Consider the following 144,179-nt stretch of genomic DNA (forward strand, 5'->3'; position numbering starts at 1 on the left):
TTTTCTCATTAATAAGTAAAGATGTAATAAGTAACCTTAATGTAAATTAGAAACTGTGGCTTCATTGTAAAATGTACTTGTTTTCATCTGTTAAATAAGCACAAGGATCTATATAATACTATAAGGGTTAATTGTTAATTTTATATGTTACAATAATGAAATAATTAGAAGTAGGGACACAGAATAAATGTGAGATGAATGGACAATAATCGGTGCTGTATAGTTAAGACATATAAAATCAGACAAAAGAGTAAAGATACAGAAAACCAAACCAATCTAAAGATTGTATTTGACCTTTGTAATAAGCTATTACAGAATTCACCAAAACGAGTTTTTATTACTTCATGAAAAATACCACTATTCTTGATTTTTTTTCTAGCTCTTAAACAATTATTAGACTATTGGATAATTGGGGCCTGTAAAAGTGTCCTGCAAATGTTAATAACTGCATTAAACATATTTCAATAGGTACATACACATTTCATATTTGAACATATAACACAATGTATTATAAACAAGAAAAAATATTGGTTGAATTTTACTATGATTAGTGACATCCATTCCTGGTAAAAACATTCTAAGCACTGGAGAAATTCAAAGTAAATGCTTTAATGAAAGTTATGAATGGGATTTAACATGGGAACTACGCATACGCAATATTATATTTTTCATATCAATGAAAAATTCCATAAAAATATCTATATTAAATTTCATATGTAAATATTTAACAAATATGTTTGTATTCTTCTATTTTTATACAATGAATATTAATACATATTGCATTTGTTTATTTTCATGACATTTATTTAAATTCAATTGTACAAAACCTAATTTGTGGTCAAAAGTATCAAGCAATAAATTTTAAATATTGTACAGGGAATAATCGATCATGCAAAATTGTAAACCCCATGTAAAGACAGCAAGATAAACTCACTGGAAATTTTTTAATTAAATAAGCTTAAAAAGACATTGGACTAAATGCTAATATATGGAATATAAGATTTCCAAATGTTAATTTAGTTAACTTTTGTGTAGTAGCATACACACACATACCACTTTTATGTACTATCTCTAGAAGTAAAATAGTAAACTATATAAGATATATATGAGTAGAACAAGGAGGACATCTTGAGGTCATTTTAGAAATGTACATGATTTTATTGAGTCTGCACACAGTTTATGATTTTAAAAACAGATCCTTCAAGCTAAGTTAACACTTCTAACATAAAATGTATTTTTTCTTCATAAAAACAAAAAGGAAAGGCAAAAGCTTTTAGATTCACTTGAAAGAATTCTTTCTCTTTCTCCGTCTCTCACACAAACACACACCCATACACACATACACATACACACGTAAAGATTACAAAGAAGTTGTTTTTTACTGAATAAGAGATAAAATTTTAAAATAAGCATACATCTGTACAAACTGTTCTGGCAAAACTATCTTAAATATTTTTCTACAGTAGTAAAATAGAACCCTTCTACAAATATTGGTTCGCTGCATTTAATTAATCCACTGTATACCTATTTTCACTTCCTACTTCTAGAAAAATAGAAATAACAGCTAACAGGAGGTTTGGAGTTTCCCCATTTATGTCTTTTCCTATGAACCTTGATTTAAAGCTGGACTTGCAGGACCGTTGACAGAATGTTCTGGCCCTTCAGTGCCACTCATGGGTTCAGAACCTTCAGCCTGTTCCTTTGCTTCAGGGAGCTTTTCTGGCGCACCAAGTGGATTAACACAATTAGCATCCTGCTTTACTTTGTCCACTTCATTATCAAATTCAATTTTATCTTCTTGATGGTTGTTTTTCTTTACTTGTCCATTCTGAGCAGGGTAGGTGCTGGCAATGATGTCATATAGGAATTGATATTGCTCCTAGTAAAGGAATTAAGTGGGAAATTACATGAAGAAAGTTGATGTCATTATTTTTATACCAGATGAAGATTAGCAAAAACTAATGATTTATTTGTGGAAGTATTGGATGACAGAAAAGCACTTTGATATGTTCTCATAAAAACATCTAAATAATTTAGTTTCTTTATGGTGCTAAAGGGTTGACTGCAGGGTACTTTTTGAACTTTACCTTGGAGCAACCCCAAACCGGTGTTCACTCCGCTCATGGGCCATTTCCATGCCTTTGCTCATGATGCCACGTTTTGTACTTATACTCCTGTCTAATGTCTACACATTATTTAAGAATCAGGACAGGAATCACTGTTTTGAGAAGCTTTTCTTGATTCCTAAAGTTTAAATTCAATGCCCTCATTCACGTTCTTCTTATAATTTTTCTGTCATTTTACTCACTACATTGATTAGTAAATACCTGGCTTTCCCTCATACTCACCAATTAGCTCTTTATAGCAGGAGCACATAGCAAGCATTTGATACATTTTTTAGTATCAAGATATGAAATCTCAATATCATACATGATTAAATGCTTTATATATTTTAGTGAGTAATTAAGTTTACATTGTGAATAAGGATTAATTCCCAGATGACCATCTACAGTTACTACCACATAGAGGGTATACACGATACATCGATTACAAGAATATAAAACTTATTTTCCTTCCTGTATGCACATTTCTTTGCAATGTGAATTTGCAGGCCCTCTCAAGAAGTGGAGTCTATTTCTCTACCCCTTGAATCTGGGCAGGCTTTATGACTTATTTGGCTAATAACATACAGAAGAAGACATGTGTGTCACTTTTAAGCCTGGGCCTCAAGTGGTCTCACACAAGTCTTCTTTCCCTTGTGGAACTTGCTACTTTAATGTGAATAAGCCTGGGCAAGTCTTCTGGATGAGGAGGGACATGTGGAGCACTCACTGTTGTTGACATAGCTAAATGGCAGCCACATGCCAGCCTACTGGCAGTGTAGGTCACTTTAGACCAGCCAAACTGTAGGGCACACATCAGCTGAAGGCAGACACATGAGTCAGCCTGGTCTCTATTGGCTGAGCCTGAGGGTACCAGCAGAACATTCCAGCATATCATTAGACTACTGAACCATAATAAATATTATTTATTTATGCTCCCAAATTTGGGGGTAGTTTGTTACACAACACAAATCGATACAGGAGTGAAGGAAAGAAAATTAAGAAATTCATGAGCATTTAGGGAAAGACTCTTCATGAACTGTCACAACAAAGTGCTAATAAACTTTAGGCTCTTATTTTGACTGATAATAATTTAATGTGAATTATCATGTAAGAGTAGAAAAGATAAAAGAATAGGAAAGAAAATCGAGGAGAGAAAAGGAAAGGGGGAAAAAGAACAAAAGAGAGGAAAGGAGAGGAGAAAAGAAAAAAGGAAACTGTCAAAAAGAAAAAAAAAAATTCCAAGCATGTTAAAAGCAATGGTGAAGGATACTTACGAATGTGGAAACCATGCCTGGCCTAGCTTTGCGTAGAGCTTTTACCACTTGAAAAATATCCACTACCTCTTCTGTTTCCGCACTTTCTAAGAGATTTAACAAAGCACAAAATATTCCCGTTTGCTGAGATCCATCCCTATAAAACAAAGAAAAGATAGAAAACAATCCTACTTCTTACCAAAAAGGGTGATATTAGAATAAAAACAGGAAGAGAGAGAATATTTTTTTACTTCATGTTTATCATAATTATCTTATTCCAACCTCTTTCAAGAACCAAATTATTTATGCTAAATGCATTTTTAGGCAAACTTTTTCAATTTAAGAGTGTGATAATCCTGGAATTGGAAACTCGTCTTAGACTTTACAAATATATTTTCTTTTATTTAGTATTTTATGGATTTTAATGCATTTTTATTTACATCTAAAGTTGTTGAAACCAATATCAGAATGCCCATATGATAGATAAGGAAACCAAGATTTGGAGAAGAGAAAGGTATAGCTTGAAGCTGATGTAATCAGAAATATTAGACCTAATATTTTGTAAATTACTAGAACACATGCTCTTCTTCACTCTTCTGCCTCTCTACCACGTTTCACAAATGTTTTCACTTCTGCATCAGTAGAAAAGTAATACCTAGTAGAATTATTCACTAAAAAGAGGGCAATCAAATAGTTTATCAAACAATGAGAAGTATAAAGCATTATCATAAAGATTCAATTTAAACAATATGTTATCAGCAGGGCTCTTTAGTTATTGTACATAAATCATATTCTAAGAAACATGTATAGTTTTACAGTGTAAACTTCCCTTCCTCAGATTTCTTTCCACATAAATGCTGAAAATTCATATATTTCTTAAGGCTTGATTCTAGTATATGCAATTCCAATAATAACAATTAGACTTTTTCAAAAATTCTAAAAGTTTTTCACTAGATAAACATTTCTCATTTTACTTTACTATTTTTCATTTCTCATTTACTTCAATATTCTTTTTCATGTAAACTTTTATATTATATATCTTTCTTTCAATTATATTGCTTATTTAAGGTGAATATGTAAGCACCTATCACAGATGAAGAAACTAATAAAATCTAGTAGTATCATTGATATTATCACAATCTTTGCCTTTGGTTGGCTCAGTTTAGAAAATTAAATAATGAGTTTCAAATCAAAATTGCTAAGTTTTGTGATTTCAGTTAATATTTAACTTAAAATATGTTTAATAAACTTTGTGTTCATTAAACATATTAGGTGTCTTTGTGACACCTAATAGAGTAGATCAATGTATATGGGTATATGTGTAATGTGATACCCATCTCCCTATCTGTTCACACATCCTTCCATTCATTAATTCATTCACACAAATGACATTCCTGGCTCAATGTTAGCTACTAACGAATCAAAGATGACATGACACCAAGTATTAAAAAACACAACTTAAAATTATTGCACTATAATATAATCACTTCTATTATATTTCTACAATAGTTGTGTTGTGGAAACAACCAAGAGAGTGACTGACTCCATAAGAAGTTTTTACTGTGGTTATGTGTTTCATATATGGGGATAAATAGATAAGACAACATGTGAACCGAGAAGTCAAGCATTATGATTTTGAGAGCACATTCTACCAAATCCCACGCACCTGCAGTGAATGAGGAGAGGTGTACTCTTGTGATGCTTGTTCCCTTCAGAGGAATTCTTCTGGGGAAGTTTTTGTTTGAGGACCTGAATCAGAGAGATTAATTCCTTGGGTTCTTCAGGAAGCTGCTCCACACTCCAGTTAGTATATTGGTACTGGTACACAGTTCGAGAGTCTTTCCTCTAAAATCAGAATTGAAGAGAGCATTAACTGGAGTGAAGGTCAGCTTATTTTCTAATTTGATAGTCATATTTTCTTCACAATTACTTCCATTTAAATAATTTTAAAATGTTATTCTGAAACATTATTTATATGATGGCCTTGCCTGCATAGAGTAATTTATATTCATTTTGCTACCAGATCCATTATATCAAAGAAACATACTCCCCAAATTGTTTCCATACCTTGGAATGTCTCAGTTCAAAAACACGAAGGGTATAAGTTGAAGATTTGTCTGTGCCTTTCAGGTCAACTTCGATATCTCCGTATGTTTGCTTTCCTTCTCCCCAGTACTGAGCACAGATTTCCTAGATAAAATAAGACAATTCAACAATTTGTTTCCTATTTGAAGTATGCAAAAGATCAGTCTCCCTCTTTCTCCTTTTCTTTCTCTTTCTTTCTCTGTCTGTGCCTCTTTTCTATTAAATGAAAATTCTTGTGTTCTAAAATTGAAATCTCCTTATAAAAATCCAGAATCTATTTAAGTGCTGGGGACCCATTTAATAAATATGTGGTGTTTCCTTGTGTAAGAAAAGGGAAGCTGAGCACAATCGAGGTGACTGGGACACCCCCGGAACAGCTGTCTTCCTTAGTGTAGGTCTTTGAGGTTTGCTCCTCTTTTCCACATGCTTATCATCACCTCTTCAATATTTATGGCTGGCATGAGTCAATGTTATTCATGACCCTTTCAATAACTCAGGTCCCACTGTCCCTTCAGTGGTTCTGGAGGAAGAAGGCTGCATCTTTTGGAGATTTGTCTCTGTCACCTTGTTGACCAACACCATGAGCAGCTTTATATATTTTGTCTGTATATCTAAGGAAAGGGCCAGATTGAAGAGTAGATGAATCACAAAAGTGTTTCTTCTCACTACAAACTGTTGTCTACCAACTACAACCCCACAATTTCTGACAAAGACAGGGAGTCCTGCCAGTACTTCCATCCTGTTTCCCAGCTTTCACAATTTATATGAAGGAAAAGATTGTGGGAATTCCATGCTAGAAATCTGGACTTATATTCCTTTAAGACAAAAAACATAAAAAGCAACTTTCCATGTACAGGGGAAGGCGACCAGGTGAGGATGAGAAAGAGTGAGATTTAGGGGAGAGAGGGGGCATAAAAAAGCATAAATCTTTTGCATACTTATAAGGTTATTCACTGCATAAGCTTGAACATATGTCAGATAATGTGGTTGGTGCTAAAGCTGAGTGAGATCTACCACCAGGGAAATTTTAATAATAACTGAAGACATTAAGAAAAGGATAAAATATCTGTCACAAGCATTAAGTAAAAAAATCAAATTATAGCTTAGGTTCATCTTCAACTATAGACTTTTATGGCAATAAATATTATATGGGAATAAAGAAAGGAGGATATAGATACATTTTTCAGGAGTTTGGTCTTGTTAAAAGAATAGGGTCAAAATTGGAAGAGAGCACACATTTAGTTACATGGAATATCAATAAGTTTAGTCTCAGTGATGACAATGCAAATGGTGTGTTTAGGCTTGGGCACGAAACCTGCTTGTCCAGAGTGGAGAGGATGGAAAACATAAAAATGGGAGGAAGATGAAAGACACGTGAAGGGGTGATTGTCCAGGGTGCTGGATATCACAAAAAGAGCTTGGTTTTTATCTTGAGAAAATGAGGAAAACAGAGTGAAAATGTAGCTGTTATTTGCTGTGACGCTAGCATTGCTGCATCCTGGCTAATCTGTGAGTAGCATGCAAGGCTGGAGGGGGAAAACAGGAGAGACTGTCAGAATCCAGGCACAGCTGATGGAGGCCAACACCAGGGTGAAAGGGGTAAGACTGAGCAGACAGAATTGTTTGACGGAGGGATAAAAAAAGACGTGGGTGTGGCGATCAAGCAAGCAATCCAAGACTAGAGAATGACGTTTTATGACAGAAAGGCTTAAAAAAAAAATCCTCAAAAGTACAAACCTGGTCTCTATGTTTCAGTTCTGTCAGCATAACAACGACTTTGACTTTTCTTTGGAAGATCATCTGCCAAAAGTCACCAATGGTTTCCTTCAGTGGTCCCTGAGCAGCAATCATCACTTCAGGTTTCCAGTAGCTCTTTTTAGACAAAAAAGGGTGGGACTTTGTTACTACAGAAGAGAGCTCAGTAGAAGCTTAAAATAACCATTTGGAAATATAGTCACTTAGTTTGATATCAATGCTGTTACATACAAATAGTAAGATTTTTATGTTCTTACAAGAAACAATGTAATAGCTATATGTAAAGTAATTATACAGATAATAGTAATTCTTAGCTAATCATGTGAAATCAAGATTACAACATATCTTGTGAAACAAGTTTTCCTTTCCACAAAAGACACTCCTTTTTGTTTCTCTATAAAGATTAGTGTGATTGTAAAAAGGATTACTTAAGCATTTCAAATTACCTTCATCGTGTCTATACTAATTTTAATTAGTGTCTTTACATTCTTATTATATTTCCCAGTTAAACTAATATTCTATGAATGTGTGCTTTAGGAAACTTTGGAAAATAAGTAAATCCAACTTAGTGTGTATATAATAAACATTTAATAAATGACTAAAGTTTCATTGTTTGAATTCTCAGTTAATTAAAAAAAGTGGGGGGATATGACACAGACTCACCTAATAATTCAGTTAATCTGAGTGAAAAGTTTCTGACCATACAAATATACAAATTTGGCATTGCCTACAATTTGGGCATCTGAGTATGTATAAACATTTTCAAATACTTGTATTTGCTCAAATTTTACTATTTTTTAAATTGATGTGATTATAGCTATATTTGTCATAAAATATAACCAATAGCATTATCTTATTTTGTCTCAGGTTATCAGGTTATAGTATTTTTAAATCTTTCATTAAGTTAAAATGTAGCATTGAAATTGAAACTCTCATGTCAATCTATATGTAGTTATGACCAAGCTCATTATTCCTTTATAAAATCGCTTAATGAATGGCCCTAATAACATAGATATTATTTTAAAATGTTTGGATCTTGGGTTTTGGCAATTTAAGTACCTACCATTATAAAAGATGCATTGATGTATTTGCTTGGTTCCTCTGAATCACTGTCATCATCAGAGGATTCATCTGAATCATGCTCACTCTCTTTACTCATTTCCAGCTCATGTTTAAGTGGCACTCTGTTATAGTCATCTATGTGAAATAAATCAGTAGTAAGTCCTCCTTGAAAAAATTAAATTTCTTCTTCATTGTCATGTGGAAATTTGAAAGTATTTAAAAAGGGACAGATTGTATTATGAAAACTTATTGGCCTACATGAAATAAGATCCTATATAAAATTCAGTACTCGTTGATAAACAAATTATAAAACAAAAGTCTAAGAAAAAAGATTCCAGGAAAAAACATGGAACATAATTCCATGTCAAACAACAAAGAGATATCATATCATTATATATGATTATTTAATCTTTGATACATATACTTTAATTTCCCATGGACTATTATAATTCTGCTTGATATAAGTTTACAAAATACATAGCTTAGATTTTTCCCCTCAATTACACCCCAGTAATATTAAATTAACAATCTTATATGGGTAGCTTTGATTAATTATTTAGCCCAGAAAATTATTTGATCCATAATTTCTCACTGTTTCTTAATTTCTATAATTTATAATAACTTGGTCAAATGATTTGATTAACCATATCACCATCAATTCCATATTTTAAACTACATTCATAAGGAATCCTGTGAAAATTAACTAGGTCAACAATGCACTGATCTGATTTATTTGGTCGTCTAATTTATCAACTTGTGTTATATTTTATCCATGCTAATTTTAGTTTATGCAGCTGAATAAAATTACCATATGTGATCATTTTAATATACTTAAATAGTAGAATTCAAGTCTTGAAACTGTGCATATTTTGATTTGTTAAATTTGAAAATTTAGAGTTTATAGAGTATTTTCCCCCTACTTTCAACCTCCCAGTTATAAAGGATAAAAAGGAAACATAAAGAGAACAAATGGATGTAATTTTTACTATTTGTCAATTACCCTGGAGTAAATAACTGAAATAAACTAAAAATGAAAGAAAATGGGTAAAAGAGACTTGCTCTTTTTTCTCCCAGCTTTAAATATTTCACTTTTATGACAACCCATTTCTGAAATAATTGGTAAAAAGAAAACACTGAATACAGCCTACCCTCCAAAGCCCATTGTAAATGTTCGGGATTATAAGTCCTTGCAATAACTAGTATTTTAACACCTATTAACTTCTTCCTTATTAACAACCAAAAGTTGAAAACTTGCTTCAAGATCATTTGTATGACTGTGTGTCCCACATTAAACAAATCCAAAAGTGCTTAACTTTATCTGATACAAAAAATAAAAAATAAAATAAACTACATACATGGGATGACATTAGAATTCCTGTTTTTATTTTTATTTTCTTCTTGATTTCCAATGTGCTGTGTCCTCCAGCTCCTATATGAAGGAAGTCTCTGAAAAAAAAAAAAAAAGAAAAGAAAAAGAAAAACTCCTTTAAAATGTAAATATTGGCTTATTGCATCATCAGATGCTCCCTAAGGAAAAGCATTTCATTAATTTTTGTGAAATTTGCATATGCTCCATATAGGCCACAATTTTTCGGTTTGCCTCTGATTTTTTTTCTTTAAATTGCTCAGGCATTTAGTCCTTTTGACAGGGTGAGTATGCGCTAAAGATATGTAATATGTAACAGACTATGTCTCCTTCTTCAGAGCTGCTTGATAGAAAAATAATATAGTTTGTTCTTATATAAATTGAAAGCACTAGACCAATGTTGATCTACATTGCAAAAGCAATGGTAAGTTATTTTAAGTTATCAGAAATGAACTTTGGAGACACCACATTCATAGGAGACTTGGCACATGTTTTGAAAGTTGATTCTTAATTTGTTTACACCTTCCAGATTGTTTTCCTCTCACCCACAGTTCCTAATTAGTCAGAAAAGATCCATCATTTCTACACACAAATCCTTTTAGTTTTCTTTCTTCCTACTTAATCCAGTCTACCTTCATTTCTCACATGTAAAACATCAACAATTTCTTAACTGGCCTCTTTGTCTTCAATCTCGCTTGCTCTAATCCTTCTAAAACACAAAACAGAAGATGCTCTTCTGAAGATGAACAGCTTTCCATCACTATAAGAAAACAACAAACCTCCTCAAAATAACGTAAAAAGTCTTTAGTGATACACCCCTGACTATTTCTCCAGCCTTACACCCTACTAGGTCTCTCAATACTTCTACCAAATCAGCTTCCTCAATTCTTGGAAGGGCCAAGCTGTTCTTTAACTCTTGGCAGATAAACATTTTTTTTGTCTTGCTTGAACTACCCTTTCCCCTTTTAGTTGCTCTAATAACTTTTCTTACCCTCTAGGTATCAGTTTAAATACCAATTTCTTCTGGAAGACCTCCCTGCCTACAGTCTTTCCTCTCCACTAGTCCTTAAATAAATATTTGTCAAGTGAATAATATTTAATGATAATATATAATGTTACAAATAACTGAAACTAAGAAGGCTCCTCATGTACAATTCGGTAACATTTTACATACACACACATGCATGTAGATACGTGTGTGCATATAGATATATATTTTTTCAGCATAGTACCCTCATTCAAGCTAATTATGGCACCCTGTCTCAAACCTCATTCTTAGCTATGTAAGTGAGTGAAAGAAAATATTATCACTGAATTTTAGGCCACTTGAACACCACCGTGAGCTGCATGAAGGACCAGATGTTTTGGAAACTATTACAACACCTTGTGCTCTTGTGAGTCTAGTCACCAAGGCAGCCTATGCCCTGTAGCAATACTCAGAATTATAGGTGGAATTAACGGCTCACCTTCATCTAAGGCACAAAGGATCTGTCACTCTTAAATCTCTACCTGTTTCACTTGCCATCACAAGTCTAAGCTTGCCAGTGCATCCACATTCCCCAGATTTTTATTCCTGAACGGTTATTTGTATCCTCAGATACAACCCAGTCTCTTACATCTAACCCATCAGTGCCTTCCTCCCTGCCCTCTGATGCCCATCGTCTGTCATCTGTGAACTCCCATTTATCTTAATCATCTTCTCCCAACAGTCACTTCACCTTTTTTTTTTTCTTTCCACCAATTGAAACCTGGATGTCAGCTAAGGACACCACCAATAACTCAGCAGCCCTTTCAAGAAAAAGTTGACTTTCTTCCTCACACTCCATTTACCTCACAGCTTCAAGAAAAGATATGTGTTCTCCTTGATCCCTGATTCTACTTGCAAACCATTTCTACTCATTCGCTTTCAAATAAACCAACCACTTTGATATTCCTGCCATCATACTATACTAGCTTCTATCCACCGGCTTCACTGGGAAGTGTCAGGTATTGATTTCTGAATCACTCCACCTCATTTAGTTTTAGGCTTGGCTAAGTATATGCTCTTCTTTCCAAGGTCTGTCATCATTTCTGGTTAATTCAACATGGACAAGAATGATCTATCCAACACTCTAGTCTCTTCATTTCTTAGCTTCTTCACCTCCCATGAATTTCCCTCCACTTCCCAGTCATCCACTTTCATCATTTCACCTTTGTAGGTTTCATTCCAAATATTACATCACCTCTAAAATCATAAGTTCAACTATCTGTGTTATTGAAAATTACCCCTATTATTCCTAGTCATTTATTCTGGTATGTTCAACCTAGCAATCTGTAATTCTATCAAAATCTCCAACTTATTATCCTTACTATTTTCTCTCACCTCCCTCATGTGGCCAATTTGCTTTTTATTTTCCACCTCAGTCATCATTCACTTGTAAATACCCTCAACTCGTTTGCCTCACTACTTTCAAATAGTCACTTTTCAAAATCTAGATACGTTTAACTCAACTATCTGCATACACAGCCTCTACCCCCGAAGAGCTCAATGCTGCTACAGAAAACAATACAACCGACTAATTCCTCTTTAAACTCATAATCATAAATTTCAGGTGATCAAACGATAACTTCTGGCAATCTTACTGCCTCTGCCTAGGGAGATTGCTTTTATACTTTGAGATAACTAGTTTATACCCTTCAAGCATTAAGCTCTTCTTTGCCCTACTCGCCCTGTATCTCTCAACTCTCAACTGATGATCTAGCCTTATCTTTTCTTGAAAAATGAAAGCTCATCAGGCAAGAGCTGCCTCAACTTCCCAATACCAAATTTACCAACCGACTTGCATCTCTACCCTCATCTTCTGTCTTACTGTCTGCTCAAATGGAGTAATTTCACAGCTTCCATCTGTGATCTGGATCACATCCTCTCATCCTTCTTCCCATGTCCACTTGCAGACCATTTTGACTCTTGTGCCTAGAATTGTACTTGGCACAAAGCAGAAACTCAAGCACATTTATTTAGTGAAAAAAATGTCTGTCTTTTGTATAGTAAATAATGTTTAACTTAAATGTATAACTGTCTCTAACAGCTTATGTGTTTATGTGGATTAGTAGGGCAGATACATTGAATATGGTTAATTTATCAACTAGAAAAGCAAGAAAACAACAATAAAACACTACTCTGTTTGAGACTACCCTGTGTCTGCTAGTTCTTCCATTATAAGTACAGGTCTTCTGGGGGATTGAGTCGCTTGGTCATTATTGCATGCTCCACCTCCACCCCCACCTTAACCCCACTTTGATCCTAAACATTAAATGGTTCTGCATGTGATTAAAAGCACACTCCTGGTCTTTAGAAACTCTGAATTTACCAGTTTGGTAGATTACGGAATGACTCAGTAACCTGGAAATCATAGGTGGAACAAAAAAAAACACAAAACATTTTTTTGACAACTGAGCAATTTGAGGACAGCTATGCAAACTCTCTGAAATTATAGTGAACTACATGCTAGGTTAGCTGTCAGAATAATTACCTAATAAATAGGTTAAGACACATGTACTTATCATTTACTGTCTGTCTGCCAGCTCCAGCCAGTTCAACTTCCTAAGCAGTCATAAACTCTTCTAATGATTTCCTTTACAAACCAAAACCAGATACGATTTTTAAAGGTGATATGCTGTATTGCCTTTGGCAGACCAGTTTTGTGGCTATATACTATTATTTTGACACTATTTTATACCAGCTGAATGAGGAATGGCTAAAAGTGTTAACAATAGAATCAGATTTCTGGGTCTAAAGAAATCTCTGTAATAGTTGTGTGGATTCAGGCATTTCTCTTAACTCACTGTGTCCTAGTTTTCTCATCTGTGCTCCATTGGTTATGGTGAGGACTAAATGGAAGCACTATGTCAAGTGCATAGCAAACACCTAGAAAGTAGAGAACACTGAATAAAAGTTACCTGTAATTATTATTATTGTTGTCACTATCATTACCTGGAATTCAGCCTCTAGTGGAGATGGCTCACTGGGTGGATCCCTTTTCTTCATGTTATGTAGATATGGATGTAATTCAGACAAATTCACTTCTGTTTCTCCAAACTGATTGTATTCCACCAAAGCCTGATGGATCAAGATGTACTGGGCCTACAATTTCAAGAAAAAATACAGATAGTTAACTGATAATCTAGAGTCCTCCAAGTCATATTTAAATAAAATATACATTCCTCATAAATTTGCTCATATTGGAACAATTCATGGCAAAGTAAATTGATATCTATAATATTTAAATATTCTGGAAGTTCACTCTCAGATTTTCTGGAATATGAGCAAATTTTATTTTCAGATTATTTTTTCAGAAAAAAATTACTTTGCAAATAGATTATCCATGTACTCTGTATTGCACAACTTTTATTCCTAAAAACTAAAGAACATTGTATGTTACTTCCTTTAGTGATTATTGGGTCAGTAAGCCAAATTACTGAATGTAAAACTATAATAAATTTCACAGTATATTCAAGAGGTAAAAAAGCAAGTTGTTACTCCTTAGAAAACCTTTTTTTTTAAATAGTTTTTAGAACTTTTAAAATAAGAAAATTATTTTTAATAAGAAAATTATTTTCTTTAATCCAATAGGCCAAACCACTCTTTACTGCTTATTTTGTTTGAATCCAGTATTTTCAAGGAAATGGTATACTTCTGATAATCCTCTTTAACCTTTAGTTCCCTGAGTTTGGCACTGTCTTTCCACTGTACTTTATTTTCCACTGTAAATAATTTCTTTTTACCTGGTTAACAATTTGTTTTTATATTTCTACTCTGCTATCTATGTATCTATAATCATAAGCATTGTACATTTTCTTGGTTTTTTAAAAAAAAAATCACATAAATTATATCTTGAATGTTTCGTATGGCAACTTTACTCACTCATTGTTTTCATATGAGCATCTCTCCAAATAGACAGACACAAACCTAGATTATTGCTTTCTACCACAACATAGCATTTGTTGTACAGAGAGTTCACATGTCCACATTTTGTTTTTCTATTCTCCTATTGATACATATTTACGGTGTTTCCATTCTTTCATTGATACATATTTCACTTTTTTTTTTTTTTGCTATTTTGACAATGCTGAATGCAATGCACATTCTTGTGAATGATTCTAGTTGATGCTTCTCTTGGGTATATGCACATATGTGATTTTGCTGGGTCAAATACAGACATTTTCAGTAATTACCATCACTTATAATCACCAAATGCATAGCATGGGCCAGGGACTTGTTTAAGTGTGTTACTTGTATTACTTTTGTGGTTATAAGTCTGTGAGGTATTATTATTGTCTCCATTTTACAGATGACTTAACTGAGGCGCAGTCAGACTAAAAATACTTAATAAACAATACTACTCATCCTTGTATTAATAATTAAAAGCAAGATTTGAAGCCTGAAAGTGTAGTTTCTAAAACCAGGCTGTTGACTACTATACTATTCTGTCTCTTCAGTTTGATTTTATGAGATGATGCCAAATCTGTTTTCAGCATTTTTACTTTTTTTGCCAATCTGATATATGTTAACAGTAGTTCATTATTTTAAAAATTATATATTTTGTGGTCATCTTTCTTCCACAGTACTTTTAGGCACTAATGAAAAATGCTTCTAAGTATTTCTGGTGATTACCACATGTTTTAGTTTTCAGGAAATCTTCTACTGTTTGAAGTTGTGAAGAATTTGGATTTAAAAAAAATATCATTATTATCACTTGGAAAAGATCTAAGTCCAAAAAACCAAAGTGAGAATAATCACTAAAGGTTAGAATGTACCTCTACTTGAACCATCAGGCATCTCTGTCGCCTTAGCTTGACAACATAACCATAAACATCCACTTTGTTCTCGGCTTCCAGGCCTTCTAGCATGGCATCAATTCCGATATAGGTTCCTGTGCGCCCAACACCAGCACTGGCAAACCAAGCAAAAAAAAGCAGAGGCATGATCATGGAAAAGCTGTCAGGTGTGAAGCCGATATAAGAATCTAAGCTTCTCCCATAGGTTGTTTCCCAAAATAGCAATTGCCAAAGGGAAAGATGTCTCCAACAGCCCTAGGCAGATGGATTCTGTTGGAGTTTTTTTTGTTTGTTTTGTTTTTTTTTTGTTTTTTTTTTTTCCTACCTGCAGTGCACCACAATGGGACCACTGAAGAAATTGCTGAAGGCATTCACTCTCCTTCTCAATTTGAGGAGCAAGTGAGGATCCTCAGGCACCCCGTGGTCTGGCCAGCTGGTAAACTGAATGTGAGTCACCTCTCTTCCAGTTGCTTTTTCTTTTTTCTAGTCAAGAGATAATATTTTCTTTGAGATGATTTTTTAAAGCAAACATAAATAAGTGGAAGGGAGTACCAGTACAAAGTCTCCTCATGCAAACATAAACTACTCAAAAGAGTTCATAGTTTCCTCAGGTGTCTTGTACATTTTCTCAACCATGATTGTGTTTTCCTTTCTAATCAATAACTACTAGTTAAGATATTGTGCAGGACTTGCATGTACTACCCTGTAAGCAATAACTTACAGTAAGGTAAGTAAGGTAATACTTTCTTTAAAAGTATAACCAAAATTTCTAGGAACTTGCATGCTGTCAAGCAAAAAAAAAACCCAAAATAAACATACACCATAAAAGGGGGGTGCATGGGTGGAAGCTTTTTGGATGTGTGTTTAAAATGATATGGTAAAGGTCATTCTCACAGCTGTTTAAAATACTTCTGCTTGATAGGCCAGCAAACAGGACTAATTCTTACGTGAGCAAAGTCTGATTAATTATTTGATGAACATTGTATTCCTTAGGCCTTCACATGGTAGCATTGTCCACACAGAATGTAGAGAGATGACTGAGGAAAGTCAGCCCCAGATTACAGCTCAGGTTTGTTCTAATTTCAAGGTAACCACCATAAGATGCATAAGTCATAATTCTCTGTCCAGGTATAAAGAATCATCTACATTTAGATAACAAAAGAAACACGCAAACTGAGTTATTAACACCAGTAAACCCAGACTACAGAATGTAGCCAGATAGGCATCAATCTAGAAATATATCCTCAAATCTATGGATCAGGTGCCTTTGTGGCTTAGTCAAACAAGTGTTTAGCCAGAAACTATTGATAGGATTGTTTCACAGCACTCTATAGACATAACAATTAGTAATACCATGGAAACCTAAGAAGACCTTCGGAGGTTAGTCTGTTTCTCCTGTAGAAAATATAGCTAGGCTATACAAAAATAAAATTTAGATTACTAAAAGCCCTACAATAAATGAAATTAAGAGAAAATCTTAACCCCCTATATAAAGACTTGTATTTTTTTTTAAACAGCTCTATCAAGAGACATTTTACAATCTTGATAGGTTGCATGTATCTAGGAATTTATCCATTTCTTCTAAGTTTTCCAATTCATTACCATATAACTGCTCATAGCAGCATCTCAGAATCTTTTAAATTTCTGCAGTATCAGTGGCAATGTCTCTTTTTTCATCTCTGACTGTATGTATTTGAGTCTCCACTCTTTTTTCCTTAGTCTGACTAAAGGTTTGTCAATTTTATCTTTTTTTTTTTTTAAATAGAGTCTCACTGCAAAGCCCAGGCTTCGTGTAATGATGCAATCTCGGCTCACTGCAACCTCGGCTTCCCAGGTTCAAGTGATTCTACTGCCTCAGTCTCCCAAGTAACTGGGATTACAGGTGCATGCCACCACACCTGGCTAATATTTTTTTGTATTTTTAGTAGAGACGGGGTTTCACCATATTGGCCAGGCTGGTCTCAAACTCCTGACCTCAAGTGATACGCCCGACTTGGCCGCTTAAAGTACTGCGATTACAGGCATGAGCCACTGCACCTGGCCTGTCAATTTTATCTCTTTTTAAAAAACAACATTTTATTTCATTGATGCTTTGTATTTTTTTATTTCAGTTTCACTTATTTCTACTTTGATCTTTATTATTTTTTTCTTCTAATTTACAGTTTAGTTTGCTCTTGCTTTTCTAGTTCTTTGAAATGTATCATTATGTTGTTTATTTGAAATTTTTCTTTTTTAATGTAGGTGCTTACTCTTACAAACTTTTCTCTTAGTACTGCTTTCACTGTATTACACAGGATTTGGTTTGTTGTGTTTCCATTTTCATTTGTTTTGAAAAATTTTTAAATTTCCTTAGTGATTTCCTCATTGAATCAGTGGTCATTGAGGAATATATTGTTCACTCTCCATGAGTTTGTATAGTTTCCAAAATTCTTCTTGTTATTGATTTCTAGTTCTATTGTAGTCAAAGAAAAGTTTATATAAAATTTTTTTTAATTTTATAAGGCTTGTTTTGTAGCATAACATAAGGTATGTCCCTGAGAATGATCCATGGGCTGAGGAGAAGAATGTGTATTCTTCAGCCATTGGTTGAAGTGTTCTATAAATGTCTATTAGGTTCATTTGGTCTACAAGCATATTAAGACCAATGTTTCTTTGTTGATTTTCTTCCTGGGTGATCTGCCTAATGCGGAAAGTAGGGTGTTGAAGTCTCCAACTATTATTGTATTGGAGTCTATCTCTCTCTTTAGCTCTAACAATATTTGCTTTATATATCTGTGTGCTCCAGTATTAGGTGCATATATATTTACAATTGTTATATCTTCTTGCTGAATTGACTCCTTTATCATTATGTAGAGACAATCAGTGTCTCTTTTATTCGTTTTTGTGTTGAAATATACCTGTGTTACATAAGTATAGGTACTCCTTCTCTTTTTAGGTTTCCATTTACAAAGAATATAATTTTCCATCTCTTATTTTAAGTCTATTTTTGTCTTTACAGGTGAAGAATGTTTCTTGTAAACAACAGATTGTTGGGCCTTGTTTTATTAATCTATTCAGCCACTCTATGTATTTTGTTTAGAGAGTTTAGTACACTGATATTCAATGTTATTATTGATAAATAAAGACTTACTCCTGCCATTTTGTTATGTCTTTTATGGTTGTTTTGTGGCCTCCTCTTCCTTCTTTCTTTTCTTCCTGTCTTCCTTTAAATGAAGGTGATTTTCTCTGGTGGTCTGTTTTAGTTTCTTGCTTTTTATTTTTATGTATCTGTTGTATGCTTTTGGATTTGGTGTTATCATATCTTATAATGCATTATTTTACACTGAAGACAACAGAGATTGTGTAAACAAACTAACAAGCAAAGTGTAATATAATGAAAATACTATATTTTAACTTCATTCCTCCACATTTTACCATTTTCTTGTTTCAATTCATGTGTTATTTTGCTCTCCATATCTTGAAAATTTGTTGTTGCCGTTATTTTTGGTACCCAAACCTGAACAGACAACAAGCAATGAGATGGAGGTTGTCATGAAAAGTTTCCCAGCAAAGAAAAGCCCAGGACCTAATGGCTTCATTACTGTATTTTACCAAACATTTAAAGAAGAACTAATACCAATTCTACTCAAACTATTCCAAAAAATGGAAGAGAAGGGAATTCTTCCAAACTCATTCTGCAAGGCCAGTATTAATCTGATACCAAAACCAGACAAAGACACATCAAAAAAAAAAGAAAACTACCAGTCAATATCCCTGATGAATACTGATGCAAAACTCCTCAACAAAAGACTAGCGAACTGAATTCAACAACACATTAAAAAGATCATTCATCCTGATCAAGTGGCATTTATCCAAGGGATGCAAGGATGGTTTAACATACACAAATCAATTATTGTGATACATTATATCAACAGAATGAAGGACAAAAGACACGATCATTTCAATTGATGCTGAAAAATTATTTCATAAAATTCAACATCTCTTCATAATAAGAAACCTCAAAAAACAGGGTAACGAAGGAATATACCTCAACAGAATAAAAGTCATATATGACATACCCACAGCTAACATCATACTAAATGAGAAAAAACTGAAAGCCTTTCTTCTAAGATCTGGATAAAGACAAGGATACCCACTTTCACCACTGTTGTTCAACTGGAAGTCCCAGCTAGAGCCGTCAGACAAGAGAAAGAAACACAAGGCATCTAAATTGGAAAGGAAGAAGTCAAATTATACTTGTCTGCACATTCCATGATCTTATATTTGGAAAAACCTAAATATTCCACCAAAAAACTATTAGAACTGATTAACAAATTCAGTAAGGTCATGAGATATAAAATCAACATTAAAACAAGCAGTGTTTTTATATGCTAACATTGAACAATCTGAAAAAGAAATCAAGAAAGTAATCTCATTTGCAATAGATAAAAACAACATAAATACCTAGGAATAAACTTAACCAAAGAAGTGAAAAATCTCTACAATGAAAACTATGAAACATTGATGCAAGAAATTGAAGAGGACATAGAAAATGGAAAGCTATTCCCTGTTCATGAATTGAAAGACTCAGTATTGTTAAAATGTCCATACTACTCAAAACTATCTACAGATTCAATGCAATCTCTATCAAAATACCAATAATGTTCTTTACAAATAGAAAAAATAATCATAATATTTATATGAAACCACAAAGACCCAGAATAGCCAAAGCCATCCTGAGTGAAAAGAACAAAACTAGAGGAATCACAATACCTGACTTGAAATTATACTTCAGAGCTATAGTAACCAAAACAGCATGGTACTTGCATAAAAACATACATAGAGCAATGAAACAAGTCTACAGTGGACTCATTTTTGACAAAGGTACCCAGAATATGCATTGGGGAAAGGACAGTCTCCACAATAGATTGTACTGTGAAAACTGGATATTCATATGCGGAAGAATGAAACTAAACCCCTATCTCTTGCTGTACACAAACATTACATAAAAAATGGATTAGACTTAGATCTAAGACCTTAATCTATGAAACTACTGAAAGAAAATGTTGGGGAAACTCTCCAGGACATTGGTTTGTGCAAAGTTTTATTCAGTAATACCCCACAAGCACAGGCATCCATAGCAAAAATGAACAAGTAGAATTACATCAAGTTAGAAAGCTTCTGTATAGCAAAAAAAAAAAATCAGCAAAGTGAAGAGACAAGCCACAGAATGAGGGAAAATATTTGCCAACTACCCATCTGACAAAGCATTAATATCCAGAATACATAAGAAGCTTATAGAACTTTATAATAAAAAATCTAATAATCTGATTTTTAAATAGGCAAAAGATCTGAATAGACATTTCTCAAAAGAAGACATACAAATGGTAAACAGATATATAAAAAGGTGGTCAACATTGTTTACTCTCAGAGAAATGCAAATCAAAACTACTTTAAGTTATCACCTTGCTCCAGTTATAACGACTTATATATAAAAGATAGCCAAGAATGAATGCTTGCAAGGATGTGAAGGAAAGAAAACCCTCAGACAATGTTGGTGAGAAAGTAAATTAGTATGACTATGTAGAACTGTTTGGAGGTTTCTCAAAAAAACTAAAAATAGCACTACCATATGATCCAGCAATCCCACTGCTAGGTATATACCGTAAAGAAAGGAAACAGTAGATTAAAGAGATAATCTGCACTCCCATGTTTATTGGAGCACTATTTGTAGTAGTCAACTTTTGGAAACAACCTAAGCATCAGTTGACTGATGAATGGATAAAGAAAATGTAGTACATATATACAATGAAGTATTATTCAGCCATAAAAAGGGGTAAGATCTAGTCATTTGCAACAACATGGATGAACCTGGAGGACTTATATTAAGTGAAATAAGCCAGACACAGAAATACAAACTTCATATGTTGTTACTTATTTGTGGAAGCCAAAATTTAAAATAACTGAACTCTTGGATATACAGAGTAGAATGATGGTTACCAAAGGATTGGAAGGGTATGGCAGGGGTGGAAATGGTGATGGCTAATGTGTACAAAAATATAATTAGATAAAATGAATAAGACCTTGTATTTGATAGCACAACAGGGTGACTATTCAACAATAATTTATTATACATTTCAAAATAACCAAAAGAGTATAATTGGGTTGTTTGTAACACAAAGAAAAGATAAATGCTTGGGATGATGGATGCCCCATTTACCCTGATGTGATTGTTATGCATTGTATGCCTGCATAAAAACATCTCATTTACCCCATAAATATACACACCTACCATGTACCCAAAAAAATTAAAAATAAAATTCATTTGTTGGAAATAAAAGATACATTTTACATACCATAAAGTTCACCAGTTTAAAATGTACAATTCGGTATTCATATTACATTCACTAAAGGGTACAACCATCACCAACATCTAATTATAGAACATTTTCGCCATCATAAAATGAAAGCCTGTTCTTATTTGCAGCCACTCCCCATTTCTGTTTGACCTCATCAGCTCCAGGCAACCACTGATCTACTTTCTGTCTTTATTGGCTTGACTATTGTGGATTTTTCATATAAATGGAATTATGTAATATGCGTGATGACCTCTATTTTAACTATTATCTAAGGCCACAATGACCTCCTTATTTTCTGAACTAAACATTCTATCTCTGCTGCATAATTAGAACTTTATACTTCTTACAGTGTTCTCTAATTCTGTCATTTCTCTTATGGAAATAATGTAATTTTTTTCATAAAAGTAGGAACTCACTGACAATAAGGACAAATTGCTTATTCTTTTAATAATTTGATTAGGTATTCAACACATTTAATGGACCTTCCCTCTTTTTTCAATAATTAAAACAGATAATTAATACAGCATAATTCTTTCGATTTGAGTTGGACAAAAATGTCTTGACCAGTGACTTAAATTTGACCCTATTGGTTTTTGTCATTGTTCTAACCACAGCTTTCATCCTAAAGGTTATCAAAAATAATTTTTCCTGATATATTTTAATTTCTCACTTTTAATGTTCCATAATTACATTTTTATAAAAACAGTATCAAAACAAAAATTATGTAAAAAGCAAACTCACATTTACAATGTTCAATTTCTGAATGATGTAATCTGGACATCTTTTGTGCTGGTTGATCTTTACAACAACATCTCCAAAAGCTCGAGTGCCCTCTTCCATTGACGGCCAGTATTCTGCACACTTGTTCTATATTTTAAAAAATTATTAAGTATTTCAATTTTTAATTTAAGCCAATTTTTATCAAACTTTCTTTAAAGAGTGAAAAAAAAACCTATACTCATTTGAAATTCTCAAAACAGTTGTATAGTTTAAACACATATAAACCTTAAGCTGTGATACTTGGAATGTATTCTATTTCCCACTAATGTGTCCTGAAGAATTTCCTTCATACTTTTTAGCAGGATGATCTTTCCAGGCTTAGAAGCATGTTAAGAGAGGACATAATCAGTTGTCAGCAAAAAGGATATGATTGCTTGTGGTTAATTTTAGGTAGGGAGACAGAGAGGCTTTTATTCCTAAAGTCATAGTACATGACTCACCACCTATCTGCCCAAGGTCAGTTTTGTTTCGAGTATTAAGTTCTTGTGAAGCTAAAACAATGAAATTTACTGAACTTATAACAATACTGCAAAGAAACAGGAATCAAGTTAAGAGTCTAGCAATTAATCAGAAGCATTGAAATTTTATGCATGTAGACATATATTTGTATGTTAAAAGTTTTAGTTTTCTACATGTATGAAAATTTTAAATTAAATGTTAACACTGATTAAAATAGAGAACTCTCTGTTTTAGTCATCAGGCAGATACATGTGGCTTTTCAAAATGCCATTCAACACTTTGTTTTCCTAACCCCAAGACCCACACTATGAATCTTCTTGGTTCTTACCCTGTTTCCTTCTTCACATCGAGTGACCATGACAATAACTGTGGCTTTCTGTTCCCAAATCATCCTCCAGAAATCATCAATGGTTTCATCCCTGGGACCTAGGAGGTAAACAAATAAAAGCTGATAAGAAAAATTTTCTTAAAAATGCTATAAAAATTTTTCAAAAACAATATTGGATTATCAAAGAAATTACCTTGTGCAGCAATGTATTTCCTGGGTTCTTTGAAACCCTATTGAAAACACATGCAAAGATATGTCATTTGCTGAACATTCAATTACTTATTAACAGGAAAAATTGTGAGTTAGAGGAATTGCTTCAGATCCATCATTTTGTGATTGTGAATTTCTCCGGGCAGTTTCAAAGTATTAAGGGGATCTTATTAATTGGTGGTCAGGCATTTAATTGTGCTAAACATGTTAGCATTTGCAAAGAATATTCATGACTTTCATGTATCTTTGCTGTAAACTTCAAACAATTTTAACACTAGGTTTCATCTTCATCTGGGATGCTGTGGTAATTTACAAGAGTGCTCTAGACATTTCCACATTTTATATCCTGCCAACTCTTATAGGATCATCTACCACTATTTAAACCTGCTCACCAGCCATGTAGTTACTTTTGGGATTTTTACTCAATTTCTTTCAACAAAACATTCTTGGATTTTACCCGCATTTACACCTCTTAAATTCTGCTGGAATATGATGATTCCCTAGACTTGTTTGTCATTTCAGATAAGAGATATAATAACTTTCATTTCATTACCTACAATGTCTGCTTTCTCTGCTGCTGTTACCAAGATAAAGGAGTAAGAGGCAGATAAAATATTATACTGGCTTCTTCCAGAATTATCTCAGACTCCTAAATTCACCTCAGTAATGAAAGGAGCTCTTCAGAAAGAGATGACCTTTGCCATTGGATTAAATTTGAAACACGGGTCACAAGAATTCAACATTAATTTAAGTAACTTCCTGAAACTTCTATCTCATGACACAGTATTGCGCATACATTCATTTATTTAATAAGTATTTATTGAATAGCTACAATATGTCAATCACCTATCTAAAAGCAGAAGACACATGCTTTCAGGGAGCTCCAAGTTCCACTGGGGAAACATAAGTAACCTGATACCAATAATTACCATATATATTTGAATAGAAAATATAGTTATTTCTGGTAGGTGAGGACACTGGGAAAATGGCAGATTTGGGGAGAAAAAAAGAATTTTTTCAGTCTGTATATATTTTTATACTGTTTAAAATTATTTAAACTATGTAATACATTAATTATTTAACATTTGTATAATAAATTAAATTTTAAAATATTTTAAATAAATTAACCACGTACAGACATTTACATTTCTGCATAAATCCAATGGATAGATGATCATGTTGATGAGGAATGTCTGCTGAAATTTAGTGTGATGAAATTAAAGCATAACATTTTGGAGTCAGTCAGACTCTGGTTGAATTTCAACTCAAATATTTACCAATTGTGTGAACAAGGACAAGGTGATTAACTAAACTGAGCCTCCCAGTCCTCACCTATACGGCACACGGCTGAGGCAAATGTGGACTTCTTGTGAGAAATATATTCACAGACTATTTAGTCTAATATCTAGCACATAATAGGCACCAGAGTATATTAAATTAATTCTTAATATAATTTTGTTTGTAGAGGAAAATTCTATGTTATACCTAGTACCAATAGTCACATAATAAATAACTATCCTTGCAAATATTGATAATTTTTTGTTTATATCAGTGACATATGGGCTCACTTCAAAATATTTTTAATAATATTTCTAAAATTTTACCAAGACAAACAAGGAGCTGAATGAAATATATAGGTATTAGAAAAATGCAAATTTTTACTCACATCAATATAGCTGGCATTTATGTAGTTTGACCCTGCATCTCCATTTATCTCAGAGAGTTCAACACGGTTATAATCATCTGTTTAAGGAAAAGAAAAATAAACAAGTGAAATAGTGAATAATCAAGTAGCCTAATATATGGGAATTCAACACTCAATAAATACTCACAAGGAAGAATGTCAACATAACGGTTTTTATTCTGGTTAAAGGGCTTTCGAGCTTCCTTTATAGGAAACTTGCTGAACACCCGCGGGATGCTCTGAAAGAAACAATGATTTCTTGGATCACAGCAGATTCAGGAAAAATAATTTTCCCCTTACCAATGATCGTTTTGAGTAAATGAGATATCCTGTAAAATATTTTCTTCATATTGATAAAAAAATTTGCTTAGAGTAATCGAAATTAAGATCAGGAATTATGTTTAAAAAAACTTTTTTCTTACAAATTAATGATTGACAACTTTCAGAACAAATCTCTTGAGTGGGGACAAATTTAGGATTAGTTGTTGTGTCACTATCAAATTTATTTAAAAACAAATACTTGGATGAGTATCCAGAGTACAACTACAAAATCAGCCAAATACATTTTGTGACACAACTTCATAATACAATAAAGCATTACATTAAAATATTTACTAGCTCTACACTATAATCCCGTCATCCTCTATGAGTCTCTCTTCTGGTTCATAGGTATCTGCTAATAATATCTACTTTGCTTATGTTGCAATATCAAGTGGGATAAATTATAAAGGCAAATGGCAATATAAACACACTTAAAGTGGAATTGTCTTGATGTCGAATTTATCATCATATAACAAAAGCAACACACACCTGAAATTCAGCCAGAAAAAGTCTTCCTTCATCAGCAATCTTCCTCTTATAAGTTTCCAACAAAATATCTGCATGGATTGGCTCCACGTTCATCAGTTGTTTTTCATCATCTGGAAACATATTAAAGATTCAGTACTAGTTATATGTGTCTTTCAGGTGGGCATACACATTTCATTAAATTTACATCGTGTACTCAATCCTTTAGCTTCTTTCCTCCTGGTACACATTTCATCTGAGAAATCTCACTCACATACAAACATTTACCTATAAATCAATGCCTTCAATCTTGTACTTCAGATCTCTTCTGGGCTTTATATTGTTCCCTCTACTAGAATGTTCTTCCCCATTTTCTATGCTTAAGAGAAGGGATCCCAGACCAAACATCACCATTATAAGGACATTCACGTTTGATTATATGCATTTTATAGCAATTACTATACTTATTTACTTATAATACAATATTATTTTTCTTTGCATTGTTTTCATTTTCAACTTGTGAAATACTGTAAACATGCAAATGAAATAAGACAATATGATTAAACACCCTTATACCCATGACTCAGCTTAATTTGATCATCTGTTTACACTAAATGGTGAAACAAGTTGTATTAATTTGTTATGCTTCAAGTATATGAAACACATTATATACTATGTTTGTGAAATAACTTACCAAAGAGTAAAAAGTATACTAACCACAAAAAGCTATAATTGCATATGGAACTTGAAAACCAACAGCTTTAGAAAGGTAAGAGAATTTAAGCTGTCACATATGTAAAATTATGTTTCTCCTACTCTTCCATGTACTACTGATAGTGTTTCTTTCAGTAATCATATTAATTTTACCAATTTATCAGATAAAGAAAGAAGTTATCCATGAGGGTGACCCATTTATCTTATTGCCCATGGAAACTTTCTATACAGTCACAGCTCTCAAACTGGCTATGTGCAAATGTTTCTTTAGGTTGTTGGGAATGCCTGGTATTCATTCATTCTGAACTGAGGGCCACGTTCAGGGTTTCATGGGGTCTGAGTGAGTAAATTCTACTGCGTTCCAAGGTGCAATTAGTATCAATTTTGAGATAAAATATTTCGTTGACACTTTCCAAGTCCACCTTAACTCCTTGAGATGGATTTTCCTTTTCTGCTCAGGTGTTTATTACTGATTGTACTCTACATTCCTCCCTCAGCCTATCAAAATGAATCCTCAGCATACCCTATGTCAGTGTTATTTATTCACTAATATTTATCAAATCCTAGGTACTCACTTTGGTACTGGGCATAAAGCAGTGAAGAAGAAAAAAAGCCTCCACGCTTTCACAAAGCTTACATTCTAGTTAGGGGAGGATAGTCAACGACCAAATGAATAAATATGTAATAAGGGATCAGATAGTGTTACATTCTGCAAAGAAAAATAAAGCCTTTTAAGGAGCTCCAAAGATTCAGCCCTAAAGTTTCTGCATAGAGACCTGGTACCTGCTATTACCAGAGGGAAACACTTCCAAGACAGATTAACACAGACAAAGGAGTTCTGAAATTATTCCTGTCTTAAGCATGAGAAAGCAAGTAAATTTCTTTATTGTAAACAAAGGTTCAATTTCTGTAACGTTGTCCCCTTTTATTGGATCAGAAATCACATTTTTAAAAAATTAAATAATATAAATGTTGAAAAAAAAGATAAACAAATTTGTTTTCTTCTCCCAAGTCAAATTGCTGTTCTTTGTCCAATCCATAAACGTGTCTTTAGTGAGAGCAACCACCATTCCACCCTGGCAGGGACTTGAGGAGACATCCCATCTCCCCATCTCTGTGACTTCCATCCACTCGTCCCTCCACCACTCCCTCATCTGTTTGTCCATTGGTTCCCCACAATCTTAACAGACCAGATTTCTGCCCTTGCACAGTTTTCTATTTTCCATATATCTATAGAACCGTACACATTCAACTCCTAGGGCATGTATCAAATTGCTGTCGTATTTGTTGAGATATCTGCTTTCCTCTATTAGATTCTAAACCCTTTAAGGGCAGAGTCTGTGCCTGTCACTGTAGTACTCTCAGTACCTGGCACAATGCTTGGCGTACACTGGGAACTTCACAGTGCTGAGTGAGTAAAGGAATTTAAGTTTTATCACTGTATCAACAAAAGTCCAAGTTAAATTAAAAATGCCCAATTCTTATTTAAAATGAATGGGGCCGGGTGCAGTGGTTCATGCCTGTAATCCCAGCACTTTGGGAGGCCAAGGTGGGTGGATTACTTGAGGCCAGGAGTTCGAGACCAGCTTGGGCAGCATGGTGGTATCCCATCTCTACTAAAAATACAAAAATTAGCTGGGCCTGGTGATGTGTGTCTGTAATCCCAGATACTTGGGAAGTTGAGGCACATGAGAATTGCTTCAACAGGGAGGCGGAGGCTGCAATAAGCAGAGATTGCACCACCACACTTCAGCCTGGGAGACAGAATGAGACTCTGTCTTAAAATAAATATAAATAAATAAATAAAATAAAATGAATGGATTCAAATGCGGGGGAAGGAATAGTCATCAGCAAAAAATATACATACTTACCCCTTTCAACAAGCTCCTGCTGTTCATCTAAATTGCTGCGAAAATAGAAAAAATAAGTTTCTATATTCTCAAGAAGCACAGAATTCATTTGGTATTTTACTTATATTTAATGAATATATTGAAGGAACAAAGGAAGGAAGTCAGGGACAAGAAAAGGGGAAGAGAGGAAAGGAGAAGAGGAAAGGAGGGAAGGGAGGAAGAACCTTGAGCAGAGGGAGGACAGAAGGATGGGAGAAAGGAGAGTCAGAGAGGAGAGAGGAGGGTGAGGGAGGAAAGAAAACAACGGAGACTTGTCTGCTAAACTCACATAAGTAGCTAAATGATTTTATTTTAAATCTTCTGTTTTTCATAAGATGTGGTTGTTTCTGGCCAAAGAAACACATTAACTTCCCCAGACATCTCCCTCCTTTCTTTTGCTTTTGTCACTCCTAGATCCCTCTGGCCCACTTTGTACTAAAAACCACACACATTCTTTTCACTGGTTATTATTAAACAAGTCCACAACATTATTAGTAAATTTAGACAATAATATTAATGTTTAATTCAAACCAATAAAACCATACTAAAAGTTTCTGATTAAAAGTTGTGTCATGAAGTGGGCTGTATGCTGTCTTCCCTCTAGTTCACGTATTTCACTTAACTGTTTCCATCACTGCCATATGCATATGCATTTGCACCATTACTACTACCATTATTATTTAAAAATTTATAATCAACTCTTACCAGGATCTTTTCTTATGTAGATCATAGATTTTATAGAGAACAACAAGTAGGGCTATTGATGTCACAATAATCAGAAATGTCAGAAATGCTATCAGTGCCTTAGAATTATCTAGAAATGAAAAATAATACATTCAGAGAACGATTGTCAAATAACTTGCTAGACTGGTTGAATAATCACCTCCAAAGTATTTATATTTTAATATTTTTAAATTTATTGTGAGGTTTTAAAAAATAAACATTTTAGGATAAGGTGAAATACAATAAATTTGTAGTTCTGTGATTTTGGCTATATTGTTCAGAACCAATGAAAACATTTTATATTTAAGGAGAGTAAGAATAGAAGAACAATTCTCTTTCTTTTGATTAAATAATGTTCTTTTATAAGACACATTTAAATTTAATTCTCTTTTTTTATCAGACACTTCGTTTTGAAGGGATCAAGGAGGTAATCCAGTTATTATAATTTTTGGAGACAAACTCATATAGTTTAACTTTATATGCAGAAGTGAGTAGCCTCTTAAGGGGATGAGAAAGACTTCTACTTTACAAAGATAAACCCTCTTACCTGTTCATTGAGGTGTAAAATCCATTCACCAAGAGACAAAAATGGTTTCATTCTATAGTTAGGATAAGACTTACCCTGACTTAAATATTCACTAAGTTTAATGTGAAATCCTGCCCTTTCCTAGGGAAAGGGTATAGAAGAGAGGGTGCGTTGGAAATATCTCCAGTATATTCACCTTTTCTTATGTAGTGAATATGCAGCAAAATAATGCGGTGACTTAAGAGCCTCAGCTCCAGAGCCTGACTGCTTAGCTTCCAATCCTAGCTCTACCACTTCTTAGTTGGGAACTTGGCCAGATTCCTTATTATCTTTGTCCCTCCTTTCCCAAAATCCTAAAATGTGGCTAAAGATGTTGATTCACAGTAAACACGTAGCACGGTGGCTGGGAAGTGGTAAGTACTAATTATTCACTATTCACAAAAAAAATTTTTGGCTTTTGGTCATCTGTCAAACTCAGCTCTAGGTACTTAGGATATCTACAAAAAGAAAAACAAGGGTCCTGTCCTCATGGAACTTACTCTCTAGTGAAGAAAAATAGATAATTAATAATAAACAGAAGAAATAAGTAAATGGTCAAGTAGGTTAGAAGATAATAAGGGCTGTGAAGATAAAAAGGAAGACAGTCCGTGGAAATGCTACAGAATATAAGGCAGAGATAATATTAGTTTTCAGGAAATTTGCATTCTCTTTGGGGGAAACAGACACTAGAAAGGTAACTGAACAGACAGGCACAGTGGCTTACCCCTGTAACCCCAGCACTTTGGGAGGCCGAGGCGTGTGGATCACTTGAGGCCAGGAGTTTGAGAGCAGCCTGGCCAACATGGTGAAACCTCATCTCTACCAAATATACAAAAAATTAGCCAGGCATGGTGTGTGTCTGTAATGCCAACTACTTGGGAGGCTAAGAGATGAGAATCACTTGAACTGAGGAGGCAGAGGTTGCAGTGAGCCAAGATTGCACCACTGCACTCCAACCTGGACGACAGAGCAAGACTCTGTCAAGAGAAAAAAAAAAAAGAAAAGAAAAAGAAGAAGAAAAGAAAAAAGAAAGGTAGGTGAACAAATGAAATAATTATGTATTTTTTCATACACTCTGAAAAAATAAGTAAGGTGATAAGGAAGTAGAGGGGATGTATTTTCTGTATGGCGAGTGGAGGCCTTGAGCATGAGACAGTTTTTCTACAACTGGAAAGATGGAAATGACTCTACTAAGCAAACAGCTTCCAGAAACAGTTCATCTCATGATCAAAATTTCTGTAACTGGAAACTCATACAAATAGGAATATTGAAAGTAATTTCAGATACAGACTGTAAGACCTGAGCTTGAATTCAGGCTCTGTCATTTCTTTGACTCATAGGGCAAATAGATTAAATTATCCAAACTTGAGTTTCCTCATATAAAAAATAGAAATAATTTTATCTCCTTTAAAGGGGTATTTATACTGCCGGCATATATAAAGATGGATGGGATAGATGAATGTGAATTTATAGGTGGATTGCAGTGAACATTTTTAGGGAAGAAGTTCTTATTGCAATAGGCTCCTAAAATGACCCAAAGTGTTCCTTGTCTTATTGCTATCTGAAATTCCTTTCACTGAAATTGTCAATCCATACCAGTGATTACTAGTATACATATATCAATCAGCATGATTGTTTCCAGATTTTGTGAATAAAAACCTCATCAGAGGCAACATCTAACTTCTAGAATACTCTGAAGTGAGATTTTGCAAGAAACTGCAAATGACTATAAGTTAGCATTCCAATCCATAATAATTAGACAAAGTTCTACAAAAATATTAAGCAGCATCAGACTTTTCCGAACAAACTCAATAATAAAATAGCCAAGTCTTCAGATACAGCTTGCATTCTAAGCACACATGTGTTTCCCCCTTCTTTCCAGGAACTCTGCTAATATTAAAAAACTGAAAATGCCATAGATTTATAACGACAGAGAAAACGAGAGAAGGGAAATTAGAAGTAGAGCAGTTTCAACAAGTTGTAGAAGGTAGAAAACAAAAGAAAGGAGGCCACAGCCTAAATCAAAGGAATAGATTCCATTTACTCAGAATGCCTGAGTCTCAGGTTTGAAAGTGACACATGCAGTAAATGTGAATCATGGGTCAGAACATGGAAGTCAAATGTCTATTTACAAAAACAATAACAACAACAACAACAACAATAACAAAAAATATCTTCTTAAAAAATTCTACCAGGGAGGAGAAGACAGAAGGAAAATTAAATGAAAGCAGTGAGAGACTCAGAATAAAGTCAGGCTCAGTACAGGGAAGGGATGAGGCACAGGACTAAAATTAGGAGGACAATGTAATTGTCCACATGTGCAGTAGTTGGACACCTATCTTCCTGTCCTACTGTGAGAAGAACCACTTTTTCATACTTTACCATATGACAAGGAGTGGGGTAATTCTGGAGATTAATCTCTGGAGATTAATTAGTTTTTGGTGATAATGAATGATATCAGAAAAAAATAAATCAGCAATATCATAGGAAATCTCCTCAGTCACCAAGATCTTCTAAGGACCACAGAACATCTAATCAACCTTTCCTGTTGTCTCACTGAGACTATGACTAGACTACCAATAAGAACCAAGCTCTTAAGGAAACCATCAACACCAAAGGGAAATGCCAAAATAATAAGTCAACTTATGAGTTTTATAACTAATAGACTCAACAAAAGACTATGGGACAAAAATGGAGCAAAGAATTCTCTGATATATAAATATTCAGGTTACAAAGGTCAATAGCATCCAGAAAAAATGAATGAAAAAGATTCAGGGCCAGGCGCAGTGGATCACACCTGTAATCCCAGCATTTTGGGAGGCCAAGGCAGGTGGATCATTTGAGATCAAGAGTTCAAGACTAGCCTGACCAACATGGTGAAATCCCTTCTCCACTAAAAATACAAAAATTAGCCAGGTGTGGTGGTGCATGCCTGTAATCCCAGCTACTCAGGAAGCTGAAGCAGGAGAATCACTTGAACCCAGGAGGCAGAAGTTGCAGTGAGCCGAGATTATGCCTCTACACTCAAGCCTGGGCAACAAGAGCAAAACTCCCTCTAAAAACAAAAACAAAACAAAACAAAACAAACAAACAAAAAATTCAGGTAAGACCAAGAATAAAGAGACAAACCTAATATTTCCAGGGGAGGAAAACTTGGGAACAGACCAAAAAAAAAAAAAAAAAAAAAAAGAGAAAGAATCAGGATGGAATTAGAAAGTAAAATTGGATTCAGGAAAATAAGATAGAAATAATTTTTAAATTCTGAAATTTTTAACTTAGAATTTTATACCTAGTTGATATACTGAACAAGTGCCAGAGTAGAATAAAAATATTTTTTTGTATGGGAGAATTAGAATTTTTTTTCTTACACTAGAGAACATATATCAGCGAAATCAGAGGGGAAAAAAATAACTATGTGTGATACAGCAAATCTAAACCAGAAAACTGATGGGGGAATATTTCAAGATGGCATGTGAGAGTCCAGATCAGAGCAAGAAGAAAGGGTCCCCAGGAGTTCAATTGACAATGATGTCAAAATACTGGTGGTGGAATGCTATGCCAGGGAAACCCAACAACACATCCCTAGTAGCTGTACCCTAGCAATTCACAGCCCAAGTCCTTTCCTGGAATAGATATCACTATTTTAAAAGAAACTATATTATTTATCTCTTAGGATAATGATATTGTGAGCAGAGAGTGAATACAATGTCGTCTCCTTTGTGGAAAAAGGATGAGGGCTAATTTTTTGGCTCCATTGACCTGGAAACATGATAAAAGTGGAAAATTAGCTGGTTACCAGACAACATTGCTAATGGCAAAATGACCCTTGATTGCTAAACTACACCTGAACAGGGAGTGCTATATGTGACCTCTACTGTACTCATGGGAAGTACCAGCTTTGGGTTTCCCTGAGTGCAGTGCCCGCTCATAACTGAGCACACCCCTGTTGGCGTGTCTGGAAGCTATGCCCATGGAAATAATATAAGAGATACTGATTCCTTTTGGAATGCAGCTCCTACACCTACACATGTGGTCTCATTCTCTCATGTCTCAGTTGTCTTTGAGAGTGTCATAAGAAAAGTAGCTGGATTGCTGTGTGCACTGCTGCAAGGATTCCCGCTGCAAGGATTCCCACTGCCAGGCTCCCTTGCTAGCATGCTGTGTTTTCTGTTCTGTGTCTTTCCAAGTGAAATGTTTCAGATCTGGCCTATTAAGATGTGAGTGTGAATGTTCAGCTGAGTCTATGACTGCTATAAATTATTTACAATTTAATAGGAAAGAGTCAACGCAGTCATTTTTATTATAAAGATATTATAAAAGAAAAAGGTAATGTGGAAATAAAATCAAAGCTATTTTGCTGGATTTTTTCGACATTTAACACAAGGAGTTTTTATTTCATAAATCTGAGCAGAAAGAACTAAAACTCTGCAGAGGGCTTAGTAAAGCAGTTTGGAAAATAAGCTGTTTTTATATTTTCTCTTTTGACTTTGCATTCATATCAGTGATCGTGCACATGCATATGTGCATATGTAACGTGTATAAGAGAGGAAGAACTAGAAGTGGCAAAGATAGACAGACCTAGAAGTTGCTGACAACAAAGTACATACAGGCTTAAATAATTCTATTTACAATGTTAACCGGTAGAGAAAGCCCAAAATAGAGTACTAGGTCTCCTTCCTCCACAGGCTCAGATCAATTAGTAATGTTAGTAACTCTAGAAAGAGTAGTATACAATATTGCTTATATATATATATGAAGGAAACTGTAAGGAGATGCAAAAATAGAAATGGTTAAAAGTGGTTGCCTGGCAAACAGAATCGTGGGTGGGGAATGTAACATGCAGCTGTTATTTTCATTATTATAATGAAATTTAATTCTAAGTAATTTTAATTCTAAGTAATTCTAAGAAATTTAATTCATGTAATTTTTCATGTACACCTTTACTTGAAGAAAATATTTTAAATATCAGTGATAAATATTTACATAACTATATTGTTATTAGGGAGTGCTTATCTTCGCTTCCATTAGGTAAATCAAGACAGACTTGTATCTAAGGCCCACTTCTGCTAAGCATATGCTTAAGAGACAGAATAAAATAGATAATCTAAAATAGTACACAAAAAATGTTACTAACATGATGATATTTCATAAACATAATTTAATAGTTTGGGTACATAAATCCTCTTATGAGTTCAACAAACCTTTAATAATTGAATCTCCTAACTTGAATTTAAGATATTATATTTAAATATATTTACCTATATATATATATATATATGGTTTTACTGACAATTAAAAATATTTTATTTATGGAAGAGATATAATTTAATCATTTAACAATCAAATGTGATTATAAGTGTAAAATAATATAGCTTTATAAGCATTAATTATATCTTAATATATATAATAAATAGCCCAGTGATAACTTACAAGATGTTGATTTATGTAAAATAAGTGGTTCTCCAGGATATTTTCCATTGTGAAAATAGGCCTGAATTTCAGTAACAAAGAGTAAAATAATTAGTTTTCTAATGTGAATTTATATATCATAATGTAAAAAATTTATATTATCTTTCATACTGTGCTGTTTATTTACATTAAAAGTATGCTGATTTGCTTTAAACTTCAAGGTTATGTCGGTATGTTGTCAAATATATTTGAAAAGACAATCAAAAAGATATCTTATCTCACTTAGCAATAATAATATTTATAGTTATTAAACAATTATTAAATAATTATTTAAAACAATGAAACTGGATGAAGAAATGAAATCTGATACATAAAAATATTCATAAAGTTAAAATTCCCTATTAATAGGCTAATATTTAATTACAAAAGAAATTCAACCATAAGCTGTTTACTAGAATTATGCATAAAATGCACATACATTTTTGAAGGGCAAATGGATATATAGTAAAATTTACTATATAGGCAGAATGCATAAACACCTGTGTCTCATAAAATGTAATACAAATAAAGTGAAAACAATTTACATATACAGGGAAAATGAAAAGAGCAAAAGAGCAGTAAGAATCTTTGACCAAAAAAATTTAAGTAAAATATATTTGAATAATATCATTAAAAGAGAATAATCATAAATATAATAAATCTGACAAATATATATCTAAGCTTTTATCCTATGGAGAATATATAATTTACCCAATATTCACAGAATATTCATAAATATCACACGTAGAGCTGTAAAAATTATTCTACAAATCCTAAAAGGCAGAAATTGTAAAAGCCAATTAACTTTGATAAGCTAATAATTAGTAGCAATAAGAAATTAAAGCACCAAAAATGTAGAAAAACTCTCGTAAATAATGGATATATTAAAAACTCTTCCAAATTATAACTACAGACTCATTAGAAATCATCAATAATCAAAATGTTTTCCTTTAAGAATCATTGGTTACATTTCATGTGAAGACCTTCAGAAATTAGTGAAAAACGATATAGACATGGGTTACAGTCAAAATTTTATCAAAGTACAATCCATAGCCTTTTTTTTCTTTTAGTTTATAAAAATGAAAAAAAAAATACAAGGAAGAAAACACTTTTAATCCAAAAGCCACCTGAAGAGCATCAAAATAAATCTATGGAAAAGAAAAGTAATAATAATAAATCAACTTCATTAATTTATTAACCAGAGATCACAATGGTGAAAAAGCTGAAATGACTGCCCTCTCATGAAGGAGTGAACACAAAACATGATAGTGGAGACAGAAATAAGCATAAAAAGAAGGTATGGCAAGTATAATAAAGAAAACAAAAACCATCTTTTGAAGATTCGGGGAAGAGAATTCGAAACTGAATAATTATTTCCTACTTTGAACATTAAGGTTGTATTTTAATATGATGTACACCTATATTTTTCCAGAGTAACTTGTAAGATTTGAAGAGTGGGAGAGGCATATTCTAGGACGTGGGAAGAGCATGGAGGGATGTGGCTAAAAAGAGTAACACCTAGGTGCCTCTGAGAAATTATAGAGAAACCAGTGCACCTGGAGCTTAATGGGCACTGAAGAAGTAGTGGGAAATGAAGTATAATATGCAATGATGTGACAATAACAAAATATTTCTTTTAGGTTGACTATTCTTTGAAAAAATATATATGGCACACTCACTCAAAAAGAGTAAAATACCTGCAAAGACTAATCCTATTGAAAGAAGGTATAACTGAGTCTTAAAGAATTTCTGTGCATGAAAGGAATGAAGACAAATTTTTCAGGAGCAAATCACTCCTATACTATTTAAAGTTATATAATACAGGCCTGGCACAGTGGCTCACGCCTGTAATCCCAGCACTTTGGGAGGTAAGGTGGGCAGATCACTTGAGATCAGGAGTTCTAGGCCAGCCTGGCCAACATGGTGAACCCCCATCTCTACTAAAAATACAAAAATTAGCCAGGCATGGTGGTGCATGCCTGTAATCCCAGCTTCTTGGGAGGCTGAGGCAGGAGAATCCCTTGAACCTGGGAGGCGGAGGTTGCACTGAGCCGAGATCACGCCACTTCACTCCAGCCTGGGTGACAAAGCGAGACTCTTTCTCAAAAAAAATAAATAAATTTTTTTTAAAAAGTTATATGATATAGAAAAACAGGAACATATAAGCAATGTGTTTTATCAGATCAGTGTAACCTTTATACCAAATTTAATAAGAATGATGTCATCCAACGCCTATGCCAACACCATCTCTACTCACTGAATGATCTCCTTTTTGAATATCTACTAATAAAGACAATAATAGGCTGTTGATTTCAATAATACTCTGAGAGAATAACACACAATGACAGAGCAGGGATTTTTCTCTTAGAATGTGACAATGGTTTTGCATCATATAAACTAATCACACCAGGGCATCACAACTATGGCATCATCTATCATAATGCCCTAAAAATCAATAAAATCCAACCTACTTTTCCAGTTCAAAAACAAAATCAAAAAGTTTATAAATACGAAAACACTTCTTTAACTGATAAAGAATATGGGCCGGGCACTGTGGCTCACGCCTGTAATCCCAACAATTTGAGAGGCCGAGGCAGGCGGATTACTTGAGGTCAGGAGTTCCAGACCAGCCTGGCCAACATGGTGAAAACCCATCTCTACTGAAAATACAAAAATTTGCCAGGTGTGGTGGCAGGTGCCTGTAATCCCAGCTACTCGGGAGGCTGAGGCAGGAGAATCACTTGAACCCGGGAGGCGGAGGTTGCAGTGAGCCGAGATCATGCCACCACACTCCAGCCTGGGTGACAGAGCAAGACTCCATCTCAAAACAAAAAACAACAACAAAACAAACAAACAAAACAAAACAAAAAAAGAATATGAAGCCGTTTGTCAACATCATATTAAAAAGTTAACTATGGAAATTTCTATTTAACAGGAATAAAAGTGACAGATACATTTGTTTAAAAATAAAAAGGGGAATTATGTAAGACAAAGTGCTGCGAAGAAAACTAAAAGGCAAATTATAAACTGATAACATTTTTACGCATGTGACAAAGAGTTTAATATTATTAATATTCAAGGCATTTCTCCAGAGAAAACTGGATAAAAGAGGTAAAGAATAACACAAAGAACAATAAGTAAAGAAACTTCACTAAAATAAAGATATCAATACCATATTTCAACCTCCAAATAAAGAAAAAGAAAGGCATATTCGGTGTTGGTGAGCCTCTCAAGAAGCAGTCATTTCATACACTGATACACAAGGGCAATTTGGTAAATTTTATAGAAAAAAATAGTTACATATCCAAAAAACCTCAAAATACATTTTGACACAATAAATGCATTTTTAGGAATTTATGAAACATAAATTATTAAAGACATTCAAAAATTTTGCTTTACCAATAAGTGTGTTATCGGAATGTTGTTTATATTAGAGACCAACATAGTTATAGTTAATAGAATGTGATAAAACCATACATAGAATATTATACAGGCATTAAAAACTACATAGTAGTTAAATATTTAACATAGAAAAGTGTGCAAGATATAGTGATATATTAAAAATACAGTTTTAAAACTGTATTTTGAAAACTGTGCACTCAGAATGTTGATAATACATGTGTTAAATGCATATAAATGTGTATAATATATTATGAAATTATATGTACAAAATACGATCAGTAGACAGTGAGATAATGAGTGTTTTAAATTCTGTATGCTCACTAGTATTTTCTAGTGTTTATTTCAAATATTTTCTAACCTCAAGGTACCTGTGAAATTTTGCAATTGAAAAATTCCACATTAATAGAGATAAAAAGCCAAAGTAAAGAAAAGGTAGATTTGGTAAAGTAATAATCTGTTGTGCATAAAGTGTTGTGCTTCTTAACACAGAAGCAATAATTTAGCTATAATTAAGTCATATTGAAGTTCTAAAATATTCCAATGAAACATTTGCTTTAAACCACTGACTTTAGCTATAGGAATAAAAATTTTAGAGTCAAATATTTGAGACTTTTTAAGTGTGATTCCACTACACATCAGAGCTTCTCAATCTCATGTGAGCAGTGGTCTTAAAGTTATTTAAGTACTATGAATCAATCATTATAATGTATGTTGGTACTATAGTAATGTAGAGAGCATACTTTTACCTTAAAAGTGTAGTTTGTTAAATATTGAAGATCTTTTACACGGAAATCGCAATTCTTATGTGACTCATTTCTAACTAGAGTATTTCCAGCTTCAACTTCCAAATAGTAACGTTCATTGGGGCCATTACGGTCCCTGGGAGGCCCACACTTGACATGCATACTATTATCTGATGTCATGGAGATAGTCATTTTCTGGACCTGGCTTGCAGCTACCAAAATGAAGAAAGATTTGTTATTAATAATTTAATAGATGCATATGTAAATTACTTGACAATACTTGGATATAGTATAAAGTATTTTAAGTGTTAGCTTGGGGATTATAAATGAGGAAGTTATGATAGTACATAAATTATAAAACAATATCAAAACCCTGAAAAATAAATCACTCATTTATTCAGTAAGTATTAGCATATAGGTTGTACATGAAGCCATGAGAGTTACTGCAATCCCTGAAGGAGAGTGCGTAGAATTAGAGAATAGAGAAAAAGGGAGGGGAGTGGGAAAGAGGGGAAGTTTGGGGAGAGGAGAGGAAAAATGTTGATTGGGAAACCTCCAAGGCCTATTACACAATCCAGACCGTCCTTTCCTGGAGTGCTAATGTTATCCTGGTAAACACCTAGATGGGTTATTCAGGAACAAAAACAAATTGTCTTCTTTTTCTGTGATACAGAAACTCAGGAAAACAACAAAAGCATAGAGCTCCAGGACTGGAACTTTTCAAACCAAAACCTAAATGACCTTAAAAGTGTCTTACATTCAGCCCCAAATAGCACAATATTTCTTCACAAGTCTAGTGCCCGTTAGGGTCTCTGGAGCTATAGATGCTGCCTTAAAACAGGGCATTTCTTCTTCCCTGTCCTCGATGGAGGTTATCATGTGTCCCAGAAGCAGATCTAACTTTGGGCCTGGAAACTATGGAGAGATTATACTAGTGGCAAGAGCCAAATGCCATTGAAAGGAAATCTTAAATGGATAATGTGACATAAAATAAAATAGTAAGTAGTTGAGGGTAATGAAGAGAAGAAAATGCTAATAAAATATTACATTTTATGAAATGTTTTATCAGGTGAACAGAGGTTAGTAGGCTAATGCTTTATGAGACATTGTTAGGTTTCTGATTACAATTAATATTTCCAGATAGTAAAGACAACAGCAAACAGTGAATGTTTTAATCTAAGTTGGTTAAGTACTTAACTGCATGAAATTGCACAAACTGATGCCAATTAAGATGCTTTTATGCTTTGTCCTTAAAATTCTATGACTATATCTGAAGAAGAGAGAGAAACCGGGATAACGGCTTTTAAACTTTTAGATTTTACATGTTTATAAGCCCTAGATGTTAACAAATGTGCCAAGTAAATGTGCTTGCTAGAATAAAGATAGAAATATTGTAGGCTAAAAAGTTCATACCTTGCTTTTTACCATTTATGGAAAGAAGCATTAAAACATAACTTACGAGCACTTTTAGTTGTAAAATTACACGTTGCAGCAGTTCCATTACGTTGCACTTTTGCAATGATGTAGGCATGTAATGATAAATCATATTTCGTATAAGGTTTCAAATTTTGCAAATCATATTCCGTCAGGTTTTTATCCAGAATGAGGCATTTTTTTTCTGAGGAAAAATGTGAAAAAAAATTAGTAAGTCATTAAAAGTCAGTACTACCACGTACCTAATTTGGTCTCTACATCATAATGTTCCAAGTGGACTCCAAACTATTGAGTGATTGAAAAATAAGTACATCCTTGATACTCAAAAGTACCTACAATTATCAGCCAGTGTATTGAACAAACTCAATTATCATTGGCAAAATTAAATATTGAAAAATTATGGTTTTATATCATTAATTTGGTACCTAAAATATGTAATAAGTTCAGACTCATTTGTGAAGATGATCTCTTTTGTTTCTGAGAAAACACAGCCCGCAGTGTATACTGTAAGTCTTGAGCTGATTGTTTCAGAATGATTCTTTTTTAGAAAACCTTTTCTGATATGTAACCTCCAAACTTTGAACATTGGTATTAGCTACTGTTTTGAATGTTAGATGCAGAATCCATTTGATCATCAGTCATTAGGTTGATTTTATCATAGTAATTTGGACACTACAGTAATTAACGGGAGCTGTGAGAATGAGGGAGTTTCATGCTGGAAGTGGAATTCAGCTGTTCATTGAAAGGTAAGTGGAACTGAATACATGTAAGGGAGAAAAGAAAACATTACAAACGAAAGAAGGAATGTTTTTGAGTTTAAGGACAAACCTGATCAGGACAACAGCTCTGGCTGGGGAGGCATATGAGAGGTAGGACAGTGTCTAAGTGTGTTTTCACACTCAGGCAGAAGACTTAGCACTTGTTAAGTAAAAATATCATCAGCTGCTGCTATTTTAGAGTAGCCAAGTGACATCAGGAAAGAGGATGATTAGAGTGGCAACATGTTTCTGGATAGCAGCTACAGTAATAATAATATCAATAATGATTTTAAAAAATAATAACTCACTGTATGTGCCAAGCACTGTTTCAAGGGGTATACATGAAATAATTAATTTAACCATCACTGCAACTATTAGTTGGTACTCAGTATCATCTGATTTTACAGATGACAAAACTGAGCCACAGAGAGATTAAGCAATTTGTTCTGTTTTTGTTTTTTTCTTAAAAAAGTAAAAGGCATTACACAAAATAATTTCCAGCAACATCATGGTGGTCTTGAAAGGTGCCTATTGCTTTCAGTAACTTTTGAAAAATAATCCTTTAAATCCAATAAAGCACAAAAGATCTCTTCCCCAATTCCCCAATTACCAAGAAGCTTCATTGTCACTTGCCATCATTAAGTTAATGAGATGAAACTGCAGTTCTCCAAAATATCTTATGCTAAAAATGTGAGGAAAAATAAACAAACACACTTTGGGAGACGGAGGCGGGCGGATCGGATCACGAGATCAGGAGATCCAGACTATCCTGGCTAACACAGTGAAACCCCGTCTCTACTAAAAATACAAAAAAATTAGCCGGGCGTGGTGGCGGGCGCCTGTAGTCCCAGCTACTAGGGAGGCTGAGGCAGGAGAATGGCGTGAACCCGGGAGGCGGAGCTAGCAGTGAGCCGAGATCGCATCACTGCACTCCAGCCTGGACAACAGAGCGAGACTCCCTCTCAAATAAACAAACAAACAAACAAAAACAAGAGCAGAAAGGAAACAGATCAAGCTACTGAACTTGAACATCTATCACATTTTCTGTTAACCTCAGTTTCATCATATGAACTATGAAGATATGCATGCACATCTCCACTGAGTTATTAAAATAGTTGATAAAATCTTTAAATAATACATAATAAAAAATACCTGCTAAACGAATAAAACTAAATTAATGTCAACTGCATTTTTTCTCCTCTTTTAATCTCTTTCTTTTAGAGACACTGAAAAAGTTAAATTGTGAAGTAATGAAGTGAAATTTAATATCTGATTAAAAAGTAATACAAACTGCAAATTTCATAGACTTTCTTCCTGTGGATTTTTAATAGTAATTTTATTTAAAATGGTGAGAGAAGTTAAATTGCCTTAATGATACTATAATCCTATCAACTCTCTTTGCCTTAGGTAACATGGGAGAGGAGAGAGGTATATGTTTGAGATGAAGGAGAAAACAAAAGCAGAGCATGCTGTTTAGAGTAGAGCTGGCTCCAAAGAGTCCTTTATGCAGTGTCAGGGCATGGTCCAAAGCTGCATTCAGTCACCAATTGGCAGCTTTGGAGAAAAGAAAACACACAGCCTGATATCATCTAGCCTCCCCTTCTCAGCCATTCAATCCCGTTTAAGTGTTCTATGTGGACAGCTGTTAAATTTGGGTAACACTATTTAGTTGCCCAATAAGAAGGACCCATGCTAGTTGCCGTAATGAGTTGCTACTAACTCATTACATCCTTTTTACCCTAATTATGCAAATACAGTGGAAATACAGTTTTTTTTAAAAAAAAACTGTGTAAAAATATAAAAGAGCCATAAACGCATAAAATGTCTGCCATATACTCTGACATCGACAATACTCTCTAGTAGAGAGAGTGTAGACATTGAAGAATGCAGCAAGGGATAGTGAATAGAAGATTCAGAGAAGAGAAAAAAACGAACAATGTGTTTTCATAGAAGCTACACAAAGTGTTTGTAAAAGAGGTGTCCAATGAGGCAGACAGTACCTCTGCTGTTTTATCTTCCTGGAATTTCCATTTTTCCTTCCCCATAGACTTAACTTTTAAATTTACCATAACCTCAAATATATAGTATATATTTCTTTTCCTTGGCCTTTGAGTGTTAATTTGAAAACTACATGCATATTTAACTTTGCTTTAGTAGTCTGATTATTAAGACCTAAAGACACTAGCAAAAAAAAGACCATTAAAATATAAAATAACACAATGAAGAAAAATAGTCTTTCACTTTTCAAGTTTTGAAGTGTATGTCTGGTTCCTTCCCCACAGCACAGAGTGACAGAATTCTATAAGAGGTTCACTTCACTCCTATTTTAACCTATAGATAAAAGAATAGAGAAACAGCTATCCCAGGCATTGAGGCTGCTCTGAGATACTCCACTGATGTTATTTTCTACAAATATTTTAGATCCTTTAAATTGTCCAGAAGATATTTGTTCTCTTAAATAGCATCTCATTTGAACATTTCATGAGTGAACTAATCATAGTACGTTTCTTTCTTCTTCTTTTTTTTTTAATTGCATTACTTCTGCAGAAGTCTAATTCTAAACTTAGAACTATGCTCCCAAGATTACACCAAACTGGCCTCAGTGGCTACATGGGCCCATGTTCATTTTTATACACCCAACATTTTGTCTGTATTATTAGCTGAAACAAGTTTTACAAGGGGTTTGCTTGTTTGTTGGTTTGTTTAGGAGGATGAATGATGAGTTCAAAGTGAGTCAAATCACTTACATAATACTTGCAAGACAGAAATGAGTATTGTCATCCAGAGGTTTTCTGTCTCTAGGCTTTGGAGCACAAAGATTTAAACTAAGACCAAGAAGGACAAGCAAATATTTAGAATATTCTGGATTTTAGTCATTTCTGGGGCTGGAAAGCTTTGAATGAGTGGAAGCAATTCTAAGATCAGGGAGTATACTATGCCTATCCAGTCTCTAAGCAGAGAACTTTGTGGCTCACTGGCTCAATAAAAATTTCTAGTACTTTCAAATTCTTGATTTCTCTTTTCTGATGAAATTAAATTCTACACAAATTACCTGTCTTGTTTACATAACAGAGGGTAAAATTATTAAATGATCTTTGAGGGGGATTCCAGGTAATTACTCCTTGATGTGCAGCTTCACTTTTACAAACAATATTCTGAGGCTTTCCTGGAGCTGTTAAAAGAATAAGAATGTTATGTAATATGAAAAATGAGACATGGATAAAGCATTCTTCATGTTATAAGCATGCATTATTGATAACCATATTTTGACAAATGATGAATTCAAAATAAAATTTAAAGAAATACATCTGGGCTTATTTAATTTGTTTTAGAGTAAAGTCCTTTAACAAAGTAAATGTCACACCAGATTGGCATTGTGAAACCTAAGCATTCCACTGACTTGAAGATATCTGAGAACCCCCTCTTCCTTTCATATACATTATTCATATATATTCTTGCCCAGATACTGCCTAAAAATCCTGGGATTTGTAGGTTTTGCTGTGCTGAAAATCTGACATTCATAGCACTAATAAATTCAGCAGTCATTGAGTAGCACTTGTCATTGCTTCCAGTAACTAGTCATTTGAAACTGAGAAAAACTGATAAATGTTTAAATAAAATGTATGAAGTAAAATTTACATTAAAATGTACACATTCGAGATATAGTTTAACGAGTTTTTAACAAATGTATACGTACATAACCAACACCACAATCAAGGTAAAGAAAATTTCTGTGATCCCAAAATGTCCTTCTGTGGCACCTCCCAGTCCACTCAGCTCATTTGACCAGACTCACGTGTCTTCTGATCAACTTTCTGTTACTACAGATTAAATATCTTTTTACCCATTGCATGTAAATAAAATTAAACAAACAGTAAGTACTTTTTCACACCTAACATATTGCACTCAATGTAATTTTCTGAAGATTCATTCACTTAGTTGCATGTGTCATAGTTAGATTTTTAAAAAATTATCGGTAGTTATTGTAAAGATACACCACGCTTTACCTATGATTCAACAGTGAATACACATTTGGGCTGTTTCCAGGTTTTGGCTACTATGAATGAATCTGCTTTGTCATGCTTCCTCTTTGATAAATACCTGGAGTGAAATTCCTGGGTCATGGCTGCACATCCTGACCAATAGTAGTATCCGTCTTTTTAAGTTTAGCCATTTTAATGGATGTATAGTATTATCATCTCAGTGTTGTTTTCATTTGTATTTCTCAGATAACTAATGATGTTGAGCATCACTTAATGTGCTTATTAACCACTTGTATATCCTCTTTTGTGAAGCGTATATTAAAAATGTTTGTCCATTTTCAATTGAGCTGTTTTATTCCTTATTTTGCAGCTGAAAGAGCTCTCTGTATATTCTGGAAAAACTGTTGTTGAAAAAATTAATTTTGATTTTTTACAAACTATTTATTGCTCTTTTATTTCCTTAGTGGCCTCATCCGAAGAGCAGGAATGTTCAATTTTGATGCACTCCAATTCATCAAAAAATTTTTATGTTTCTTGCTTTTGTGCCCTAGGTAATCTTTGCTAAAGGTACACATTTTCTCCTATGTCTTTGATTAGAATTTTCATAATTATAGCTTTAGTATTTAGGTCTGGAATCCATTTTGAATTAATTTTTGTGTTTGTTGAGAGGTGAGAACTGATGTTCATTTTTTTTCTACAGAGATACCAGGATCATTATTTGAAAAGACTATTTTTCCCCCACTGAAAACATTTTGTGCTGTTTTCAAATATAAAACATAGTTTTCTGGGATTTCTATTTTGTTGCATTGATTATAAAGAATGTAATAATTGTGGTACTTATAAAAATATATTAAAATTTTCTAGTTATGCTGAGGATATAGTTTTTACATAGTTTTATTTGCTCTTCTTGTAGCTATATATTATTTTGGAGGAGTATGAGGAGACAAGGATTTAGGCAGCCTCTTTAGTCTTCGACTATCCTTTTTACATAAAACTTAGAATCACGGGCCGGGCGCAGTGGCTCACGCCTGTAATTCCAGCACTTTGGGAGGCCAAGGTGGGTGGATTGAGGTCAGGAGATTGAGACCATCTTGGCTAACATGGTGAAACCTCGTCTCTACTAAAAATACAGAAAATCAGCAGGGCGTGGTGGCACGCACCTGTAGTCCCAGCTACTTGGGAGGCTGAGGCAGGAGAATTGCTTGAACCCAGGAGTCAGAGGTTGCAGTGAGCTGAGATCATGCCACTGCACTCCAGCCTGGGCAACAGAGCGAGACTCCATCTCAAAATCAAAACAAAACAAAATTTAGAATTACATTAATAAGTTATGTCAAAAATTTCTCAATATTATCATTAATAAACAAATTCAGTAATGTGACAGATTGCAAGATCAATACAGAAAAATCAATTGTACTTTTGTACATTAGTAACAAATCTGAAAATGTGATTAAGAAGACAACAGCATTATAACCAGGAATAAACTTAAACTAGAAATAAATTTAACAGAAGAATTATAAGACTAATGCACTGAAAACTACAAAACATTTTGAAAATGAATTAAAGAAGACCTAAATTAATGGAAAGATGTCTTGTGTTCATGAACTGGAAGACTAACATGGTTAAGATGGCAATATTTCCCAAATTGATCTACAGATTCAATGCAATCCCTGAAAGAATCCCAGATGGCTTCTTTATAAAAATTGAAAAGCTGATCCTAAAATTCATACAGAATTCCAAGTTCCCTTAGATATTCTAAACAATCTTGAGGAAAAGTAACAGTTTGGGGGAACTTACAGTTTCCAATTTCAAAATTTACTACAAAGCAGCAGTAATCAACAGTGTAAGCATGACATATAAATCAATAAAATAAAACTGAAAGTTCAGAAATAAACCCATCATTATGGTCAACTAATTTTTGATTAGAATGGCAAGACTATTCAATGGCTGAATAAATAGTATTTTAAGCAAATGGCGCTAGAAAAATTAGATGGCCATATGCAACAAAATGAAATTAGACTGTTACCTCACACCACATACAAATATTAACTCAAAGTGGGTAACAGAGCTAAATTTAAGAGCTAATGCTATAAAATTTTTAGAACAAAACATATGGATAAATCTGCATGACTTGGCAATGGACTTTTATATATGACACCAAAAACATAAGCAAAAGAAGTAAAAATAGATAAATTGAGCTTCATCGAAATAAAAAGCATATGCTTAAAAAGTATCAAAAACAGCAAAAAGACAATTCATTTCCTATGATTCTCAAATAATTATAAGAACATGAAAAGGGAAGCAATTTTATATATAAATGCAAGTAACATACTCACTCCCAAAATCTGTTTTAATAATTTTACTTGTGTTAGTATACTTGTGGTTATTATAGAGTATTTCTGAGTCACACTTATACTCATGTTCGGGTTCAAGGTTTTCTAATTTAATTTCTTTCTTATTAAATGTTGTATTACCTGAAATAAAGAAATACTTCAAATGAATATATCGATGCAATATTTCACGCACACATTTATTTTCTAATTTCACATTTATAATTCTCTATTTAATATTTATCAGATTGAAACATCTGTGGAAATTACCAAAATAATAAAAAATCCTAAAAATAATTTTTACATTCAACTTTTATGAAAATACAGGCTGAATTTCCCTTATTCAAAATTCCTGGCACCAGAAGTGTTTTGGATTTAGTTTTTTTTTTCAGATTTTGGAATATTTGCATACAGATGATACAATATCTTGGGAATAGGACACAAGTTCAAATGCAAAATTCATTTATGTTTCATATATACCTCATATACATAGCTTGAGGTCATTTATTTTTCTCTGGGGATGCTGACTAAATTCTGTGTTGTGTTTCTGCATTTTGACTATGACCAGTCACTTTAGGTCACCTGTAAAATTTTTCATTTGTTTGAGCCTCATTATGTTGGCACTCAAAAAGTACTGGATTCTGAGAACATTTTGGATTCTGGATTTTCAGATTAGGGATGCTCAATCTGTATATAGCAACTATAACTTAAAGTTGAGATTGCACCTCACCTAGTCTTTATCTAATAGATTGTCTAGAGAGAACATTTTATCATTGGTCTGTCTTATGCTTGCTCTTCCTTTCCTTGTCTGCTTGCCTGATGGCCATGAATCTATACTATGATGATTAGGTGATAATTACACCCAGCGCAATGCTCCATCCTCTATGTGTGTAGCTGTGGATATGCGTGCATGCACATGCATACCTGAGCACATCTGTCTGTCATGCCAGCTATGGCCTGGCAGATGGCTTTAAGTCAAAGGGTGGGAGAGTTCACCTCATTAAATTCAAATGCCCTTTAAAAATACTATCTCAATTATTAGTTGCCTCAATTCAAATCCAAACATATCCCTAGATGCACTTGCTGTTCTTTTTCTGCTTTCTTCTTATTTAAGTGTTCTTGAACTTGTGTATGAATTTTGTTGATGCAGGATGGAAAAAGTAAACTCTTGAACCATACAATCTTGTATTTGTTTTCCTTACTTCATAACAGAGTTTGTGTATTATCATTTCCTTATAACACCCTTCTTTCATGATCTCTTCAACAATGCCTGTGTATAACAATTGCCAAGAAAATTATTGTAAATTAATTGACTTTCAATTTTTAGATATTTATTTTTCATGAGAAGTATTCATTTATTTTGTGAATTTGTTTGAGTTGTATAGATAATTTAATTATTTGACTCTAAATATACCACAGACCAAGAAAAAGACAAGAAAGAAAAAAGACAAACAGAGTGAGAACAAGAGAGGCAGGGAGGAAGAGAGAAAGGGCAGAGAGTAAAATTAAATAATATCTAGAACAACATTGTGCCACAAAAAAAAATTCTCTGGTCAATGTTATATTCTTACCACATTGAAATCTGTAGGTAATATTACGTGGATCACAAGTAAAGTTTTTAATATTTTTCCATTTTAAGCAAATAGTAGTATTTGCTTTTTCATCTTGTGTACAATCAAGTAACTGAAACTTTTCAACGTCTGCCGAGAAGATACAGAAATAAACTTGATTAGTATTTCATAATGTGTATCCCAAGCCCTCATTCATTCCTAACATCTCAGTTAAAGCCACTGAAATTATGCTAATGACATAGAATTTGGCAAGGATTGAGATTGCTATGGGAAAAGTCTAATAACTCTAGGGATTTGGTGTTTTTTTATTATTTACTTTATTATTTTTAGCACCATATAGTTTGGTAGCGTTTCATTTATAAGTTATACCACGTTAAAAAATAAAATGCAAGGAAACATATTGATAAAATTGTAGCTTTCACACATTTTAAAAAACACTCATTCCATTTTGTATTTTTGTTTATATCTTAAGTTTTTTGTTTACTCTTTACTTACTTTTAATTGAATGATTATTCTAAAGTGTATCGGGAGTTTCCCTCTTGGGAAATGCATTTTTAAGTATTGTCATCTTCTGTGTTTAATTGGTAATTTATCTCAGTAATATTTATGGAAAATGAATAAATTAAATGGATTTTATTTTCAAAATACATTTGATGTTAACGTATTTAAATGTTAATAAATTTATTAATAGTCTTGAATTATTAAATGATATAACTTTTTTTTAAATTACACAGCTCTGGAATCCCTTTTCCAGAATGCATTTAGCTAAGAGATGCTTCCCTGGAGTCTACCCGACACCTGTCACCCCCTCCTCTTTCCGAGCAGTAGCTTAGCTGACAAAACCAGCTTGATCTCACTAACATGACCATAACCTTCCTTTAGATGAATGTATTTTGGTTCTTCCCATACACATCAAATCCTTTATGTTTCTCCCTAATATATTTCAGATAAATTTGTACTTAAAAGAATAAATATGTGTACATATATAATTAATGACTTCATTTAAGTAGAGGAGAATAAAGAAAGCTTGTAGACAATCACTTAGCAGGATAAATTATATTTAGTGCACATGAACATCTCCCTGTTAAATAAGTAAAAGTGGTGATTAATGGATGTAAACAGGAGGCTTATTTGACTCTATCATTTTTACTTGGTTAAGAAAGCAGAAAGTTCACCCACTTGTTTCCAAGGGATTTCCTTTCCCTCAGCCCTGTTCTCTCACCAAACCAGTTCCTGTGACCACTGGAGAACACCACATACGAAAGTGTACTGTTTTTACAAATTTATTAAAAGAAATAAATTGATATTTACCTGGTGGCACAACTAACTTTAATTTCCTATAAGGAGCAGTACATGAATTATGAAATATGGAAAGAGATATTTGTTCACATTCTTTAAGGTTATGCAGCTCATTGTTTATGCAATTATTTTTTTCACATTCCACAGTCTCATTAACATTTAGCTTTGCCATAAATAATTTAGTTTCCTTGTTATATAGGTAATCCACAGGGATGTTTGCATATTTTTCACCTAAAAGAAAATGGAACATTGAGTGTTATCTTATTTTTCCAGAACAAACAAAACTACATTAATGCAAATGCCAAAATATCAAATCTACTAACCAAATATCCCCAAAAAACATGAAAAAGAAAAAACACATCAGGTGCCTCCATATCATTTTTTTCGTAATTCTCTGTGCTTTACTGCCCTATCAAGGACCCCAGCTTGTAAATTTATATTTGGATGATTACCAGATGAGTGTCTGTCTTCCTAGCTGGACTTGGAACTTCCATGAGAGCAAAGTCTAGTCTATTTTTATTATCACTGTAAATATAGGAGTATGCGTAATATTTATCATTAATGGGAACTCACTAGTTACTTGTTGACTTGATGCACAAATAAATGATGCATCTGAGAAATTTATTCTTGCTTTATAATTTTCTTGTTTCCTAAAATGTAGTTATTAACCCACTGTTTCTTCATATACATGGAGCATTAATTACTCAGAGACCAGAAGCCCTCATTCATTCCTTAACTTGGGTAAAATTATGATTGATAATATACCTCCAAAGCACCTTTGTTTAGTGTCAACAATTTCTGCTGACTGATAAAAATATCTTTACAACAAATATAAATTTATTCATTCGTTTTTATTCAACAAAAATTACTAAGCCCTTGTCATGTGTAAGACATGGTCACCAATACTAGGAATTCAAAGGCAAGTTAGATATAATCAGCTTTTAGAAATGTATAATCCAATGTGGAGGCAGACACACCCATGAATTGCAGGAGACATACAAACCTCTAAAATAAGATTATGCAGGAAATAATGTGGCACTAGAAAGGGAGAGATCTGTTCCATTTGGAGGTATAGGACAGGATTTCCAGAGAAGGTGACTTAGTTTGTGTTTTAAAATATGAGCAGGAAATAGAAAAATAGACATGGGGTTTGGGGGATGAGGTTGGAGCAGAATTCCAATTGTAGAGGAAGAGCAGGAGTGGCCACAGAGGCAGGAAGGAACAGTATGTGTTTAGAAATCTGTAAGCGGGCCGGGCGTGGTGGCTCATGCCTGTAATCCTAGCATTTGGAAGGCCGAGGCAGGTTGATCACCTGAGGTCAGGAGTTCAAGACCAGCATGGGCAACATGGTGAATCTCCATCTCTACTAAAAATACAAAAATCAGCTGGGCTCGGTGGCATGTGCCTGTAGTCCCAGCTACTTGGGAGGCTGAGGCAGGAGAATCACTTGAACCCAGGAGGCAGAGGTTGCAGTGAGCTGAGATTGTACCACCGCACTCCAGCCCGGGCAACAGAGTGAGAAAAAAAAAAAAAGAAAGAAAGAAAGAAAGAACTAAGGAATGAAAGAAAGAAAGGGAAGAAAACAGTAAGTGGTTCCATATTACTTAAGTGAAGAACATAAGGAGGCAACAATGCAAGAGGCAAGGAAGAGAGGTGAATGACAACCTGATTACAAGAGATCATATTAATTAAACAGACATATGAAGGACACTCTTTACACTAAATGTATGGAAAGCTACTGAAGGCAGTAACTCCAGTGGTGAGACTTAGAAATGAATGGAGGAATAACCCCTGACCATGAAGAACCACTTTGCTTCAACTGAGAATCAAGGAAGAAAATGAGAAAGAAAAAAAAAAAAAAGAGACAAACCGTTTTCAAGTATCTGCTTTGAGCCAGCCCCCAACAAGCAAGACAGAAAGAGAGAGAAAAAGAGAGATTTTTCTTCTTGATAAGCTTTGAAGGTATTATCCACATTTTATATTTATCATCACACTGAATCCTTGTCCCCCTCCCCTTCACCAACAAACTTGCTGTCATTCCATTTTTTTTTTTCAAATACCTAAATTAAATTAAGTGGCTTTACCAAAGTTGTCTAACTGGAAAATTTAGTTTTCAACTTTTATTTTGGATTCCAGGGTTATATGTGCAAGTTTGTTACAAAGGTATATTGCATGATGCTGAGGTTTGCAGTAAAATTGAATTCGACGCCCAGGAAGTAGGCACAGTTCCCAGTATAGGTAGTTTCCCAACCCTTGCCTTCCTCCCTCCATCATCGCTCTTGTATTTCCCAGTGTCTATCATTCCCAACTCTATGTCCATGTGTAGCTAGTAATTTTTCACTAATTTGAGACTAGTCATTGGTGAGAAATTAGAGCCAGTGAGTTTAGCTTGCTAGTGGGTCCTGAAAGCTTGGAATAAAGAAAGATGTAATTAAAGTGCTATTCCAAAGTGAGGTGTGCTGATTCTAAGTAAATAAACTTACCACATGTTGGCTTAGATGGAGTAGTAGCTGTAACGGAGAAAAAAAAAATATAAATTATTAAAATTTTGCTTTAGAATATCTACCATGTCATTTTTGGGAAAGCTGATTTACAGTACTTCTACTTCATAAAGTCTATCTAGTTAGATTTAACAGAATATGAAGGATTTGCCTAGTACAGGTTTTAATTTCAAAACTTAAAGCATTATAAAGGAATGAGCTAATTCTATAAACTTTTTCATAAATATACCCAATAAATACAATTAACAATATTAAGACTTTTAGGTACACATCTAATTGCAGTATGGCAACATGGCTGAAGAGTCACACATCCAAAAATATTTTAAAGGTCTTCATTTTTTGATTAATCTCAATGTCAATTTATATAATTATGACCCCCATAGTACGAAGTTTATACTTTTCATTTATATAAAAAAAAAGTCAGAGAAAATGCAAAGACTGCTTCATTCTCTAGATTAACTTTTGTAAGCTCTTTGCACATCTACTAGATCCAGGGTAACAAATTTCTCTCTCAACAAATTTAGTAGTATCTTGTGTGAGTGTAGGCATTTAAGTTGAATAATTGGGAGAACATGTGCTTTGTGTAAGCTAAGAGATCTCTGCTCATCTTGATTTTGGGTTGGAAGAATTTGAGAAGAATTGTAGGCTTGCAAGCTCTGATCAGCTTACTTGCTGATTCACAGATACCACCATTGCTATAGCCATTCCTCAATGCCTCTTTCCTTTATCTCCACGCCCTCTCACTGCTTAACTGGAACTGTGCAATCAGCTGTCTGATGCTCACCACTTGCAACGGACAGCCCCTTTGATGGGCTTGTTCTTTTCCTTACTAAGACCTAAACCCCCGTGAGAAAAAGTTCTAGTAGATTTGGTTGTTTCTCACACATGTTTTCTGATGGATTATGACAGTAACAATTACATCCTGATCTCATCAGCTGTTGCACTGCTAAGCAGAGAAATGTCTTCCTGCTGTTCCATTACCCTCAGGATTCAAACACTTAATGCAACTTAAAGAAAGGAGCCCGAGGTAGAGTGGGTGGAAGGCCCTTGTGAGAGCACATCACCAGGCACATGGGGATGGTGTGGCTGCCTGACTGAGGGTAATATCACCTATTGTTGTGGTTGAAATGACAGCGCTTCCAGAAGGGCTCAGAGTGGTTGTTTCAGAGGCACTAAGGTAGGTATCTGCAAGAAAATGAACAGAAGAATAAAAGTTAATGAGTTTGTTATATTAAAAGGTGAAAGAAAAACTCTTTAGCAAAGATAATTTCCTAATGGCATCTTTGCTCTAGGAGTCCTCGTTTGATTTGACGTTCGCTTGTTTTTAAAATAATAAAGTGAATCAAAGATGTATTTCAAGTCATTTAAACTAAACATTGTATAAATTGAGGGAAAACTATTCATTCCTTGATATAATTCTTAGTTGATGATGTGCAATCTTCCTCAAACTATTCATTTCCCTTTCATTCACGGCTTTCCATACTTGGATTCCAATAAGGGTCACAATTACTCTTTTAAAATATTTATTACATACCAGATTTTTACATATTCAGTCATCACGTTAATATTTTGAAAGGAGTGTTACTATGTCCATTTTTACAGAAAGCAAATCCGATATGCAGAAAGTATTAGTAATTTGCCCTGTAATCAGCTACGAAGTTGAAGAAACTGGATTTGATCCCAGAGCTATATGACATTAAGGCCTATTATTGATTCTTCTTTGCCATGGACTTTTATAATATTAATAATAAAATAAAATACGCCCAGAAAAAGCTTACTGGCAAGTTTCTTTTGCATAATTTGGTGTTGATACGTGAACATTTGTAAAATGGGAAACCTGCAAATAATATTTGGCACAAAATAAAAGAGCTTCATTAAAGTTTTGAGTTTCCACTTCATTATCTATAACTGAAGACACCTAGAGCAGCATAGTCAGACCTGAGGTGTTCGCTGTGATGGTGGTGTTGGAGGTGCGTGCAGGTAAGGCAGCAGAGCTGTGGCGTGCAAGGCTGAGGGTGGTTGTTAATGGGGAAACTGGGTCTGTAGGAAAGGTGCTGGCTGTACTCCTCTCTCCTGGGACATCTGCAATCAGAAGGGCCATCAGTACTGTCACTTGTGTCTGTCACGCAAGGGCAATAGGCAGATAGCCAACATAAACACAATTACTAAAGTTAAGGCAGAGAAACAAACCTTCAAGCACTTCTGCGATACCACGACACATGCATTCTACAGAACTGTACCAAAAATACCAGGGCTTATGGGAAAGATGCGTTTAGGGGCGGACAACTGGAAACCTATGCAGCTTCATAATCAGAGCACAACTTAAAAAAATATATCATTTGGACAGCCCAAGAAGCCTAAGACTCTGGGCTGCAGGCTGCCTTAGGCAATATAAAAAATGCATCAAAGCAGTAGAGACTGGTGCTGTCTTAGTGGTGCTGAGACCGTGTAGACAGAGGTAGAGCTCTGAGTGTAAAAGGTTGGCACAGGAGGAAGTGCAACTTGATACATGCTGAGAGCCTTGCAGGCACACACCTCTCTGGGGAGGGATCCCTGGGTGCAGGTGCTCAGTTTTAATTTTCTTAAAATAGAGCTGAATGGGATCCTGCCTGGGCCACAGCATGAGCTCAAAGGTTTTCTTTCTCTTCCTTTCCAGCTGAAGGTTACAATTCTACTTTCACAATTCAGGCTTCCCTGGCCAGGAAAAATCAGATTGCCTTGAAATCCAACAAATTCCACATTACAGTGGCATCATTCTCTTATTTTCCAATCACATAGTTGCTAATTGGTATAGAATCTAGTGTTGTAGCCAAAGAAACTGCACATTGTACTAGGTTAGAACTTTCCATTGTCAGGCTTCAAATTACCTAATGTATTTTACATCTTTGCCCAACATCACATCCAGAATTACAGCACAGGCAATCAATGTATATTCATTTGGTGCCTACTAGATGACTAGCACTACACTAGTTGCCATGGAAAAAGCAAAAGAAATATGAACTGCCCTCTATTCAAGAGCTTGTTGGGTTATTTTCTGTCAAGATCCCTCGGGTCATCAGTTCAATGATGTGAGATTACTCTCACATTTGCAGGCAGAGTCTGTATTTCTGCAGTAATACATGCATGCACATTCTGAACATGGCTTTGATTTGAGCATGTGGGTGTCTACCAATTACAAATGCAGTACAGTCTATAATTTCACACATACATTCCATTAGAATTGAAAATGCATCTTCCAAATAATTGAGCATGGGTTCTCAGCTCAGTCTTCAAAAGCCACCACGAAATTTAACTAAACCATAGAATAGAATAAACAACATAAACATGAGGTTTTCCACTCTGGATCCCCAGAGGAGGGCTCCAGCAGAATATGTAGAAGAGTGAGGAAAGCTCATTTATTCATCCTTTAAAAAACTCATTCAAACATAGAACTGGCCCTCTGCAGAGTTTTGAAAGCAGCTTTTTTCCACCTTCTTTTCCACACTCCTCTCACTCACTTGTTCTGTTCTCCCCTCTCTAGCAGACCCTGCTCCCAAGCTGTATTGAGGCTTCCACTCTCAACCTCCCGAAACTCCCTACCTTCCCTCCTCCTCACTTGAAAACTTCGTTTCCCTTGTTATGTAGGTACTCTCAGTGGTGGTTATGGGCGGCATTTACAATTTTAGTTAGGTTGATTAATCCTAATAGATTTTTAATCAGTGGAATTAGCCACTTTGAGAGGAAGAATTCCTTGATCAGGACAGAGCAGACTAGTCTGTGTGACAACTAGCCCCCAGGGGTCAGTCCCCTTTTGTTGTTTTATAGTTTCTGCCCCTCCACTATTTCTGGATCTGTGGGTTTGCTAAAAGCTCCAAATATTTTTATTGTGGTTCCCATGGCGGCCGGACTAGGTGGAATGAGGCAGGTGAGGGCAGCTCTTCTCCCACTTGTTTAAAGAGTGTGGATTGCTTGGAATGATTTTTATGCCAAGGGCACAGTTTTAATACTGAAAAATAATAATTATTCTATTTGATGTGTTTGATTCCTACCTAAAGCAAGACCATGTTCCTGCCAGCTACATAGGTCTACCATTTATATCTTTAACTTTCAAGCACTCAGATCACTGAAATTACATATGAGACTGTGTGGATTTGTGATCTGACAAAAGACATACTTGTTTTTCTTGCATATAAAAGGGCACCACGAAGTGATTTGGACACTAATTTTGAAAAGAAAAGGGAGGAAATATTCTGCATTGTTGTTATAAACACAGAGATGCCATCCTGAAAGATTCTTAATGTTTGAATGGGAAATAAACCCATTCCTTTCTTTTTTTTTCTCATTATTTAAATAACAGTTTCATTGTGGTTACAATTTCTCACTGCCCTTCATTGATAATAGGAATCACTCTTTACCCTTTTGTTTGTTGGTACAAAGTCTTTAAGTAAAGATTTATGCATATTATTTCTTACTTCTAACAAAAAGTTTTCCCTGTAGAATGATAATTGCCTAAAATATATAAAAAATAGACTATCCTGAATAATGCTTCCTCCTGAGCAGATTTTTGCTTTAGTCTCACAATTCTCACTATTATTTCATCTCTATTAAAAGGACATTTGTTCTGTTGTTTCATATTCCTAAGAGTGACTGAAATTCCAAATTCATCAACTAGCAATAGCTGCACGTTGAATAAGTGGTTAGATTTCCTCACACCATTCTTAAATACAGGTAGTCGTCATGTACTTTTCATATTTGCACAAGTCTGAAGGACCCGCAAACCTGAGATAGCATTGCTGCCTGGGGTAGGGTTGAGTTTTGCATTGGCGGCGGAGCCGCTGAATGTCTGCGTGTCAGTTCCAGCAGAGGGCGTCTGCGAGTCTGCGTGCGTGGGAAGGTGAGGCGTCTGTACTGATGAAACACCTAAGGTAGGAAAGTGAGATCATTACATCAATCTTCCCCCACTGGAGATGAATAATTTACTAAGAGGTTATAAGGAGCAAATTGCGATTATAGTTTACTAAACTGTGAAGTGACTGAATCTGTTAAAATGTGTCTGTCAGTATTTAAATTTGCTTGGCTGGAAAGTGACAGGCACCTGAGTCCTCTATTTACATCGCCTTGGGAGGTTTCCTGAGCTGGATGCAGCCATAGAGAATTCGTGTTTCCAGGTGGCTTTACTGACTTTCACATCACTGTGAGCTTTCTGAATTCTCCGTCAACTCTACAAACTGACAGATGGGACATTTCTTTGTAGGCAGAATAAGAAAGGAATCTTCCAATATACTAGTATGTCTTACAAATTACAAAGAAAAGAAAAAATTTAAAAATGGACAAGAGATGTGACAGACATCTACCTGATATACACAAGGGCCGAAAGGTATATGAAAAAAGGTTCAGTGTTAAGAACAATTTTTTAAATGTAAATCAACATGAAATATTTCTAGCTAGCATACTGGCAGAGTTTTAAAAGGTTGATAATATCTAGTGTTTGAAAACATGTGGAAACCATCTCACATGTCCATGCTTACACACACGGTCTCTCACATACTCACAAAATCATATGTTGAGAGCCTGGAGGATATACAACAATGGTTAAAAAGGTACCTTTAAGGAACAGAATTTAAAGGGATGGTGTTTTCATTGTGTGTCTTTTAAGTACATATAAAGCATACACTTTATATACTTTAATCCTATATGTATATATGTATATGTATGTATACATAGGATTAAAGTATATACACACACAATACATACATATACTTTATATATACTTAACAGTATATACAAATATATATACACACATACCCATCTATACTGAAAATGTTTTGAAATAGTCACAAACTATCTTTATAAAAATAAAATCACATAATTAAATTTAATGTTATGCACATGGATGGTTATTGTAACCATTTTCAAAAATGAACAATTTTGAATAGTGTATATAAATATCCTTAGAAATGCAGTTTAAAGGATTTTTCCCCCAATTATATCAGTAAATGAAAAAAATTGACTGCATTCAGCAGTATAAATCAATCATAATCATAAATTAAATAACTCATATAGACTTTATTCCAATAGCTAATTGAAATATCACCTGATGAAAAGATTATTTTCTAGAAAAGAAAGTGTGTTTTTATTTGAAAGCATAAACTTTTCAAGGTAATTTCACCATCAGTATTATTTTGCTAGAACAAATCAGTATTTTAAAATTATTCATCGTTATTTTCAATCTATTCAATTTTAAACCTTTCTCATACTTTGCTCTGTCTGTAAATTTATGGCTTAAGTGGTTTTAGATTTTAAAAATGTGGGAATGAAAGGAATGTTGCATTGTTTTTTGTGCATGTGACGTGAAATACAGAACCTTCAAAAGGAAAACTCTATGTGACACTACTCAGGCAATAAACAAAATAATAAAATGGCATGAGATGTTCTACCTAGTCATCAGCACCTTCATACTTGCATTCCTTTTGTAAAAATTTTGGGCAATGCGTTCAAACTTTTACAGTGTTTAGACAGGTCCTAGTCACTACCCTGCTATGGTGACAGGGAAACAAATGGAAGATTAAATACACAGTCTTGTACTTGCTGTAGGAAGGCACTGACCATTTATTTAACTGCTTACTATATCCAATAAACTTCATCAGTATGGTACTCAAAATACTTTGATGTACCCTAAACAAAATTTCTGTGATGGTGTTATATATGCTTGTTTTTCAAATGAAGATAAATGGCATTGTTAAACAGTTCAAATAGCTTAGTATCTTTTATCAGAGTATGTCTATAAACCTGTTTGCCCAAAAAAAATCAACACAACACATAATTTCAGAAAAGAATGGACACTGTCCTGATGGTAAATTTGAGTACTGAATACACTGGCAGACCTATTGCTAAACATTAAATGAGCATATACATATGTCAGCATTCTAAGGAGCATCAGTGCCTCTCCCTGGCAAAAATATCTCTCGCATCAATCTGATTTTTGCCGGGAACATGGCTACATTGCCTTTAATTTTACCAGTAGAACTCGCAACCTTAATTAAAAATGTTTTCAATAATGCAAATGCTCTTAAAAGAAACTCATAACAAAATTGGGTTGTCACTTCTCAGAGTGAATTTAAAAATAATACATTCTCTATCTTCAACAATTTTTGGATAAAGAGAATCTAGAATGAAACAAAGAAATGGGAAGATTCCTGTTTAAGGCACCTTCCAAGGAGAACAGGACTGATAATCTCTGAACTAGGGAAATTCTCATCTGTCCAGGTGGCGGGAAGCCAAGTGGGAGAATCATGGAGAGTGTACACAGATCAGAGGATACTAGAACAAATTTACTCTCCTGATTGTCCTTGGAGATCTTGCTTCCCTCCTTTTCTCTCTCCACTCCCTAACAACATGCATTAATTACTTCAGTCGATCTGTATTTTACAGATACTAATTTCCTGCAATTTCTGCACTTGAATAAAATCACATACTTAGAAACTGTGCACATAATTTAAAGACAAGTTGTACTGATAACTTCAGAATTTTCTAAATGACATTGCCCTGATATTTAAGTTAACAACTTTTGTGTGCCAACCTGTGGTATTAAAAGCACTAGCATTATCCAAAGAGTCCGGGGATACTTGGGTTGAAGTATTGTCTGGACTAAGAGAAGGTGTGGTCTCTGAGAAGTCATTTTCTCTTTCAGAGATGCTTGCGGGTGAGAATGCAGTGGTGTGAGTAGGTAAGGGGTCACTTGAAAGTGGAACACTGGGCATCTTTGCTGCAGTCGATCCTGTTAAATTAATGGAAAATGGAAGAAGGACAAAATAAATATGTGAATCATATCCTAAATGTATACTCATCCCAGTATACTAACTCCCCAGTCCATTATAGTGTGTATGTGCGTATAATCTACACATACATACACACACACCATACATAAGTATATGTATATGGTGTGTATATGTATTCATAAATATATATACACATATATACATGCATATATACAAATATTGATGCATACAGAGGTACATATATAGACACAGATCTAAAACAAGCTACAGAACTTTAGCTAAAGATAAAAATGGGAAAATGAAATTGAAGCAGCTTCTCACCTATCCAAAGCAATTGAGTTCAGAAGGATGAAGCATAATGGGTAAAGATGATTAAAAAAAATTAAAAAGTTGTAGATAAAGAAAAGGATAGAGAAAGGTAAAGTTAGAAGGTTTTTAGCAGAGCTAGGGTTTCAGGAGAAAAAAATGAAAGACAAAACTTCTATTTATTCATGGAGATATATATATATATATATATCAATGAAAAAAATATATATATTTACATTTTTTTGAGACAGAGTCTCACTCTGTCATCAGGCTGGAGTGCAGTAGCATGATCTTGGCTCACTGCAACCTCCGACTCCCTGGTTCAAGCGATTCTCCTGCCTCAGCCTCCCAAGTACCTGGGATTACAGGCATACACCACCACATCCAGCTAATTTTTGTATTTTTAGTAGAGATGGGGTTTCACCATGTTGGCCAGGATGGTCTCGATCTCCTGACCTCATGATCCACCCGCCTCCCAAAGTGGATTATGCTTTGTACTTGCTGTAGGAAGGCACTGACCATTTATTTAACTGCTTACTATATCCAATAAACTTCATCAGTATGGTACTCAAAATACTTTGATGTACCCTAAACAAAATTTCTGTGATGGTGTTATATATGCTTGTTTTTCAAATGAAGATAAATGGCATTGTTAAACAGTTCAAATAGCTTAGTATCTTTTATCAGAGTATGTCTATAAACCTGTTTGCCCAAAAAAAGTCAACACAACACATTATTTCAGAAAAGAATGAACACTCTCCTGATGGTAAATTTGAGTACTGAATACACTGGCAGACCTATTGCTAAACATTAAATGAGCATATACATATGTCAGCATTCTAAGGAGCATCAGTGCCTCTCCCTGGCAAAAATATCTCTCGCATCAATCTGATTTTTGCCGGGAACATGGCTACATTGCCTTTAATTTTACCAGTAGAACTCGCAACCTTAATTAAAAATGTTTTCAATAATGCAAATGCTCTTAAAAGAAACTCATAACAAAATTGGGTTGTCACTTCTCAGAGTGAATTTAAAAATAATACATTCTCTATCTTCAACAATTTTTGGATAAAGAGAATCTAGAATGAAACAAAGAAATGGGAAGATTCCCGTTTAAGGCACCTTCCAAGGAGAACAGGACTCCCAAAGTAATCCCTCCCAAAGTGCTGGGATTACAGGCGTGAGAGGGATCCTGTAATCCCTCACAAAGTGCTGGGATTACAGGCGTGAGCCACCATGCCCAGCCTATTCATGGATTTTTTGAAAAATAAATTAAATGCAAACAAAGCAATGAAAATGTGTGTAAAGGACTGAAAAACAAAACTCACAACTAGGTTTACAAACAAACAAAGTCTACAGAAATGTCTGACTTCATGATAACAAAGAGATACAATTTAAAATACTGAAATAATTTCCACAATTCAAGTTTACTTTAAGAAGAGGAAAATATGTGACAAAGTAGTAGTGAAATAAGTTTATGCACAGCTGACATGAGTGTACAATGGTAAAAAAAAAATCTGCAGGGAATTAGCACTGTTGATTAAAGTCCTTTAAAATTTTTTTATGCTCTTTTACTGAAAAAACTGGTTTTCTTAATAAAAGAATAGAAAAATACACCAAATGTGTCAAAAAAAAAAAAAAAAAAGCTCATGTGGTCTCTGGAGGTTGGGATTATAAAGATGTATTTAAAATTTTGTTTTTTGCTTAACATATATTTACTTTTTGAAACGCAAAAAAAAATTTTAAATATTTAATTAGGCAAAAACTGAACTATATCACACAAAAAGTAATAATTAAATCAGTTCAACAAGATTAGGCAAAAGACAATGGCACAAATATGGAAAAAGGTAGAGAATGAGAGAAACTAGAAAAGGAGTACAAATGATAGGACAGGAAAGAGTTAAGAACGAAAATTGCAATATTACTCACTAGAGAATAAAATGGAAATAGTATGATAAATAAAAAACCCAGCTTTATTCATTAGTATCAAAGCTAAAGTTAATTTTTACTAAATACAGATAAAATTCATCTTAATTATGTTGAACTTCAGCAATGCCAATATACATGAAATATTGCAGAACTATTCTGTGATTACAGAAATAAAATTATCATAGACTTGTTATGCGTGTAATTTTCCAATGAAAAACTTCAATCTCTAGATTTTTGTAACCAAATAACTCACAAATAAATCCATCGAACTTTTACCCATAATTACATGCCAGCATATCCAACTAAGTACAGTAATAGGATAGTAACTACCTCTAGTCTTCAGTGTAAAATCAGGTCTAACTTTATATTTTTTCATCTGCTTTGCATTGAATAAAAGAAAGGGGGGGAGAGAGGGTGGGAGAAAAGAAAGGAAAAGAGAAGGGGGTGGGAGTAAGGGAGTGGAAAGAAAGTAGGAAAGAAGGGAGGAAAGAAGGGAGGGAGGACGGAAGGAGAGAGTTTAGAATTCTTTCTATTCACATTAAGTCACTGTCATCATTATAGACTTGACAATTATTAATTTGTTAATTTTAGGTTAAACCAATTCTGGTGTCTGCCGGCTTCCAATGATCCCTTTTGCTTTGAGAGAAATGTTGCAACAAGTTCCCTTTATGGTCCACTCTCACTCTTTTATTAGATGTGAATTACAAACAGACTAGAAAGAAAATCATGCAGCATTCTCTTTAGAATAGTATGTGATGGTTAATATTGAGCGTCAACTTGATTGGATTGAAGGATGCAAAGTATTGTTCCTGGGTGTGCCTGTGAGAGTATTGCCAAAGGAGATTAACACTTGAGTCAGTGGACTAGGGGAGGCAGACCCTCCCCAAACCCCCCACCCCCACCCAATATGAGTGGGCGTCATCCAATCAACTGCCAGCATGGCTAGAAAAAGCAGGCACAAGAAGGTAGGAGAAGTGGGCTTGCTGAGTCTTCTGGTCTTCATCTTTCTCTCGTGCTGGCTGCTTCCTGCTCTTGAACATCAGACTCCAAGTTCCTCAGCTTTTGGACTCTTGGACTTACTCCAGTGGTTTGCCAGGGGCCCTCAGGCCTTTGGCCACTGACTGGAGGCTGCACTGTCAGCTTCCCTACTTTTGAGGTTTGGTGACTCCGATTGGTTTCCTTGCTCCTCAGCTTGCAGATGGCCTATTGTGGGACTTCACCTCTTGATTGTGTGTCAATACTCCTTAATAAACTACCCCTCATATACACATCTATCCTATTAGTTCTGTCCCTCTAGAGAACCCAGACTAATACATAGTACCACACTATTTTGATGAGTAGCATTCCTAAAGATTACTTCTAGCCAAGTAAATTCAGTCCCAGGTGTAGGGAGAAAGGTTTTCAGAGAACTACTCTCCTTCATATCTGTGCACACATCTTAAGTTCAGTTCACATTCCCTTTCACAAATAAGAATTTAAAATTAGAAAACCTGACTCAATTGCCAATTCCACATTGTTCTTGAACCTCCACTTTGCAAATTCTCCTGGTTTCCATTGATGACATCGTTGTGGCCAATATTTGGGAGAGACCATTTTCCTTTGCATTTTGGTTAACAGTTTTAACTTACCTGGTTTCATCACTTGGAGGCTTGTCATAATAGAGTCAATTCAGAGATAACAGAAACCCCCTCAATAAGGTGATGAGTCATGTGTCATTTTAAAGAATCACTCCCCATTCTACCTTACACCTATCCCTTTCCTGCAAAAATAGCCAGCTGGTATGGTTGAGATGAATCTATCTTCTGTAAAAGTTGGAGATACTAAGTTGCATTTGAGTAGCTGGCATAAACCAATCACAATCTACTATGCAGGAATGACTTTTATTTATTTATAAAACATCACTGCCATGCTAAAAGCTGTAAAATTGTGTTAGACCTTTTTTAAAAATAAGGAAATATAGTTCTTTTGCAGATTCAGAAGTGTTTTTTTGTTACTATTTTCATGGTTATTTGTTTTCTTCATTTGGACAGAATTTTTATTTAATGACAAAAATATTCATTTTAATAACCCAATTTCATGATATGTTGAATGTACGTTAGTTGGAATTGTGCATTACAATATTAAATCAAAATTGTCTTCATCGTTTTACTTACCTTCTTAATGCATACTGCATACTGTCAACCATATGATTATGCAGGAAAAATACATTTTCAGTAACATCAGTTAAGTGATGTGATATTTAACCATCTGCAATTTAATTTTCTCTCTTATTTTGCATGTACTACGTATGAATTTATTTGTAGCATCTCTGTTTTTTAAATTTAATTTATCTCATGATTAAGACATTTATAAGGACTATTGAAATGTTCAGTAGAATTTGAAAATTATTGTTTAAAAATATCTTAATAGTCTCAAAGGTTTTGCATACCATTGAAAAAAGCAACATACTCTTAAAGAAATATAGACATATACAAATCTGTTATCTACATATCTATAACATACGTAGACAGCTCTTAACCTGCTTTCAGACTATAAAATCTTGTGATCTAATTTAAATGCATTTTTTTGTAGTCTTAAAATATTAAAAGAGAGTAGAAACCTGTTGTGTGATTTACTGTCAAGTTTGGGAAAAGTTACTATTTACACACAAAATATATATACAAATTTAATAATATGTTTAGGTAGTTATTAAACTCTATAATGTATAAGCAGAAAGTTTAAGAACAAGTGAATGTCAAGAATCATTCATGATTATAAAATTTATTCTTAAAAATAATTTCAGTGTTAATAATAGAAAATTGTAGTTAAATATATAAACTTTGCAACAAGAAAATAAAATTAGTAAAAATGCAAATATTAATTCTTACCAGTGGGGGAAGGTGCTGGGCTTTGCCCTGCAAAGAAGAAACAAAAATCTCTTAGAAAATTTCAAATTTCATTCATATTCATGTAAACATATATTAGATTTTTATATGTACCTCAAGTCTATGATAGAACATTCACCAAGTGGCAATTTTCAGTAGCTTTTACCCTAATGAAACTATATTTCCTCTCTTAGTATCATGTTTACAAAGCCCAAATATGTCAAAATTATGTTATTTATTTTTTGAATCCACAGGCTAAATCAGAAACATAACAGACTAAAGGATCACTATTGGGATTAATTTCAAGCCTGCAAAAGACTTTTGAAAAACTTTTGAAACATTTTTTTCCCAAATGCATTATTTATTTAGATAATGATGATTAATTGAGTACCTATTTTGTGCTAGACATTATGCCACATGTTAGGGATATAATATGACCAACATATAAAAATTCCCTGCCCTCAATGAGCTCAATTTAGTGTGAGATATAAACAAAAACAATCAATACAGTGTGATGACAGGTGAGACAGAATGTGCTAAAGGAGCACATAACAGGATCATCTTATTTATATTTCCAGGGTTGGTGGTTGGCTGGTAGAGGAGTTGATACAGAGGGTTTCTTGGATGTATTTAAGCTACAACCTAAAGGATTGCTTATAGCTAGCTTGGTCCCAGAGGAACAAGAAGCTGGGATTTATCTTACAGGCTTTAGATATCCATTAGAGGATGTCTTTAAAGGGAGGCCTAAAGGAGAAACATTTGAATTTTAGGTCAACCTTTCAGGAAATGGAAAATGGATTATTAAAGAACAAAGGTGGGGGCAGGAAAATCAGGAGACCAAAACCAAAGCAAAACAGACAGAGATGATGTCCTACATAAGAAGAGTATACCCCAAAAGAAAGGTTGGGGGAAAAGGATCTATGAAACACACAAGAATCACCAAGACTTTGTAAATCCTTGCAAGTGAGAATAAAGGAGAAAGAGTAATAAGGAAAGTATCTAGATTGATAGTTTAACATGCTAGTGAGTTGTAGTTTCACTGAACTTGAGAAGTAATAAACAGTGAGTAGAGAGAGGTGAATCGGAATTTGCTTGAGATTTCATGTGAAAATGTATAATAGCATTTGAACATAGAGGTTTGTAGCTCATGATATACATCTGCGCTGATGCTATAGATCAGCATATAGATACATTTTGCAGCTACAGAGGTGAAGGAGATCACCGAACTACATAAAAGAGAAGTGTCCAAGATAGAATCCTGAAGTTCAGTGAATATTAAGGAGAGAGCCAGCATAGGTAGTCACATTTTCCAAGTAGGAGGAAAACTGTAGCAAACAGGAATAAAGAGTAGAGGGTGTTTCGAGAAGGAAATGGTTGAAGTCAAATAATATGGGCATTCATACGCAGGATAAACATGGTGGATCAACATGGGTCAACTGGATTTATCATCTGGGTTTGGGGAAATGTTGAAAAGAGCAGCTTTCTTGGCATGATGGGAACTAGATTCAGTCTACAGTGAAGTGTAGTGTTTTCATCCCTCATCTTAGTAAATGCGTATTTAAAAGATTGTAAAGTTCTTTTCCAAATGACTGCAAACTCAGGTTTTTAAAGAGAATCAGAGATCAGATAGAAGAGTGAATTAGCTGGTACTTAAAGTGAATTTCTGCCTTTATATTTTATCTTCTGAGAACAAACTGATGTGAAAACGTTTTCTTCCTTCAGAGTTGCCATCCGAGGAGCATCACCCAGTATTCTTCAATGACATTCCCTGGCTTATTCCTTGAGGTAAAATGTATTTTTGTTATATATATTTTTATATCATTGATGGGTCATACATAATTATTAACATAATGACTTTATTATTTTCTCATTATATTTCTCTTTTTCTTAATAATTCATACTTAAATATTGTTTTTAATTGATATTGTTTGTACTTTTGTCCCTTTTCTTATCTAGTTAGCTTTTATCTTTCTGTTTCATGTAAACTATTGTTATGTTTATGTTCCCGTCAACAGCATTCCACTCTCCTTATTTGTTCTTATTTCTTTGTAAATTAAAGTCTTAGAATTGTGTTGATTTGCAAAAGAGGTAATAAGAAAAAAAATTAGTATAGCAATAACTAATAGCTCTCATGTTTGAAGTGAAAGGAAAAGTGTCCTTCATTGTTTGTGAAGAACAAAACATATCACCAAATTTAAAATATTCAAGTTGCTTTTGAGTGTGTGAACATACTTTATACAACACGTATCTCTTCTTTATCTGAGAAATACATGAGCTGTTACGTATCTAAAATTAGGTTGATATGCCCCTTCTCATGCAAGCACCTCATTCCTTGGAACTTGAAACAAGTTAATTTAGTTCACTTAGGTTCAAGAAACATACATTGTTGTGTTGGTATGCTGTTGGAGACTAGGTTCAAACATGATAAAAGCATGATCCTTGCCCTGGATAAGCTTATAACCCATAAAACACATATATCTAGTCATCTGCAAAGACATTTTAGTCATGGATACACCTGATAAAGACTAATAATCAAAATTTCTCCCATCAACATCAGCATGAATCACATAATAAGATGAGGAAGAGGAGGAGAAGAAAGAGAAGCAGCTGTAGCCAAGAGTCCTATGTATAAGAAGTTATTGATAAGTAATTGTTGGATTCTTTTAGGCATGAGTAAGTGCAAAGGAGAAATCAAACAGATCTGATGATAACAGCTTTAGGAGAAGAGCCAAGGAGCAAGCATTGTAGGCCTTGAAAAGGAGCTTGAACTTTTTCCTCAGAATGACGGAAGCCATAGGATCAGTTAATACAGAGGAGAAATCAGAAAGTAGATCTGATGACAGAGAAAAGAGGTATCTTAATGTTACCTGCACCACTAATTCCACGGACCACTATATTCTATTGTTCTGATTTACTACCTTGTTGTCACCAAAATGTGTAGCACCAACTATAGAGAGCGTTTCATAAAAGAAAATTATAATTCATCATCTGTTTACCAGAGAAATGAGAAGAAAAATGCTGGGACACTATGTGAAGCTATTGCTTTTTTAACAAAAGAACTGTGAATGCCTGAGTAAATATACTAGAACTGTTTCCAACCAGTACACTATTCATCAGACTACGTACATGTTCCATGTCTCAGAGAGATTAATAAACTTCCAAGTGGTCCAAAAGCAATAAGTTTTTTAAAAGAAATACATGATGTATAGTATTTTAATCTAACTTCTGAAAAGAAGGACAAGAGGTAAATTACCAAAATGGAGAAGACTTTTTCTAATGATTTACTTTTTTAAAGAATAATTTAGAAATGATATTTTATTGTTATTAATTGTTAATATTTATTGAGTGTTTACTGGGTGCCAGGCACTATACTAAGTCTTTTGCTTATGTTTTCTTTCTTAAGCATCACAAAAACCCTAAGAAGCTTAGGAAAGCCAAGTGTCTTGGCCAAGTTCACAAGGCCAGTCTAGTATACTTGAGCCAGACTTGAACCTGAGCCTGTCTGACTTTACAGGCCATGCTCTCACCCATCAGGCGTCCCCTTTTCCCATCAACTTGTCCTTACAGCCTTTCCTCTTCATATGAAATTTTAAGCATGAGAATTCTTTTAGAGAAGGTGTTTATTAAAAACTTATAAGCTAAGTAAAAACGCATCTTAATCATAATTTGGCTGCAAGTAAATTACCAGTAGTGCTACAAATGCTAAAATAACCTTGACCCTAAAAATAGATATGCAGATTAAATCATAATATTCTGAGTGAATGCTCTATAATGGTATAAACAAATATTAGAGAAAATCTAGAGGTGTGTCAAATTAATTTATTACAGAATATTATTTTGACAGGAAAGTCAACCAAACTACACTAATATCAAGCACAATTATTAAAATTTACAGACCTTTTCTTTAGATGTTAAGAAGTTTTTGGAGCTAGAGGACAGAATAATGGGCATACATATATTTTTTTTTCTGATCTCATCATCGCTCCGTATTCAAAATTTCCTCGAATCTTTTCATCTTTAATGCAGCAAAATTTAATATCCTTGGAAAACAGTATAATATCTAAAGATCCAACATTTTCCTTTCTTCTACTTTCACGCTTACTTCCCATAAAGGCCTCTTGAATTGAATGTGTGTTTGCCTATACACTGATTTATCACTGGATATGATTCTAAATTCCTCCACTGAGTGATTTTTAGGCGACACTAAAACATTGTAATCTATGTTTTATTTCATTTTTATATACTATTTCAAATATGTGCACACACACACACACACACCCCACACCACACCATTTTATCTTTTTAAAAGAAAATTCCAAGACTTCAGCATCACTGTTTAGACTTAGTGTAAGACTCAACTTGCTTGTTCTCATGGTCATAAAATCCCTATAAACAGATTTTTAGTTTCAGTAAAACTTTTAGTCAACATGATAAATGACATAAAAATGTTTTCGTCCCTGACAAAAACACATAGAATCTATTTAAAATAAAAATTTTAAATTAAAAACTACTTTAAAATTTAAGCCAATGTCCCTAAGGAAATAAGGTAGGCACTAGAGTGATGCAACTTAAAGCAACATATCAATTTTAATAAGCCATGTGCACTAGATTACATAAATCTATTTTTCTATCTTTTTAATGTTAAAAATTTTACCAGTCTTAAAGTAGGAACACACTAAATATGACCTATATAAAATAGCTTAGTTAAAACACCTACATAACATCTAAAGGACATTCCCCGCACCCTGCCCCCCAGTCATCTAATGATTTTTACATCAACGTTAGCAGTACACTAACAAATACTTTGGTGGAGAATGCCTTTATATATTAAATAAGGTAGGCAGTAGGTGAAGGTACTTAACTATTTAGAGAAAACTATACAACCAAATATCTGCAATAATTTATTTATTCTCTATCATATTTTAATTCTTCCTAAATTACGTGAGCAATGACTTCAACTGTCTGTTGCACTTCATATGTGCAAACATTATTAAACATTACCAAAATCATAGATAGAAGCTACTGTGCTGAATCTTCACTGATAGAAAAAAAAGACTTGATGAGATTGGTTGTGGCCAGGTGCAATGGTGCACACCTGTAATCCCTGAACTTTGGGAGGGAGAGGCAGGTGGATCGCTTGACCCAAGCAATCCAGTTTGGGCAACATGCAAAACCACGTCTCTACTTAAAATACAAAAATTATCCTGGTGGGGTGGTGCGCACCTATAGTCCCAGCCACTTGGGAGGCTAAGCCCAGGAGTGGGTGTTGAGGCTGTAGTGAGATGTGATGGTGCCACTGTACTCCAGCCTGGGTGACAGAGTGAGACCCTGACTCAAAAACAACGACAACAACAACAACAACAACAACAACAAAAGATTGGTTGTATAACATATTTAACTACTTCATGACCTATCCATTTAGACTGGAGTATATGGTTGGATATTATTGTGCTTGTCCAATGCAAAACAAATGAACTGATGTAGTTACCTAAGTTGTTTTATGTATGTAGACAGCCTTGTACTCTACCCTAATTCCTGTATTACTTAAAAGCAACAATATATTCTTAGTGGAGTCAAATAGATCTGGGAAAAGCAAATAAAATTTTTGCATAAAGTGCTTTATAACCAGTGCACAATAAATATTTAATATTTGGAGATTGTTTAATACAAATTACACTACAATATATGTAAACATTCTTTATGAACAATACTGGGAAAGTGTGGAAAATAGGTAAAGTAAAATATGTGAAATAGCAATGGAAATTAAGAGGGCACATGTGTAGGTGTGTGACAATAAAGAGAAGGTATCACTATTTCTCAAAGTAAGAACTGCATTGAGCTTTCTCTCAAATTCTGTAAACACATCAAATAAATATAAAATAAACACAGTAATATATCTACTGTTACACATATTACAGTTACTACATTCTACACTTTGAGTTTTATCTTCTAGGGATGAAATTTTCTACATTTTTTAAAACTTAAATGTCTTGTGTTTTCATTATTTAGTCAAAGGAGTATTTAATAATATTTCAGTAGGTGGCACCATAGCACTAAAAATCTGTAAATTATCTAAGAGCTCTTTTTCCCATTATAATCCTGTTGTGAATCACCAGTGGAATTGACTAGATACATTAAACAGATAAAAATGTAGATAACAGAACACTTGATCTTCAAAGCTGTGTTATTCTAACACATGTATTGTTACTGAATTTACCTTTCCCAATATGTTTCTTTTACAACTCAAAATGTTTAAATGATCACAAATCAAAGTTACCTTGAAGTCACACCCCTAAGTCCCTGATCAGAGATTTCAGCAAAAACTAGGAATCAATTTGAGTGAAAATGGCATTTCAAAAGACATACTTGGGCTTTAAATACCACCCGTTCTGTTCTCCCTCCCCACTAAAAAAAAAAAAAAAAAAAAAAAGTGGGATGCTATGTCCTAGGGAATTTAAACCTGTCTAGTTCTGCAAATCTGGGAAAAGTACAAGGGCAGAAGGGTAAAATAGAATAGATGAAATAAATACTTATTCTCAGCATCTGCCCTAAAATGAATGACAGCATGTTTTGAAGGTTGAGAATGCATACTTGACCTCCGTAAACATAAAGTCTGTACAAAAGTGGAAAAAAGCAAATCAAGACAAAAAATAAGGGTCAGCTAAAACATACATGTATGGCTTTCCTTTCTTAGCAATGCATGATAATAATAAAGTGCACAATAAAAATAAGAGAATTGCACTTTTCTTTACACTAGAAATCTGCGATATGGTCCACAGACAATAAATCTAACAAATCATATTAAATTATTAAGTATTTATGGAGTAAGCACTCTGGGCAGCGACAAACCAGGTAATATGATTTCAGAGAACCACAGGAAACAGTCTTTTCTACCCTCCATTAGCTTATCAGTAAATATAATAATGATAGCAACAGTTTACTGAAATGTTATGTAGCAGACACTATGCACACCTCTTTATACAATATATATGTATTTTTTTTCCTTTAAGCATCCCAGTAAGCCAATGAGTTAGCATTATTTATCCTTTTTTATAGGGAATGAAACTGGGACCTAAAAGAGTTTAGTAAATTGCTCACAGGCACACACGAGGAAGGTGCTAGATTTAAAGTAGTGTCTATTTAATAATCTTCTTATTCTTTATGTAGACTTTATGTTAAAATATTGGGTATATTAATATTATTTTTGGAATCTCATGAGTAAAGTAGTTTCTGCTTATCATCAGAAAATAATTCCAAAGATTTCTACTCAGACAGAAGCAAAGGATTTTAGTGATTATTGACATGCAGTTCATTTGATATATAAGGAAACTAAGACTCAGTGAGTTTAGTGCCTTTCTGATTTCATTCAGTCTAGTTAAGGCACATGAATTTATGAGCTCTACCAATGTCCAGATAATTTCAACATCCCTTTATTGAGGCCTTTTATTAAATACAAATGGACATCCAAGAAACACTAGACCAAAGCTTCTAATAAGAAATAAAGATAGAGCTCAAATAAACAAAAGAGGCACTTGGGAGAATGAGGCAATGCAAGGAGCAAAAGAGAGGATAACCAACTACAATTCACATTTTCAGAAATGAGAAAACATTGCACCCCTGAACAAAGAGCAAGAGGTTATAGAAAACAACATCTCAAGATCAAGAGAAGAAGTCAATAGATACTGACAAAAATCATTTTTTTTGTTCTAAAGAAACAGCACTACAATAAAAGATAACATTTAAAAATCACAAAATATCAAGGGAGGGAAGAGTCCTGGGAGCAAAAGACTGTTCTTACTTACTCTAGGCCTTACGGTACTATTTAAACTTTCAAATTATATACACACATTTTAAATAATAATGCAAATAATAAAGAAAAATATCAGTATGTAAAGCAGTATTGAGGATAAAGAAGGCAAATTTTTGGGGCCATGAGGGGAATAAAATCAAATAATTAAAAATTTTTAAAGATAGCAACCATATCTAGCTGTCTCCCAATGAATTATCGTGTCCAATATTTAAAATAATGTTTTTTGCTTGTGAATACATATGACTTTGCAAACACACACCTCAAAACCAGGAATGCATTTGTAGGTATTTTATATTTGGCTTAAAACATCATGTTATATATTTCAGGCATGTTGATTAATGAAACAATTAATGACAAAAAAATTAATAAAGGCTGCTAGATAACCATTTAAGAACAATCAGTTCTTTTTTTTTGTCTTTTTTTCTGTCTTTAACTATTCATCTACAAGTCAGGGGGAAAATTTTATTGCTTCCTGTGCAATGATGGTCAGATTGAAGTCTTTGATTTAGATTTGTGTGCCTTTAAATGTCCCATAGTCAAATTTGTTTCAGAAGTAATTCATGCTACATGCCCTTTATAAAGATATTTATAAAGTGTGTTAATATATTAAAAGCATAGAGAAATTTATGTCACTTCGTTTAGCTCAAGATCTCCTAAAGGTATTTGCCACAAACCCATTTTTTTCCCATGGACATACTATGGGACAATTGTACAATATAACTGCAATGTTTCTGAGAACATAGTTTATAAAATTCTGGCTTGTTATCAGTTATGTATATTGGTGTGTGTGTAACCAGTATTATTATCCTGAGGAAGATAAAATATCAATCCTTTATTTGTATTAATCCTGACTGGGAATTAGATTAAAGGTGCCTATTTCTGGGCTCCAACGCTGGAAAATCTGATTTAGTAGGTTTGTGGGGTAACGTGATCTGTGCACTGGTATTTTCTTAAAGCTCTGATGGTGATTATGATGGAAACAAGGGTTAAGAACAACTGAGAAAGATGCTTCCTTACCCATATTCTCTTTTTAAACATTTTCCAGAATAAGTTTATTCCCATATTAATTGTCTTTTTGCTTCTTATGAAAATGTCTGTTTTCATTTACCTAAATCCAGGGATATATACCTGATTTATGCAATATACTTCAGATAGCAAAAACCATTTAATTATATTAATCCCTTAGTAAGTGTATGTTTTTGTAGCTCTTTGCTTCCTCTAGGATAGGTTACAATCATCAATAAAGAACAAAGAATCATCAAAAGATGTTTGCATAAGTGGTGAAATCTTTTATTAGTGTATTTAGTGCTATCAACAGTGTTTACTATTTAATAAGCGGCTACTATGTGAATGGCACTGTCCTAAATACTGTTACATATTATTTTATCTAATCATTATAGAAATCCTACAAAGTAGATGGTATTCTCTTCTTTTCACAGACGAAAGCTCAAAATCATAAAAACGTGTATGCAAGGCTAAATAAAGAGCTTGTAGCAAAATGAGTCTAGATTTAAATGCAGATCTGTCTGACTGTAAAAATCCCCATGCTTGTTCAATGGCATTGCAGCTATAAGGAAAAAATATTTAATGCTAAATCCAGTATTTGTGCTAAAGAGCTACTAGGGACTCAAAAATGAGTAAATATTATATATAACCATCAAAATGGGATTCAGAGTACCACACATTAAAATGTATTGTTAAAAAGTGTAAATTGCTGGACAATGACTACAAAAGGGGTAGATTCTTATTTTTCAGAAAAACAGGGGAAGAAAAGTGAACAGGCCTATGCCTAACAAAAATGGTAGCATGAACTCGTCTGTCCTTCAGTATTTTTACCCAAATCTTTAAGGAAGGAAAAATAGTAGGACATGCTAAAAAAAGTTATGATTTTATTATGTCTGTGCTTTGAAACAAAGAAAAACAAACAAAAGCCTTTGCTGATCAACCTGTACCTTGTAAAAGAAGTGGGGTGAGGGAAAGAATAGGTAAATGAAGCTCCCCGTAGAAAATAAACAGTGCTAGGAAAGTGAGTGTCTGTGAATTTAATCTAGTTATGTAGAAACGTTTTTACACCACCAACCACAACCCTTTCTAAATGAGCCAGGAGATAAATTAAAATTGTACTATTTTTTGTGAACTAACTACAGTATAATAAAAAATTAGCAGAAAATAAATGCTAGATTATAGGGAGTCCGCCTAACAGAAACTAATCTCCCATCTCACAAACAGAATAAAATGTCCTCTGAGGCTGCACAAAAGCCTCCCACTCCTAAAGCTGAGGATAATAAAAGCAAAGGCTGATAAATGCACTGCTTATTTCTTCTTATTTCCCTTTAATGAAAACTCTGAACAGAAACACTTGGTTTACTTTCAAAATCATTAAAGGAACCCAGGCATAACGGGAAAAGCTACACTTTCAAATAGAAGAGGTTTTCAATGTGTTGTTCTCATAAGACTGCTGTTTGCACAGCTAAAAGCTAACAGCAGTGTCTTTACTGCTCTTGTGGTTTCTTCTCTTCGGTGTACTTCTGTTTTTCTTATTCTGAGTCTTTATAGGAAAGGAAGAGGCGCAGCTCATGCGGTTAAGCACACAGGCGCTACCAAATGGTGCAATAGGTTGCCATAGCACCAGCATAATCAGCCCTATCTCGGGGTTAAAACCACAACTTCTCTAGTTGATGCTGAAGCTGCCTGACTATACATTTAACTGCTACAAAATGCTGAATTTCAGATTGATTTGTATTTGCTTCAATAAAAATGTATTTCAAAAGTAAGGTTAGTTTTATTATGTGATTTATTTCAGAAGCACTTCATTTTGAAAAGCACTCACAAATGATATTTTAATGACAAAAATAAGTTGAACCTAATCTTATATTTAAAAACATAAAAAGTCACCGTTGATTTGGCCAGCAATTAAACTTTATTAATTCATTACATTATGCAACTTGGAGAAAATAGATCACAAAGAAAAAAGTAGACAAAGTGTTTATTTGTAAATAGAACTCACATTCCTTTACCACTAGATAATGAAATGATAAAATATAGTCTCGGCAAGGATATTTCCTGTTTGTTCAGCGACATTATCATCACATATGAAATACGACCCTACCAGTAGGAAACATCATACTGCATGCACCCTTTGCAAGCAAATGCACTGAACTAAGTTGAATGGCTTCCTAAATACACACTTGATAGTCTCATGAAAGATAATGCATGAAAAAACAGACACATGTAGAAACATTTTGCTGCCTTGTCACATTCTCTGATACCCTGCAGCTCTAGTTGGTAACCATTTTCCATGCTGTGTATTCCTATCAATTGTCTTATGTTTTGACTAAATAATTATTTCATAAAAAAGAAAATATTAAAATAATACATTAACATTCGTAAATAATAAATCCTGAAAAGGATCATGAGATCCTTTTCATTTAACTTCTTTGGGAAAATTCATATCGGGCCAGCTCTTCATCCCTTTGTACATCAGAAAATGGTTTCTCTATCTTTAGTAAAAAAGGAACATTTACCGAATACCTACTATTTGATACACTGTCTTATACAATCCTCATAATATCTCTATGTGATAAGCATTAATATTCTTGTTTTATAAAGGACAAAAGGAAGACACAGCTGGTTTAAATATATTGCTTCGAATATAGAGTAACAGCGTAAAAACTCAATCCCAGGTCTACTAGAATCCAAAGCTCCTGCATTTTCTCCTAACTCCATAATGCTGCCTCCTGGGAATAGAGGATTCAGCGCATCCATTTCACATCATTCTCCTGAATTTCGGTACACAGTCCTTGAATTCCTCCTATCTGTGGTCTGTGGCTTCCTTTTCCTTTCCATTGCCTTTACCCTGGTCCAGGTACTTATCATGTCCTATTTCAATAATGTTTATACTCATTTTCTAAACTGACAACTTCCTCCATCCCTTCCCCATGCATGCCAGATACTGCCACATTGATCTGCTTGTAAAATGCACTGTGTCTCTTTCCTGTTAAAATATTTTAGTAGGAGATTCCAAACTCTTTACTATTCACTTTACATCAATTCCTCTGAACTTTATATAACTTTACATCATTCCTCTTCAGTTAAAAGGAGATTGTTGCATCTATTTTCTTTTGTTTTCTGAGAGAGTTTTGCTCTGTGGCTCAGGCTGGAGTGCCGTGGCACTATCTCAGCTCACTGCAACCTCCGCCTCCCGGGTTCACGCGGTTCTCCTGCCTCATCCTCCTGAGTATATAGGATTACAAGCATGCGCCACCACACCCGGCTAATATTTGTATTTTTAGTACAGAGGGGGCTTCACCATGTTGTCCAGGCTGGTCTCGAACTCCCGTCCTTAGGTAATCCACCTGCCTTGGCCTCCCAATGTTGTGGCTATTAAACAAGACAGTTTGTGAGGCCTTTAGGAATATTTTTAAAATCCTATAAATGAGCCCCGGCTTCCCTGGCTAGTTTTCAGAGGCTGCCGAGTCGCCGCTGCGCCTGCGCCTTGCCTAGTGGCACTCCCAGCTGCGCGCTCCGTTCTTGCGCAGCCATGCCAGGGACCTCAGCAAGCGGTCCAGGCCCTTGAGCCTGCAGGAAGTGGACGGGCAGCCGCAGCACTCGCTGCATGTCACCTACGCCAGGGCGGCGGTGGACGAGCTGGGCAAAGTGCTGACACCCACCTAGGTTAACAGACCCACCAGCATTTCATGGGCTGATCTTGATTCAAGGAAGCTCTACACCTTGGTCCTAACAGACCCGGATGCTCCCGGCAGGAAGAAGCCCCAATACAGTGAATGGCGTCATTTCCTGATGGTCAACATGAAGGGTAATGACGTTAGCAGTGGCCCAGTCCTCTCCATTACGTGGGCTCGGGCCTCCGGAGGGCACAGGTCTCCACCGCTATGTCTGGCTGGTTTACAAACAGGACAGGCTGCTGAAGTGTGACGAGCTCATGGATCTGGAGGCCACAGTGGCAAATTCAAAATGGCATCCTTCTGTCAAAAGTTCGAGCTTGGCTGGGCAAGGTGGCTCACTCCTGTAATCCCAGCACTTTGGGAGGCTGGGGCGGGTGGATCATGGGGGTGGGTGGATCACGGGGGCGGGTGGATCACGAGATCAGGAAATCAGGACCATGCTGGCCAACGTGGTAAAACCCAGTCTCCACTAAAAATACAAAAAAAAAAAAAAAAAAAAAAAAAATAGCTGGGCGTGGTGGCACGGCCTGAAGTCCCAGCTACTCGGGAGGCTGAGGCAGGAGAATTGCTTGAACCCGGGAGGCGCAGGTTGCAGTGAGGCGAGATCAGGCCACTGCACGCCAGCCTGGCGACAAGGCGAGACTCCGTCTCAAAAAAAAAAAAAAAAAAAAAAATACGAGCACGTGCTCGTGGTCCCAGTGGCCAGAAAGCATTACCAGGCTGAGTGGGATGACTATGTGCCCAAACTGCAGGAGCAGCTGTCTGGGAAGTAGGGGGCAGCTCAGGGACCTGAACTGTCCCAGAGGCCCCAAGCCGTGTTCTCCAGTTCAGTGTTGCATGTATAATAGATTTCTCCTCTTCCGGCTCCCCTTTGCACAGGCAAGACCTGAGCAGTCAGATGGTTTAGGGTAACTTTTCCTGCTGCCTGGCCTTTATAATTCTAGTCACTCACTCACTCTGGTTTATGTTTTGATCAAATTGGAACTCTATTTTCAGGAGTATTCTGGTCTGTGATGGGGTCATCAAATTAATATGAAAATAGCAGTCCAGAGTTTAAAGAAGAAAAAATTGGGGGGAAAAAAGACCAGGCCTACAGTAATACAGCAAAACATCAAAGAATCTTTAAGGGAGGTTACAAAAAAAAAAAAAAAAAAAAAAAGAAAAAGAAAAAGGATTGGTCGCCTCTCTGCCTTTGTGATCCTGATACCAGAATTGTACGCAGCGTGTTTTTATGGTGCTGTCGCTCACCTAGACAACCAGAGGCTGGCTGGCATGGAGGCTAAACCCCAACACGGTGCATCTCAGATGCCTTAATAGGCGTCAGTATCTCGCTCTGGTCCCTTTAAAAAGCAATCCTGGGAAAAGCATTAGGGAGAGTGGCTTTGCTTTTGTTGGGGCATGGCCATCTAGACCGGCAGCAGTGCTCATTGACAGCTTATTAGGAATCCTTACAACTGTGGTTGTTAAATTGATAGCTCTTCATGGGGGTAAGAAAAGCTGATCTGGAGTTGCTGAATGTTGGGTTAATTCTGCTGTTTGCTTATAATTGAATAAAAATAGAAACGTTGAGTGAACAGCATCAAAAAGTTCTATAAATGGTAGTAATTACTGTTATTGTTACCACCATCTGGATTATCACCTACAGTCATTTTGACTTTTTAATTTGATTTGTCCTTCTTAAAGGCACTGGTGAAATCAGCATCCCTTGTATCCTACACAGTAGTTAGTTTATAGAAGAACAATAAACATTTTTGGATTTACTCTTGCTATAGTTTGTGCCTATGGTTCCACAGTAAAAATACTTTGAGCAATATAATTTTGAAACTCACTGTAAGATATGTGTAATTTCTCATTTCATAAGATGGTATTGCATTTCCTCTTGGCATTTTCATGTGCTTTCGAATTTTCATATGTGTCTATATTTATGTTCATGCAATAAAGAACAAAATGTAAAACTGTACCTGGAAATATACATCCCTATGTGAAAAAAAAAAAAGCTGGACTTTATATTGTCCTCGGAATGACCTAGTTTTGAATCCTAGCTCAGCCAACTAAGGTCTTGTACAGGTTAAATGATATTTGCGAGGCTTAGTCTCCTTGTTTTTAGAGTCATAATCATTAAATCTAGTTTATATATGAGTTGATATGAGGATTAGACAAAGTAATACATGCAAGAGGCTTTGTAAAATGGATAGCAGCTTGTGAGTAGCTGAGAAAAATTTGAATCCACACAGTATTGTTTAAATTATTTTGATCATACTATAGCCACATTACAATGTGTAAGTGGAATAGTTTCCTACTTTCTATGGAAGCAGGGAGGAAGAATGCTTACCCTATTCTAAGGGTAATCATGGAAGACTCCCCCAAAATAAGCAATGTCTAAGTTAAAAGGGATATGTTTGAGTTAGGTAGGAAAGGAAGATGATGAGTCTTTTAGAAAAAAAAAAAAAGCAATGTGGCCCAACATTGAGAATCTAGTACATTTCAGAAACTAAAAGTTGTTCTTCCTGGCTGAAAAGCAAGATGTAAGGTAGAGGGGTGCTAGAAATCTTTCTGGAAAATAAATGTGACGCTGATAATGAAGGCCCTCTCTTACACACTGAGAAGTTTTAACATTATCCTCAGGTGACAGGAATTATTATAGAGCTTTCAGTAGGTGATTAATCCCATTTGTGGAATGCAGAGTAGAACTTAGGAATGCAAGGTTGGAGATGAGGCTATGTATTAGCAAGCTGTAAAGTGCTTTTAGAATTTAAAATGGATAGCAGGCCCACGGGTAATGTTGGATAAATGTTCATTACAGTTAACACCAGTCTATCCTTCTGCTTTTTTCACTCAATGACCATCAGTGGTAGTAATTTTCAAAAGAGATTCAGAAATCCAGTTATAGATAAAACTAATTTAAGAGGTTATGAGGGTTGAGCCATCCATTCTTTGAATCGGGACAGAAAATCTTATTTTATTGTTAATTATGAATAGGGTAAGAATCTAAATATGCCCACCCTCTTGACCTTGATTTCTGACTTCTACATAAATCTTCTATGATTATGCAACTTATACTGAGCAAAGAATAGAAGAAATCTGAGTTAATGTTCCCAGATTACAGTATTTAGTGTACCCCTTAAGTTGAATATGCTTATCTCATTCAATGCTGCACTTTATCATGTTCTTTTTGCACTTCCCCTTGTTCCTTGGAGGAATTTAAAGAAATGTTATCAAAAGCAAGGCTTATGAGTGACCGACTCTCAAAAAGATACCAACTCAAAATAAAGATACCCACTCTCAAGAAGTGATTTTCCGATGACCTGTCACCTGTGATTCTATCTCTGTGCAAGGCAATGGGAATGACTACTCCCCCTCCCCTGGGTTCTGAATGCCAGCCCTCACTTCACTAAACAGCTCAGAACAAATCCAGAGCCATCCAAGTCTCAGAAACCCAGTTTCTTGGCATTCATCCAGAAAAGTACTTCAGAAACCCCTCACTGACTGATACAGATCTAACATCTGTTTCTTAAGTTTAACAATTGTACAAAGAAAGTTTTTCAGAGTTGGATGAAAAAAAGACATGGTCTGTTTCAAGTTCGTATTCAATTTACTATTCCTCCTGTTGATTGGCTGATTCCCAAATGTCAAAAGAACACCTAATGCTTATGTTGAATCTATGCTAAACTAGTCACCATTTTAAAACTCAGAAGCATGGTTCCTAAAGAGCTTGTGGTGTCAGTACTACCTTGGGCATTCATACAGCACATTAATACTCCATGTATTGAATTAAATAAAACTGGCTTGACTTAGTTATTAAAACAACAACAACTTTTACAAGTCTTTTAGCACATTTGGAGAGTAGGTCTAAGTGAAATTATTCATTATTGGTCTGGTTTTCATTTCAGACATTTATTTTACTGAGTTTTAAACTTAATGCAAACATTTTAATTCCAGATAGCATCCAGAGCTTCGATCTTGAGGTACAGTCTAAGGTAGGAATGATATTTCGGTCTTTGACACAGTTCTACAATAATGCTTCCAATATTCTCTAGTTATCTTTTTAAATGAAATTAGTAGATACAACAGAAATTACTTATCCATTCCGAGAATATAGCCCCTGACCTGATAAAGCTAGATATTAAGGAAAAAGATGGTTGCCTTTCTTTTATAATGAGAAACTCTCCCAGGGAAAGTTGACTTTATGTTTTCAAGTGATCAGTTTACCGGCATACTTTTATAATTCATACCCAATTTATAGAGATATAAAAATAGTCTTATGTCTCATGTATGATGAAATTCAGTTCTTGACACAGTATGTCATTTCATGGCATAAAATAAAGAGCACATTTGGGTTGATCATTCTATGGGAAACCTTAGGGAAGGCTTATAAATTTATCACTTTTTGCATTATTTTGTCTCTTCATGATAATTTAATCCAGTCAAACCTAGTCAGGGGGAAGATCAAGCTAAAATTAGATGGATTCTTATTATTAATGAGATATTATCATTGGCATATGCTTTTTAAAAGAATAAAAGCTAAATATTAGTAATGAAGTAAAGATAAAGCACATTTAATGAGAAAGTTTTGGGAATATTTTCTATAATAGATACATTTTATTGTCTATTATGTCCCTCAACAAAACTATATTTTCTTTTAAATTTAGATGTTTGCTTCTCATCAACATTAATTCCATGTTGAAAGAATACAATTACTATTCTAGTAAAATGTTTAGAACTGAGAAAAATAGAGTCATTTTTTTCTTTCAAATTCTTAAAATCAGGACTTTGGATCAAATAAACTTTTTAGTTAGGTGAAATTCACATGCTATTTTACTGTGAGTAACATCTCAGAGGATCATGAAACTAACAGAGGCAATGAGCAGTCTCCAAAAGAAAAAAGACAGAAAACCATCACAAATCCTAGGGGACTAAAGATACATAAGAAATAAGTGCAACATGAGGTCCTAGATTGGATGCTGTAGCAGGAAAAGAACAATATTGGAAAAATGGGCAAAATTCAAATGAAGGCTGTAATTTGGTTAATAGCATTGTACCCGTGGTTACTTCTTAGTTTTAACAAATGTACCCTTGGCAAATGTTAATATTAGAGGAAGCCAAATGAAGAGCAAATGGGGACTTTCCTTACTATCTTTGCAACTTTTCTGTAAATCTAAAATTATTCCCAAATTGAAAGCTTATTTTTAAAAGGTTTGTTTGTAACTAGTTCAGAGAAAGATGAAGCAAAGCATAGCATAGATTCATTTTCTTTCATTTTTAAATTGAGTGTTTTTGTGATTGGGACATTTTCATACCACATCTTATAAATGTTTGCAATCATAGCCCCAGTTATTATGTTATAATTATATGTTATTATATATGTTATATATTATGTTATATATATAAAATATATATGCTATATATATTAAATATGTTATTATTGTACAGTCATAATGCAGATAGTGAAGGCTACCATTACTAAAAAGTCAATGTTATCCATCCTGATTGTAAAATTGTAAAATTGTAAATTTACACAATTGTAAAATTTCACATTAAAAAATATAATAAAGCTTACCTGCCTATCTACTTAATACTTGAAACTGCTTTATAAAATTCTCACTCACTAGTTGTGAATTTATTGTTAAATGCCTTCATTGGACATGATCTCATGAGTCTTTGTGACTGGACAGCATTCCTTATCCAACTGAAGTGATGAGCATGAGCCACTGCTCCAAGTGTCATAAAAAGGAGACACGACCTCTAAGCCAAAGAGGCTGGGTCATTCTACTGCATATGAGGAACAAATGCAACTACAACAAAGGTCTTCATTTTAAGAAGATAGATCTGGATTTAGTCAAAATATGTAAGATAATTTGTTTGGAAAACTTTTTGATTGCTGCTTTATGCTGTACAAAATGAACAACAAAAGTCTACTAAGAAGAAGCTTGTTTTTATGGTTTTTAGCCTCTAGATGCATATATAATTCATCCATATGGCAAAAATCATTACATTAAAACAATTTTGGGAGAGAAGTACATTATTAATACTTCAAAATTTCAATTTCTTAAATTTAGATTAACTTTCTACAACATACAAAGTTAAGAAAAAAAAATCAGAAACCAAAAGGCTTATTCTACCGCATTTCTTGGGAAATTGTTTCACTTTGAGAATGTATGATTCTTTAGTCATTAATCACACCTTCTTTATTTTTCTAAAAGATTGTTTTCCATAGTGTCACTGGAGGAGCAGTAAAAATGTACTCTTCCATTTTTCTGAATAGTGAACTGATTATGCCTCTGTAATGGAAATAACCAAAATAATATCTTTGAATGTATTGAAAATAAACACTTTCCTCTTCATTTGCTCAATAAATATTTTCAAATGACCATTATTTGACTGAGCATGTACACAGCACTTATTATGTATCATGCGTTATACTAGGTTACATATATGTAAGTATACCATATACATTAGCTTCCTCAATCATTGTAATAATATGAAGTATGTATAATTATTACCTCTATTTTAGAGACAAAGAAAGCACAATAAGGCACAATAAATAACTTGTTTGAGATCATTCAGCTTGTGAGTAGCTGAGAAAAATTTGAATCCACACAGTATTGTTTAATTGTTTTGATCAAACTATAGCCACATTACAATGAGTAAGTGCAATATTTTCCTACTTTCTATGGAAGCAGGGAGGAAGAATGCCTACCCTATTCTTAGGGTAATCATGGAAGACTTCCCCAAAATAAGTAATGTCTAAGTTAAGAGGGATATGTTTGAGTTAGGTGGGAAAGGAAGATGATGAGTCTTTTAGAAAAAAAAAAAAGCAATATGGCCCAACATTGAGAATCTAGTACATTTCAGAAAGTAAAAGTTGTTCTTTCTGGCTGAAAAGCAAGATGTAAGGTAGAGGGGTACTAGACATCTTTCTGGAAAATAAATGTGACGCTGATAATGAAGGCCCTCTCTTAGAAACTGAGAAGTTTTAACAATATCCTCAGGTGACAGGAATTATTATATAGAGCTTTCAGTAGGTGATTAATCCCATTTGTGGAATGCAGAGTGGAACTTAGGAATGCAAGGTTGGAGATGAGGCTATGTATTAGCAGGCTGTAAAATGCTTTTAGAATACAGTTAAAATGGTGCCGGGCACGGTGGCTTGTAATCCCAGCACTTTGGGTGGCCAAGATGGGTAGATCACCTGAGATCAGGAATTCCAGACTAGCCCGGCCAACATGGTGAAACCCCATCTCTACTAAAAATGCAGAAAAAATACAAAAAAAATTAGCCGGGTGTGGTGGCTTGCCCCTGTAATCCCAGCTACTTGGGAGACTGAGACAGGAGAATCGCTTGAACCCTGGAGGTGGAGGTTGCAGGGAGCCCAGATGGCACCTCTGCACTCCAGCCTGGGCAACAGAGCAAGACTCCGTATTAAACAAAACCAAACCAAACAAAAAACAACAGTTAAAATGGTTTCAGCTACAACTAACAGAAAAAAAAGGAACTCGAACAGAGTAAACAGTAAGGAATTTATTATCTTATAAAACAGAATTAGCTCAATGGTTTGTTGATGGTATCGGGACCCAGATTCCTTCCATATTTTTGCTCTGACATCCACAGGGTGTGGGCCTAACTACCCCACTGGTCTCAAAAAGACTAGGTGCCACATTCTCATCAAATATGAACCAGAGACAGGAGAGGGGTATTGTTTCCTTTTGTCTCTTTTTAAGAGTGAGGAAAAAGCTTCCCTAAAACTCCTTCACATTTCATTGGTCTTAATTGCAGCACTATCAAAGGGAATGCAGTTACTGTGCTTCACTTTGACCAACCCGGATGTAACTTTAGGTTACAGGAAAACAGCAAAATCCAATGGAATTTTAAGTCATATGGAAAGGCATGAACTGCTAAATAATTAAATACTTAACAAAATAATTTTAATGAAGGTCTCATTAGCAAGAAAAATGCAGAGATATGGATGATAACAATCTCAGAGACTACTGCAGAAATGTGAGTGGCCCAAATCAAAGCTGTGGCAATGGAAGCAGAGGTGAATATTTTAAGACATGACGAATACAGACTTCCTAGCATGTTCTTTGTCAGTCAATGCTAAGTTAAGGGAAAAGGAGAATATGTCCTAGGTTATATTGGCTCAGGCAAGTGTATGGAAGCTGATATAATTCACCAATACAGGAAATATAACAGCAAGGCAAGCTTACAAGAGAAGTTTTTGAGTTCAATAATGTTGAATTTGAGATACCAGTGGGATACTAGTTGGAAGTGTCTAGTACATAGTTGGAGAAATTGGTCTTTAATACAAAAAAGACAGCAGAACTGGAGATATAGATGTAGAAGTCGCAAATTTATAAAAGACAAATTAAGCAATGGGAGCAGTTGATTTCACCCTAAATGATAGCATCACAGTAGAGGAGACAAAGTTCTAGAATGGAATACATACCAACACCAACATGTAACAAGGGAATAGAGAAAGAGGAGCCAGAGGGCTGAGATAAATAAGAGAACTAGAAGGTAGTTTCATGTTTCATGAAAATTAGGGGAGGACAGAGTTTTGAAAAGAAGGAAGTTGTCAATGGCGTTAAATGCCTCTGAGAGGTGAAGTGTAATAAATGCTCTAGCTTCGTCCATTGGGTTTAATTTATTGGAAACGGGGAGGGTGAGGGGGGTGATACTGGTGTATGCATGGAAGTTGTTTTGGTGGTGTGCTGGGAGAACTAGCAAGAAAGCAGTAAATGGGTTAGTGGAAAGTGAGAGTGTAGACTGGGAGGCTAGAAAATTTTTTTTTTTTTTTTTACATTTCAAAAAATTTAAATTATTTTTAATTGACAAATAATTACGAGTATTTATAAGGTACAATGTGACATTTTGATATATATATACACTATGAAATGATTAAAGTTTTTGTACGTCTCCTAAGTATATTTTCCCATATACCTCAAATCATCTTTAGATTACTTATAATACTTAATGCAATATAAATGCTATGTAAATAGTTGTTATACTGTATTGTCTTTTAAGTTGTATTATTTTTATGTTGTATTGTTGTATTTTATCATTTTTTCCTAATATTTTCAATCCATGGTTGGCTGAATCAGAGGATGCAAAACCCATAAATACAGATGGCCAGCTATATTGTATATCTGAAAATTGCTAAGACAGATTTTAAATATTCACACCACAAGAAAAAATCTTTTAAGAAGTTTGTGAAGCAGGAAAGAGCAATAGAGAGTATGAATTAGATAGAGACTTGTAAAGGAAAGTGGGTATTTTTTTTATTTGCTAACTGCACTGCCATTCCAACGTCTCTCAAAATTGTGTTTTGATGATAATATGTACAAATAGTTTTGGAGTCTATGGAAGAAATGCTCTAGACTTTGAAAATATAATGTAAATATTTCTGGGGTATATTATATATTAAATCTATTAGGTGATTTAATTTTTAAAATTTTTTGTGTAAGTTATTAATGTGTCCCAAGCTATTTTGTCTTCCTTTATCTATGTATTTCTTCAATGGTGTCTTGTTTCATCACAAATCTTTAAAATCATAACTAATCACATTTCATATTTAGGATGTTGAATATAGTTTTCATACCTAATAAGGTCATATAACAGTGATTAATAATTATAAATTTTTCATCATGGAGATTTTTGGCTTCCAGTGCCTTTCTTTAAAAATGCTAAGGAAAATAAGAAGCAGAAACATTTATATTCAGTACTTAAGGACAAATCTGTAAAGTAGGCCCTAGTCAAGCTACACCAGGCCTATGTTTCACTCATGATCTATTTCACAAAATGTCTACATCACTATAAAAACTCCTGAGATAAGTATAGAAGTTAATACAAAAAAGAAGCTAGTAATACTTACATGCTTCATTTGGCATTAAAAATAGTAATTATTCTTACAGTTCCATATTAAGGTGCTCACAATAGAAAATAAAATTAGTATTAGTTTTCTTTACTAAGGTCCTTTGGGTGATGCCAAAGAAAACCTGATATAAATTCATTTCCTTTCACAAATGTGATTTTCATAATGATGAGAGTAATAAGAGAAGTGGGTAAGAAGATGTCGCATTTTGAAAAAAATGACTCCATCATTCAATTGACTTTACAGGCCCAGGACTAAGTAAGCTATTCAGTTAAAATAAAATCTGATTTAAAAAAAAATTCCTGATTGTATCTCTTTGCACAAAAAATATGTTCTTCATTTTCTTTGAGGGAAAGAAGGGGTCTGGGAGTGGCTGGCAGGAGGTCTGGATTAGATTCTGGCTCTACTTCTAGTAGGAATGGGTAAGTCAGGGATTCACCATGCCGTGGATTCCATGTCGGTGGGATTCAGCAGTGGGATATTAGGGAAGCTTAAAACATAGTATAAAAATAAAGTGAAAACTTTAAAAAGTGAAGGGAAATATAAATATATATATTTAAATCTAATAATACATTTTTTTCAAAAGAAGTAAGTAGTTTTATGAGTATATAGCAGATTAGGTAGTATGGTGGACCACACAGTACATGAAAGGAGGCCAGAAAGCATAAAAGGAGGACATTGGGTGCAGGTGGGTGCCTGCAGGCACCAGAAAAGGCTGGCAGAAAACAGATGTGAGCATGACCAGTCAGAGATAAAGAGCCTTGTGCAGGAATGTGGTGACAGGGTAAACAACACTAAGCATTAGTCATTTCCAAACATACTCTCAAACCTACCACGGTTTGAACTCTGAAAATAAGTGTGTTCATTTTTGTGGTTACTATGCAACCACTTAGATATTTCTTTGTAATTTTTGCCCAATGTGCTAGTTTTGGATACTATTTCAACCATCTTATTTGCAAAGAAGTCAATCCTTTGTAACTACTACCATTAGACTGAGTCACATAAAACCATGTCTTTTGTAGGCCAGCAATGACCAAATATCATCAGTTTCAAATGTTTGAGCCTGTATGTTACATTACACCTACTTTATGTGTGCAAATATCTTCAATTTAATTGTACCATAGCTCTCGGGTGGTCTTATTGCTGCTTCCATGGATAGATGGCAGGTAAAGTGGGGTTTTCTTATGCTCTCTTAATTTCCCTTCAATACATATCTATTCACCTAAAGACTAATCCTTCCACAGGAAGAAATGGATTCCCCAACTCTGAAAGGCTAAAACATTCAGCCATGCCCTTTTGGGATCTGAAATCACCTTTCCTTATACAGAACCTACCTAATTCCTTATCAATCATTCTTACTTCAAGCTTGGTCATGTATCTTTTCTATAAACTATGTAATTAGAATTATCAGCACCATTTTATATTTACTTTCCATGTACCAAGGGTGTTTATGTAAGTTCTCAGGCCCCCTTACTTATGCTATCTCATACTGTTAATTTCTTATAGTGTTATGAAAGGTGCTTGGCAAAATCAAATCACTCAATTTGTATGCAAGTCCATAACACAGACATTTTAATACTTCCTGTTCCTTTGTGTTATGCCCTTCTCTCTCTTCTTTATCTAACTCCTATATTGTCTTCAAAACCCTAATTTGGGTGACATTATTTCTTGCTACCATGTTACTCTGTGCTTATGTTTATATATAACTTAGCTGGGCATGGTGGCATGTGACTATACTCAGGAGGCTGAGGCAGGAGAATCATAGGAGCTCAGGAGTGAAACCAGCCTGGGGAACTTAGTGAGACCCTGTCTCTAAAACAAAAAAAAAAAAAAAAAAAAGACATCGCACCATGATACCACTTTGGATTTGAGTAGCTGGAATGCTTTTCCTCCAGATAGCCATATGGCTGGCTTTCACTGTTTTTGCTGGTTGTCCAATGTTTATTTCTATAAGATCATCCCTGCCACTCTAACAATCATTATTCTACTGTTAGGAGAGTATATTTTAACTCTCACATCCGTATTCAGTTAGCTACAAGCTAACATTGTAAGCTAAGTTGTGTATACAAGCTAACACATGCAATTTTCTAACATTGCTTTGCAGAAATATGACTGATTGCCTACTTCTTTCCAGTTTTTATCTTTATCACGATCTTTTCCCTTGCTGTGCACTGCCTAGAATGCCTGAGACACAGCTACTACCTATTGAAATTATAGGATTTAAATTCTATCAACTGCATGGAAATTTCCTTAAACACTCCACTTTCACTGATACCTTCTTTTATGTTTCCATGACATGTTATGAATTGACAGTTTGTATATGTGTAGATGTCTTGTCCTACAAATAAAATAAATATGTTTTCAAGGCAGAGACTGTGACTTTCTTTTCTATATTCTTACTAGCATCTAGCTCTGTGCTTTGCAGTTAGCAAGTATTCAATAGCACAGTTAGAATGACTGAATGAATGGATGAGTGCCACCTACTCCTTTATTGTCCATCAATAATGCACCCAAGGCTAAATCTTAGCTTTCCAAACTCACTTGGCCAGACCAGCTGACATTCTTTATTCCCGTCTGAGGCAAGTTGACTATTTTTTTCAGTCTTTGTACATTGGGAAACTTGTCAGATAAAAGGCCTAATATAGATTCAATCATATAAAATAACTATCAGCTATGGCAACTAGAAGACATGATAAACATTCCAAAGCTACTCATAATCCCATTCTTCCTTGTTAAATGCTACAATAGAGGCTGGAAAACAAGAATAATTTCTTTCTCAGGGACTTCTTCCCACCTCTGACAGAAACGAGTGGTTATATTTTACATTTCTGGCCAATAAGTGTAGACAAAAGCTTCTGGGGAAGGTTTCCATCCCTGAATAAAGAGGCAAAACCTCACTTTGCCCTCTCTTTCTTTTTGCTGGAATGTGATGAAAGGTGTGGACGCATAGCATCTCAAATGAGATAGGAGATGCCGAAAATGAAGACAAAAGCCTATCAAATGGTGTGTCAAAAAAGAAACATTAAAATATCATAAGTTGCTTAGGGCATTATTATGTTTTTGTACTAGTCATGGATTTCATTCCTTTAGATCTTTAGTTGTAGAACTCCAATGTATTTGAACCACTAGTGATCACATTTTATTTTGTTTGATAGCTGAATACAAAGCTGGCTGATTCAGGGATCTACAAGGTCATGATTGAGGTATCTTATCCTCATTCAAGCAAGATTATGTTTAACTTAAAAAGACAAATGAAAAGGAATCTATTTTAATAAATATGTTATTGGTGGAAATATTCATAGTCTACCTTGAAAGGAGTGTTATGTTAAGATTGCTTTGCTTGTAGAGTAATTTCTGCCTTTAATTTCTGTGTCTAGTCTTTCTAAGCCAGAATAAAAATCTGTTCATCATGGTCTCTGTTATAGCCCTCCACATATTTGAAGGCTGCTGTTATATCACATCATATATTAAGCTCAGTTAATAGATTAACAAACCCTTTATTTTTACATTTACTATAGCTTCTAACATGGTTAGCGAATGCTTTTATTATTTCTTTATTTTCTTTATAAGATAGATGGGTATTACATATACCAAAGCATCTGTTTTGGACCCACTATGATCACTAAAAGAATCTTTTCATTCTTCCTACCTTCTCCTTCCTACATGTGTGGAAAAAACACGTGATTCCAGACATACACATGGTTGTCTAATTCTATTGTTCAACCCTCCATGAATAGATATCCGCAATGCTCCCTACATCTCTTTTTTTTTTTGAGACAGGGTCTTGCTCTGTTGCCCAGGCTAGAATGCTGGAGCACAGTGGTGTGACCATGGCTCACCACAGGCTCCATTTCCTCGACTCAAACAATCTTTTCACCTCAGCCTCTCAAGTAGCTGGGACCACAGGCACCATACCCAGCTAATTTTTGTATTTTTTGTAGAGATGGGATTTGCCATGTTGCCCGGGCCGGTCTTGAACTCTTAGGCTCAAGTGATTCTCCCGCCTTGGCCTCTCAAAGTGCCTGTGTCTTTAAATGTGAGTATTTGAGCATATTGAATGACCTGCCCTTTGCAGGTAAATATATACTAATAACATAATATAAACAATACGTACACTTGGGATGTCTTTCCAGGACTGGGAAGAGAATCATATTCTGTTTTTCCATGTTCTCATTTTATCCTGAATGTGCCAATATAATTATTTGCCAACACGTAGCCAGACATGCTCGCTAGTCTGTGCTAAAGCATTTGTTACCATGTACTACATTGAACATACTTGAATGTTTCTGTCATGTTTATCACCCAGATGGTGACAATCCAAGGAAAGGAGACACTTGTAGTAAGTTCATAGTTTATCTGTTCTTGGAAACATAACTGCATGAAGAGATCAGGATGAAAATATCGTTATAGTTACCCCAATTACCTCAAGGTGGAAGTCTGGGTCAGACAACCACGGGGACCTGCCATTGCAAAACTTCTGTGTGTATGCCTGGGGAACCTGGCTGTTCTGGTTTTTCACCATCTTTGACATCTGCTTGTTCTCACTTGGCTCCTGCCTTACCCTCAGGGTCTCAATAATGACTTCTTGACTTTGACAACTTTGACGAAAATGCATTCATCAAAATTATAATAAAAAATAAAATCTATTTTTTAAATATGATATTTGACTCATGTATTAAATTGCTTTAAAAGGCTACAGGGCGGTGAAACCCCGTCTCTACTAAAAATACAAAAAAAAAAAAAAAAAATTAGCCAGGCGTGGCGGCGAGTGCCTGTAATCCCAGCTACTCGTGAGGCTGAGGCAGGAGAATGGCGTGAACCCAGCAGGCAGAGCTTGCAGTGAGCCGAGATTGCGCCACTGCACTCCAGCCTGGGTGACAGAACGAGAATTCGTCTCAAAAAAAAAAAAAAAAAAAAATGCTGCCGGGATGTTCTAAAAACACCCCCCCACCCCTTGTACTGACTCCAATCCCATTCAGATCCAAAGGGTAACTCTCCAGATTAGGATACCTGGATTTTTCATGGTAGTCCCCCAGAACATTAGCCTTAAGGGAAAAAATATAGCATTTTTGTCCTTTTCCTGTCATAAGCCATTTTTAATATGGGAGTATCACAAAGTCAAAAAGAAAGAGCTCTTAAAATATTTCTTCCAATGCTAGAGCCTATGTGGACATAAGGGAGAGGCTCAGGACAGGGGGAGAATAAATCCTTGATTTCAAATCTAGCAGCTATCAGGGTTATAAGTGACCTCGGAGAGGAGATTTTGTAGTCTTCCCAAACAGTCTATTCTAGAGTTTCACACACAGGTCTGAAGAGGAAGTAGACATCTGAGATGAAGAGGAGAGCAGTTCCTGGTATATTTGGGTTAGAGTTTTCCAAATTTTCAAAAATCATTCACTATATAGTATTAAAGGCCACTGTATCTGATTTTGTCATCAAGTAACATGACTATTAAAAATGGTAGTTGAGAAAGAATTTTAAAAAAACAGTTCTGTTTTCTACAGGGAAGTAGGAAGGAGTGTCTGCACTGGGGCACAATAAGATTGCTACAAACTTACAGGATCACATCATGTCCTCTGAGACATGCTCTCACAAAGGTAGCAGGGACTTAGTTTTTCTCCCACATAGCATCGTTAAGTCTTTTCTTGCTACCCAAATAATTCATTTTGCTGCCAAAACATTTTGCAATTGTGACAAAATTCACATCCAAAAGATATTTAAAACAAATATTTTTCAATTTTTGTATAGTTCCCCCTCAAATGTGGGAAGATGGTCTGTTCCTTATTTCTCACAGCCACAGGCACCGCCTTCCAGAAACAGAATAAAAACCCAAACTGTCCTCAATTATTCAAAGACCAATTTTCTGAGAACATATAAACTTATTTGATATATAAAAATTATAGCAAACATTGTCTTAAATAATAATATTTATCATTCTCTTCACCCCCATAGCGTCTTTAACATACTTTTCTTTCCATGAACTAAAGGCATGTAGGGTTAAAAAAAAAAGTATAGATTGGAAACATTAGTGGTGTTTATGATGATTATTAATATAGAAAAAATATTTTGCTTTTGTCTCAATACTCTGTTGTCAGGCAGGTAACATGATGTCATACATTAATAATAAAAATAATAATAGCATAACAATGAAAATAATAATTACCAACATATATTCAATAATTTTTATTTTCCAATCATTTATTCTTTAGTACCTGTGAGGTATGCACTCAAATTATTTTCATTTAAAGATAAGGAAACGGAGGCACAAAGAGGTTAATCACTCTTCCCAGAGAAAAGCAGTAAGTGGCAGAGTTGGGATTTAAATCCAAGAAATCTAGTTATTAAAGCCTGCAATCTTAACCATCACAAAACTATCTTGCAATCAATATTATATATCATGGCCACTAGGTCAGCTGTGGATTCAGAGGGTGGCTACAGGTCTCCAATGTCCAGGTCAGGACTTTGTCCATTTGACCAAGCTTCTAACTGAAGTCTTCTTCAATTACTTCCAGAAGCTTGCCAGTACCTCAATGTATTCAGGCTCAAGATTGCTTCCTTCTATTTCCACAAATGCACCTGTGCCCTTTTACACTTTTCATGAAGCTTAAAGCTTATTTAATTGGATGAAGGAATCTTATAGCTAAAAGTGCTACTGAGAATTCTATTTTTCAAAAGATAAAAAGTTAAAGACTATTATTATTCAAATTGTTACCACTACCAGCTTGGTTTGGCTCCATTAACGCACTGAAAAGAATGAACTTCAGCAAGGAATAGAGGGAAGCAGGTGTACTCAGCAGGGTTCAGGTCTAAGAAATTCAAAATTACACAGAAGTAGTAGTCATAAGTTCAGTCTTGCCTGCAGTGCAATTGTGCAGGGAGATTGTCTTTATTCATCAGTAGGTAATCATAGACTCGTCAGAAATTTATTGCACTTCCTAGGTGAAGCGACGTGGGAAGTACAACACAGATGCTCAATCTCCCCTTTGGCCAGTAGCTCTTACTCTGGCCAGGGGTCAGGCATAATTCAGCTCCTCCCTCCCACATGTGTACAATGGTCACATGGCACAGTTACATCAACTGCAGAGAGGGAATGGTTAGTTCAGAATGAAAGCGTGATATGAGATCCTTATGTTGGAGGAAAAACTATAGTTTTCATGATTCCTATGAAAACATTTAAGTGTGACAGTTATAGAAGCAGACATGTTAATAAAAGAACAGAAACATAACTGTCAAATAGCTAAGGGTATCTATAGTATCTGTAAAACTATTTTAGGAAAGGAGAAAGGAATACTGGTCAATTTGTGGAAAGGGGAAAAAAAAGGCAGGAGTATCCAGAATATGGAGAGAGCTACATTTTAGGTTTTTCAATATTCCTAATTACTTTTCCCATTTTTTGTCCCTTTACATCCTCCTCTATTTCTCTTATTTCTATCATATAAGTCACTCTATTAAAACATTCCAGTTTAAAATATATATTGACATTTGTGTATATACTAATATGGTCTCATGTTTATACACACACACACACACACGCACGCGCACGCACACACACACACACACACACAGCTCTCAGAAAATTCCCAGCCAAAATGATTCTAGAATCAAGTGGTTCAGATCAAACCTTGGCTCTGCCTCTTATTAGCTCTGTAATCTTAAATAAATTGTCTACATTTTCCATGCCTCAGATTCTTTATCTATAAAATAAGAAAAAGAAATACATATACATCATAAAGTTGTTAAGAATTAGAAGAGTGAATAAATGTATGCATTAAACATAGCATCTAGCACATATGAAGTCCTGAATATTATCAGTTATCTTAATGATTATTTTTATTGATATTACTATTAATAAAATAGCCAATACATCAACACATCACGGAAGTGCATTGCCTAAATCTGGTTAGGTTGACTCTGAGATTGCTGATTTGTACAATATAAAAACTGGCTGACTGGTTGGACATGGTGGCTTCTTAATCACCATCGTTTGGAAGACAAGTCTTTGTTGATTCAAGATACCAGGTCCCTGAAGTGCTGTGTCCAGTCCAGAATATCACACATTATAAATGAAATTGAAATCCAGGAGTATTCAGAGGAGGCTAACCGGAGGTAGGCAGTGGGGAAGGGAGCAAGATAATGTGTCAAATATGGAAAACTTAAAGAAGTCTATCTTGTCCTAAAAAATAATAGTATAGATGAAAATACAATAAATACATTCAAATACTTGAAGTATTATTATAAGGAAGAAGGTATGTTCCTATTCCATGCTGCTGTAAGGATAAGAATTTTATCTTGTTGGCTTATCAGTGGTTCTCAGTGTTTTCTGGAGACTCAAGATAGTCCCTAAGAACCTTTTAAAGATTCTTCAAGGTCAAAATAATACTAATTAAGTGTTATAAGTATTATTATTTACCTAACAATACTAAGAAGTTATTTTTCTTCTTCTCTCTCATTCTTTCATTAGTAGAAAATTAATGTTTCCAGAAACTATATGGTATATAATATTAAAACAGATAGGGAATATAAAAGCATATATGAGAATCCAGCTATCTATTATTCACACAGACATTTAAAAGATTTGTAAAAATGCAAAAAAGTAACACTATTCCTATTAAATCTTTGTTTTGTAATATCTGGTTGTTTTTCATACAATATGTGCTGTTTATATTAATATATTGATTTATTATTACCATTTAATAAATAACTAAATATTTTTAAATTCTATCTAGTTTATTTTACAATAAATATATATATCCCACATAGACGAAAGCTCTTTATATTCCACAATTATGCTAAAAATTGGGTTTATGTTTAAGAACGTTTAAAAAGGAGTCCAGAGACTAAAAGGCATCAGAAACATTGGTTTCGATAATAGTGTTAAGATTTTGAAATCACAAACTTCAAAATATTTCAGCAGTTCAGCACTAAATTAGGCTTCTCTTTTTTTCTTAATGTAGTTTTCAGAAAATATTCAGTGAGTGTGTGTGGTAAGAGGGATATATATATATATATATACATTGATCCTAGTCACCTCTAAGGCTTCTTTCAACTCAAAGATTCTGCAGCTCCATTGTGAAAGGAATTAAAAAGAGAGCTTATGGAAAATACTGTTCTCATAAGCCTGGTGTGAAAGTTAGCAGCTAAGCATGTGGTTAGGAGCGGCAGTTTTGGGGTGAAGCAAAAAGTGAAGAACCCCAGTGCAAGAATATAATGCATTTTTGGATCATTGTGTTGGTGGTAGATTATCTAATGAAAATGATAATACTCAAGGGTTTGCTGTCAAAGTTACTTAGATTTCATGATGGAACGTCTTCTCAGGAGGATGGAAACTGGAGTCCATGTTGGCCCTACAAGTCTTCTCTGAATATTCCAGAAACTAATAGTTAAGTTTTTTTAAAGAGGTAAGTTGATAGATGCACACACAGTTTCTCCTCTAGACTGTGTCACAGATGACAACCTCATAACCTCTACCTGTTGTCCTGGTTCTACCATTTATTTCAACACAGAATACACGCACACACCACACACACACACACACACACACACACACACACACATATTTGAGTGTGTATGTAAATTACATATTTTCCTCTTTCATATAACTTTATATTCAAAATTTAAACACAGCTGCACAAAAGATAAATGTGCAAATCATAGGAACACAATTCACAAAGGAAATGTAAATAATAAGCATATGATAAAACCCTAAACACAGTAAAAATTAAATTAATCACAAAATGGTAAATTGAAGAAATACCAGTTTTTATAAAAGTAACACTTTTGAAAATGATAAAATTAAACTCTGACAAAAGTATGTGAAAGGAAACTCACACAATGTTAGGAAGAGAATAGAGGAAACAACTTTTCTGAAGCCATTTGTCAATATCTATGAAGAGACTGAAAATGTTTTCATTTTTTAACACAGGAATTCCAGGTCTAGGACACTATATTAAAAAAAGATCGAATATATATATATACATATATGGACATATATCTATGTGTATATATATGTATATATATGGACATATATATGGACAAATATATATATAAAATCTATTTATGTATATATATATATAATCTATTTATATACATATATATGTCCATATATGTGGACAATGATTTCTGTATAATGATATGCATTTTAAAGAAAAACTACCAAAATATCCTTCTTTGAAAACTGAAACAACTAGTTTTACAGAAAAATTAAGAAAAATATTCTTGGCCAGGCACAGTGGCTCACGCCTGTAATCCCAATACTTTGGGAGGCCAAGGTGGGCAGATCACCTGAGGTCCTGAGGTTGGGAGCTCGAGACCAGCCTGACCAACATAGAAAAACCCTGTCTCTACTAAAAATACAAAATTATCAAGGCATGGTGGTGCATGCCTGTAATCCCAGCTACTCGGAAGTCTGAGGCAGGAGAATCCCTTGAACCTGGGAAGCGTAGGTTGCAGTGAGCTGAGATCATGCCATTGAACTCCAGCCTGGGCAATGAAAAAAAAAAAAAAGCAAAAAAAATATATATTCTTCAAAGCCATGTTGGTTTGATCATTAAACACACACTGTCGATTTCCTCAGGCAGTCCGAACTATCATGTCCTCAAAATGAGCACTGGCCCCCTCTGTCCCTCCACTGCATGGGGCCTACACAAGAAATCCCACCGGGGGAGGGGCCACATGTATCTTTTCCACAAATTTGTCTTCTTTTCCCTGGCATAGAGCAATACTAACATTTGTGAAATATTTGTAGAAAACACAGCTGCCTTTTCTACAAAATAAGCAAATAATTACTATAAAATAGTATGTGTCTAGTGGCGACAGAAAAGAGAACAAGGCAAAAACATGAAGAAGCTGGTGTCTCCTTCTTAGAGACCAGGTGTCTCCACTGGCCCATTAATTGTCACAATGGCCTCTGAGTTCTAACCTTAAAAAAAGTATATTTTCTTATCTCCCAAAATTTTAATTTTACTTGAAATAAGTTGGTTCTCAACTTCAAATTCATCATTAAGATATTTTTGAAATATGATTTTGAAAAATCTTGTCTGGAAAGAAAATTCTTTTCCTTAGCAGAATGCCACAGAAATGCAGATACTTCCTGCACATGTCTGTAGGGTAGTACCGTATCACTTATTCAACTTAACGTTCTCAAATGATTTGATGAAAGTACTCTTTCTTCTAAAGATTCTTATTCTAAAAGGTAAGGGATAGCTGGATTTTTTTTTTGGATTATCATGAGGAGCAACCAGAAAACTGTGCTACACTCTCTAAGGGGACACAAATTGTCATAATTTTCCAGAAAGGAACATAATAAGAACAGAAGTGCAATTCCATCAAATCTTGCCACATATGTGTTACACTTAGTACTCTGGGTAACAAATGCCAAACTTTTAACCACTTTTTAGGAGCGAGAGGAGAGGAAAGGACAGAGCAGGCATAGAAAACTTGTTAATTAGTCTGTAAAAGAGCAAGCAAAAGACTTCACCAAAGTTACCACTTCAGGACAATAAATATTTTTCTTATATAGGAGAGATTGATAAATCATGGTAAACATTCTAGGTTATCCTTATCATTCCGTCTCAAGGAGGTATGTATACATTGTTTCTTTCATGAGCACAATTACACTCCACATTGCTTTATTTTATTCCCTCCTTGTATAAGAAAGCAACATAATAAAATAATACTCAGGCTCAATATTTTGCCATTTTTACTATCAGATTACCAGTCATAGTGTCAGTCTATCTATACAAAACATGCTAAAATATTCCCATGATATCAGATTATCTCATAGAGTTATAGAGCCTCATCAGTTCATGTGTATCATTATTAATTCAATAAATATGTATTTAAAGGCTACTCTGTAACGTTAGGCACTGCCTATACAAAGACAAAGGAAAACATCTCTCTCTCTCTGAAAGGTGCTTAAAGCAGAAAGAAACTAAAAACCAAATAAGGAAGGGTATTCCAATGAGACAGACCAGAAAGATGTCCCTGTGGGCATGTAGGATGGCTGAAATGTATATGTGCTCCACACCTCTCCCCTGGAAAGGTGAAAAACCTGTATTGTTGCACAGAGCTTGGGCACAGTTTAGTTTAACACACATCCATCGAATATTGAATCATAATCATACTATTTTTGTCTATGGAAGAGATGCCACAAATGCATTTTTTATGGGCTATGAAGAAAGCCAGTGTCAACAAGAAACCTAAAAAAAATGTGTTTGTGTTCATTGAGGAGTAAAACAGAGACATTCAAAGATGAACAGCAACTCTGAATGGAAAGAGGCGAGCTGTAAAACGTCATAGAAGACCTGCAGTAGAGATACAATCCTGAGAAGAATATTTAGCAAGAATGGGGTTTCAGATTTCTGGTATTTCCATATGGGTGGAGATTGAAGAAAAAAAAGAAAAGAGCAAAAGTTTTCTCATAATGTTTTGCAACTTCTGCTTCTGGGCCCAGTCAGAGCTCAAAAGCAGCAAGAGAGGTAAAAATGAAAACACTGAACGTTTTGTTTCGTTTTGTTTTGTTTTAAATAATAATTGATTTTTCACTCACAAAACTGAGTATACTTAATTCAGGTATGTTTGAGATTTCAAATGAATATCTATAGTGAATGTATTTTTATTTAAAATGAGAAAATGGTTTGACATCCTTTCTTAGCTTAAAGAGAAATAAAATCTTCAGAAAATAGTGGTGGCTTACAAAAGTTGGATTTTTTTTAAAGGAATAAAATGGAAAGCACCAGTAATCTGATGATAATATTCAATAACAGAAAAAGTTCTTGCCACTAACACTTTATCAACTATAAACAGAAAAACCTACTTTCTTAAAGATTAATTATCTACACTATGATCAGCATAAATGCACAGCTAATTTTTTTCTGCTCTAGTAAGTGAATATTTTGGATTTCAGAACGAACTTTGCTTTACTAGAAAAAGGTAAATCAAAATATTTAATCTACATAGGAATACACATAGTGTGTGTGTATATATATATATTTATATATATACACTATATGTATTTAAAAAAAAAACCTCTTGATTCCATCCTGTGGTGGAGTTAGAATGTTCTATTAACACAAGTAGATATTTCGTTTTAAACAAAACTGATTTTTTTTCCTACTCTAATTTAATCTCCTTGCCTAATGTTCTTTAGTCCTCCAACAGGTCTGCCTACTTAAACAATTTCTAGTCACAGGATGTGGCTGCCACAGTTTTATCTCCATCTGGCAGAACATAACCAACCTGCTTGAGCTCTCAGCTCCCATTTTATAGTAACTAAACTTTCCTTGTTCACCCGCTCCCCCACGCCACCTCCATGACGTGCATTTCTCGTAAAACCACAGATCAGTAAACTTCCTCAGGGAACTTGCAGTAATGTATGACCAAAAAAAAAAAAAAAAAAGTAGTAGCCCTGTGATGTGTAGCAGAATTCATCAGACTAGCTGTCTGGTCTGGCATTGATTGCCAGGCAAGCTTCCGTTGTGCCTTCATAGCTCATACACAGTGCGCTCTCCCTGTATTAGGCACTTGTAGGTATCTGGATCCATGGGCAAAAAATTGAGTGAGGGAGGGAAAGAAAGGGAAGCAACAATACGTTTTAAGTCAAAAACTGAGAATAATAGATTGCTATTTCTTCCATATGCAAAGGATGAAAATATACCTGTGACCCTTTTCACTGTGAAATGCTTAATGTTTGTTCTAGCAGTTTTTACTGGAAATGACTGCCTTACACAGTTGCAAATGTCTTAGAATAGTATAGTGAACACCTATGATTGGAAATTAGTCCCTGTTAATCTTTGAAATAATGACCAAATTTTTGTAACCTCTGGTAGGTACAATTCATAGATACATGGATAACTCTTACAGGATACAAATTACATCCTACTTATAGTGAATATATTTTTATATCATTTTGTTAAAACTTCTTAAATTTTTCTAATAGTTAATACTTAATTGTTACTACAAAATTCTCACCTGTGAATCTTTTAAGTTTTTAAAAAATTATATGATATCTCCTTTGTTCATTGTGTAGAGTACTCAACGAACTTCATGGTGAGTAATGCTTAGTGGGTGCTTTCTGATGAAGCATCTAGTAGTTTAACCAACTGGTCTAGAATAGCACAATGTTACTGCTGGGAGCCATAAAGAAATTATTTCAATGAAGTTTTTAGTTTTCAGTTAAGATTAGGGTAGGCAATTTTGCCCTCAGTTGACATTTGGCAATGCCTGGAGACATTTGTGGTTGTCACAGTGAGAGCAGGTTGGGTAAATGTGCTGCTGTGTCTAGTTTGCAGAGGCAGGAGTGTTGCTAAACATCCTACAATGCCCACATCATCGCAGTTCTCCAGCTAGATTGTCCACAGGGCCAAGATTCATAAACTAGTCTAAGCTGTAAATCTCACCGAAAAAGAAACCAAGGCTTAAAGAAGTCAAGTCACTTATTGAATACCACATACCAGAATCTCAGTCTAGTAAAGAGGAATTAGTAATAGAGTTGGGATTCAAAACTTGTCCCAAAATGCCTAATCCAATATTCATTTCATTGTATCAGGCCACAGAACAAATACCTCATAATATGCTGGAAGAATTCTAGACCAAGTTCCCTCATTTTTGGTGTAACAAAAGACAAGTCACTAAATATCTATGAGTTTCAATTTTCTCATTTGTAAAATAGATGGGTTGAAATAGATTATTTCTAAGGTCTCTTGCTTCTCTAAAATTAATTGTTGTATAAATAATGCTACTTTACATTACAGTAGTTTCCAAATTTCCAAATTCCTTTTCTCTTTCTTCAAATTTTTTCTCTTTTTAAAATGTTTTGTACAGGAATTCTAACTCAAATAAAAACAGGAAATATGTCAGCTAATTAAAAAAAACAGCAACTTGAACAATACTTGTCTCTCAGTAAATAGTAAAGAACATCACAAAATAAAAGGTATTCTTATTTGTTATTATTTAATAGAAGACACATTCTCTGGTCCCTTTATGTCCTGTATACAAATTAACTTATTTTGATTGTATCCATGCAATCTAAGACAATAAAAATAGAAGAAAAAACAGCCACATAAACAGCAAAGTGTTATTACTGATTTAATTGAATTGATTTGACATTTTCAGTCCACTGATATATTTCCTGAGATAAAAGTTGCCCTAAGTATTCATGAATCTGTAGTTCATTCTTAGCAATTTTAACATGAAAAAATTTATGTGTTTAAATTTTCATTTTAATATTCATGTTTTCTATAAAATATTGTAAAATTCTACTCTCTAAGATGTTATTGTTATACATATTTATTACTATTATTACATATTAATGTGTATTTTGAGAAACTTTCCTTTGTATGATTTTCTCAAATTACAAAGTATATTATTCTCTTATAAAGGACAGCAAGCTTAAAATGGAGCAAGGAGCAGTGGAAATGTATTTAAGGGGAGGGAGGGGCCAAATTTGGTTGTTAAACACTATATTTTATTGATTAAAGAGTTTGGCAGATTAATTGCTACAATTGTAAAATAGGACAACGGATAAAAAGAGAAAATATATAGTTGTCTTTTCTTCACTAAAAAAACTAGTACTTGTAATCTGTGTATATAAATTTTTGGTGTACCATATAATCCCTAATTTTAAATCTCCTTTCATTATAAAGTGAGAGAATGAAATCTTAGCTATCACATTGTTGTTTCAATCCACTAGCTAATTTTTTTTAATCAGAGGAAAATAAGCCATCATTTATTTATTTATTTTACTCAAAAAGAATTTTAATCTGACCCATGTGCCATTGTTATTGTTAACCTCTAGACATTTTAACAGCATTTTGATGGACCTTAAATCAATTAACACTATAAAGGAAAACATCTGTGGCTCTAATACATTTTAGAGTTACTCTTAACATTTTTTGTAAGGATTTTAAAATGCATTTAATTAAATAAAGCCACTGAAAATTCCATAATTCACAGTGTGTTAAAATACCAGATATTAAAATCACGTCAATTTTATTAACAAACATGAGGCATGCATATCTGTAAGAGGGAGTTATTAGAAAAGCCAGCGGAAGGAAATGTTTTCTTGCTATCAAATCCAGATGTTCAGTTCATAAAATGGAGGCCTAGAAAAAAGGCAAGTTATGGCACTGAATAACATTAAGAAGCGTTACCTCTGATAAAATTCATGGACAAAATAGATTTTTAAATAAATAATGCTTTACTTTTTTCTTAAAGTAATATTTTCTACTTTACATGTGGAATAGAATAATGGATGAATTAAAATAAAAGGCACATTATTTCCTTTTTCACAAACACCTTTACGTAAATATTCATATGTTTTAAAATGTAAAGAATACTCTTTAGCAAAAAGATGATCCATGGGAAGTATTTTCTTCCAGACACTGACGAAACTTAAACTGGAGTGAAGATTCCACAAAATCATGGCTCTATGGATGGCATGGATTATTTTTTCTTTTCCTTGGTCTGTTGCTCTTTAGCAAATACAGATGTTTATAGAATAGATTAATTACAAAATAGGAGTTCATGTTGACAGTGGTTGAACATTCTGTATTTCAGTATTTCAATTTGTAAAATAATTTGTGAATCCTTTCTTGTTTTTTTAATCAAGATTTCAACTTTTATTCCAATTCTTAAAGTGAAAAACCAAATGAGAAACTAATCATAGTAGTGGTAACAAACTTTCTATACTCCTCTATAGTTTTCCAAATGCTTAAACAGTGTAACAATTCCTCATATTATTTTGTTTTGTTACACTTAATGAAGTGATTTTACATTTTCTATAACCACCTTATACGTAGACATGTAAACTAAATTAAAATTTAGTTTAAGAGAAAGCATTTTATTACGGCTAACAAAAAAGTCCTTTGGATGCTTTGAGCATAACACATTTGTTCTTGAAAAGTGACTAATTAAGATAGATGGGAAGATATGTACAGTTAAATTGATATTAATAGAAAATACCTTTACAGTATTCCTGAAAAATAGAATGTGACAAAACTGGCACAAATTTTACATTTGACAACTAAAGGTATTTTTATTATTCTTATTTTCTTGCCTTTGAAGTACTTCTTATATTGTATCTGACTTGTTCTACTTCCAGAATTTTGAGGTTCCACTTGCCTTTGATCTCTCAGTAGCCATTCCCAATAGTTCTTTCATCCACACCATCGAGCTGCCCTTGACATAACACCACCTTTTATTCTTAGAAAAGGGAAAATCTTTTATTTCAAAGGCTTTGGTGATTTTCCCTCATGGGTCACCCTGAAAGTATTTTTCATCTTCCTATGGGTGAGAACCTGTTATTCCTTGAGCCTCTGGACGGACTCCTGGATTCCCTCTCTTCTAAAGTTACCATTCAGCAAGGAGGAATCACAGCTATTCACATCTCAATGATGCTGAGTCCTCTTTTACCTAGATGGAATGCTATTTCTTTCATTTACACTTTATCCTTGAAACAATGACCAAAAAAGAAAAAAGGGTAATATTTGTTTACATAAGTGGATTAACATCTGAAAATGGATTACTTAGGTTTGCTAGGCTTTTATTATCTTTTATTGGATAGGTATTTAAATATCTCCCTGATGCTTACACACAACTAGAATTTTCAGCATTGGGAGTAAATTATGCTTTCTGATTTCACAAATGATAGTGCCTACATGCACGATTATCTGTTTCTCACACACTAATACAGTGTTTGTATTATATGGGAGAGATTTCTCTCAATCTCTTCCCCCTTCCCCTCCTCTCCCTCCCTCCCTTTCTAGTTCTCTCCTAGTCTTTTAAATGAGGATTAAGCAGATGTGCTTAAACTGCGGCTTTACGTCTACATGAAAATTAAGCAGCGACAGGAAGAGAAAGCTGCACAGCTTTCTCCTGTACTGAGTTTTTCAATACATTCTCACTATTGAGATCACAGTAAACTGCCAAAACACCTGATGCGCCCTTTTTTCAACTTAAGCAAAAATCATAATACAGAATAAATACCGATAGATCATATTTAAATTACTTACTCTTTTGTTTTAACCATAATTCTGTTTTCCCTATTAACACTAGTGACCAAGGACTGTACATTCGTTGAATAATCTGTAGAACTAGAAGCCAAGTAGAAACAAATCTAAGGCTGAATAGGCTGGTGTGCATTGAAGCATCGTACGGAGTGCCAGGCACATGAGACACTCAGTGTTACTTCCCTTTCCCGACCCCTTCTTTCTCAACCTTAGTACTGTATTTAAAATTAGAACAAGGAAAATTAAATTGAACTACTCCCTTTTAGGATATGACAACCAGTAAATTTTTTTTTTTTCTTGAGGTTTATCCATCTCAAGATGGATACACATGTAGTTTATTCCTTTTAATTGTATAAGATTACATTTTATGTCAACAGCAGATTTTATTTACAATGTTATAACAAAAATAGCATTTTGTTTGTCTCATTTTACATAAATATAAGTTTGTCTAGAATAGTTACCTGGGTTATATGCATTTTTAGTTTGATATACACTGCCAAAATCCCTTCGGTATGGCCACTTTAATTTGCCCTAATACCAATAGCTTATGAGCATACCTGGACAACCAGTAAATTTTATGATAAATATCAGGAAACAAAAATTAACAAATTTGCTTACGTTAAAGACAAGTATAAGCTAGACTATATAATGACATGAGCTTGTTAAATGAGATAACATTTATAAAATGTTAACAGAAGTGCCTGGCACAGAGTAAGCACTATGCTTTATTAGCTTTTTCTTTTTAGCTAACCACTAGTAAGTATAAAATTAAGTAGCTCTAAAAAAAAGTTTTAAGAAAACCTGCCAAGCCTGAGATCAAAATTACACACAGAGATATACACACACTGACAAAAGGATTTATCTCTATTTATGTGCAGTTTAATTTTCACGATATTAGATTCTACCTAATATCTGCCACATTGATAACAACTACTTTTTAAATTTCTCAAAGAAATGGAAGGTTTAATTTCAATTTAAAAATAAACCAGTTATTTAACCAATACACGCGCACACACACACACACAATCCCAATCTGTTCAAGTATTGTCTTAAACAATATTTTTAAATATGTATCAAAACAAACCTAAGCCATAAAATGGTTCAACAGAGCATTACCTTTGCATGAAATTTTCAGTTAAATTTCTAATTCATTAGTCTCTCAATATATTCTGTAGTTTTTATTAAAACAAATTATGTTAAGATGTACCTCTTTCTTTTTCTAATTGTTAAGCTAGCAAGGGATATATTAGGTAAAGACATTTAATTCTTCCAAATATTATTATAAATTCCTTAATAATTACTTTTGTAACAATATTAAAGTTCATAGAGACATTTATCAATAGCACATTCACAATCAACCTTTCAAGAGGAGACATAAATTCAGATTTTTATGTGGAATTTACTGAATTCTCACTGTAATGCCAACCCTTTTCAACATTCAAAGCATAGTTCTACTTTTTTTCACTGGCTACCTCTTCTCACTATCTTTTCCTAGCTCCTCCTTGTGTCTCTTCCAAATATGAAGTTTCCCAAGGCTCAGAAACCAGTCATCTGCTCCTCTCTACATGTTTATTTACGCTGTCACATGAAGTCCTTTAGCTTTAAGCTCCATCTGAATGCAATGACTCCTATGTTTATGTCTCCAGTTGAGACCTACTGAATGGGCCTCAGCCTCTTATCTCCAACGGATTTCTTGACATCTCTACCATCTAATGAAAATCAGACATCAATAACAGCCCAAACATAACTCTGGATTGCCGACCCCCTAATCTGGCTCTTTCCCATCCCAGTACTCATGGGGAAAAAAAAGTCATTCTCTAAAATGTCTTTGTCTTTTCCATGCAGCCACTTCTCTTAATTCTATGTCAGTCTTTCCTTTCTTTCCACCTGCACTGCCAACACTTGGTCCAGATCACTATCCCCTTTCTCCATCCTCCCATTCAGTCTCCTCATAACTGCTTCCAGGCTTTGCCTTACTTCCAATCTATTCTCTTCATAACAGTCAAAGTGATCTCTTCAACACAGAAAGAAGATTAGGTTATTCTGTACTTAAGAATTTAAAAATGTTCCTTCCCTTTATACTTCAGGTAAAATTCAAGCTCTTTCCATTTCCATCAAGGCCCTGTGGGACCTGCCTTCTGCTTATCTTTCTAGCCTCACCACAACCTACTCAGTTCTTACTCACCATACTACAGGTTCCTGACCTTTCTGTGCCTTGAACCCACCAGTTTGTTTGGTTTTGCCAGATAACCTTTACTCTTGCCAGTCTCCCTCACATAGATCCCCATATTCTTGTCAGCCAACAAGTAGCTCAACGACTCTTCTTCATAAGGATCTTCCCCGATCCCTCTGTCTAAAAGTGCTTTCACCCCTAAATCGGGCTCTGGCCAGATTACACTCTACCATATTACACTACTTAATTTTCTTCACAGCATTTATCTATAACTGAAGTTATCTCAATTTGCTGTTTGTTTTATTGTTATCTCTCACTACTAGGAAGTCAGTTTCATAAAAGTAGGCACACTTTCTGTTTTATTTACCACTGTGTCAGCACTTAAAACAGTGTTTAGCTTAGCAGGGGCTCTATAAACAATCGACGGATCGATGAGTGAATCATCTCGTTTAATATCTCTTGTTATTATTTCCATTTTACAGATGAGGAAACTGAGGCTTTGGAAGGTAATTCTTCCCCAATTTTTCATCATTGGAAGTCTCCAATGATGAAATTGGAATGGAATCTGGGCAAGATTTCAAAGACTGACTTCTTTAAGTACTTTAAAAGTAGCGATTGTCTGAATCCAACATTTGCACTAACATTTCTTCAAGTTACTTTTATCAGCTCCCTGACATTTTCCTTTTTCTTTGGTTTATCTGTTTCCTTCATATCACCACTTCCTTTCCATCAAAACTCTCAACTGATGTCTTATGCTTCATTTATGTTTCCTTAGCCATTACATACCCTTATCATACCTAAAGCATCAATAAGTAAATTCAGAAAATAAGAACATGGGTCATTGGAAAGTAGAAATACATAGAGTTTAGTAAGCATAAGTTAAAATCTTATTTTATAAACCAGACTATCTGGAAATCTAAGTCTAAGAAGTCAAAGTAGAATATTTGGCCTAAATTATCTGATTGGAATCCACATTTATCAAATGAACCAAACAATAATTTTTTTTGTTTTAGTCTCCCCAAAGTTTAGCTAACTTGTCTCTGGAATACAAAAGTGTAGGATGGGTTTACCTGGTTTATTTAATATGCTTTTTGGATGACTATGAGAAGATTATCTAGTGTCTACACTTCCTGGAATAAGATGAGAACCTTATGTGTTTTCCATGATCAAAGTGTTTAACAAAGGTCAAGTTACTTCCCTTGCACTTCAAAAACAAAAAAAAAATCTAGATACTTTGGTGAATTATTTAATGTTTTTCACTTTATGTAATATCAAAAATGAGTTGGGTGGGGGAAAATCCATTCTTTCCATCATATCACTCACCTCAAGACAGACTCAGTCCTGTCCTTCGTTAGCCTCCTTTTCAGGATGATTGTAACACATCACATCAGTATTCATAGGGAAGACAAATTAATCAAAGATGTCTTTTTGCTTTTTGTAAAAGTCAGACAATCTTATGTGAATTTTATATAGATATAGAATATGCTAAAGATATAGAAGCAGCTCAGTGCACAATGGTTCATGTAAGTAGCTAAATCAGGTGAATGAGCTTACATGCATATGTCACACGAACAACCTCTGAGAAATTACCAGCTCCCATTCAGTTCTGCTGTGATTTGCCCATCATCACACAGTCATGTCTTAAATTCCAGGTTATTAAACTGACCACTAAGAAGATTGAATAACCAAGTGGAAAGTCTAGAATCAGGTCTATCTAGAATCAGATAGACCCCGATTAAGACCCCAGCCTTCACCCCACCCCCTAAAACTCTCATTTGCTATTAGCTGGTGACCTTGGAAAATTAGAGAGACTACCAAAAAATGGTAAGAATTTGTTTGTGTGCTGTGTATTTCTGTATGTTTTCCCTTTTCTCTCCACATAAACATTTTTTCAGAATAAACTACAAAACAAACAAACCAAAACAAAATAGGACTATTGTCTAGTACCTCTTCACATCTAACAACTTTATTTATTGAATATCTAATAATAATTTATACAACTCAGTGGCAGCACCAGAACTTCTGTAATTTAAAAGTCTGCAAAGAAAATCTGGTTGTAACAGGGACCTGGAGGTAGTCTTGTAAGAATATAAGTTTTACTTAATATATTATATATAGATCTTAAAATAGTGATTTTTAAATTTATAATTTATAAAACATTGATAACATCAATAATTATCTGTAGCAAGGTATATTATTACTTTGAGGAGGAAGTTTTGGGGTGCTGATGAAGATTTTGGAAGATTTAAAACACCATCTCCAAGAAGCCACTGATAGAGAATACAGGCTTCATGGGATAGGTGTCCTCAGCCCAAAGTACATGGAAAACACTCACAAAATAGTTGTTTATCAAATGAACTAATAAGTTAACAAATAACTGAATAGATCTAGTTGTCCTAGTCAAATGAAATACTCAGAAAGTTTTTAGATCCTGAGAACTGGAAACCTGACATTCTTATTTATCTATTCATTTCTATATTTTTCAAATTGTCTAGAATAATCGAGGTTACTTGGGAAAAATTTGAACATGAAATTTCATATACAGCATGTGATCAAAAGATAGAGAAAGAAAAACAAAATGTTAGCAAGGGCTCTAAGCATTTCTTTTTCCTTCTATCTCTTGACATTTTCCAAATTTTCTATTATGTAGAAAATTTTACCATAAATTTTTCCCATAAATAACAATAAAAGGACAGAATCAAAATTGTTTTTAAGAATTATTAATTGCCTTCTACATACAGAGTTGGGTTAAGCTGACAGACCATTCATTTGTTCAGCAAACAGGTACTGAGGACCTGCAGGCACTGGCAAATAAGCAGAGACCCAGTGGTAGCCTACCTGAGCTCACCAGTTGCTGCAAGAGAACCCCGGTAAAAAGAACTCCAAGAGAATTATTCAAAGGATCATCACAGCAGAAGAACGCCTATGCAGGTGTGAAAGGGGCTGAAGAGCAAGGGTTATACAAGTGGGATGGGGGTTGTCCAGAGGACATGATCTTTAAAGTAAATTTTGAATAGAATGTATAATTCGCCCCATTGGTAAAAAGATGTGGAGAGAAGGAAAAACAGCATGGCCAACAGTAGGAAGACCAAACAAGGTAACATTTTTAGAAAAATGCAAGTTACAAAAAGAGTCACAAAGTGGTTACGGATAAAGCTAGACAAATCTGAAGAGATTCAATTAGATATGTGTGTGCAATGCTAATTGCTTTTATTTTTCCTAAATGCACAAAGACCAAAGTAGGATGATTTGACACTTTCCCCACACACCATTTTACATTGAGAAGATTTTAAACTTTTTGCATTGATTCTTCTCTTTACTTTTTGCTCCAATAATGAATAAGAAGTTGGTACTAAGTGTGAAAGCTAATAAGAGGAATACCATACAAATGAATGAGAATTAAAACATAATAATTCTAGGCTATCAAGCAGTGTTAAAAGTGTCTCTAAAGTTTCTATTGGCTAGCTAAGAAATAAACAAAAGTGTCTTAAAATTTCAAAATGAATCTAGCTCAAAGAGCTGTCAATCTCCACATTAATGTCACTGATAGGAATTTCAATACAACAGGAAATTGAGAATGGTTAATATTGCCCAATTTAAGTTTGGCAAAAATGAAAAATTACATAAATTATATTTTTTGTAGCATTGAGTCACAAAACCTATTAAAAAAACTAAACTAGCGGTAGCCAAAACTACACACAGAAAATGTTTCTGGCCAAAGAGAAGAATTTAAATAGTTTTGGAAAATTTAGATCTGTATTGTTTGAAAAGAAGAATTACATTTAGAAAAGTAATAATCACAAAGGAAAATTCCAAGCATAAGCTATATTCAGTAGAATTTGACATGGGTAAAATGGATTCATGAATCTAATAGTTATTGTAAAAATTAAATGAAAGTGATGCTACTAAGCATTAGTTCAGTAAAATTAAAATTAAAATGAAGAACTGCCAAGGATTTAACTAGGGAATATATATATAATCATCAGGGAATTAAAATGGTCTAATGGAGTTTTTTTCCTCCAAAATTTATCTTTAAGGAAAACTCATAAATGTTGGTATATTCTAATTAAATATTTGTTTTCATAAAAGTTGAGCCAAAACATACTTGGTATCAAATCACGGGTTCATTATATTTTCTACCCATTGGAGCCTTTAAAAGAGGAATGGACAAAGGTGAGTTCTGCCTTTTACAAAGATTATCCTGGTAATGGTGGGTATGGACACAGTAAGGATTGAAGGCAGGTGAGACTTCGGGATATTTTTACACTAAGAAATCCCTGGCAAAGTAGAAGGCTGTGGATTTACAAACTATTTAGACTGCAGAATCTGGAGAAGCCTGAAAAATCTCTGAAATAAAAAATACAAAGTTAAAAGAATTCAAAGGCCTATAAGGGATTATTCTTCTATCACTTAACCTTAAACTATGCCTTTATCTGCTCACAGTGTCTGAAAGGAAGAGATATCATTTGGAATCAAGTTTATGCTAAAGGGCTATGTGTTCTGATTTAATGGGCTCACATGAAAAAAACTACAACTTCTCAGAGTATCTCATAATTTCAAAGCATTTTCACAAATATTATAACTTTTAATGCTTACCACACTTTATAGATGAGGAAATTGGGTCTCAAGGGTGAAAACTGATTTAGCTAAAAATCACGAGATTCATAGAATTAGATTTTCAAAATATTTATCACTACAAATGCCATGACGTTTCTCAGCTTGGAGTGGTTTCTGCCTCATTTTCTATTATGCTTAATATTTTTTATCAATAAATTATTATATTTTTCATCAAGTGGATGTGTTTAAAATATAGTGGCCACACTGTATTGCCATGATATTTATTGTGATTTTGATATTGTCTCTTAGCATCATTGTTATTTGTATAGGTTTCTCTAAACTATCTCTTGAATGCACACAGACAAATTTTACTTTAATTTAAAATGCATAGAATGTCTTCTTGTCTATCAGTGATTTCTATCAAGTTCGCTATACCAGCTGTTCATATCCTAATACGCATGAGTGTGTTACCTGAGTTACCCTCAACTTTTGCCTTCTACTCCTACATTAGCAAATCCTTATTTTGGAGGGTGGATGATTTTCTTCCAGGTATGCAAATTTTGATTATTTTCTTAAATAAATGAATGATGATCATTTATACTTCAGTATAATTGCATTGTAATTACAGTTTTATAATAAATACCCTGTATAGTAGAAACTGAAGTTTTAGTTAGGTGGCTTTTTCCTTTCAGACACTTGACTCATTTTTAGAGGAAATAAATATTGAATCTTTAAATACTATAGAGTTAAGCACCATAGAATATATTTGTTTAAGCTCGGTCTCTACTAAAGACTCTAATAAAAACTGATAATTTTGCTGATTGTCTTTTAAGAAATTAATCAATTGAAGGTACTATGAATGGATATAGAAGATGCTTGTTTACTTCACTAATACTGACTTTATGTGTATTTATTCTTGTCCTGGATGAAAGAGTAGGAAAGCTTTTGTTTCTCTATTTGTTCTTGTTTTTTGTTGTGATTCCTGAACATATAATTCTCTGCTTATAGTAGTCATTCCTAGACTCTTTTAACAGACTGATATTGAAGTAGCATACTGACATACAAACAGGAATGAAGATTAAATATTTTAGACAATAATTAGATATTTTCTAATATAAATATTGGTTAGAGCCATGTACACAAAATCCAGTGATTACCATAATTTTTATTCGTGTATATTTGGGTATTATATAGAAATAGACATCAAATCATATTGCTAAAGTCTTGCCATATTTTTTTTCTGGTGTATCATATCCTAAAAAGTTCTGTCTTTACGTATACAAAAGTCATAGCACTAACCATTTGGTAAAAGGCCACTGCTATGGGATTGGGTGTCTAGTACTTACAAAGCTATTTAGACTAGACTGAAATTAATTTTAAACTGAAGATATGTTAAATTTCCATTCTAATTGTTTCCTATGTAAATAACTACATAAACCTATAAGATGTCTAGAAAAAAAATCAAAGGTCAGCACTGATGAAAAATTTCTCTCTCTGCACCAAGCTGACATATACACACATAGGCTGAAGATGAAACCTTGTCTTTGTGAACGTTGTGTATTTACCAAGAGAATGAATCAACCTCAGTACAAATCTCTGCCCCTTACCTACTCAGATTGACATTCATCACCACACTATCTGAAAAGAAATCATTCCCAGCTCTCTACAAACTTTTGGTGTGCAAATAATGCAACACCTAGGGTCCACCATATTCCATCTGCCCTTGCAAGCAATCCCAGAGCACTAGCATCAGTGTTCAAACCAGCAATTGCCATGACTGGACTTGATCTGTTTGTGTTATCACTCTGCTAGATTTGTATTTCCCTCCCATTCCTTACTTTTTCTCCTATGGATATGTGTATCTGAAAAATAAAATTGACCCTCCAAATTACACTAGCTAGAATGTCCAAAGAGCAGATCAAAGAAAATTTAGGAAAAACATTCTCAAACTATGAACTTTTAGGAAGTCAGGAGGATCTTTCCAGACAAGAGGTGAGATAAGGAGAGTAAGGAAGGGAGCAAAGAAGAAACAAACAAACCAAAAAAAAAAAAAAAAAAAAAAACCACACAAAAAGGCAAGACTGTAAACATCTAGATCCAAAATCAACTTATTTAATCTGGACAAAATAGTCCTGCTGCCTTCATCCCCCCACTTCGCCTCTGGTTAATTTTTTTATCTCATATTCTCCCTCTTTTTGACTTCCCTCTTTGAAAATTTTCCTTTCCTTTGTCACTACAATCTGCAGTTTTATTTTTTTTAAATCAATGATTTATTCAGTGTCTGGTGAAAAATCAGATATGAGAACTATGCGTTTATGCCTTTTGTGTCTCCTATACCTGATTTCCTGTAGGTTACAATGTCAATAAATCCACTAATTCACATGTCTTCATCATCATCAATCATCATCACAACAACAGCAGATTGAAATGACTTGAAAAATGCCAAGAAAAGGTGACAAAAAGTGTGCAATTCAGTGGAAATATTTTGTGGCAAAAGTGACATAAGAGAACGTAATAGAAGAAGTAGGTTTTGCCTAGAGTCTTAAACACCTTAAGAAAGTATAGAGGTGGGTGTTAAAACCACCTCCTTTTTGTTTTCTTTTAATCAATCATAGAAGAAAAAGAAAGAAAGAAAGAAAGAAAGAAAGAGAGAAAGAAAAAAAAAAAAGAAAAAAAATCCCTTCCCAGCTCCAGGCCTAGCCCCCAGATCATTAGTGGAACCAGTTTCTCTGGCAAAAAAGATTAGAATTTATACCAAAGGCAATGAGAAGAAATCAGTATCCCTTCGCTTTTTATTTTATTTTTTAAGGTCTAGATTACATTAAAAAAAGGATGAGACTTCAGACTGATTAAAAAACTATTACAATTTTACAGGTGAGAAATAATAAAGCCATGAATTAAGATGATGGCAATGGAGGTGTCAAAGCAAGAAGTTATTAGAGATTGTTACAAAGCAAAATTTCAGGACTTGGGGAGCATGTCAACGTCTGGATTTAGGAAAGGAAGTAAGTTCCGTGTTTCTGAGGGATGAGTCTAGAGATGGAGAATCAGAGTGATCAACACATAGTAGGCAATGATATGTAACCAAGTGGAGAAAAGAGAACAACACAGGTGAAGGTCTGAAGTCCATGGGAATGCCAAATAGACAAACATGGAGAATCCATAGATAGATGATAGATAGATAGATAGATAGATAGATAGATAGATAGATAGATCGATAGACAGACAGACAGACAGACAGATAGATAAATCGATAGATAGATAGATAGATAGATCGATAGATAGATAGATAGACAGATAGACAGACAGACAGACCGATAGATAGATAGACAGATAGGTAGACAGATAGATAGATAGATAGATAGATAGATGATAGATGGACTAGTATATATAACCCACAAATATATAACTAGTTTATGTGTGAGTATCTATATAAAGAAATATATGTTCATGTATATGAACAATGTAGAAACATCTATATTTCTATACTGGTTAATTGTCACTGGTGAGAGGATAGCAAATAGTCCAGAACAAAGAAAGAACTAAGTTCAAGCTAACTACTCTGCCCCTATACTTAGTTACACAGAACAAAAGAGAAAAAGATAGTATAGGCCCCAGCCCCTAGTCTTTCCTGTAACAAAGTACATTTCAAACTTAAGCAATGGTAAGGGTCACAGGCAGGTTTTTAGTAGCACATTTTTTTCCAATTAATAAGTAATTCTACTCACATTCCCAAATCTCTAAATTATGGCGTATTTAGAACTTAATAGGACTGCTTACCAAATTCAATTAAAAAATTTTCATTGAATGTCTGTGATGTGCAGGGCACAGTCCATGTTTATAACATGAGATATATATTTTTAATACAGATGGAAAAATGAATAATTATGTCCAGGAAATGAGTCTTAACTGTTATGACTCATAACAAAACTCATCATATACCTCACATAGCATAACTCATATACTCCTAACTGCCATGCTATGGTGTGGTAGATCTGCCTGGCATTACAACTTTATTAGAAACAGAGAACACTCACCCTCACCTGCCTTCTTAAAACCATCATTGTCCCCTAACATTATTTAGAAATTTTAAACAAAGTTTGGCTTCCGGTTGCCATGGCAAAGAGGCACAGAACAAGAGGATTAGGAAGTCTTGAGTAAAACTGAAACCTGCCTGGTTGTTGCCCTGGCAAAGATTAATTTTGTCCGTGTGTGCATTTTAGAGATTAAATAAAATATTTGAATTGTGCATAGAGTTACCATTGATGGCTCTCTACATTTGGCTCTATTTCTTTATGCCTTTACAGCATACAATATAAATTTTGTTCCCCAAAAGTTTATTATTTCCTGTAGGCACTAAACTAATTTTAACACGTTAAAATGAAACATAGAAACCAACTCATTTGTTGCTAAAAAAGAAAAATAAATAATTTAAAGCGTTAAGAATTTTCCAAATTATACATCAAATCACAAAATGTTTCTTGCAACTTGAAAGGATTATAAACAACATTTGCAGATACAAATGATTATATCTGTATATGTTTTTCCACAAATAAGCATATATCTCAGGGAGTCTACAAATGTCTTTTAGAAAAATGTTTGCTCTCAATATTTATGTGAACAACTGAAGATAAACTTGAGTTTTCAAAATAAATTTATGTATATCCATTTATTTGCTATGGTATAAATTATTCAGCAAAGTTGATATAAAGGTTTCTAGACCCCATCATATTCTTATTTAAATTACAAATTCAAAGATGTGTCTTATGGTTAAAAAAAAATCCTGTAATAGAATGAATTGAATTTTTATTCACAAAGGAAATATTTCACACTCTGATTTAAGCATATAATAGGATATTTGGTCTATTTGGGAGGTTGGGAAGTTTGCCTGGAATAAAAAGCAATGGAACTAGACCTGAAGAAAATAATAGAAGTTAAATGAATATGAAGAGAATAAAAATATTCTGGCTTACAAAATGTCTCAGTATTTCTTTATGATCATTTAAAAATGCTTTTCGACATTTCCTGAGTGGGAATTTTAAATGAAAATCTGTTCTGATTTGTGACAATATACATATATCACTTCATGGAAATTATTATTCTTTATAATTTACTTTTTATTATCATAAGCTTTAAAGGGATGGTAACTTGATAAATATTTTCTGTACTAAGACAAATGCTGCATCTATATAGATTTTTTAAAAATTCACCTTTGCAATAAAAAGCAAAACAGCCACAACAACAACAACAACAAAAATCTTATGTTGTTTTTCTTTCCTCTCTCTTACATTACTCCAAATAGAAATTGTCAATGTAACATGCTCAAGAGGTAGCTACTTCCCTGACTTTCAGAGGAAAGGAGAACGGTAAAAGTCAAAAAAAGACTTCAAAGTGAATTGTAATAAGCAAGTTGTTTTAAAATACTTTTTATACTTTTTGGAATTTCTACAAAAATTTTATTTTCAATGTCCTTTTAGATACTACATCATAAAGAGAAATATTAAATATTAATTATTAGTTACATTCTATAATCTATTGAAACGTACTCATGATTCATATTGACACCGCTCAAGAACCATCCATTGAATAGACCATAAATGTGCAAAGATTTCAAACTTTAATGGGCACTGGAAGTCCAACTAGTTGCATTTTCCTACGGAATACAGCATTTGCATGATTTTTAAGAGTTTACATATTTCTATCTCATCAAGGCTGTAATATTTACCCACGACCCAGGAAGGGCGGTGGCTCCACAAGAATTTCTAAAGCAAAAATGTATTAAAACTATTAACAAGAAACTAAAAACTTGATTTAAAATACATTCTGTGATAAAAATTGCAGAAAGTTAATATTTTACTAAATATCTCAATATATTTTTGAACTATTATATACCCAAGTATTCAATAAAATATGTCAATTAAACTCAAAATTTGAGGAAGCAAACTTCAGGTCTGAAAAGAGGGAGTGGCTTACATACAACCAAAGCTGTTTTATGACTTTTTAAAAGACCAAATTTGTTAAAAGAATAAAAACTCACTTATTTTATCATTAAAAAATTCTCAGGCTTTTATAAATGTGTGTTATTGTCACTTTGGAAGTTAAGTAATAATGTTGCTTTTGTAATATCTTTGAAGAGTTGTAAATAAAGATGCAGATAGACAATGCTTTCCTTTTAAAATTGTATTTTTTGTCCCCAAACATTTATGTCTTTTTAAACAGAAATGATGTATTCTGTCACACAACTAGCTATGTCTCCCTGAGACAACAATCTTGATGGTTTACAGCAGGCTTCTCACTTCCAGTTACCAACACACTTAAATTATTTTTATGTCTATTTCAAACATTCCTCCAAAAGAGAAAACATAATTTAAAAAATATTAATATCCTTGTACTTACCTGTCACAAATACTTCTGTGTCCAGAAAGGCAAAGCCAAATGCCAAGAGTTTAAGCCACAAATACATGGTCATATCTGGAAGTCAGCCGTGTCCCTAAGAAACAGCATGCGTCCTTCTGAAAAGCAAAATAATTGTTATCTCTGTAGAAGTTTTTCTATGTAAAAACGAATCAAAAATGTAAAAGTAGATAAATAAATGCATACTCTCCACTGTTGTCTTATCAGACAAGGAACAATTTCCTCCTCTGTTACCCTAAGAACAAACCACTTGCTAGCTGCATGAACTGCTAGGTGATGATGTCAGATTCGGTTTTACTAACTTCTCCAAAAATACTGTAAGGGTCCTCTTTGCAGGAAGTCAAAAAAGTTGTTCTAAGTCAGTTGAATGGCATTGCACTTCCTTAATTCAAGTAATTACACCAAGTTAGAAAGCCTTTTAAAAGATTTTCCCATCAAGGAAGATGTTTTTAAACCATCCAAATAATGCTCTTTACAGTATCCATTACCATTTTTTTAAAATTAAATCCCCACAAAATAATCAATAATTTTCTTACTTAAGAGATGAGAAACAGATTCAGCATAAGTGTAACAAAATGGGGGTTGGCAAGATGACTTAGTAGAAAGTATCAATATTTGACTTACTGAGATGGCCAAATGAATGAAAAAACTACCAATCTGGTTATTTTTGGCAACCCAGTATCATTTACCATTAGGGCATTCAAAACTCAGCAATATGACAGTTTTAGCAGTAAAACCCATTTCTTATGCAAAAGCATTTTCGGACAGCTTAACAGTTTTACCCCAAATCTTTCACAGATATCCTTGTGAAGCTAGGAGTGGAATCAGAATGTCATTTCTACTATAGTTACAGCAAACCCTGCTTCCAAAAACTAATGTTTCTGTGACTTAAGATGTTCTTGGCGCTACTGATGAGGGAAAGGACAGTGAAAAACAAGAGATATCTTTAACAAAAGTTAACTTGTTTCCTTTTTCTCAGGAATACTTTTTCAACTTTTTTAACAAATAAGACAATGAATTAATACACAATGCTCTTCACAATTCTGATGTTCTTAGTTCAGTCCATCTATTAAGAATATGCTTACTGGCAAAAAGTATAAATTCAACAATACAATTAGATGAATTGGTTTTATTAATACAATATCTATATGCCTTTAAAAATAAAAGTACACACATGTGCAACTCATTTATTTGAACAATAGATAATGCTTGGGGGACTTTTAGACAGACAGAGCCCTTGTGGTAATTCTGCAAACCCTAGTTGGGAAGCATTATTGTAGGGTTCTTGTATTTAAGTAAATAAATCTTTTGATATTTACAAACTTTTTTGTTTTACTCTTACATTGGCTGCTAGGAACTACAGAGCCAAATTTCTATCACATTTTGTGCAAATGGAAATAACCCCACAGCTTAAACTCTAGGTAATAACCTTTTAATAAGATTGTAGTTAAGAATATTATTTTACTATGATTATTATTATATTTAACTTATGGAGCGCTTACTATGTGCAGGAACTATGCTTTGCACTTTACATATATTGTATAATTTGTACGATACCCTTGAGCTAGATAATGTTATTATTCCCCATTTTATCTGCGATGTTCAGAGAGGTTAGTTGAGTTGTCTCAGATCTTTCAGCTAGAATGTAGACAAGCTACATTTAGAACCCGTCTCCAAGTTTCATTTTGCTTTCCTTACTCACCTTACTATTGCCCTTTGTTTTTCTCATCCCTTTTACCAATCTGTTTGTCCTATGTAAGTTTATAATACTCTAAAAGACAGACCTTTGAATCAGTGAAAATGAAATTATTCTCTTTTTGCAAATGTATTTTTAAATAAGATAGCTGTGCAAGTAAGCACTAATTTTCATGTGGGTAGGCCTAATAAAACATCAGTGTCAGAACTCATGGATTTGAATACTCAGCTCCTCAGCCTATGTCTTAAAATACATTTGCAACAGAAAACTCTTTGGGGGTTAGCTTTAAATATCTTTAAGCAAATACTTGTGTTCTGTGAGCTTGCTGTTATGGCAGAATATTTGGCAAAATTAGAGGCCAGGAGAAAAGTGTATATGATCTTTTAAAAGGAAGAAAAATATATAAAATATACTCTATAACAATGTAAGTTTAGCAGCCTTAAACAGACATTTTAAAAGGGATTTGTGGCTTTAAAAAAACAGTAAGAAGTTAGGAGATTCAATTCCATTTCAGACAGGTGATAAGACAGATTCTACCCAAGGAATCCAAGATAGATTAGCAACAAATGAGTTGCATTATATGTGTTAATCCAACACATATATAATGTTTTAACATATTCATTGTGTTAAAATTGAGTTTAGTGTCTATAGGAAATATTAGAATTTTAAGTAGCAAAACCTGTACTGTATATTATAAAGGCGTAAAGACATAGAGCTTGAAATACAGAGACATCAGCAGATGAATGTATATACAATTCTGATGGCTCAGAATGGAGACAGTGGCAACCCAGAGGTTTGTTAGCCTGAGGTCCAGGCTGTCAGGAGGGTAGGCAAGAGGGAACGCCCTAGCAGCTTGTTAGGAGACAGAGCCAGGTTGCCCTTGATGGTATACTACACTAAGCCAGACATCCAGGAAGGACTCTGGATAGCAGCTTGTCTTTCCACAGGGCATCTGGGGAAATTTCTGCTGTATCACATACAGGCCTGGCATCCAAGCCTTCCGCTTGCATCAGCAGAAAACTCTCAAAGAAAACAGGAGGAGTATTTATGACATACTGATGTGATCCACTCTCACTGATTCCCAGAGGGAGGGTGGGCTGGTTGCTGATAAATGGGTATTTTGCAAAGAACATCTGAGTCTAGGAAATGGGCAGGAAGTAACACCTGATTTCATACATAGTAAATATAATGGCACTTGTTGAGTAGCTGAAAACAGTATGTATCCAAAGTCATCTCAAACTTTGATGAAGAAAATTTCAAAATAATCATAGTTAATCAACTTACAATAGATTTTTAAAAGCTTAAAAACTTAATATTTACTTAAATCAATGAAGTCATTTTCCAGATTTTTAAGGCTACATACAGTAGAGGTTATATAAAGACAGAAACAGATTACAAGTTAACTACAGAGGCAGATGTTACACATTTGTTCATGCATTCATTCACTCATTCATTCAACAAATACAGAGCAAGTTCCCAATGTAATCCAGTCATTTTACCTGACATGAGGAAAAAAATGGTGAGCAAAAACAGTCATGCTTTCTTCCCTATCTACACTTCAGTGGAAGACACAATAATTAATTATCCAATCATCATGACACTTTCATCACAAAGGCAATACTTCCACACTGTGATTTAAGCATATAATAGGATATTTGGTCTATTCTGGAGGTTGGAAAGTTTTCCTGGAATAAAAAGCAATGGAGCTAGACCTGAAGAAAATAAGTTAAATGAGTATGAGGAGAAGGAAAGGATTCTAGGCAGAAATAATAAATTTAAAGGAGGAGATTGTGTTCAAGGAACAGGAAGAGATGTGAGGCTGATGTAGAAAGAAGCAGAGCCTGGAAAATAAGGAGGTTTCAGAGGGAGATGATGGCCAGATCTTGCCAGGCTTGCAGGTTCCAAGAATATGTATTTACCCTAAGAGCTATGAGGAAGTCATGAAGCATTATAAATATTGTTCTTGAATTTTCTTACCAATCATCTCCATGTTGCCAGATTTTATACCGTCATTTGTTTCTCTACCCTCATATTACGTGACTTCTTAGTAGCATTAAACAAAATCTTTCCTTCTCTAACCATTATGTTTGTCAGCTTCTAAAACATCATTACCTACAAATTTAAATTTCCTTAACCCTTATTGGCTTTTCCTCAACAGTTGCCATATTGGGTCCTCTTCCTCTGTCTACCTTTTTTGTCTCTTTGAGACAGAGTCTCAGCTCTGTCGCCCAGGCTGGATTGCAGTGGCACGATCTCAGCTCACTGCAACTTCCGCCTGCTGGGTTCAAGTGATTCTTCCGCCTCAGCCTCCCCAGAAGCTGGGGCTACTGGCACGCACCACCATGCCCAGCTAACTTTTTGTATTTTAGTAAAGATGGGGTTTCACCATGTTGCCCAGGCTGGTCTCGAACTCCTGAGCTCAGGCAATCCGTCCACCTCGGCCTCCCAAAGTGCTAGGGTTACAGGCGTGAGCCACCGCACCCAGACGACTTTTTTTTTTTTTTTTTTTTTTTTTTAACCAGGGTCTCGCTCTGTCACCCGGGCTGGAGTGCAGTGGTGCAATCAGGGCTCACTGCGGCTTCTACCTCCAGTGCTCAAGCGATCCTCCCACCTCAGCCTCCTGAGAAGTTGGGACTATAGGCGTACACCAACATGCCCAGCTCAATTTTTTGTAGAAACGGAGTTTTGCCATGTTGCCCAGGCTGGTCTCGAACTCTTGGACTCAAGAAATCCACCTGCCTCAGCCTCCCAAAGTGCTGGGATTACAGACATGTGGGCTACCTTGCCCAGTCTCTACCTAACTTTTAAGTACTACTAAGATACATTACAAGCTCAATTCTGTACCCACCTCTCTCTTTCTGCGTGAGCCCCTTCATGGGAATAACAAACGAATTTATATTTCCAATCAGATCTATGATATATTTGAGATCTCTAGATTCACATTTTGCTACCGCATTCTTAACTAGTCTACTAGATTGTCTCAGAGCCAACTCAACAGAACATAGAAGTCTTGACCCATCCTTTCTTCCATCCCAATTCTCAATCTTATTTATATTTGTAAATGCACCAGTATACACACAGTAACTTGCAACAGAAGCCTAATTTTTATTTTTTATTTCTTCTTTTCTGTTACAACTACTAAATCATTAACAAATCCCATTCATACTCTCTCCACCATCTAACTTGTGTTCTGTTTACAATTGTACCACTTAGAATCAAACCATCATCACTGCTCAGGCTTTTAACTAACTTCCAAGCCTCCACCTTATCTTCCTTCAGTATTTCCTCCAAAGAGAAATCAAATCGATTTCTGTCCATACAAATCAAGCTGGGATAAGTCCCTACTTAAAATCTATCAGTATTTTTCTTATTTGCATTTTTAATAAAATCCAACCTCTGTATTATTTCTCAACCCATTTAATACACTTCCACCTGGTTCACATTATGCTCTGGCCACACTGATTTTTTTCTGTTCCTAGAAATGTCATGCTCTTTCCTATTTCAGGGCTTTAGCTGTTCATTCTTCCCAAGATGCTTTTCTGGTTCCACCCCCACCAACCACTCTACATAACTTCCTTCTGGTAACAGCAAATGTCACTTCCTCAATGGAGTTTCCCTGACCATCCTACATAAAAGAAGCCTCTCTAAGTTACTTTCTGTCTCAGAACCTTGTTTGTTTTCTCCAAATTCTGGGATATATTTGTATATTCATATCCAACTCCCCGCCAAGAACACAAGCCTGTCCTCTAGATAAGGGGTCTCCAACCCCAGGGCTGTGGACTGGTATCCATCTGTGGCCTATTAGGAATCAGGCCACACAGCAGGAGGTGAGCTGCAAGCCATTGCGCATTACTGCCTGAGCTCCACCTCCTGTCAGATCAGCGGTGGCATTAGATTCACTTAGGAGTGCAAACCCTATTCTGAACTGCACATGAAAGGGAACTATGTTGCATGCCCCTTATGAGAATCTAACTGATGCCTGATGATCTGAGGTGGGGTAGTTTCATCTGAAAACTATCCCCTGACCCAGCCCATGAAAAAATTGTCTTCCATGAAACTGGTCCCCCGTGCCAAAAAGGTCGGGGACCACTGTTCCAGATGATAGACCATGAGGCCTAGGCAGTACTTAATATAATGGTTGCCATATGTGATACATGTTAAATGAATAAATAGAAGAATGAATGATAAGATTTACACATGAAGCTGTGGCGTGGTCAACACATTGGGGGTTGGCAAGAGTAAGAATTGGGAGAATGGTGGAGAAGCGTGTGCTGTTGCACAGGCAAAGAATGATGACAGTAGATGTGTTTACCAGTTAAATAAATTACCAAATTACTTAACTCTAGTAATTACAAAATTGTATACGCATCCTTATCAATGAATGAAAATATAGGGGCACAAAGGAGAGACTACTTCTACATCTCTAAGATTTGATCTAGAAATACATTTTTTGCATTCTGTCATTTTGTCTTTTGAAAATTTAGGCATTGAGGGCTGGGTGTGGCGGCTCACACCTATAATACCAGCACTTTAGGAGGCCAAGGCAAGCAGATCATTTGAAGTTGGGAGTACGAGACCAGCCTGGCCAACCTGGTGAAACCCCGTCTCTATTAAAAATACAAAAATTAGCTGGGTGTGGTGGTATGTCACCAAAATCCCAGCTACTCAGGAGGCTGAGGCACAAGAATCGCTTGGACCCAGGAGGCGGAGTTACGGTGAGCCAAGACCATGCCACTGCATTCTAGCCTGGGCAACAGAGTTAGACTCCATCTAAAAAAAAGAAAAGAAAATTTAGTTTAGGCATTGAGGAAAGAAATATGTGGTACTGTGTTTGGGTAAAATGCAAATACAGACAAAGACAAGTCTTACCACTGGCAAATTGACCAACGTGGGAGGTGGTTCTGCTTTGAAAGTTTTTCTCACTTTGAGCACTAGAACCTTAACTTTCCTGGTCATCTTAGTTACACCCAGTGCATCTATACCTATGTATCAATGATCAATGTCAACACTGTAGTTCTTTAATATGGTGTTTTAAGAAAATATTTTTCCTAGTGGCCAAGAAACATGGTTAAATCCTAGTTCTAGCAATGATCTCATCTCTCTAATACGGAGATAATAATACTTTAAAGTGTTGCCATGAGAACTAAGCATATTAATTAAGCAAACATTCAATAAATGGTATAAAGTAAACACACTTGGTTATAATTAAAGATACACCAACATAGCATACATCCTATTCCTCTTTCTAACCCCAACAGAAGAAGTATAGGGAGGGAGAAGAGTTCCCCTAGGACCTGACCAGGAAACATTTTTGCATTCTGCCATTTTGTATTTTGAAAATTTAGGCATTGAGAAAAGAAATATGTAGTACTTGATAAAACATATCTCTCTGCCTTTGTGTAAAATGCAAATACAGACAAAGATAAGTAGAAAAGAAGTATGTGCTCCATTCTGCAGATGTCACAGGCAAAGTCCTGATGGGTACTAAAGATAAAGAAGAGGTGAAAGAGTTAAACTAGACATGAAAGTATTCAACTGGCCTGAAACGAACTTTGGGTTGTTTTTACTCAAAAGTTACTAGGAAGTTGTGGGGCCTGCCATATATATTGTTAAAAGATGGAAAGAGGAAATTAAATATTCTTAGCTTTATTAACTTAAACATACTTGTTGGTTTCAAGATGCATCCTGACTTAGGCAACACTAAAATATGTTTTATAAAATGTGCATCTTAGAATCAATGAAATACAGAAGCATAGCTGACCAGTGGCAAAGATAACATATGATGTTTAATATTTATACCTGATTGAATCCAGACTGCTTAATAAGCCAGTAATAAATACAAAGAACTATAAAGCATAGGTAATGAACTCTGAGACCAGTTTCCAAATCTATCTTAATGAGAAAGTCTTGTAACTTTTCACACATGGAGTATTCCACTCTGGAGTGGCCTTCTGTGGATTTCATATTTTTCTTGTTCCATGAGGTCTAAGCTGAGATGTATGTGTTTTACTTCAGGCCTCACGTTCAGTGTTACAAGCCACGTATAACATTTGTTGATTCCTTTGATGACTGCAGGTTGCTGAAACCTCTGTCTCTCTGTCTCTCTCTGTCTCTGCATCTCTTTCTGCACTGGCTTTTGGCAATGACTTTCCTGTCTGGGTTCTGCCATTTGCATATCTTGATGCATAAAGACAGCATGGAGCAAGTATAGCAGAGGGTTTAAAATAGCTTCCAAATTCTATAAGGATACATAATGTTGGAAAATATAACAGTATAAAATAGATGTCATAAATCCGTCCATGGTCTATTATATATGCTTAATTATATAACCTAGTGTGTTTAAACCATTTATCAAATGCTTGCTTAATTAACTAATTTAGATATCACGACAATGCTAAGATAGTATTATTGCCTTTTCAACATAATAGAAAATAAAAACAAAACATCATTCACACTTCACTGTATCTCTGCTGTCATTGATGTTTTTCTCACACCATGTCTACCCAGCTGGTGTTCTGCTCACCTGCATGAATTTGTTTATCTTCATGTGCAGTTTTTCATCACTTGTCATACAACTCACATACTCTTTGTCATCAATTTGATGTGAAGCTGTATTTCGTAGTGGTTTCTTCTTTGGTAGCTCTGATTACTTGAAAATATAATGGTCTGTGTTTTTTGTTGTTTTTTTTTTTTTCACAAAAAAAAATTTCTAGAAGTCCATCTCTGAATCACACAGTGGTTTGAATACACTGTGGAACAGCAATATAACATCAATAACTAATCAGTGGACAATGTTATCAATGTTGCAAAGGGTGTACTTTCAAATTAAAATTTCTGCATTCATCTTGTAATTAATTCCAATAGAAAATGATCACACACACACAAAAAAAAAACAAAAACTTCTTTAAAAAAGCTAAAGCAAATCTCAAAATTGAAAGAACATAGATGTACTGATGTTCCAAGTTTGTAACAGAGTCACAAGGTAAACAGTGACAGGTTACTTAAGGATTGAACCCTACTATTCTAAAGTAAATAAAACTGGCCGGGCACAGTGGCTCACGCCTGTAATACTAGCACTTTGGGAGGCCTAGGCAGGCGGAATGCCTCAGATCAGGAGTTCAAGACCTGCCTGGGCAACATAGCAAAACCCTGTCTCTACTAAAAATACAAAAAAATAGCCGGGCATGGTGGCGCACACCTGTAATCCCAACTACTGGGGAGGCCGAGGCCCAAGAATCGCTTGAACCCAGGATATAGAGGTTGCAGTGAGCCGAGATTGATCATGCCACTTCACTATAGCCTGGGCAACAGAACGAGAATCTGTCTCAAAAAAAAAAAAAAGGTAAATAAGAATGAACTAAATAAAACAAGAGCCAAACACATGTAAGAATGTATAATTTTGATATAATGTATTCCTAGAACTTCAATCTGTTGCAAGTCTCAACAATCACACTCTTGACATCTCAAAGTCATTATATATTGCTTTAGCCAATAAACACATTAAAAAGATTCATTCTCTACTCTGATTTGTCTAAAGTTTTTATCGTATAAATTCTGATTATGCTGGCTTTAGTTCGATACGATCTTGAGTCTGTCTCTGGGTTGACAAAATGCAATGTAACAAGGAGGTTTTCTTACCCATTTTATTCTTAAAAGCAGCAGCCAGTATGCTGAGTTGGGTAGGTCCTTGCAGCTATTCCAACTCTCTTTTCATCACTCTGTATCATTCTTGAAACTTACTTCCTCCAATTTATCACTAATACCTCTTCATGTTACTTTCTAAATATATCTTAAGTTTATGAACTTCTTCCTGTCTAGACCATCACTATCTTAGTCCAAGTTACTAACATCTCAAAGAAACAACTGAAACAGCCTCTTAACAGTTTTGCCCATATTTCCTCTAATATTATTTCTCACCAGCCAATCCATTATCCACCTTCATCCTAAGAAGTCTTTTCTGAATGAAATCATATAGTGTGTACCATACCCCATTCCATCGAATTTAGGATTAAAAGTAAAATGCCTAAGAGGACCTCCAAGGCTCTGCATCAATGCTGAACTCGCAATGAAGCCCCAACTTTCACCATATTTCTTGGCTCCTCATCCCTGTCATACAGGTATTGGCTTAGACCCTGCTTTTTACCGTGGTCCTAGGAATGTAATTGATTTTCTGTCTAGTGCCCTCTTCACCTTAAAAACTCTGCCCCCACCACCCATAATCATCTAGTAATATTATTCCAATCCTTCAGGTATGAGCTCAGTTGTTCCCGTCCCCAAGAAGTCCTCCTTGTACTTCTCTGATTAGACCAAATACCCTACCATGGGTCTCCTAGTATTTTTTTTTTTCATTTTCTTTATGGCACTTGTCAGATTAATTGGGGGATTGTTTGATTAATTTTTGTTGCTTTCAGAAAATCATACATTCCATGAAGGCTAATACTCTAGCCCATAGGCAGAGGTGTACTACAATTAGTTGTTGAGTTGAATGAATAACCACAAAATATTTGCTGATGCTTTGGGGTTACCTAAGACACTTAGATCTTTTCACAACTCTGACATAGAGAATAAATTTCCTGGGAAGAGGGTTAGAATTAAATTGAGTTGTAGAAAATAAAGGAGTATGATAATTTCTGAACACCTGAATTGAGGTTACAAAACCTTATCTACTAACTTGTTTAGTAGAGCACCTTTATTCCTCCTACTTACAAATTCATTTTCTACCCTGCATGCAGGAAGAAACAAAATGTGCATGTAAAACCAAAGTTATCTCCCAAAGATATAGTTCTATTTTAATGGAAGATCCTATTTCTCTAAACACTGTTAATGAGGGTTAATGCTATCTGCTGGAACAATTAGATCCTCAAATTTACAATGACTCAAACATAGCAGAAGCTTATTTCTTCTCTCACCAAACAGTTCAAAGTGGCGTTCCAAGGTGGGCAGCTGATCTTCTCCATATAGGGATTCAATTAATAGTATGCTTCATTCTGAGACTCCGTAATCTCTTGGCTTTTCTGTTGTCTGCATTTAGTGGCAGAAGAAGAAGGAATGTGTGCATAAGGAACACACAGTTCTTAAAGGCCTAGGACTGGAAGTGACACACATCAACTTGCCACCCATTCCACCGGCAATAACTACTCACATTGTCCAGATCCAGATACCAGGGGATGGAGGTGATGGGAAATGTATTCTCCATTTGAGCATTCACTAGCCAATCACAACTCTAAACTGTAGAAGGGAAGCATAAATATGAGTTTTGGGGGACAAGTAGCATTTCTGCCAAAAATAACCTGAGTTTGAACAAGAAAAAAATTGTCCAAGAGAACTTGATAGTAGAAACAAGAAAGTGCTGAATCATTCTACTATATGTAGAGTACAGTGGGAATAAAAATAAGTAATACCTTATCTATGTTGTCAAGGAGTTCAGTCCAGGGAGGAAAACGACAAAAGCACAACTACCTGTAATATAATATTATATGAGATAGATGTATAAACAAATATATGTGTATGTATGTTCAAGTTTTGATAAAATATAAGTCTGTTTGAGCCTTCAGGATTTGCTTAGATCTTTAACATTTCCTTAGCTTTCTCTTAGATGAATGCCAAGCATTGGGTTTTGTTGGTGCCAAAGGGACGTTACTTTTAAAATGTTACTTGTTTTATAGATGTGCAGCATTTGTGATACCTTATTTCCTGTCAAATAATCTTGGTACTTTCATTTTTTATGGACTGTTAATATGTAAGGTAGTCATTTTTCATGTTACAAAAAGTCCTGTAAACTAAACAATATAACAAAGACATCACAGAAGTGAACTGAAGTGAAAATAGAAAAATATCATGTGCTTGCACAATTCTATAGGACTCACTTACCATTTAAAGTACCAAAAGAGGAGTTTCGTTTTAATTACTTGTGTTTTTCTCAAAAACTACTAGTAGTGGTTGTATAGGCTCACTACATTTCAGGCACTGTGTTGAGCATTCACATGAATTTTCTCCCTTCATCATAGCACCAGGATGAGGTAGGTACTGTTAGCATCATCGTTTTTGCAGATGAGTGAACAGGTCCAAATTAGTAAAGAAACTTCCCATAGCTTATTTATACTATAAGAAACAGAACTTATATTTAAACCCAAGTCCCAAGTTCAATAATATGAACCCTAAATATTCTACATTAAGGAGTTTTCTCTTACAAATAGATCAAACTCTATGTAACTCAAATGGCCACAAAATTACACAGAATCGAATAACATTCTAAATCAAACATACTTCCTATCTCTAAGATAAACAGTGTAAACACATGCAATATAAAAGTAAATATTTTTAGGGAGTTGATATCTAATCTCTTCTATCTAACTTCTAAAAATTACCATTTGGGGCCCTCTTCTTTCTCCACATTTTCTCTTAAGATTTTATTGATTCCCACCAATTGAAATACTATAGATTTCTAGGGATTCAAATATCCATCCATATTTTCTACCCTTAGTCCCAACCTCAAAGGCCCTATTTTCTACTGCCTAAAATGAAAAGGCACTTGGGTGTTTCAAGGACAACCATATCCAAACCTAAACTCTAGGTTTTCTCACTTTTCTCACCTGCTTTCCTGCCCCAGCACACTCCCCTACCTTGATGAGGACACAGCTACTCAAACCAGATACCCTGATGTCATCTTGGATCCTCCTTTTTCCTCATTCCCCATTCTCATTTCAAGCATCCAAGCCCAATCCAGAACCAAGTTCTCTCCATTCTGTCCTCTAAAATGTTTATCAATTTCATCTTCTCCTTCCCATATCCAATACCTCCATGTCCAGGCAGCACCACTTCTCTTCTGGAGACTGGTGCAGCCTCCTAACCTGTCTCCCTGCTTCCACTCTTGCGCTCCTCTAAGCCATTCCCACACTGCAGCAGAAAAGAGTTTCTTAAAATGTAAACAAGTCCATGCTATTTCCTTGCATAAAATCTGTTCAAAGGTTTTATTTGCAATTTAAATAAAATTCAAACTCCTTATCAGAGCCCATAAATTTCCACGAGTTCTAGCCTTCACCTGGTTCTCACACCTGATCCTGCACGACTTTTCTACATTTGTCTTCATCGCATTATATATGCTGTTACTTCAACAATTATCTTTCCCTACTACTTCTCATCACTGGATCCTTCTCAGTTTTACTTCACTGCTTCACTCTCACTTTCTTAGCAACATTTTCCTTGATCATCCTTTCTAAAGAGCATCCCCAACTATTCTCTATCTCATCTCAACTCCCATTTATTTAATAACATTTTTCAATAATTGTGAATTTTTATTTTTCACTTTATTTACTAACCTCTTTTCTATCTTCCCACTTAACTGTAAACTCCATAAGAGCAAGGGCCTTGCTTATCTTGCCCATCAAATCACTTGTGCCAGGAACGGTGCCTTTTTTTTTTTTAACAATATGCCCAATAAATATCTGTTAGCAAAGAAGATAGTGATGGTATAAATGAGTAAGTAGATAAGCAAAAGATGTGCATTTCTTTTTTCTTGTGAGAGGAATCTCTAACATGAATGATTTTGTTAGATAGGGAAACAGTAAAAATTTAACTCCTGCCACTAAGTTTTGAGACCCTTATACAAATAATTTAACTTTTCTTGGCACAATATCCTCAAATATAAGATGGCAGATAGTATTTTACAACATTAGAAGTGAGTTAAATTAAATGACATATCAAGCATCTAGCACAGTGTCTTATACGTAGAAGGAGCTCAAGAAATCTTAGCCCCTTGGAGAACATAGTCTGTGATCTAGACATTGATGCAAGAAGCAAGGGGAACTTATTTCTGTTGTTGGTCTTGCCACTTAATTTTTCTCTGACCACTTAACCACTCTTTTTATTTCCCTATTTAAGGAAAATTCTCTACCTCTTCCTACCTACAAAATTCTCTCTCACATTAGCTTCCTCAGCTAATGATTGGACAATCTATCATTGCCTCAACCAGAAAAATTTAAGATAGTTTCTTTTTGAACTTTAATAGCAGTGAAAGGGGAAAAATTAAAATGCTAACTTTTTAAAAATGATATCCTAGTCCAATTTCCAAAATATTTCAATCTATAATTTTTAGCTATTTTTGAACATGAGTTTCAAAAAACTACAAGCCCATCTTTTCCAACCCCTTACTTAACAATTTGATAACCAGTTACAAGCCCGTGAGAATCACCTACATGAAGGACCCTGCCACCATGCCTGCAGATGACACTTGTTTTGGATCAATGGACTCTGCTTTCATATGTAAGAAGCTGGCTTAAACTGTTAGGGGTTTAAGACCTTTGTTTCCTTTGAGAGACACATGGTGTTTTGGGGAAATGGTCAAAAGAAACTGACCATTCCACTTTATGGTCAGCACACTGGTTAATAATCACACAGGTGTTTCATTCTCCAGCCTGAACACAAGAAGAGTTACCAGCTAATAATATTTCATATTGTGTAATTTGGCATAAACTAGAAAATCAAGGGGATGGCTATTTAATAACACATAACTTCTTCACTAGATGAACCATCAGTTTATCCTGGTTTGGAAACATCTAGTTGAATAATACATCTAGGACACTAAGAGCTATTAGCATTCTAAAATCTTCAGTTCTCATTTGATCCTCATTTTTAAACTAAAGGTGTACATCAGATGAAACTAGCATTTTTTCCCCCAAGTTTGAAATAAAGACATAAATTTTTTCATATCGATAATTGAACCCTAATTGTTAAAAGCTCCACTGACTTGGAGGAAAACAATTCAACAAAACCCTCTGCCCTCCAGAATTTCCTGCTGTGGGTAAAGTGTGTGAGGTTAAGGATGGCCACACATTCTTTGACAAGACTTGAACGATAGAAAGAGCCTTGAGAAAATGGCAGCTTTCCATAAGGAAAGGATATGTTTGAGGTGGTAGACATGCTAACCACCTTGGTTTGATTGCTATACAATCACACTATATCTTATAAACAGGTACAATTACTATGTTTCAATTATAAACAAAAGTGGCAGCTTATATGTCCTGTCTCTTGCATACTCATTCTTGAAGCCTTGAACCTTCAACTAAGAAATCCAACTACACTGTGGCTTCCACACTGTGAGGGAGCCCAAGATAGCCACAAGGAGAAGTCATGTAAAGTAGAGATCAGCAAATTTTTCTGTAAAGGGCCAAATGGTAAGTATTTTAGGTTTTGCAACATATACGGTTTTTGTTGCAACTTCTCAACCCTGCAATTACAGAGATGATAGGGTATTTAAACAAACACGTGTGGCTATATTCCAATAAATCTTTATAGACACAAATTTGAATTTCATATGTTTCACACCTCATGAAGAAGCAGTCTTCTTCTTCAGATTTGTTTAAACATTAAAAAATTTGAAAACCTTTTTGTTTGTGGTCTGCACAACCACAGGCTGCAGATGGGTTTTGGCAGAAAATGAGAGAGAAAACGAGAGAAAAGAGATACTCAGCCAGCCCTCAATTGTTCCAGCCTATGGACATTTATGTCATCTCAGCTGAGGTCCCGAGCATCAGAACAAGATGAGTCATCTGCACTGGGTACTATCTAAATTCTTAGCCCCAAGAATCATCAGATATAATAATAATAAATTATTTTAAGCCCTAATTTTGGGAGTCGTTTATTGAGCAACAGTAGATAACTGAAACAACTCTTAAAGCAAACACAACAATGAAAAGCTACATTTAGTTTTAACTCTGTGACCACATCACTAGTATTACCTCTCAGCCTTTATAAATATACATGTAATATATAAAATAATTTTGGTTAATAATTGATTTTCTTGGTGTCATTGATACATGCCATTATCAAAATCAGCAACATTTTGTTACAAATCATATTGAAAGGTGTAAGTCATAGTAAAACAAAATAGGAGATGAATTTTCTGAGCTTGCCATTAGAAATTAGGTAATAAATAAAGCTCTCAATGTTTCAAATCTAGATTTAAAGGAATAAAGAGTAATCTACTCTATAACTGACCTATTCATTTGTGCCATTCAACTGCAATTCCTCTCTCTTCTGGTAACCCTTTGAATACATCCTCCTCTGCCACTCTCATTCCCTGTAATTCCAGAGAAGTTGTTTATAGAGGTGGGGCACAGGTCTAAGCCCATAAGGATACAGCATCTACCTGACCAGAAAAATTGGTTCTACAATGGACACATACCCCAATTGTAGTCATTGTAGTCTGGGCAATTTTAAGTGGCATTTTGCAGAAAGAGATTCTCACTTCTGTTTTTTGTTGTTGTTGGGTGTGTGTGTGTGTGTGTGTGTGTGTGTGTACATGTGTGTTTGCTGGACTGAAAATTGGAAAGGCTGGGGTTTGGGTCTTCCCTTGCTACCATAGAAAGTCTAAGTCTAAAGCCAAAGCAGCTTAAATTCAACCATGGGAATGGGAACTAAGAGATGTAGAGAAATATGATATTGTTTGCATATTCAATCTAGTATGTCTAATCTAGTTAGATCCCTAAACGTTTTATCTTAGCCAATAAATTACATCTTTGCTTAAGTTAGATTAAGTCAAATTTTGTGACAATTGCAACAGAAAGTGCAAAGTCCCCACATGGGAAAAGAGTTTCTTCCACTGAAATATTCATTTACTTATTCTTTAACAAATATTTTTAGACTTATATCTAGCATATTCAAGGCACTCGCAATAGGACCCAAGAACACAAAAATAAGAACAAAGTGCACATTCTACAAGCAGAAGCTCAGTATCAAGTAGTGAAACAGACTTATAAACAAATAATTAAAATGGAGTGTGATTAAATTGTCATGGCATTGAGACCTAAAGGAGGAAGTGATCAACTATGCTTGAGTGGGCAGTAGAAGGTGCACAGGGGACACCTGTGAGCTGAGTGGGGGAAGGCAACAATTAACTTCCAAATAGGGGGTTAGCAGGTAGGAATGCAGGGAGGTTTCCAAAAGAAACATCTCATTTGAACAACTGTAAGTACTTTATTTAGCAGACACATGATATGCAGAAGAATTTGGAGAGATGAGCTATACTCAGGCACTGAAAGATCTTGAATGGGATCCTCAAAGGTTTGGATTTCAATCTGTGAGCAATCAAGGATCATCAAGGCATTGTAAGCAGGAGAGTCATAGGGGAAAATTTATTTTTAATAAAAATCATTCAGTCAGTAGCACAGGATGGGCTTGACTGAGTGAGAGGACAATAATCATGACACCATGATGAGGATAAGAACCAAGGAAAAAGACATGAAGCTGTAGTAGGAGCCAGAGGTGAAAGCTATTAAAAATGCCTCATCAATATGTTTGGGACTGTCAGCAGGAGGGGAGCAGTGAAAAACTCCCAGATTATCCCCAAGCATTTAGAGGAGTCAAACTGGTAAGATACAGCTGATGTGGATAAATGTAATTATTTCTCCATTCTCGCTTAAGTCCGATTTCTCCTGTTTTGCATCTTACAAATGCTTCCTTTTTCTTCCTCTCTGCTACCAATTCATCTCCATTCTCCCTCAACAAAGAATGTACAGCTTGGTAACAGTCTAATTTGTTTTTTTCTTTCATCTTCTTTATGTCATGACTCTTTCAGCAAACTTTTAATTGATATATTTTTTCTCTTTCTCCCCCTCCCTCCCTCTTCTCTCTCTCTCTCTCTCTTTCGTCTTTATTTTGTCCATGCACTTACAATGTGTTACCTGACTTAAAATTCCAGGAGGGGTGGAAAGTGGAGTACAGACGTGGTGGAGATTGTCCAGACTTAAAGCCTGAGCATTTTTCGGGCTGGGTCCTCTACAACATTTTGTCCATGTGGTATCTCACCAGCACATAGTGTAGAAAGTGTCACCTTGGCTTACAAGATGTAAAACAGCTAATGGAGGGCTCAAATGTAGCTCTCCACAAACTTCTCTCTTACTTTTGATGTGGGCGGAAATGAGCTCTGCCTAAAATGCTCCATTGGTTTCGCTCCTCCTAGCTGGGTGGTGCAACTGCAAAGCATGTGCTGTGAACCTTGTGAGCGAACATTTGAGAGCCACAGATCCATGACCTGTGGCAACAACTTAGGAAACTATAAAACCAGAAGCACAGTGATGCTAACAATAGGAACATGGCCTTTCCTTCGTCTTACTATGGAATGCCTTCCTGGCCCACAACTCAAAGGTGCCCTTAGAGTAGCATCTTCAGGAGTGCTGATGCACTTCCTTTGTGATGAACTAAACAGCCTCTACTGTGCTGCAGAGCAAGAGTGAGACAGGAACATGTGCTCACAGGAAGTCAGTGGTTCCCTTTTTAACATTACCTGTGCCCAGTTCAGCCTTTTATAACTGCCTTTCAGAACTTCTATGTGTTGGACAGAGAAGCTGGCCTCTACTCTACTGTCCCTCCCCTCCTGTGGGACTCCTTTCCAGTGGCTGGGTAGAGGGGAGTTTGCTGGGGCAGGAAGCAGCAGAGGGAGTTCCACAGCAAAGGATGAGACTCAGCACAAGCTCACAGCTGTGTGAGCCAAGTTCAGTGCCTAGGTTAGATTCCACCTGTGGCTGTGGTAGGGGAGGCCAGCGGAAGTGTAATTCCTTCCGCATGACAGCCGATCAAGGTTCATATGTATGTAACATGCATATTAGGGCCAGCAGTTCCTCCTAAACAGGAGAGGTCCTCCCCTCCATGACACACACACATCCTGCCCTTAACTAATATTTACATGCTAACTCTGGATAATTCTTCATTTAAATAAAAAATGAATAATTTGAGGACATCTGAAATGGGTTGAAAATGTCTGCTATGCTTAGAGATAAATGAGTGATGACACCATGCGGTTATCTCCACAATGGTAAAGAAATAATTTAAGAGAGAAAAACAAGGTGAATAGGACCATATCAATGACAAAACTGACCTTATCTTCTTAAGTATATTATGAAGGAAAGTATATATTTTAATCTTGGCCACCTGAATTGAGCTCTGAAGGAACTCCATTCTTTAGATCTACACTTGTGATCCCACTGATCCCAATAAACAAAATTCCTTGAAGCCTGCTCTTTCATTTGTTTGTTTGGAGCACAAGAACCAGGTCCATGTTTACTGCGTTGGAAGACAGTGATCCTCAGCCTGATAGTCTGTACTGATACATTTAAAAGAATGTAAGTAAATCTACACTTTTCAAATAGAAGAGGAAGTATTCATGCAAACGTGTAGTGCCTCCCTGTAGATGAATATGATCAGCTATTTTAGCTGCAAGTTTACAATTGCTGACATACTATAGAGACCATATTCTCAAGAAAGGATCAGAAAAATTCACTAGTAGTGATATAGTGAATGGTAGAACTAAAAATCAAAGATCTAGGATCCAGTCTTTTTACTGCTATTAATTAGCTGAGTGGTGTTCTACAAATTGTTTGACTTTCTAATCAAGTTAGCAAGTCTCAGTTTTGTAATTGCCAAAACAAATGATTTAAACTTCAGAATCTCTAAGGTTCATATATGCTAATATTTAAATATGGAAAACATTATTTTAGTGTAAGGGCCCATTTCCCCCGAATGAAGTCATATAATGCACAAAGCCAATAACAGCACAGCCAGGTTCTGGAGCTGTTTACTAGCCAAGGTGAATCTATCAGCTTCCTCTGATGTTGTAAGGTGTCTTCTTCTATATCAGTATCCGAAAAAACTCAAGGATCCCTCCTCCGTGGTCATTTGCATCAGTTACATAGGTAGCCTGGTTGAAATCAGCACATTAAGGTATGACTTCCGTCTCCATTTGAAATTGTTTCTCCTCCTAGCAGCTTATGAGGTTTTCCATCCCTCTCTGTTTCTGGTACTCTTGTATCTTTCCTTCTCTCTGCAGCCAGTTTTTGCCTCTCTGCATAATATCTCAGATCCAAATTCTGTAACTGGTAACAGGATTACAATTAAACATGCAACTGAAATCTAGAGGTGTTTTGGTACAAGGTATCAGAGCACTGCTGCTGGTAGCTTCTACGACAACAGGATATGGTGTAGATAATTCTGTCAAAAGATGTATGGTCCTTAATGTAGACATTAATGTCCTCACCAGTGCACATCAGCTACCTTGCTGTGCATATCAGATTTCAGCAGCGGGGCAAGTGGGAGTAGTATTGGCACCTTCAGCAAGTTTTGGAATGAGAGATGCCATCAGAGCTGTAAAAAAGAAAGACCAAGGATGGTGAGGGGTGGCATGAGGATGAGTCAAAGGTAGCATATATGAAACTATCTCCTCCCACCTCATAGGTGATACTCGAAACTACTTGAGAGAAATGTGAAGAAGGCTGGAGTTCACAAATGGCAGAAGGGATATTGTGAACCTATTCTTATCATCTATTGAGAATGGAATAGGAAACATATTTGGCACATATTTTAATAAGACGCTTTTTAAACTCCAACTGTCTGCAAATCACTTATAGCCAATCTAAATCATTCATAGTTAGCATATATATTTTCCACAGTTTCCAGAATCTTAACACTAATACAATGTTACGTGTTATGGTATATGCTATTGGAATAACATGTCAAATACACTGAAACTCTAAAGTGTAAAATATAGGGTATTATTAATCAACCGATCCACATTTATTTAAGCCACAAATTTGCATTGAATGTCTACGCTTTATTAGTTCAATGTGATGTTATTATAGTGATGGTATAATAATGATCCAGTAAAAATGTACTTCAAAATTAAGAATAATTAAGATGTTTGGAGAGAGCATGATTCCAAACAACAATAGAAAAACGATGATACCCTATTAATAACCATTATTTATTGGTTGTTGTTTTCATAAAACTCCTACATACATTACTTTATTTATATGTGAGAATCAACACTGAGTAGTGACTCCATTATAGAGCAGGTAGAGGGATTTCAAAGCAATGATTGCAAACTTATGGCTGTTTTTTTTTTCTTTTTGACTCACATTATTGCCGTGGCTTTTTTAATCTGAATTAATTGGCAATATTCAAAAACAAGAAAAATTTACAGAAAAACTTATATAAACTTCCCTTTAAAAACAAGGATATCGTACAACACCAGAGTCCACATTCTTAGCATGACAATAATATGCTGATGTTGAATAATGTATGTTCCTTTAAACAAGGCACCCAACTTTTCACTAATATGTTTTTTGTTAAAGATGTAATTAATATGTAATACATATATGGAAAAATGCAAAAAAAAGATTATTTTTATAAAGTTAACACAAAGTTAATTTTTACATTAAGAAATACTCAAATCAAGAAACAGAACATTATTAACACTTCCAAAGCCCCACTTGTGTTCCTTCCAAATGACTCCCACCACCAAACATCACCACTATCCTGATTCCTCACACCACAGGTTATTTTTATTTTTGGTTGTTTTTTGTTTTGTTTTGTTTTGAGATGGAGTGTCACTCTTTTGCCCAGGCTGGAGTGAAGTGGCACAATCTCGGCTCACTGCAACCTCTGCTCCCTGGGTTCAAGCAATTCTCCTGCCTGCCTCAGTCTCTCGAGTAGCTGGGATTGCAGGCATTCGCCACCATGCCCAGCTAATTTTTTGTATTTTCAGTAGAGACAGGGTTTCGCCATGTTGGCCAGGCTGGTCTTGAACTCCTGACCTCAGGAGATCCCCCTGCCTCAGCCTCCAACAACCACCCCGGCCATTTTTGCTTGTTTTTGAGCTTTACATAAGTAATACACAATTTCTTTCTTGTGTGTGGCTTCTGTTCCACATCATTTTGTTTGTGAGATTCATTCATGTTGCACTGCGTATTTGAAGCTTGTTCATTCTGGTTGTTGTATAGATTCTATTCGTGAACATATATCAATTTTATTTATTCATTTGATTTTGCTATACATCTGACTTCTTTCTAATTTAAGACTATTGCAAATAGTGCTGCTGTGAATATTCTGCTGATGAATATCTTTTGGTGAATGTATATACCATTTCTCATAAGAATTCACCTAAGAATAGAATTGCTGGGTCATATGGTATGCATATATTCAGCTTTAGTTAGATAATGCCAAAAATATTTCCAAAGTAATTGTACTAATTTGCACTTCCACCAGTAGTGTATGATCATTCCAACTGCTCCACTTTCTCACCACCACTTTCTTCTCTCTACCTTGCCTTATCTATTGTTATTCCAATGTGGTGTAATAGTCTCTCACATCACAGTTTTAATCTGTATTTCACTGATTTTGAATGAAGTTGAATATTTTTTCACAAGTCCATTGGCCATTTGGATATCCTATTTTGTGAAGTGCCTGTCAAAGCCTTTTGTCCATTTTCTTTTCTTTTGAGTTTTCCTTCCTTTCCTAATTGATTTGTAGGAATTCTTTATATATTCTAAATACAAGACTTTGTCAGACTTGCAAATTATTTTCTCCCACATGTGGGCGTGACTTTTCACCTCTAATATGCTTTTTCATGATCAAAAGTTCTCAATTTTAATGTGGTCTAATTTGCCTTTTTAAAATTTTTCCTTCTATGAAGAGTAATTTTTGTGCCCTGTACAGAAAATTGTTGGCCATCTGAAGTTCACGAAGATATTCTGCTATGATTTCTTTTTGAACATTTATTATTTGAGCATTCATATTCAGATATACAATCCATCTGGAATTGATATCTGTCTGTGATGTTGAGGTATGGGTTAGGATATGTATTTCCACATAGTTATCCAGCTGACCCAGCACCATTTACTGAAGAAAAACAAACAAACAAACAAATAAACAAACAAAAAACCACCCCTTCCTCTGGTGAGCTGTAGTGGTATCTTTGTCATAAATTGTAAAACAATTTATGTTTGGGTTTGTTTCTGGATTCTATTCAGGTCTTTAGTTTATCTATTTTTATACCAACACTCAAAATTACCTTTATTAATACTCATAATTACTGATTATTGTAGGATTTCACTCTCTCATTCTTGCTTTTATATATTGATATATAAAAATGTAAGCCCCCCAGCATGGCTCCTCAACATCGTCTTGGCTAATCTTGGTCGTTTGCATTTCTTTATACATTTTGGAAACAGCTTGGCAATGTTCTCAAAATATCTCCTGAGATTTTTATTGAGATTGCATTAGATACAGCAATTTAGAGATAATTTATTTATATTACTTGTCTTTCAAACTATTAATATGGTATACACTTCCATTTATTCAGGTATTCTTTCATTTTTCTTGGGAAAGTTTTATTGCTTTAATTGTAGATGTGTTACATACTTTTATTAGATGTATTCTTAAATAGTTGATGTTGTTTCTGTTTTTTGTTTTTGTTTTTGTTTTTTTTGAGACAGAGTCTCACTCTGTCACTCAGGCTGTAGTGCAGTGGCACAATCTTAGCTCACTGCCACCTCCGCCTCTCAAGTTCAAGTGAACTGTGCCCGGCCAATAGTTCTGTTTTTGGATACTATTATAAATTGCATTGTATTTTTACTTTCATTCCCAATTTGTTTGTTCCTGATATAAAGAAATTAGGTCAGTTGTGGTGGCTCACACCTGTAACCCGAGCACTCTGGGAGGCCGAGGCAAGTGGATCACTTGAGGTCAGGAGTTCAAGACCAGCCTGACCAACATGGTGAAACCGTGTCTCTACTGAAAATACAAAATTAGCTTGGCATGGTGGCACACACCTGTAATCCCAGCTACTTGGGAGGCTGAGACAGGGGAATCACTTGAATCCAGGAGGCAGAGGTTGCAGTGAGCCGAAATCAGGCATTGTATTCCAGCCTGGGCAACAAGAGCAAAACTCTGTCTCAAACCAAAAAAAAAAAAAAAAAAAAAAAAAAAGAAGAAGAAGAAGAAAAAGAAAAAAAGAAATGTAATTGATTTTTGTTTAATGACCACATGCTATTGTAATTCAATGCTGCTAAAATCACTTACGAATATCAGTAATTTGCAGATTAATTTGGATTTTCTATGTACATGGCCCTATTTCTGCCATTCTTTGCCTTATGCCTTTTATTTCTTTTTCTTGCATTAGTCTACTAGGATGGGCCTTCAGTATCTTGTTGGGAAGCAGTGATGATACTGGACAACAACTTCTCAGTCCCAAACACAGGCAAAAGGCTTTCAATAATATCACATTTACTATAGGATCTTCTGTAGGTTTTTACAGAAGCTCTTTGTCAGATTAAGAAACTGCCTTTCTCTTCACAACTCGCTATGGTGTTTTTCTTTTTTTGAATCATAAATGTCTTTATATTTTCCTGCACCTGAGGAGATTGTTATAGGATTTCTCTCTCTCATTATCTGTCTCTTTTTTTAAATTATGTGGTAAAATTGCATTGATTGTTTTTGAATAGTAAACTTTCCCTTTCATTCTTGGAATAAAGTCTACTTGGTCACAATATATGGTACTAGGTAGGTCTATTATTCTATTTACATTTCACTAGTTTTATGTACTCATATTTTACTTAGTATTTTTGCATTTTTTTGTAATTTGCTAGAGTAAATTTTTGATAACAAGATCCTGCTAGGCCAGGCACAGTGGCTCACACCTGTAATCCCAGCACTTTGGGAGGCCAAGACGGGTGGATCATTTGAGGTCAGGAGTTTGAGACCAGTCTGGCCAACATGGTGAAACCCTGTCTCCACCAAAAATACAAAAATTAGCCAAACATGGTGGCTTATGCTTATAATCCCAGCTACTCAGGAGGCTGAGGCAGGAGAATTGCTTGAACCCGGGTGGCAGAGGTTCCAGTGAGCCACGATTGCACCACTGCACTCCAGCCTAGGTGACAGAGCAAGACTCTGTCAAAAAA

At 34.8% G+C, this 144,179-nt stretch overlaps 1 protein-coding gene, 1 long non-coding RNA gene and 1 pseudogene across 7 annotated transcripts; 2 read left to right on the forward strand and 1 right to left on the reverse strand.

The window, feature by feature from the left end:
* Nucleotides 1-593: 593 nt before the first annotated feature.
* Nucleotides 594-120,089, reverse strand: PTPRC (protein tyrosine phosphatase receptor type C). Of its 6 annotated transcripts, XM_024256457.3 has the most exons (33): nt 119,940-120,089; nt 119,736-119,851; nt 66,245-66,271; nt 60,944-61,141; nt 58,144-58,284; nt 55,324-55,467; nt 54,496-54,570; nt 53,368-53,394; nt 50,897-51,115; nt 49,586-49,714; nt 48,021-48,158; nt 44,757-44,876; nt 40,972-41,130; nt 39,516-39,724; nt 35,350-35,410; nt 29,337-29,445; nt 28,614-28,648; nt 26,053-26,162; nt 25,391-25,481; nt 25,225-25,301; nt 23,542-23,578; nt 23,349-23,446; nt 22,523-22,648; nt 15,769-15,926; nt 15,423-15,558; nt 13,600-13,749; nt 9,616-9,706; nt 8,262-8,395; nt 7,181-7,315; nt 5,426-5,548; nt 5,025-5,203; nt 3,380-3,515; nt 594-1,879 (listed from the first exon to the last, which is right to left on the reverse strand). In XM_024256457.3, the coding sequence occupies exons 2-33, from the start codon at nt 119,806-119,808 to the stop codon at nt 1,604-1,606; spliced, it is 3,921 nt and encodes a 1,306-aa protein (XP_024112225.1). In that variant the 5' UTR covers nt 119,809-119,851; nt 119,940-120,089; the 3' UTR covers nt 594-1,603. The 6 variants fall into 6 exon arrangements, with proteins under 6 accessions (XP_024112225.1, XP_054379632.1, XP_054379626.1 ...); XM_054523657.2 differs by lacking the exon at nt 60,944-61,141; XM_054523651.2 differs by lacking the exon at nt 55,324-55,467.
* On the forward strand, nt 69,023-81,450 carry LOC103890325 (phosphatidylethanolamine-binding protein 1-like; annotated as a pseudogene).
* On the forward strand, nt 84,559-115,412 carry LOC129048536 (uncharacterized). The gene is made up of 3 exons (XR_008510920.2): nt 84,559-87,250; nt 92,546-92,640; nt 111,560-115,412. It is a non-coding gene; the product is annotated as an uncharacterized LOC129048536 (long non-coding RNA).
* Nucleotides 120,090-144,179: the final 24,090 nt, after the last annotated feature.

The sequence above is a fragment of the Pongo abelii genome, chromosome 1, assembly GCF_028885655.2.
Source record: "Pongo abelii isolate AG06213 chromosome 1, NHGRI_mPonAbe1-v2.0_pri, whole genome shotgun sequence".
NCBI classification, from domain to species: Eukaryota; Metazoa; Chordata; class Mammalia; order Primates; family Hominidae; genus Pongo; species Pongo abelii.

What these genes read in the sequence shown, in the direction of transcription:
- PTPRC (XM_024256457.3), bottom strand. Translation starts at nt 119,808, where the DNA reads ATGACCATGTATTTGTGGCTTAAACTCTTGGCATTTGGCTTTGCCTTT. An exon ending in TTTTACAACTAAAAGTGCTC is followed by an intron (nt 39,725 to 40,971) that starts GTAAGTTATGTT and finishes TCATTTTGGTAG; the next exon opens with CTGCAAGCCAGGTCCAGAAA. An exon ending in GCAGGAGCTTGTTGAAAGGG is followed by an intron (nt 26,163 to 28,613) that starts GTAAGTATGTAT and finishes ATATGTTTCCAG; the next exon opens with ATGATGAAAAACAACTGATG.